The sequence below is a fragment of the Panthera leo genome, chromosome E1 (assembly GCF_018350215.1).
Source record: "Panthera leo isolate Ple1 chromosome E1, P.leo_Ple1_pat1.1, whole genome shotgun sequence".
NCBI classification, from domain to species: Eukaryota; Metazoa; Chordata; class Mammalia; order Carnivora; family Felidae; genus Panthera; species Panthera leo.
In genome coordinates this window covers 56,685,480-56,807,375 of record NC_056692.1, presented here as the reverse complement: position 1 = coordinate 56,807,375, position 121,896 = coordinate 56,685,480, and the positions used below count along the sequence as shown (strand labels likewise).

At 53.5% G+C, this 121,896-nt stretch overlaps 1 protein-coding gene, 2 long non-coding RNA genes and 1 other non-coding gene across 8 annotated transcripts; 1 reads left to right on the top strand and 3 right to left on the bottom strand.

Moving 5' to 3' along the window:
- Window positions 1-9,768: 9,768 nt before the first annotated feature.
- On the bottom strand, window positions 9,769-60,908 carry SEC14L1 (SEC14 like lipid binding 1). Of its 4 annotated transcripts, XM_042917553.1 has the most exons (18): window positions 60,784-60,908; window positions 59,560-59,664; window positions 59,165-59,443; window positions 58,633-58,725; window positions 27,478-27,627; window positions 27,220-27,351; window positions 25,184-25,312; window positions 24,163-24,397; window positions 23,470-23,579; window positions 21,110-21,299; window positions 19,277-19,365; window positions 18,104-18,174; window positions 17,021-17,192; window positions 16,547-16,681; window positions 14,567-14,701; window positions 12,186-12,437; window positions 10,722-10,900; window positions 9,769-10,522 (listed from the first exon to the last, which is right to left on the bottom strand). In XM_042917553.1, the coding sequence occupies exons 4-18, from the start codon at window positions 58,693-58,695 to the stop codon at window positions 10,417-10,419; spliced, it is 2,148 nt and encodes a 715-aa protein (XP_042773487.1). In that variant the 5' UTR covers window positions 58,696-58,725; window positions 59,165-59,443; window positions 59,560-59,664; window positions 60,784-60,908; the 3' UTR covers window positions 9,769-10,416. The 4 variants fall into 4 exon arrangements, with proteins under 4 accessions (XP_042773487.1, XP_042773485.1, XP_042773486.1 ...); XM_042917551.1 differs by lacking the exon at window positions 59,165-59,443; XM_042917552.1 differs by lacking the exons at window positions 59,165-59,443; window positions 60,784-60,908 and adding an exon at window positions 60,040-60,452.
- A 7,700-nt stretch (window positions 60,909-68,608) lies between these two features.
- On the top strand, window positions 68,609-69,810 carry LOC122207009. Its single transcript, XR_006196643.1, has 3 exons — window positions 68,609-68,765; window positions 68,846-69,023; window positions 69,653-69,810. It is a non-coding gene; the product is annotated as an uncharacterized LOC122207009 (long non-coding RNA).
- A 24,533-nt stretch (window positions 69,811-94,343) lies between these two features.
- On the bottom strand, window positions 94,344-96,995 carry LOC122207014. Of its 2 annotated transcripts, none has more exons than XR_006196644.1 (3): window positions 96,963-96,995; window positions 96,474-96,593; window positions 94,344-94,564 (listed from the first exon to the last, which is right to left on the bottom strand). It is a non-coding gene; the product is annotated as an uncharacterized LOC122207014 (long non-coding RNA). The 2 variants fall into 2 exon arrangements; XR_006196645.1 differs by lacking the exon at window positions 96,963-96,995 and adding an exon at window positions 96,727-96,783.
- Window positions 96,260-96,437, bottom strand: LOC122207460. The gene has a single exon (XR_006196872.1).
- Window positions 96,996-121,896: the final 24,901 nt, after the last annotated feature.

Genomic DNA, 121,896 nt, shown 5'->3' with positions numbered 1-121,896 from the left:
ACGCATCACACCCCCGGGGGAGTCTCCACGGAGGTGTGACGAGCGGAAAAGGCCAACTCCGAAAGGTTACAGGCTGCGCGGGGCCTCCTCGCGTGGCATTTTCGAGATGGCCACGTTTCCGAAGCGGAGGACGGTGGGGGTTGCTGAGGGTTGGGGACCGTGGGGACGGCAGGAGGTGAGGGCAGCCAGGAGTGGGCGACGAGGGACGGATCCCTGGGTTCTACTCCCGAAACCACTATTGTACTGGATGCTAACTAACCTGAATTTAGATAAACACGTTTAAAATACAAATTGAAAAGAAAAGAAAAAGGCGACACAGGGATCTCCGGGGAAGGAGATGTTCTGTACTTGGACTACGGTGGTGGGGGGCACATGAACCTACACGGGGCAAAACGGTATGGAGACAAATACCCACCCGCACAAAGGAGCACCAAGGACACGGTGGGTGGGGGGGGGGGAGAAGACGGGTGGGCTTGCGTCAGCTGGATGACCTGGGTGTGACTGACAGTGACTCACAGTTTTGCAGATGTTACCGCTGGGGGAAAGCGGGTAAAGGCTACAGATTTTTCCTTTCGGTGTTATTTCTCCCAACTGCATGTGACGGCATCTGTAATCGTTTCAATACAAAAAAAAAAAAAAAAAAAGGCACAAGGCTTCTCCTTCTTTACTATGACACCTGATTCAAGTGATTCATTTGGATTTGCTATTGGAAAAAAATAACCCAGAGTGATGTCATCAGCAAAAAAAAAAAAAAAACCGAATTTGCATTCTTACATTGTGACTAGAAATGCTGGCTTCTGTACAGACTTGGGTCCCTGTTTAATTTGCCTCTGGGCCTTGGTGGCAGGAGGCGCTCAATGGCACTATGGTCTGAGCGCGTCCACAGGCGCCTCGTCTGCTCAGTCATGAGACCCCATCCCTAATTAGCTCGGTCCTGGGGTCACAGAATCCACTCACCCGGTAGGGAGAAAATATTAACAGGCGCCTGTCACAGAATCGCAACAGAACCCGTCCTGCTTCGGTTTCCCACGCAGAACCCAGACCTGCCCTCTCTCTGGTTTCCAAGCACGAGGGCTTCCCGCCTGTCTGTCTGTGACGGGTCCAGGGGACAGCAGAGAGCAGCGGTTCTGAACGCAGGCGCACCTCCCACCGTGGCCCCGAGGTTGTCCTGGAAACGTCCCAAGCCGGAAGCCGCCCACTCCTCTGTCTGCGGCCCCGGCAGGTGTCAGCCGGCCCGGAGGCTGAGAAGCAGGTGTGGGGCTCTCTCCCCCGCGGCCCAACGGTCGTGGGAGCCCGGGGGCCGGCACCGGACACAGGGACACACCAGCGGCAGTGCCTTGACAGGTGTCCAGCCTGGGCCGAGGCCCCCGGGGCCGGGCACGAGGCAGGGCTGGTGCAGGACAGGAAGTAGGACACCGGCTTCTTGCGAGGCCACGCTCAGCAGGGACGACGTCCTCTGTCCTGAGATGAAGTCCATCCTCCTGACGCTACGTGCCCGCTCTTTGCCCTTTGGCGAATGATGGGAGTTAACATCCCACGCTAGGACTGTGCGTGTAGCGTGTGTGTGTGTGCACGTGCGTGTGCGTGTGTACACGTGTGGGAGCGCACACATACTCCCCAATGTCACTGCTCACGATTTCTTTGGAAATGCGCTGGCGCGTGAAATCCAAAGCCTGAGGACCCTGGACGAGAAGCACTCTGGCTCCATTCCAAATCACAGGGGTCCCACCTACTGCCCTGGGAGGACCCGCCTTCTCCCGGAGGGGCCTCCCTGTATAACCCACTAACGCTTCCCATGGGACGGTACTGTGCTGGGTCCTGGTCCCACCCCCGAGCCCGCAGAGAAGCTTCTAGAATGGGGCAACAAGTGAGATCCACAAAGGTCTCGGCGTGGCACGGAGCCCTGCAGGGTCCTCTCCTTCCCAGTGGGAGTGGAGGTCCCGGGCAGAGGGAACAGCAGGAGCAAAGGCCTGGCGGCTGGGCAAGCGTGGGGCGTGGGGAAGGAGACCGGAGCCGTGTGGGGCCAAGTAGGCCTGACTGCACTGCCGGTCCAGGCTCACTGCCCTCAGCTCCTTTTACAAACAACACTGCCTCTAGGAAAAGGGATCAGCGTGGATTCCCCCGGGGAGCTTCAGACAGGTCTTGGTAGAGTCAATGCAGAATAAATGAATTTATCCGTCCGCGCCTCTGGACAACACTCGCGCACCTGGGCCCCGCTGCACGTTGGAGGTCGTGAACCACGGCAGTGAGCCAAGGTCTGCCCTCTGCACCCCAGCCCTGGGAGGGGCACCTGCCACCATCACGATCCTGCTCCCCCTGGGCCAGCCCTGCCTTCCTGCTAGAGAACTCCACCCATGGCTCTGAGGAAGAAAAGACCATCGGCGTCCCGGCTGGGGGCGGGGGGATGTGTGTCTCCGATGTGGCCACAAGGTGGCATCGGGGGAGGACATTCCCTGGCCAGAGCCGCGGCTCCCTTCACCTTCCGCGGGCTGGGAAGGCTCCCGAGCTTGGACTGCACTCCGGCTGTGGCACCAGGACGGTCAGGACGCGCCTGCAGACTGGGTTCAACTCCACAGGGATCCAGACCGCTCTGCAGATGGGGAGCTGGGAGCATCCTTTCCGCAGCCGGGCCTTCGCCCCTCGCCGGTCCCCAGAAATAGCCCAGGGACAGCAGGCGGCGAATTGGTCTCTCTCCTTCACGACCTCACGACAGAGAGGTCGGGCTGGTGCATGAAGCTCAGTGATTCGAAGGTCCAAGGGCTCAGGAGTTGCTCCGTGGGTGCCAACACCGGTCCTGGTGGCCCAGTTCTTTGTTAAACCCAAAGGCGAGGTCAGAGCGGGACACTGTCCAGTTGCTTCTATCCGAAGAAGGGATGGGTTGTGGGCAGCACCTGCAACGGCAGGGCTCTTGTGGGGCCGGCCTCAGACCGTGTCCTGGAAAACAGCAGGGCGCTTCACGGTCACTGACCGCCAGCTGGTCTGCTCAGCTCTGCCGTCCTGTGCGCGTGCGTGGCCAGCCACACAGGCTCGACCACGAGCCGCGGGTCACAGCAGTGATTCGGACAAAAGAAAGGAAGCCTGAGTCCCAGTGAAAGAGCCAGCGTTACCTTTCTTCAAGGCAAACCACCTGTCTAAAGCCCTAACTGAATGGGGCGCCTGGGGGGCTCAGTCGGTTAAGTGTCCGACTTCGGCTCAGGTCACGATCTCAAGGTCCGTGAGTTCGAGCCCCGCGCTGGGCTCTATGCTGACAGCTCAGAGCCTGGAGCTGCTTCAGATCCTGTGTCTCCTTCTCTCTTTGCCCCTCTTCGATTTGCCCATGTGCTGTCTTTCTCCCTCTCTCAAAAATAAACACTTGGGGCGCCTGGGTGGCTCAGTCGGTTAAGCGTCCGGACTTCAGCTCGGGTCGTGATCTCACAGTCCGTGAGTTTGAGCCCTGTGTCAGGCTCTGTGCTGACAGCTCAGAGCCTAGAGCCTGCCTGGGATTCTGTGTCTCCCTCTCTCTCTGCCCCTCCCTGCTCGTGCTCTCTCTTTCCTTCAAAAATAAACAAATATTTTTAAAAATGTAAAGAAATTCATTAACAGTAGGGCACCTGGGTGGCTCAGTCAGTTAAGTGACCTCAGCTCAGGTCAAGTCTTGATCTCAAGGTCCGTGAGTTCGAGCCCCAAGTCGGGCTCTGTGCTCACAGCTCAGAGCCTGGAATCTGCTTCAGATTCTGGGTCTCCCTCTCTCTCTGCCCCTCCCCTTCTTCCACTCTGTCTGTCTCTCTCTCTGAAAAACATTAAAAAAATCTTTTAGGGGCACCTGGGTGGCTCAGTCGGTTAAGCACCAGACTTTGGCTCAGGTCATGATCTCACAGTTCATGGGTTTGAGCCCTGCGTCGGGCCCTGTGTGGACAGCTCAGAGCCTGAAGCCCGCTTGGGATCCTGTGTCTCCCTCTCTCTCTGCCCCTCCCCCACTCGCACTGTCTCAAAAATGAATAAACATTAAAAAAAAACTTTTTAAAGCCCTAACTGAAAACACCACCGCCCACAAACCTTTGTATCATACAAGAAAACACAGGTACAGAAAAGCACACCAGCCGAAGCGATGATTCCATGAACTAGAACAGCCAGGTGCCCCCTGCACCCATCTCACGGGGCTTCCACTGAGGATCGGCGGTTCAAGGCCACGGCCTGGGGGCTGGGGGTTCCCAGGGCTGTTGGTCACTGTTTCCAGGCAGACAGACAGACGCATGCATCCTACAGACCACGACTCTCAGAGTATCCACGCCAATGCTGCCGCTGATGGGACTTCTAGAAGCAGAGTGTTTTGCGTAGGGGGTGCCTGTTTGCTCCATTTTTTTTTTTAATTTTTTTTTTTAACGTTTATTTATTTTTGAGACAGAGAGAGACAGAGCATGAACGGGGGAGGGGCAGAGAGAGAGGGAGACACAGAATCGGAAGCAGGCTCCAGGCTCTGAGCCGTCAGCACAGAGCCTGACTCGGGGCTCAAACTCACGAACCGCGAGATCATGACCTGAGCCGAAGTCGGACGCTTAACCGACTGAGCCACCCAGGTGCCCCTCCATTTTTTTTTTTTAAGTAGGCTCCACGCTCGCCTCAGATCACGACCTGAGCTGAGATCACGAGCCGGACGCTCAACTGACCGAGCCACCAGGGCGTCACTCCTGCCCCATTTTTAAAAAGTTCTCCAAGGGGCACCTGGGTGGCTCGGTCAGTTGAGCAACCGACTTCGGCTCGGGTCATGATCTCCCGGTTCGTGAGTTCGAGCCCCGCGTCGGGCTCTGTGCTGACAGATCGGAGCCTGGAGCCTGCTTGAGATTCTGTGTCTCCCTCTCTCTCTGCCCCTCCCCTACTCATGCTCTGTCTCTGTCTCAGAAATAAATAAACATTAAAAAAAATTAAACAAAAAATAAAAATTAAAAAAAAATAAAATAAAAAGTTCTCCAACACAGAGCTTGTAGCCGACAAGTACCACACTCTCCCCATCTGCGACCTCACTGGCCCCGGGCTGGCAGGTTAAGAGCCCTATAGCCCCCCACCCTCGGTCTCTCCCACCGCTCCGGCGATCTGAGGCCCCATCGAGACTCCGCAGGAAGACTATGTGGCCACCTGATTCCGCCTTGCTGCAGGGACACCTGTGTGCAGTTTTGCCGGATGTAAATTCCTCGGCTTCCTCTTTCTTTCCCTGAAAATCCGAACTATTCCATTTCTTCCCACCTAAAGCTCAGCCTTTGAAAAGCCTGACGTCCCCCCCGCCTTTTTGTGTCACCCTTACACTGCGGCCGCTTCGTTCACCTTCAAGACGCGTCCCCTTCTGAATGTCTTCTCCTTGGGGCGCCTGGGTGGCTCACTTGGTTGAGCGTCCAACTCCGGCTCAGGTCACGATCTCGCGGTTCCTGGGTCTGAGCCCCGCGTCGGGCTCTGTGCCGCTTTGGATCCTCCGTCCCCATCCCTGCCCCTCCCCCAGCTGGTGCTCGCTCGATCAAAAATAAACATTTTAAAAGAAATAAATAAACGTCTCACTTTCGTCCTTCCTTTCTGATTCGTACAATCTTCCTCTTCGGCTCTTTTCGCTTCTCTTAAAGCCTGACCTGTTGTATTTTTCGGTCTGTGTCCTTCCAAGCCAGTTTTCATTCCTGAAGCGATTTCATTCATCTCTGATGCTTGAAGCGTCGCTGCATTTCCAGACTTTTCTAATGCACGCTTTCCTTCCACGTCTGTCTTCTTAGTGACTTTTAGTTCAGGAAGAAACACAAAACACAAAAAACCCAGAAAACCCAGAAAACAGAAACCAGACTCGACACAGAGAACCAACCGGCGGTTGTCAGAGGGGCCGGGGGTGAGGAGGCACAGACCTCCAGTGACGCAGTCAGTCCTGGAGGCGAGCAGCACGGCACGGGGACTGCCGTAAGGACGCCGTGACGCTGTTGTACCCTGATGGGTGGCGAGTGCGCTCGCACAGAGCTTTGAGTCTGTATGTCGTACACACGAAACTATTAACACGTCGTGTATTACCTGCCATCAGAAAGCCCAGTTCACGTCTGTCCATCGTGCAGGCACGTCCTTCTGGCGGGCGCTCCTTCTCTGGAGCAGACTATTCTCATTCTCAGATTTGTATGGACTTGACTTTGATGCTTTCTTTTCTTTTCTTTTTTTTTGAGAGGGCGCAAGTGAGCGAGGGCACAGAGGGAGAGAGAGAAGCAGGGCTCACCAGATGCGGGACTCGAACTCACGAACCATGAGATCGTGACCCGGGCCAAAGTCGGATGCGTGACCGACTGAGCCACCCGAGCGCCCTGATACCTTTCTGATACTTATTTTTATGTCAGATGAGGTCATGAACTTCCAGAACAAAGCGGACTTTAAGAGAGCACTTCTAATTCTACAGAGTCCCCCCTTCTGCTGTTCTTGGGAAACTTAAAAAATGTCTATTTGCTTCCAGGGGTTTCCTGGCTCCTGCCCTGCGGCGGCCCAGCCCTTCTCTTTCCTTCCTGTCCCTCTCCTGATTACTTTTCATTCCGCTCCTGGCAGGCTTCCCTCGGTGTGGGGCCCTTCCTGGCAGGGAGCTGGGCGTGGCAAGGGCGTGGCTGCCCCACCCCTCGGACTCCTCACCAGCGGCCGGGCACCCACCGTCGGAAGGGGCGCGGCCCGGGTCCAGCCCAGCGTCCCTCCTGGGCACCTGCCGGGTGGCCTGGGCCCTGCTCCCGTGCATCAGACACTCCACCACTGAACACGGGGGCTCAGGGCTGTAGCTGGGTCGTGCAGATCCCCGACCCCCTAGTTTGGCTGTGAACCACGTCCACAGGGGCGTTTACCGTGGCAGAAGATAAACAACAGACTTTGCCACTTTAACCGTTTTTAAGCACACGACTCAGATGTCCTCGGTTTTGGGGCTTTGCAGTCTCGGTGCCGTTTTCGTACGGGGACGCCCCTACCCTCTTCCCAGAAGCCCTGCTTCCCAAAGCCCCGACTTGCAGATTCATCGGCTCGTTAGGACGTTTTACTGAGAACACCTCTGCCCTGCCCGGAGCGCCGAGGGGCACCCCACGGCTGTGCTCGGCAATCAAGGGGAGCGACGTGCGTGAGGAGAAACACGTATTGCGGGTTTGGTGGCCCCGACGTGACACAGTGACCGTTGTCCGGGACGTCCCGCTCCGTCGCCACGCTCTCTGCGACAGCCGAGGGATGGCAGCAGGGGACAGACGCTCGCTGGATTCTCACCTCCGCCGTCAGAGTCCGATGCTAAACCAAAGGCTTGGTAAAAGCAGGCCTGACCCGAAGACAGGGAGAGACCTCAGAGCACGAAATAACGGTGTAAACCCTGCGCTTCCTGCAGCCACAGGCTAAGGCGTCGAGGCCCTCGCGTTGCCAAGAAGGGGACGGAGACCGTCACCCGTCTCCTCTGCCGACAGACTCAGCACCCAGGCCGAGCTCGCGACACGCAGACGCTCACACGCCTGCTGCCCACGCCACATCCCCGGCCGGTCCCCTCGGCCAGCTCCCACCCACCCTGACTAGAAAACCAAGTGACGGCTCCCGACCGAGGTGGCAGTCGGGCGCCCGCTCGGCCCTCCTGGGCCCTGCCACCCTGCACCAGCCGGCAACCAGCCGCGGGGGGAAAGGGGGCCCAGGTTTCTGAAGGTCCACACCCACCCATCTTCTTCCTTCTGAAGCCTCGGGATTAAAGGATCCGTTTTATTACTGAAGAAAGGACGCATCGGACACCCTGCCCCCGGGCCGGGTTTGCCTTCACGGAGTCCAAGAAACCTACAGCAGGTCCCCTGACGGGAGCGAGGCAGCCGCCAGCCCCGGGTCGCCTCTGTGCGCCAGCCGCTCACAGCCGCGATCCGGCTCCTGCACCAGCTGGGCACTGCTCGGGAACTTCTCGAATACCAGCACGCTGGCTCCAGCTCGGCCTTGGCCCCTGAAGTCTCCTAAGAATGTCAGCCTCTTCAAGGGAGACGGCCGCTCTGCATTTCACAGTAAGAAAGAGACATCCTTTTCTTTAAACGGTTCACGTTTATTATCGAGAACGGTAAAAAAATCTTTTAAAGACTATCAGTATTGTATTACCAAGAGTGAGGTAATATGTTTACAAAACATTTACAGAATTTGATATGCAAATAAGGAACTTAGGAAGAAAAAGGGGTTAAGACATTAGTAATAGAAGGGAAACCGAAAGAACCCTTAGGGCAGGGGAGAAGTGCGGGGCACTGACAGTCGGGGCTCGGTCCAGACCCGTGTGCCCGCGGCCCCTCCCGGGAGAAGCAGGTGCCGTGGCCGTGAGCCGGCCCTACGAACGTGCTCCGAACTCTCGGAGGCACTCAACTCCCTGGGGACAGGACAGGGACACTTCCGAGTCAACTGAAAAGGAACACATCTTCAGACTGGGGGAGGGGGTGGCTGCAACTCAAAGAGTTCTACAAACATCCCTGGGCTGAGGTGGGCTGTGGAGGGAAGTGTTTTCCTGGCAGCTGGCAGCAAAATCGCCACCTGAGACACAGAGAGAGAAAGAGAAGGAAGGGACCACCTTCAGGTCCTGGGAATCAGGAAGGAGGAAGCGCTGATCGGAAGCAGCGCGGGTGTAAGCAACCCTCCTGTGCTTTCTGGAAACAAGGCTCTAGGTGCCAATGACGAGCGTATCTTCTCAAAGGAAGCCGGTGGCTGCGCCCCGGGGAGGCCGGCAGTCCCGGAGGGGCCCAGGGCTCAGCGTGCAGGCCACCCCGGAGCGGCACTGACCGGGCGTCCCTCCCGTCTCGGTGCTCGCAAGGGAGCACAGCGCCCTCCACACGCTCCTCCGCTGCGTGGCCACCCCACCTGGGCCCTCAGAGCAGACCGCGAGCACCGCGGCCCGGGACGCACGTGCCCCTCACGCACACCCAGAGCGGCCGCGTGGGTTTTGGCACGGATCTTTAAAGACACAGCCTCTTCCGACACCACCCGACACGTCACGTCCTTATCACAAACGCGAACCCGATGCAACCTGCGGTCAGATCTGCAAATGACCCGCGTTTCCCGTAAAAAGCTGAAAAAACCACGGGCCACCACGAGATGGACCGTGCTCTGTCGCCGGGGTCAGAAAGAAAACGTAAAAGGCAAAGCAAGCCCACGTTCTGATTTGCTTCTAGAAGAATCCCTTGTAACTTGGACTCACTTTCTACTTGCCCGTTTCTCCCCAGCATCGCACTGCTGCCCCCGCCCCCCGCACCCCTCCCCGCCCTGCTCAATGCCACCCACTCGTGCTCGGTCTCACACGCACGCGCCCCCCCCCCCCCCCCCCAGACACTGACTCACAGACACCCCTGCACGCGTTGACACGCGTCATGCACGTGCGCCCCACTGCTGCCACAGGCACCCCCACGGTCACACCCGCTCGCACCACTGCCACCCCCCACCCGCATGCCCGCCCCCGCAAACACACCCCCAAAGTCCGCACTTTTCTTCTACAAAGCAGCGGGGCTCCCGCAGGCCGCGCGCTCTCCCGGAGCGGCCACACGGCGAGAACACGGTTGGCTGAAGTGGACACCGGACGATCTCAACGTGGCAAAAGCGACTGGGCCTTCAAAATACCCCTCCAGTGACGAGAAGGACCACAGGGGCCCCGATGCTATTAGGCTCTGAGGAGGCACCGGGATTAACGCTGGAGGGAGTTCTGAACCAGCGTCCGCAGGGAGAGAGGACGACACGCCACGGGAAGAGGGCAAGAATCCCTTCCCTGCGGGTTCGCTTCCAGAAAAATCCTGCTCTGAAAGTATCAAAAAGGTGTGAAAAGGAGGCAAGAGGAAGTGTTTAATGACGGCGGTGGTTTCCGGGCGTCGCCGGGAGTCCCCGAGGGTCCCCTGACCGTGGACGCACCTGCCCGCGGGAGCAGAGCTCGGCGCTCCCACCGGCCACCCCCAAGGCCTCCCGGGGTAGCAGGTCTGCCCCCGGGAACGAGGTGGGGGGGGGAGGCGGCCACTCAACCTGCGGGCCGGGTCGGCTGTGCACGCGGGGTGGGGACCAGCTGGCAGCTTCCGCTCCGGGTAGGGGGGTGGCTCGTCTCTGAAGGACGGTGTGGGGACCCACCCGCTAACGGACAGCGTGTGGAGGTTGTCGGAAACGTTTTTTGCATCAGCTTCGGAGGCAAAGTCAACGTCTTAACTGTACACGAGCTACTTGCCTTTCGAGGGAGCCCTTGTGCTCTGGTTTGCTTTTGTGCCCACTGTGTACAAAATCTATGGCTATCGAGTTGGAGTTAAAACTACCTGCCGACAGGGTCTGGGGCGGAGGACTACGTCTGCCGTCTGCAGAGCTATCCGCGGCCTACAAGGTGACGAGTCGGCACAACGCGGCCGCCGGCAGGGGGCGGAGCGCGGCGGGCCGTCCGAGGAGGCGCGCTGTCCCCTCCGCGCACCGGGCACGGGCGTCGCGGCACTACCTGGAAACCATGGAGCCGCAGTGAGACTGGCTGGAGGACGTGGTGGCGGCGCTCAGCTGCGAGAACCCGCTGTGGCTGGACTCCAGGCTGGTCATGGAGCCCCTGCGAGCGGCACAGGGAGGGACGAGGCATCAGGACCCCGCGGCGGGCCGCCCCGCCCCCGCTCTCGGCCGCCCCGCCCCCACCGCCCCCGCACACGGAGGACGTCGCGCGCCGGCCGCCACGAACGGCCCCCCGAGGCCACGGCCACCCGTACGCGAGACCCGGCGGCCGGCGGCCCCGGTGGGAGGGGAGCCCGTACCGGAAGTCCTCGGACCCGATCACCTCGGTGTAGTACATCACTTTGCACTTGTGGGACGACACCTGCAGCGAGGCCAGCACGTCGTCCACCCGGGGCAGGTTGGTGGCGGCACACGCCGGCATGCTGTGGAACTTCCACTGCAGGATGTAGAAGCCCGGCCACCGCGTCACGTGCGAGCCCTGGAACAAGTCGGGCGGTGCCGGCTGAGAGCTCACTTCGGAGCCCCTCCCCCAAGCCCACCCCCCAGCAGACGCCACCCGGAGGCTGGCCCCGGTCATCGTGCTCGCAGTGACCGCCGGCCATCTCGGTGGGTGGCCCGCCTGCCGGCCCCGCGGCTGAGGGCCCCGCTGGGCGCCGAGGAGGACCTGTGGCCTCATGGGGAGGACGGCCGCAACAGGGGCAGGCGCCTGGGGGGCTGGGTGAGCTCGGGCCACCCTTCGCTCAGCCCTAAGGGGCTCAGAAAAGGTCATCTGACCAGGCGATGCTCTTCCGGACCTGCTTGCAATCATCTACCTAGAGCATTCTGGTTAAAAGGATGTCAACCTAGGGGCTCCTGGAGGGCTCAGTTAAGCGTCTGACTCAGCTCAGGTCATGATCAGCTTAAGATCAGCTCAGGTCATGATCTCACGGCTTGTGAGTTCGAGCCCCGCGTCGGGCTCTGTGCTGACGGCTTGGAGCCTGGAGCCCGCTTCCGAGTCTGTGTCTCCCTCTCTCTCTGCCCCTCCCCCGCTCGTGCTCGGTCTTTCTCTCTCTCTCAAGAATAAACACGAAGAAAAACCTTATAAACCATCTAAAGTAGGACTCAACGTCAACGTGGGAAAATGACCGGAGCCTCACCTTCAACTGTCCGTTACTTTTAAAACGGAGTAAAAGCCTCTCTTTTACTCTACTTCTCAGACCAAACACTGACAGGCTTATCCCTGAAAACTGTAAAGGCAGCAAAATTACACATCTATTATGCAGGCCAGAAGCGCCCAAGGACCACTGTTCTTAGTACAAGCACTGAAAATAGCCGGCCACGACTTAACAAATGAACCGACAGAGCATTTTTAAACGAACTAGAATGCTCAGTAACGACAGCGGACAGCTCCCGAAGCACGTGCCTCTCCCCCTGCTGATTTAGGGCACTTTTCCTCTCGGCGGAAGCCTGCCTCCAGCTGTCCAAGTGCACAGAATGCCTCTCCCTTCCCTCCACGTCACTTTCATGAAAAGAACTTCTAAAAAAACCTCATGCACTTTAGATCCAAGTCATGGATTCAGTCCAGAACCGTCACTCAGGTCTGAGTTTTCTTCGGGGTCTCACCTGGCTTCCTGAGAGTCGTCCTGACCGGAACGGAAGCCGGACACAGCTACGGGCTCGCCCGCGGACACACCGCGCCAGCCACGCGGGGCATCGGTGAAGCCCGAGAGCCCTCCTTTGCGAGACGAAATACGCAAGCCGCAGGGAATGCCGGACGGGCCTACCTGCACGCTCTCCCCTTCTTTGCAGATCAGAGGGGACTCGACCATGCTGTAGTCACGGCCCGGCTGCCAGACTCGGTCTATCAGCTGCACGTTGTTCCCTCCCGGGGAAGTGATGCTGTGCGCCCCCAGGGAGTCCTTTTTGGGAGGCTGGGGCGACCTCTTGGAGTGGTAGATGTTGAAGACGATGTCCCCTTTGCACACGTCAAAATCCCAAGTGATCACCGAAGAGGCATCCACAATCTGAATGAGGATCTGGAAGAAGAGGTTGCATGAGGCGACCAAGGGAAGCACGAGGCCGCCCCCCTCCGCCCCCGCCCTGTGCTGCCACTGCCACTGTGGTGGCTTCGTCTCCGGAGGGGCTTTCTGGCCCAGCGGTGTGTGTGGGGGTCGTGGGAGGAAGGGAGACGTGTCACGTCGGCCGTCTCTTCACCCACATCCGCCTTCCGGCCACCCAGCCTTCCGGCTCTCCCTTCTTTCGACCAGTGGCCCCCGCTCCGGGTCAAGCTCTGTGCTCTTCCTTGGCTGCCCCCACGGCCCAAGACTTCCCACTGCACGGGCCTCCGCGCTCGAAACGCCGGGCCCTGGCTGCCAAAATGCCTTAGCCACACAGAACAGAAGGAACTCAACACGGTACAGAAGCGGTTCCGCGGGTCGCTCTAGGCTGGCCAGCACAAGGAAGGTGCCGGAGAAGGCACAAGCGGAACAGAGGGCACGTGGAGGAACAGAAAAGGAAACGTTCCGGGCAAGCGGAGGGAACAGAGGCTCGCAAGGCACGGTGGCAGCCAGCGCGGGCGGGGGAGCAAAGAGCCACGTGGCATGGGGCAGGGGAGGCGCCCCGGGGACCGAGCGCCAACCTAAAACCCGAACTTCCTAACGGCGCGCCCGTATCAAGTTTCCCAGTAGGGGATGATCAAAGTTACACAGTTCAGAACATGACTACGGGAGGGACGTGAGAATTGAAGCCAGCTGTCCGAGGCTCTGCGTTCGCTCGGAAACCTCAGCCGGGGCCGGGGCCCCCTCTTCCCGGGAAGAGCCTTCTGCTCGTCGTCAGGCAGACTCTTTCCTCCTCACCACAGAAATACCACTCCGGAATTTCGCGAAAGGGCAGATTCCGGGAGCACCAGAGCCCTTTGTGGGAACCGCGCTTCCCTTCCTGCAGCGAGGCTGCTCCCCAGGGGCACAGCTCTCCCGAGAGGCACCCCGTCTGCCCACGGGCCCCCTCCTTCCTGCGCTCATGAGGGGGACACTGAATTCAGCCTTCGTTTCGGGGGCGTCACCATCCCCGATTTGTGTTTTACTCCAGCCCCAAAGCAAGTTCTGGTGCCGTGACACAGAAGGCGTTCCCACTTCCACAGATACCCCGTGACTCTCAAGACGCGGTCACGCGCCACCGAATTCTGTGCCACAGACAAGACGGGGTCACCGGAGAAACGAGAACTCCGCCTCCTCGAGCCTGGTCTCCGTGCAGGAGATCAATATAAACAATCCTGAAGGCAAAGCCCTGAGAATTCGAGATCTCCCTACAGAATCTAGGAATGAGGCACACCTAATGTGCCTCCGCTTGTGTGAGCACAGTGACGGTCCCTGCCCGCCCCGCAAGTGACAGGCCGGCCATTCCGGGACACACACCAGCAAGGACAGATGGTGGGTGGCGGTAAGGGGTCAGCTCCCGGCCACCGGCTGCGGCCTGAGCCCGCAGCCCCTCCTCGCTGACCCCTCGCTGGGAGCCCAGGGCCGCCGCCGTCCTCGGCATCAACCCTCGAGGCGGAAAGCTGCCCGGAGCTCAGGAGGGGGGCTCGGCTGGGAGCCCTCACAGCTCAGGCCGCCCACAATGTCATCAGAGGACACACGGCGTATACAAAACACAGGCGCACTCTTGCTTCCGCACCAGAGGGGACAGCAAGAAGGGAAGAGAAATGTGCTTTTCTCCTCACTCTGCTTGACTTACAAAAACGGGCAAATTCCTTAAAATCTAAACCACCAAGGCCCGGTCAGGAAAAAAGAGAAATGAAACCGGCCCTATGTAATCGCTAAACTAACCAAACCGAGGAGTCAAACATCTTCCACAGGAAAGACTTTCCACGTGCCCCCCCCCCCATCCCTGCGCTAAGAGGTTATCCAGTAAAACAGAGGTGAGGAGGCCTGATCTCCTTCCGAGCACAGATGCCTTGAGAGACGCCTGCCCTTCAGTGTAGACATGTGCCTCAACTACAGATTTAAAAAAACAAACAAGCAACAAAAATTGACAACAATCTAAAGACAACAACCAGAGAAAGCATCTGATTTTCCTGAACTAAATCCTATTCGGAAGGCCGCCTGAAGAATTTCCCCCTGGGGAGAAGGGGCCCCACCGCCCTGGGCCGTCACCGCGGAGGGTGCACCTCGTGCGGGGCTCCCTTGAAGACGCTGGCAGACTGGTAGATGGTCTCGGTGCACAGCTTGAGATCTTCGTTCTCCAGCTCCTCCGCGGTCCTGTACAGAGATTTGGGGACCAGTCCGCCCTCGGGCACTTCACACTGGAAACAGAAACGCGGCAATAAAAGTTGTGCCCGCACACGGGGACCCCCTGAACACCAAACACTCCGGCGAGGGCCACGTCCCAGCATGCTCGACTCCTCCGGGCCGCCCGGGAAACGGAAAACGCTGGCGAGGTCGAAAAACGTTCTGTACGACTTGGCAAAAGGATTTTTAAGAACCTCTTAAATACACGTGTCATACTTTAAACGAGAGCAAGTTGAAGCTGATTTAGCACAGAATTCACACGAGTATTTACGAGGTACTGGACTCAAATTACGAAAGCTGGTTTATGTAAGAATCGCAAGCATTCACACGGCACCGTGAAGAGGAAACGTCACGTTCAGAAAAGCTGGATTCTCGGCAACTACAGGCATTTCTTTATTACACGCAATTGCCGTCAATACATACGTAACCAGCGATGAGAGCTTTGTGTCTGACCCGGGTCAGAGGATCCGTCCACAATGCCAGACAAAAAAATAACAAAGGAGAGCTTCTTCTGAAGCCGCTGCAAACAGGCTAAGTTGAACTAGAATCTGTGTATTTCATAAACTTCCTAGTCGACCTTGACAGAGTGACCCAGCACTCAAGTTCACAGCATCTTAGCAGCTCTCGCACCATCGGCCCCGGGAGGCGAGGACACAGGGAACCCACACGACGGTGTCCGGCCGGCAGTGCGGCCAGCCTGGAGACCTATCCCGGCATGACGTCCTGTTAGGGGACATCGGAGCGCCGAGTGCGAGAAGCACAGTGTGCAGGGACACATGACAGCCGGGAGAGCCTCAGGCGCCGGAGCCCGGACGCGTGGACAGAAGAGGACTCTCAGCCCGGTAATCGCATCACGGTGGTCGGTGCCTGACAAACGTGGTCCGATCCGCCGTGAGCCAGGCCTCCCTCCAGCTCACAACGGAAGGACCGGCCGCTCGGGACCGTTCTCATGTAACGCGAGCCGTCTGTAGGATGCTACATGCCTGACCTCCCGATTCAACGTCACGGCGCCTGGAGAGGAGGGCCCTGTAGTTCGTTTGCCCCTCGCACCGCGACGCTGCCTGCAATTCCCGAGCGCAGGACCCACGACCTGAAAGCTGGATCCGAATGCTGTTCAACCTCCTCCACCCATCCCGAAAGATTCTCCCGAAAGCCCAGTTCGTTAGCTCATAAACACACACGTCAGATCCAGTGTGTACGTATCCGAAGCGGGTAACTTTATTTACCGTGAGGATGACAGAGATCCTTCCCCTAACGAGAGCCTGACCCCCCTCTGGCTTCGGCTGTCACTTCGGGAAGCCACCTGCGCCTCCGCAGGTCTCTTTCACCCTTGTGTCATGCCCTCGGGCTGTAAGGTCCTCAAGGACCCCTCATCACAGTTCAGGGCACACAAGTGGAGGTGTCTGCCCGAGAAGCTAGCAACTCAATGTATTAAAACCCCGATTACAGAAAAGAAGTGGTTGTCTTAACGTATCCCCTTTGAAATGTTATCCTGATTTACGGTCGGGGGGAAATCTTGGGAGAATCATCTGGACTTAAGTGTTTTTAAAAAACGCACAGCTTCCCCCCGACAGGTAAAAGAAATCTGATCCACACGAAGCTGAGTGAATAAAGCAAGCCGTAATTATATTAGAGTCTAAAACAAATTCTCATTAGTATTTAACGACGAAGAAATGGGCATGTTATCGACCATCACTTACATGGTTCTATTTAGTTTAACTCTGGGTCAGAGAAATGTCAGCCAAAAGAAAGACAATACTCCCAACTAAAGGTTCTGAAAATCATCTGTACCAACCAACGCCCACCCTCCCTATCCCTGTAAAGCGGCCAAACGTGTAACTACTTGCCTAAATACATACCATGCACTCCCCACTCAGGAAATCTGGAATAATCTCTTTATCGATGTAATCCAGCAGGCCGCCAGGACCCTGGTAGTCATTTCCTGCGTAAATCAGGAATTTCCTTCTGGTGTTGTCATCGATGAATGGACTAACCTGTAGGTAATGAGAGAAGATCATGCGGTCATCTTTGCTTGGCCGTCCGATTTCCAAAGATTAAAATGACAACGAGACAGTATGAGTGGGGGGGGGGGGGGGGGTGGAGAGGGGGCCGGGGAAGGGAGTCTGATACATGGAAAGTCTGTCCGCGTGACAGAAGGACGTTCGGGAATTCTTTCTTCCCTTCACTGGTTTGAGAAACTGCGTATCTTTCCACGTTTATTTTGTTATTTCCTAGCCAGCTAAGGCTAAGGGTCAGGGACACACGCATGCGGACGCACGCACGTCCGCCTTCCAAGTGGCTCGTCGTTCGTGCAAAGCGGCGTCCAGACCTACCAGCGTCCAGAGGACGGGAAACACCCTGGGGGCGCGAAGAATGAGGAGGCGGCCGAGCGTCTCGGGGTAGTTGGCCTCGACCACCTCTATGATGCGCAGCAAGGCCTTGACGCCGGGTCTCCACAGGTGGCGCATGTTCAGACCCTCCAGGTCCACCAGGCAGGTCCACGAACTGTAAGGGCGTGCAGACGTGTGTCACTCGCCAGACGGCACACTCGCCAACCGCGTCCCAAGCGACTGCTACTGTTTTCTCGTTTCGATACTGGGCAACAGCCCTTTACACACATCAACACAAGTCCACCAGCCTTGAAAAACCAAAGTGTCGCGCACCGTGTTTCTATCTACTCGAGGCAAGCACGCGGGATCGGTGGGGTGGGACCGATCCCCGAGACGGCAAAGCATCAGCGGCTCATCGACCATCGCAACCTCACCCGGGCACGCACGTGACCCAGCACAACGAGGTGACGTGCCGTGCTTGACCCGCTGCGCGGCCTCTGCCGACCCAACGGGGCACGGGCCTGGCTTTCTAATGCGCGCTGTGGCAAACCACGAGCAGCTCTTCTTCCGCAAGGATCGGAGTCCAGCGCGGCCTCAGGAGCCGAGACTACGGCAGGGAACGCAAAACCCTCGCAACTCCTTCCTGTCATGGCGGAACTTCCGTTCCAGTTAACCTGCCGTCCCCTTCTGGTGTGAGCCTCTGAACCGCTGCACATTCTCAGAATGGTTTACCAGAACTACAAGTATGGTTTAGAAATGCAGAATAAGTTTTTGCACCCCCGGGGGCTCCCCCCACAAGGACCATGCAGACTAACCAGACAGGCCGACCCACTCAGAGCGAGGTGACAGCAATGCCTCGGGGTTAAAAATGCCAAAACCCAGCACCTGTCCCTCCCAACTAACCGTATTACACGGTTATCCTTCTTCCGCCTTTGAGTACGCTGTAGAAAACAGGCTACTATTTAGATTGGGTTCTAAAACCCTAAAAGCGTGACAATCAAACCAGCCTTGGGTCCTAAAAGTCAACTAGAAATATTTAACTCGTATTCTCAATAAGCTGGAAGGGAAAACAACATCAACGTCTACCTGATAGGTCGACCAAAGACTTTTGTATTTTCCTCACACCGTCTCAGCCCTTCTTCGTTTATGGAGAGAACCTAAGTGAAAAAGGGCCATAAAAAACCCACAATTAGTCTAAGCAACACCACCGTGTCAAGCTAGGAACCAAAGGGACAATAACAAAGCCCGTTTTAGGCAAGTAAGTCAACCGAAAGAGTCATCGGTTTAGATTTTACGACACGTTCATACACACACACAACCTGTGGCTGACAAAGAATCTCTCTCTCTCTCTCCACAGGGGGTGAGCACTGTCCTTTGGGCGAAGGTGACAGCTACGTCCCGTGAGATGGGAGCTAGGTGTCACCGGATGGGCGGGGAGGGCGTGCCCCGCTGACCTGTCTCTGGAATCAGCGCCTCTGGGGTATGGGGGGGGCGGGGGGGGGAGGGTAGCTGCGAGCAGGGGAATGTTCAGCCACACGCAAATCCACGAGGAAGGGCAGTGTTAGAGCGGACTGGAAGCACGGCTGAGGGGACTCTCTGATCTGGATTCACTTCCCCTGGAGACACAGTCTATCCGCATCTTTATGTGCACGAGTGCGTATATGCGGCCACGCGCGTGTGCACGTGTAAACGCTCACACGGTGGCGGGGCCGACAGAATATACGACGAGATGCCAACGACAGATATTCGAAGACAATGGGATCACGGAGGTGTCTTTTAAAGTTTTCGTTTGTTTTTTGGTTTAAGGACAACACTCTTCTCCTAACTGCCCGCACTGTGGAGGCTGAAGGGGCAGGGGGGAGCCCGGGGTCCAGGGGCGGGAAGGAAGCATTTCTAATCGCTCAGATGGGAGACGCTAACCGCCCTCCCACCCCCTGGTGAGGCCGTGCTGGGGAAAGAATACCATGAAGAGGTCTGACCTGAGTGAGACACATCTCAAAAGGAGGAGGGGGGAGGGAGCGATTCGATGGAAAAAGAGGGCTCCAAATCGGCCCCAAGAAGCCATCCTGAGTGGCCATGGTGATTTTTCGTTCACGCTTTCCTGTGAAAAATATCTCTAGAGCTCCTGGGCCCTCTTCTGAAATTCTAAAAACGTACTGAGAGAGTTCCTCTCCTGATTGCAAACGCACTCCACGCTCGCTCTAAGGGGACAGTTGTGACGGTCGGAAGGGGGCGGTGGCCTCCCCGGGAAGCACTTACGTATCGCAGCAAAGCCTCCTCGCCGAGCGCTCGCACCAAACCCTTGGTGTCCATCTGCCCCAGCCTGAGCACGTAGAGCGGCCGGCCGTCTGCGGAGGGGAAGGAAACGCATGATCGGCACCGTTCCCGGCGAGCAGCTGACCGGAGCCCTAACGAGGAGCGCGCTTCCCCGCTCAGAGGCCGCGGCCGGCTGCGTGGGCACAGCAGAGCCCCCCCCAGCAGCCGCCCCTCTGCCCGGGACCCGGGGCACCCAGCGGAGCTCAGCCTCCGTCCGGCCCTCCTCTAACCGCCGGTGCCGACCGGGGCTCAGACTCCTCGAGAACAACCAGGGGGTTGAACAGAGCCCACTTTCAACGGCGGGGGGGACCTCAGAGTACCCACGCTTCTTCCGTGAGCAGGGAGTATTTTAAATCTTTGATTTTTTTTAGGGGAGAAAACGTGTTCATTTCATGGGTTACCAAAAAGTTAACGTCTAGATTTCCTAGAAGTGCGCTTACCCTTGATTCCCACCTAGAGGATCAAGATAATTGAGGACTTTCAGGAACTCTTTACTTTCATACCAACCAGCACAGGGCGGCTCTACGTGTTTACAGCCTGGAGGCCTAACATGGAGCCTGAGAGGAACCTCATTCGCTTTACAGATGCGCTGTCATCACACGACAGCTACGCGGACGGCGTAAAGACCTCAGTGGCCACAGTGGGTCCCGGAATCAACAGATTCTCTAGATTCTAGACCCCTGACACTTGTTGTCTCAGGGGAGCAGGGGAAAGGATAGGGAAGGAATCTGCTCCTGACAAGCACCTGAGACCCGTCTTGTGTCGTCCACGGGGGGCCAGCCCGCTCCTCTGACAGACGGGGCCCAACTTTTCCTTGTGTTTATCACCCGGTGAACTTCATTCACCTCCCACTGGCTCTAGACCTGTTCTACGTTTTTATTTTTTTTTTAATTTTTTTTTTTTAATGTTTTATTTATTTTTGAGGCAGGGAGAGACAAAGCATGAACAGGGGAGGGTCAGAGAGAGGGAGACACAGAATCCAAAACAGGCTCCAGGCTCTGAGCTGTCAGCACAGAGCCCGATGCGGGGTTCGAACTCACGGACCGAGAGATCATGACCTGAGCCGAAGCTGGACCCTTAACTGACTGAGCCACCCAGGCACCCCATAGACCTGTTCTACTTAAAACAAACTCTCTAGACTCTGGCTCTAGATCTGTTCTACTTAAAACAAAAAGGTCTTTGCGCTCCCAAATCCTGTTGAAGGGAAGGTTTATAAAAAGTGTCTCCCAACGTTTATAAAACACATTCATGTTTTACTACGACGCTTCAGTCTTCGAAGGGTCGGGAAACAGAATAAAGAGATGTTTCCAGTAAAAACTAATAAAGCTACAATTAATATGGAAAAGCACAAAAGATGACGTCTGGAAAACAGACACATCAGACCTATTCCGCTTGGGAAGGGCCTGCTTTGAGGGGGAGGGCGCGCCAGGGCCGCCCCGTGCCCTGTCCACGTCTGCGATCCCGTCCTGTCCGCTGCCCAGCTCCGAACCAGGATGCAGCGGGCACGCCTCTGGCAATGCCGGCCTTCCCGCGACGCGAAGGAACTTGGCGGCCAAGGAAGGGGGCGAGAGCGGAGGGAAGGAAGGGACAGCCCGTGCCTGCGCTCCACAGGGACGCAGGGCGGGGGGAGCTCCCAAGCAGGTGGGGGGGGTGTGGGGCTGGCCGCGATGAACGGGCGCCCCTCTGCCCAGGCGGAGAGAGGCGGGGAGACCACCCACAGGCCCTCTGGACTCGGCGCGAGGCGGCCTCTAAGCGCGCCCGGGATGCCCAGCACACCTTTGTCGTGATGGTGCCAGCCTCCGGCGTAGTAGTCCTGGAGGACCTGGGGGGGGCTCCAGGTATCGAGGATGTAGTCCACCTGGTGCTGCTTCCGCCAAGTCAAAGACTGACACATGATCTCCCTGGCTTTGTCGATGTTGAAGTCCCGGGCACGTAAGAACCGAAGAATGTGCTCGTCCTTTGGAATCTGTGAAGAGAATAAGAGGTTCCTAAGCAACGGTAAAAGCTGCTAAGGGAAGAAAACCAAGTGACTGAAGGGGAATGAAACTCTAAAACTCACTTCTCGTCCAGAGCGAGCTGCATTATTGCGCTATTTAAAATCAGCCGCTACTTGTCGCTCAAAAAGAAACATTCAAAAAACAATTTTTTTTTTAAATCGGCTGTTACTAAAAAACCCCCCTCAAGGCTTTAGAAAATCACTACCGCTAATCTGAGTAATCTTTCCAGAATTCTATTTTAGTGTCAGCAAAGCAGAGCGGAGGCAGAAATAATCTGTTAAACGTCAAATGCTCCGGCCTGCCGGACCGATCCGTGATTGTGATCTGCGTGCACTTCTGCACATGTGTATCGCACCCGAGCCAAAGTCAGAACGCAAAAGTGTTGCTGGTTTTGGTGGCGGTGTCGCTAACACACAGGGACCTTCTCTGGAGAGTCTGCTACCGGACGAGTCGGCTCCTCTGAGGGAAGGACCAGGCCAAGACCGTGTCCGAGTCTTATCTGGCCCGGCCGTCATCCTCCACGGCCACACGCTCGCCGGTGCACACCGCCGGTCCACGGCGGGTGGGAGGGCAGGGAAGGGGGAGCCTTCCGACTCCCCCACTGCTGGGAGAGTAACTCCAGGCACGGAGATGGCATCGCTGTGACTCAGGAAGGACCAGCATCCCACGGACGTGGTAAAGAACGAGGGTTCTGGGACCGGAGGGCCTGGCTTCAAACCCTCACGCCAGCACTCCCTCGGGGGAAGACCTCGGGCAAGTTACTTCACTGCCCTGTGCCTCAGTTTCCTCGTATGTACAACAGGGGTGGAAGACACGTCACCGTCTCAGAGGGACGTTGGGAAGATCTCGTAAAGGTCGTGAGAGTGTCTAGCCCGTGGCAAGCTCACGACAAACGACAGCCATCATTACAGCGGCTGTGCTCCCGGTAAGTGCTACCAACAGTCGTCAGACACGGAGGTGCTGGTAACCAAGGCCGGCAGAAACCAGCGCGTGGGTGGGCTCCATGCAATGCCCAGCTTCCCTTTACTAAGCGATGCCAGTAACTAGCGGGACATAGCAACGTCCCTGTGTTCACTTCTAGTCCCGTTAGCATGAGGCGGGTTAGAAAAACCCAACTCCTTGGGGCGCCTGGGTGGCTCAGTCGGTTAAGTGTCCGACTTCAGCTCAGGTCACGATCTCGCGGTCTGTGAGTTCGAGCCCCGCGTCGGGCTCTGGGCTGATGGCTCAGAGCCTGGAACCTGCTTCTGATTCTGTGTCTCCCTCTCTCTCTGCCCCTCCCCTGTTCATGCTCTGTCTCTCTCTGTCTCAAAAATAAATAAACATTAAAAAAAAATTAAAAAAAAAAAAAAAAAAGAAAAACCCGACTCCTTATAAGGCTAAATTTTACCAAAACCTCAAAATCGAAACTCAAACACTTCTAGTCTTAGAACAATCCGTGAATTCCTTCCAAAGCTTCTGAAAATTAAAATGTCAGAATACTGGAACGTGATATCGCTTTATAACGTGACATGTAATTTTTGAACACCTTTTATTCTTTTTATTGCCAAATTTTTTTTAATGTTATTATTTATTTTTCAGAGACAGAGAGAGAGAGAGAGAGACAGAGCATGAGAGGGGGAGGGACAGAGACAGAGAGAGACACAGAATCCGAAACGGGCTCTAGGCTCTGAGCTGTCAACACAGAGCCCGACGCGGGGCTTGAACCCATGAACCACGACATCACGACCTGAGCCGAAGTCGGACGCTTAACCAACTGAGCCACCCAGGCACCCCTAAAGGTTTTATTCTTAAGTGATCTCTACACCTAACGTGGGGCTCAAACCCACAACCCTGAGATCATGAGCCACACACCCCACTGACGGAGCCAGCCAGGTGTCCCGACGTGTAGCTGTTTTTAAGTGAGACCCTTCTCTGGTAAACCTAGAAAAATAAACTAATTCTAAATAGAAAGGCATCACAATTTGCCGTCAAGGACTCGGATGCCACACAGAGAAACACAGATCCTGGGACTCTGGGACTGGGAGGGGCTTCCCCAGCTTCGGTAATCGGGAACATTTACTCCGAGGAACCATGAACAGGACCCGGGCCCACAGTTCCACGGACAGCACCACCACACACGGCGGGGGGGCCGGTTCTCACTTTGCCCTTGTGGGTTTCCTGGAGCCACTGGCGAAGCCGGATCAGGCAACTCTCCTGCAGCGGGGTCAAGTCCCCCAGGTATCTCTTGATGTAGTCTGCGTCTAGTTTGTCTGGAACAGAAATTACACGACAGCGTTTACAACAAAGAACGCTGGAACGTGAAGGCGTCCAAAGTCGTCCCGCTCAGTAAAGTGCGGTCCTCCGGCCACAGAACTGAAGGATGCCACAGGGACAGCAGGGTCAAGCCGGCCCCCCCTTAGAGACCCTCAGTGATCGTCTGTAAGACTAAATCCCTGGCCAGGCCGCAGCTCAACCTACTGACTCAATTACCTTTAGGGCCTAGCACACGGGAAGCATAGAGTATCTGGCGACGCTACGATTGCCGTAAAAGGCTTAGTTGCTCCCTTTCGTTTGCTAAGTACGCCTTCAATTAAAATAACCGAAAAACATCTCCCGGTTTCAATAAAAGAACAACTTGATAGAACTCTTCCTGCCCATTAAAAAAAAAAAAAAAAATGAAACTTTTCTTCGTTCTAAGAGAAAACTACAATGGGTTACCTAAGCCAGAGGAAAAGGGAGAGCGACAAAATGATACCTAAAGGTCCTAAGGAGACAGGAACGGGCCGAGGAACCGGAGGGAAAGGACCCCATACGACCCCCGGTCCTGCTCGTGGGACACCGCATCTTTCCTACCTTCAGGGGTCCCCGCCGCCGGCTCGGGCGGCCCGCCGGGGCTGCTGAGGGCCTCGCCGCCCAGCCCCTCCGCCTGGGCAGCATCCGAGACGACAGCAGCCGAGGACGCCGCCTGTTTCTTGCAGGACGAGGACGTCTCTGAAGAGGAAGCTATGGGAGGCGGAGTCCAACGGGGCACGAACGTGATGCCTTCTTCTTCCAGCTGACGAAGATAGTATTCAATGATTTCTTTCCCCTTGAAAATAAAACCGATTTGACGGTTAGTATATGATCCACATTCAAATTATTCGCCCCTCCCCCAGATTTTTAAGACACTAACAAAAACCGAATAGCCACAGAAGAAATCTATAAAAGCCAAAGCCAAATGCCTCTGTGTCTGGGTTTTTCATAATTATTTTACTTCCTCTTCTCCAAAGGTCCAGGAAGTAATTTCTAAAGAGACAGGGTTTTTTAAATGACTGATTAAAAGCACCCATGTATCACCCTTGTACTCAATCTGTGCTTTGTGTCTCGACCCAAGTTCTCTCCAACACCCTGAAAATAAAGCCAGCCTTCACATAACATTCATGATCTCACACGGACACTCTCAAAACCAAAATCCCACAGCAGCGCTGAGCAACAGCACGAGAACGAGACGGAAAGTTTTCCACGCAAGGTGAACCTAAGAACCCGAGGCCTGGGGACCCCCGGGGATCCCCGACAAGCGCTCCCCCTGCCCACAGACAGGTCCGCTCCCGCCTCGCCCACCCACCCCAATCTGCCAACGATTCTGGGCAGAGGGCACAGCGGCCAGTGGCTGCACCTTCCTTCTACGTCACTGGCAACAGCAATATCTGAACTCCCACCCAACCCTCCCCCTCCCTAGAACCCAAGACTCGGGGGACAGTCAAATCATTTCCGCGTCGCGAAACGGCCGGGACGCCCGACTGGCCCGTTTCCGGCCTTCTGAAAACACTGCCAGCCTCGAGCACCTCAGAGGCTCCTGCCTCCCCTTTTCCATAAAATCCCAAGCTGGACTCACTTTTTTTATGTTGCTGGTGTATTGTTTCATTGCAATTTTTTCCACTGTACTTTCGAAACCAAAGAAAGATTTAATATCTAAACTTGCAGACTGTTCAAAACAGGTCCAATCTTCGTTTTCAGGGTGAACCTGCAGACAAATGAGAAATCATTCCCATTAACTATGCTGATGAGTGACGGCATCATCTGTCGGCTTCTCCATCAACTAGTAACCAAAACACTTACTCTACCAGTAACGTTACGGTCATGAAAGCAGCAGATGGAAAATTTACACAGGGAGGCTCAAAATCATAAAAAGACCTAAATATTTGTAAAATATTCTAGAAAAAAAAAAAATCGAAAAACGCCTGTTAAAAGGAGAGCTCCGCTTTCATTGGTGGTTCATTCATTCACCGTATTTCCTGAGCAGGGTTCTCCAGTGTAGACAAAACAAAGATCCCTGCCTGATGCAGCTTACGGTCCGGAGGGGGAGACAGCCAATCAGCCATGAACATAAAGAGGTAAGAAATTGAAGACAAGCGCTAAGGGAAAAAGGAAAAGCTGGAGCAGGTGAACGAACTGGGGGGCGGGCAGCAGAATTGAACAGGGCGTTCAGGCTGGCTTCATCCGGAAGGGCAGATGTGAGCACAGACCGAAGGTGAGGGCGGGAGTCCAGCAGAGATCCGGGGGCACAGCGCCCCCCCGGCAGAGGGCGCACTTGGAAGCAGCCTGCGCCATCAGGGAACAGCAGGTGCGTAGGCTTGTGCACAAAGACGGCAGGACAGCAGATGTGTGCGGACGAGAAAATGAGGGGCCCTGTAAGCCCCTGGGAGGCCTCTGGGCTTTTCTATGTGAAACGCAGGAAGGCTGCAGAAAGTATGATACGATCTGACATACTTTATTTATTTATTTAAAGTTTTTAATGTTTATTTATTTTTGAGAGAGAGAGAAAGAGCAGGGGAGGGGCAGAGAGAGAGGGAGACACAGAATCCCAAGCAGGCTCCAGGCTCCGAGCTGTCAGCACAGAGCCCGACGCGGGGCTCGAACCCACGGACCGTGAGATCCGTGACCTGAGCCGAAGTCGGACGCTTCACGGACGGAGCCCCCCAGGCGCCCCTGATCTGACATACTTTAAATGGATCACTTGGGATTCAGCGCTAAGGATACGGTGTAGAAGGGTGAGGAAGAAGCGAGAGACCCTATTAGATTATTCTAATAATCTGGTGGCGAGTCAGTGATGAAGAACAGCAGATCAGCCTGATCCAGAGGTACCCACCACAGGCAAGCCCTGCTTTCCCGAAGTCTGCATTCCGCCCCATCGCCTCTACGAAAGACTGACATTCGTGCCTGTTTTGGCTAACCAAAAGAAATCTAAAGAGGATTTCCTCATTTAGGGAAATGGGTGAACGTGAAAACAGCGTTCACCGTTTGTTTCGCAAAAGCCGTTACGGAGGCAGCTCGTACCCCAAGCGGCGAGGATAGCACCAAGCCCCCCACCCCGTCTCCGGAAGCCTCGAGACTCCAGAGCTTAGAACAGTGTCTGTGGGCCTCTGGGCTTTGTCTCCGTTTATTCTGTGCACCTGCTAGCAAGACGGGTCCTGGGGCACCAGAAGCCCCTAAAGAAGCTCTGTTTTGCATACGGGAAGGCTAGAAAATCTTCCCATATACACTCGTAATTGCTGCTTTGCTTTGCCCGTGTTCGGCAAACGAAAGGCTTCACGGGAACGCTCTACTTTCAAAGAGCGGAGAAAACTGTTCTCTTGGGTCCTTCCCGTGTACTTCTGAAGTGTTAGAGTGGCGCCGGAAAGGAAGGGACATGGGAAGGGACATGGGAAGGTCACAAGGCGACCTTGACTGCTACAACCATGTGACCCATTCTGCAGTAAACCACAGCTGCCACCCGCTGACCCCACGCGTCCGAAGCGAGGGGCGGTACCTGAAGAACACAAGGCGGTGTGCCGTTTAGCGCGACGGCCACGCGGGTCCCAGAAGCACAGGCCGGCCCAAGCCTGCGTCCCCTGCCCTCCCCGCGCCACCCCCACGAGTGCGGTTACTCACAGTGTAGCAGCAATGTTCGTGGATGATGACCCGGTTGGAGAACGTTTCGTTATGGGCCTCGATGTGCAAAGTACGTTCCCGAGAATTCAGTGAGTTTTTTTGGACAAAATAAACATAATCGACGCCTGCAATCTTTAAAAAAAAAAAAAAAAAAAAAAAAAAGGGAGAAAACGGACTTATTACTGACACCGAGTGCAACAGAAGCCGTGAGCGTTAAGTTCGTCTGCAGGGGGACGGCCTAAATGTCCCCGTGGGTACCTTTTTCAGCAGCCTTGGTGCGTCTATGTCCAGCTTGCAGCGCCGTTCTATAATGTGAACGGCCCCGTCTTCGCTCTTGAACTCGTTCACGGTGTCACTGTCCACAAACATCGGGATCAAAGGACACGTAGGGAACCTCCTTTCGTAGGCCTGGGGATACATTGTTTTAAAAAAAGGAATTGAACAGAGATGCGACCCGACAGCCCGTCACTGAGATTCTCCCAGGAATAAAAGCATCTCCCGGGGCGCCTGGGTGGCTCGGTCGGTGAAGCGGCCAACTCTTGATCTCAGCTCAGGTCTCGATCACAGGGTAGGGAGTTCAAGCCCCGCATCGGGCTCCACTCTGGGCGCGAAGCTTGCTTCAAAAAAAAAACAAACACGGCATCTCCTGATACACGTCCACGCGTCACCACAGAGCTGCCTTTGTCTTTACATCATAAGCTTTTGTTAAAAAAGAAAAAGACATTCTGTGTTCATGGACTGGGAGACTCAGGGCAGTAAAGACGTCAATCCTTCCCACGTGGCTACAGAGGTTTAACACAACTCCTATCGAAATCCCAGCAGGGCTCGTCTTTGCCTAAGCTACAGACAAGATTATTTTAAAATTTATATGGAGGGGCGCCCGGGCGGCTCAGCCGGTCGAGCATCCAACTCTTGATCGCGGCTCAGGTCACGATCTCACGGTTCACGAGTTTGAGCCCGGCGTCCGGCTCTGTGCTGACAGTGCGGAGCCTGCTCGAGAGTCTCTCTCTCCCTCTCACCCTGCCCCTCCCCGGCTTGCACTCTCGCTTTCTCTCAAAATAAACAAACTTAAAAAAAATAATAATAAAGTTTATACGGAAAGGCAGGAGAACTAAACCGGCTAAAACAATTCTCAACAAAAAAAGACTAAACTGGGAGGCGTCACTCCAAGAGGTGTGGGATGGGTGCCTACTGCGCAGCCACGGTGACCCAGGCTTGCGCGGCTGGCGGTGGAAGGGACACAGACGTCACAGGGCAGACAGCCGTACACGGACCCACACAAATACGCCCAAGTGATTTTCGACAGAGATGCAGGAGCAATTCAACGGAAGAAGGACGGCCTTTTTGCCCAACAAATCTGACTGGAGGCCTTGCACACCAACAGGAAGGAACAACAACAAAAAAAAAGGACCTCAGCCTGAACCCCACACCGGATGTACAAATTAGCTCAAAACGGACCATGGACTCAAACGTGTTTGTAACCTGCTTGAAATGACAACTGCAGAAACGCAGAACGGATCGGCGGTTGCCAGGGGCAGGGGTGGGGGGGAGGGGGGGGAGTGGGTGCAGCCGTCAAGGCACTCGGAGAATGTTCAGTATCTTCGCTGCATCCACGGCGGTATTCTGGTTGTGACGACGGACCACAGTCTCCCTAAATGTTACGGGGGGCGGGGAGGAACGGGTAAGGAACACAGGGGGACCCCCGGTGTCATTCCTGGTGAATAACAGGGTATTAACACACCGTGAATCTTCAATTATCGCAAACTACGAAACTTAAAGCATGAAAAAAAGCTTCACTTCCTGTATAATTCATCCAAACTTTTCGACAATGCACTCAGGCGCCCGATTTAGTTTATGGCGTAGCGAGTGTGGTGATCTGTGAAGACAGCGTTGCTGACGACCTGACTATTGAATTTACGCTAAAACCGAAGCCACCCGGCGGCTCGCGGGGCTGCAGGAACAGGAAACCGAGGCGGCCGGATGACAAGCGTCTGGGCTCTAAGAAGCAGCATGGAAAAGAAGCCCGGGGCTGGGCCCAGCACCTCGGTGACGCGATGTTCCTATTAAAGTGACAAATGCCACTCCTCCACCAGCTGTCCTAAAAATGGGGGGGGGGGGGGGCTGACTTCCCGCCTTAAGTTAATCACAACCACACACAGATTTGAGGAGAAACGTATGCTGTTGGCAAGGTGAATGACAACCTCAAAGTGGCACCGACTGCTGCGATGTGACCTCCCACAAGGGGCGAGGCGTTCCGGCGCACGGCCAGACTAACACGCTGCCTTCCGAGGAGCAGTTTCCTGAAGCTGCCCGTGGACAGACCTGACGTCTGAACAGAAGTAATACTCACGTCGCAGGAGCTGCACTGAACCCCCCATAAAGCACCAGAGCAACCTATTTCTTATTTTTTGTATTTACAATTTTTTGGTATTTGTTTTTTAGAGAGAGAGGGAGGGAGGAGCAGAGAGAGAGGGGGACAGAGGATCCGAAGCGGACCCTGTGCTGACATCAGCGAGCCCGATGCGGGGCCTGAACTCACGGACCCTGAGATCCATGACCTGAACCGAAGTCGGGACGCCGCTACCAGAGCGACCTATTAATCCCTCCACCCGGTTTTCACTAATCTCACTCTAAGTATCCTCGATAATCTGGTACGTATCTCCTCTCCTCTCCATAACATTACAGGGCTACACCAGTCTGCAAATTTCCGGCTGTGCTCCTGCTGTCTATGTAAGATACCACGCGAGACAATATGGGAGGCGGTGGAAAATGAAGCAGACAGTCCAGGAAAGGGAGTCAGGGTCATACACGAGTGTGTCCTAAGAATAAGCAAGTGCCATAAAGGTGTAAGGAGAAAGAGAACACCCTGAGCTTTGGAGAGAGGGGTGGTGTAGGAAGGCTTCACGGAAGAGGGGGCATTTACACTGGGCCTCAAGGCACACGACTGTTTACAGTCATCGAGGAGGGGAGAGATTTCTAGGAAAGAGAACCCAGGAGCGCGGCCTCAAGGGAATGCCGCAGGGCGAGCAGGGACCGAAAGCCAGTGGAGGAGGGAACGGTGGCCTGCAGTGACACTTCTGACAAGGCCTGTCCCTGCTGAGCACAGCCCACGTGGCCACACCCTGAGGGCACAGTGGGGACCAAACCCAATGGAAGGTCTGGCTGTCTGGGAGTTGACCTACCTCACGGGGCGATGGAGAAGGAGGGAAGTCTACTATGTGACCAGAGTCGCCCTTTCAGAAAATCAAGGACAGCCATGCACAGGGCAGTCTGGAAGGGAGGCAAAACTTACGTGGTGGCCAATTATAACTGCTTTTTAAAAGTCTTTACTTTGGGGGTTGAAAACATATCCTTCCTATTTACCTACTCCCCCTCCTCTCAAATATATTCTGCATCCCATTACTGCTATAATCTTGACAAATCACACAGCATTCGTCTCTTAATGCATTTGAAATCAACAACACGTAAGGAGTTTATCGAACTGCTCAGACCATACCACACAGAAGTCTCTGGGAGGCCCGTTGAGTATTGCACACGGGAACAACTCTAGAAAAAAAAATTTGCTATCATTTGTTCTACAGACACTGAAAACCATCTAAACTGAGTTTTAAATTTTAATAATTACAAAAAAAAAAAAAAAACAAAAAAACCCTGGCTTTGTATACTCCAGCGCTATGACATATCAAAAAATTGAAATACAAGGATTCAAACAAAAAGATTCTTTTTAAGTTACATACGGGGCAGAGTAGGCACTCGCCAAGAAATACCCGAAGCCGGGATCTCTCCTATCAAAGGACCTATTAGATCATTTTCAAAATGCCCACAACGGCCTCTAAATTCTTGCAACAGAGTGGTCGGCACAGGGCATTACCCTCACAGCCCAGTCTTCAATTGAAGACACAGTACAAACTCTCCATTCCCTGTAAAATCACCCATCCGTGTAGACGCCTGTTTTCACAGAGACTGGCTTTTACTTTGGCCAGATGGCCTTAGACGTGACAGTGCTAATGCACGACCCACCCGGGGAATCGGTACACTCCTCTGCAAAGCTGTCTGTGCGGAAGGTTCCTAGCGAGCTTCTCCCTGCTTCCCTGTGCGCCCTGGTCAGCACCTGCCCCCCGTCCCCAGGCGCACCACTCAGCCACGGGGCAGGGGCCAGTCCATGCGTCTTCGCATCGCCTAAAACAAAGTCACTGCTCAATAAACATTTTTTGAATTATGGAATAAAACCTTGCTTAGACAGGGGCGCCTGGGTGGCTCAGTCGGTCACGTGTCCGACTTCGGCACAGGTCATGATCTCAGGTTTCGTGAGTTCAAGCCCCGCGTCGGGCTCTGTGCAGAGCTGATTTCAGATCCTCTGTCTCCCTCTCTCTCTCTGCCCCTCCCCTGTTCATGTGTGCTCGGCTCTCTCTCTCTCAAAAATAAACATTAAAAACAACAACAACAACAAAAAAAAAACCTTACTAGATAAAGCAACAAATCAGCTCTTTGTCTCTGTGCTCACTTACCTGGGCCAATCTTTCGGAGATATATAAGGCTCAGGAATTCTGCATACTGTTGGCGCAGAAAAGCCTAACTTTCTAGAGGGTTATAGAAAAGGAAGATCGCAAAACGGTGACAAAACTTTAGTCTCTGAAACTGCTTACGGATACCAGACCCCAGTTTTTCAGCACAAACTACAATCTACAAACTTGCTGCAGCCTCCGAAAAACAGAAGCATCCCAATCTTATTGGAAACATTTATGCACATTCTAGTTTTGCCCACAGGAAGGGCCTAGAAGCAATGACACCTCAGCAGCAACAAGAAACTTGGCATCTAGAGCTCGGTTTCTAAATACCACTCAGGACTAGAGAAGAAGGCGTGCACTGTCAAGAAATGACTGATTACAAGTCTGAAGGGAAAAGGTCAAGGTGAATCTGAAGTACTTACCAGAAATAAGGATGTGCTCAGTGACTGGGGGGGGGGGGGGGGGCATGTCAAAAGGACACAGGAACCAGCCTGAAGGGGTTCCACTCCCCCCCCGTTCCGAGATCATTTGAGCACCAGAAAGAGAAAAGATAGTGATACCCAAGAGAAATGGGCGGGGGAGGAAATCTTACAGACAAATGTCACCTAATAACCACAGGGGCAAACAACACAATCAGAAAACCACAATTCTGCAACCACCAATTCATAACTGGTTCGGGCAAGGATCGACACAGGGCACTACTGAAAGGCTGGAAGAGACAGCACGGTCTCCAAGATCAGCCTGCAGGTTGTCAGTTACAAAGGGACAGATGATGGAAATCTGTCCCTTTATACTGTTAAGATCTAGCAGATACCAGCTCCGGCCAAGGATTTAACTTAGGACCAAGCATGGGACAACCTGCCGCGCTGCTGTGACACAACGGAAGCACGCGCGACCTCTGCAGACCTCACAACAGAAAGGGAGGAAATAATCAAGACAAGTCCAAGTTACGGGGCACTGCACAAAAGCACCGGCCTGGACTCTTAAAAAATGAGAAAGGCCACTGTCTTGAAAGATGAACAGAAAAAGCCGAGAACTATCTAGCATGAAGTCAGTTAAAGAGACAGGACTACCAAAGGCTATGCTGCATTGGCTCCTTGGAATAAAAATAGCTCTAAAGAATATTTAAGGACATGTGCCCATGCATCACACACTAAATACTATCATTCTGTCCGTGTGAAATTTCGCGGGTGTGATAACGATGACCGTTAAGCAGCGTTTCTGTTCTGAGGCAATAATGCTCTAGTACTTAGGGCAAGGGTAATGATACACACAGCTTCTTTCAAATGGTTCTGCAAGACTCAGGCTGTGAGTGTGTGCATGCATGCATGTGTGTGTGTGTGTAAGAGATAAAGAGAATGTATTAATTTATCTAAGTGGAAATGCAGACACGTATTTGCTACGCTTCATCAACTTCTTTAATAATAGAAATTTCTCAAAGTAAAAAGCTGGGGACACTAGCAACAGGGGAAGGTCACTTCGGGGGGAAGGGCAATATGGAGACCAACAGTGCTTTTGCACGGAACTGAGTACGACCTTGTCACATCTTACCCAGCGTTAGGTTTGGCCCAGCTCCAACCCGAGGTGGAAGGCCAGGTGAGAGGTCCCCCGGGGCCCTGCGCCTCCGCACGGGGGCCTCCGGCCTGGCCCGGCCACCGTGGCTCTGAGGGGACGCGGGCCCAGAGAGCTCCAGCTGCCGGCTCTTCACGAGAAGGCAGCAGTCTGGATTTCTGTGTGCAGCTTCCCCATTCTGAAGGCTTAGTTCGTGCCCACGGGCCCACGTCCGCAGGCCCTCGAGTCTCCTCCCCTCACCTATCTCTCCAGAACTGGGCAGGAACCCAGGCTTCAGTTCTCTCCGGGTTCAAATCACCGCCTCGGGAGAGCCACAGGAATTTCCCTCCGTCTTAGTTTTCACGAACTATCTGCAATATTATTATGTCACTTCCTAATCACACTCGGCGTGTATCAACCACAAAAATCAAGAGAGGCCTGAACAGAATTAAATTTTCCAGAAGGCATTCTTCCAGCGCGAGAGAAATGTTCTTCGATGTCCTCTCTTAAAAGGAAAAGCTACTTTCGCAAGAGACCAAGAGACGTTGACTATTATCATCATTGGCTCACTCGTTTTGTTTCACAGAGCCACTGTTTCAATAATAAAAACAAAAGCAGGGCCTTACCCATTTGCCCCAGGGAGGAAAGCTGCCTGCTGGGTAACTCGGCTTCCTCCCACCTTCCTACACCCACTCTTCCTCCTTCAAAAGGGATTTCTGAGCCTGTAATTCGGGAGCTTGGCAACAGCACTTTCAGTTTTTAACCGAACTTTGAATGCAATTTTGAGATATTAAAAGCTTGTACTGTGCTAAATAAAACCATATTTTAGGGAAGACATTTCAACTTGAGAAGTAACGAGCTTAACAGCGCATTCTGCCAGGAAAACCCATTTAAAAGAAATTCCATTTAAAGAATCTACCTTCAGATTGAACTAGGTTCATACACAACTTAGCCAGCGAACTAAGCCAGCCGCTTCCCGTACGACTTGGATATCCTATGGCACTGGACGTGACCCTCAAACGCACTTAGACGCAGAGCTGGTTTTACCCCGGAAAGACTCCCGAAGTGGAAAAGCCCTAAATACGGCGGGAGTCTCTCAGAAGTTGCCAGTGCTCGAAGAGGCAAATATAAAACGCATCGGGAAGACGTGGGAAACTGACCGAAGCCCCTCAGAGTCGGTTTTCCGTAAATCGCCGACTTAGCAGAAGTGACAGCCACATACGTACAGAGGGCCTGCCGCATAAGCCACCGTGTTGAGATCTAGACGTGACTGTGGAAGACACAGGGACGGGGCTTCTTCAGAAGCAAGACACAGACACACGTACCGTCCACAACGAAGAAAAGACAGGGAGGAGGTCACGGACAGCAATGCACCGTACTGACAATGAAACTGCTTCAGACAGTGGGGGGGGGGACATGGCTCCAGGATGGGTGGCGAGAGCGCGTGTGCAGAAGGGAACGTTCCCGATGGGGGCCACGGGAGCGACACCACAAGGGAGGAAACACTCCGTGGACACGCTCCGGAGCAGCCGTTCAGACCCGCGGACACCGCGTCACCTGCCTCAGAAGCGGCTCAGGCACAGGAGTCGCGCCGCGAAGAGCTTCGGGCACCTGGTCTGTTGCTGGGACTCCAAAGCATACAAACAGCTCGGCTAAGTGAAGGCGTGAAGAGGGTCAACGGCCCGAGGAAGCTGGGCCCCCCCCCCCGACACTGCATGTGGTCACAACTCAAGTCCTTGATGGGCTCTTGAATTCCGCCTCCGCTATTACAAGACAGGCGGACTTCTATTTAGTCCACTAGCAAGGCGAGGTTCCGAATCACGTGCTACTTACTTGTGAATAAATGTGTTCATTCTTTTTTTACTTTTTTTAAGTTTATTGATTTTTGAGAGAGAGAGAGAGAGAGAGAGAGACAGTATGGGTGGGGGAGGGGCAGACAGAGAGGGAGAGAGAGAGAGAGAGAGAGAGAGAATCCCAGGCAGGCTCCGCACCGTCAGCGTGGAACCCAACGCGGGGCTCGAACCCACGAAACTGAGTGAGCCGAAACCAAGAGTCAGACGCTCAACCGACTGAGCCGCTCAGGCCCACTCAGGCGTCCCTATATATATATATTTTTTTTATATATATATAAATATATATATTTATATAAACACAAAACAAAATGTTTATAAAAACTTAAATTTTTGAAAATTTGAGTCCTTTCCAAGAAAAGTTATAATCCAATCAGTTGTGATACACTTCCATTCATCCAAAGTCTTCATGACCAACCCAGTCAGATTAGCGATTTTCAAACGAGTTCAAGACCATGAGCGGACTAACTGGGGTAACAGGGTACAGACAACTGTCCGGGCCAAGTGCTGAGTTAGCACCAAAGTCCCCATCCTCAGTCACCGGCCTTCAGTGGGACCCACAGATCAAGTCACAACAGACTGGACTAGCCCCGGGAAGGTCACACAAGAACACACAAAGATTCTACGGCAGCTAAAAAAAATACGCAAACATCTGACAGGTGCCAAGCCGTCTCCCTCTGGGATCAAACACATCTGAAGTGTAAATTAGGCATTTCGTCTTAGACAAGCTCAGTTCCAGGGTTCTGAGGACACACTCTCTCAGGGTGACATTTAGTGTGGAGAGGGCGTGAGTCGGGCCCGCGGGGGCCGGGAGCTCTAAGGACAGGGCATCATGACCGACGCCAACGGGATCCAGTACAAGAGGCTGGACCCTCTTCTAGGACCTTCTCCGTGGAGCAGGGCCACGATGAGCGAAGACAGGAGCGCAGCCGAGGCGCAGATGGCAGACGTGCGGCTCCCACACCTTGCGCCACAGTGTCCCGACCGCACGCACATTCTTCTGACCGTCCCTCGGTCCCGCGGCCGCCCTCACGGCCACCACACCGCGGGAGACACCGGCCGTGTTTCCCGGCGACCGAGGAGCCGGCTCGGTGCGCTCCCCCACACCCCCGGGGGAGACAGGCGGGTACTGGGAGGCACCGGGAGGAGCGCAGGTCAGGCCCCGTGTCCCTCGTTCACACGCCTGTGCCCCTGCTCTAGACGGTTCTCAACACGAAACGGCTGTGTTAAACGACAGAAAAACTTCGCAATTTCTTCCCCAATCCACCTATTTTCGGTGGGACCACAGCACACGGACGCGGGACATGGTGCCACTGGGGGCGGCGGGCCTCCCTCAAGCAGAGGGGGCCGTGCACGGCGGCCACCTGTGTCCCCTGCCCCGTCACCGGCCTGCAGACGACCAGCAGTGGCAACAGCGGCACAGGCAGAAAGGTTCTGCTGGAAATTACCCACAAGATCAAAGGACTTCACGTGCGAGGAGTTTCAGTTCCATCGAGGTCGCTACCCTTCCTTACCCATACTACGGTATTTGTAAAGAGGGCCCCAAATCACACAGCAGGAGGGTGTTTGCCGACCTCTTCGACAACTCGGGTGAGTGAGACCCAAACCGTGCCTGACTCCGCTCCAAAGGGCAGGGTCCCACACCCCTGAGCGCGAGGTGGGACGGGAGCCCCCTAAACCCAGATGCCTGGCAAAGGTCTCTCCGCGAGGGTAGCGGGAACTGGCCCTCCATGAACTTGTATCTAGTTGAGGATGTCCGACCACAAACGTTTCGACCGTGAGGGTCCCAGCCCAAGTGACCGCGAGTCCTTGACAACAACACTGAGCCAAGGAGCAGGTGCAGGTGCGGCGGGCGGACCGCAGCAGAATGTGATGGCGCCCGTGACCGCGCCCCTGCCAGTGCTGCCCCTTCCCCCCCCACCCCCGCACCCAGGACAGCAGGACGTCAACCTGCACCCACGGCAGCACGCGGCCCGAGCACACTGCTCCCGGCTCCCGGCAGAGAAACGCGAAGTCGCTCTCTGACCAGGGCCAGCAGAGTCCCGGGACTCCTCAATGCTGTAAGTACCAAACGAGCAAGAAAACAAAGAACTGTCCTTAGAAGAAAAATAATCAATCATCCGAATCTATTTCAAAATTAGCATATGTTCGGGGAGGGGCGGCAGCGCCTGGGAGGCTCAGTGGGTAGACCAAGCGACTCTCGACCTCAAGGACGTGAGTTCAAGTCCCACGCCGGGCACAGAGCTTATCTGGCTCCGGCAAAGCTACCAGGCACAATAGTTTCTAGCTGTTCCTGGTTAAAGACAAATGTGAAACCATTCCTTCCCTCCTTGCGTGTGCAGGCAGCTGTACGGCTACACTCCTGATTCAGTAAGGTCTTCTAGAATACTCTACCTTACGGTACTTGTAATGTATTCCTTCTCGAGAATTTCCAGGCAAGACTACGTGGGAAACTTCTGTGAACACAATTTAATAGACCGACACAGAGTTCTTGAGCTTTCAAATGAAATTCCAAGAACGATCTAGCATGCTCGATAAACCGGATCTTCCGCTTTTTAGCCTAGAGTAGAAAGCTAAGGCCCTCACGTGTTGCACGGTATTATGTTTCTGGAAGAGCTGGAGATCGACATCTCAGACACTAGCCTGGGGGTGACTTCAGTTTGTTTACAGCCTTGAAGATAATCGATGAGGACATTTCTGACTGGCTTCTCTGGGAACGTTTGTCCTCAGGCACCACCACATGGTGCCCTACGTCAGAGGATTCTAAATGTCCCTTCGCAGCACCCTTGACATCTCAGTAACTTTTCCGCGGTGCCCCAATGCCAGAAGAAGTATCTGTTGTCATTAGGTCCAGACAAGCTTGAAAAGCACTTGTGTCCTAATAACTCAGTAGCCATCTGAAACAATAATACTCTCAAGTCGAGGGAAAATGTGTTTTTGTCCCATTCCTACATGGCCAGTGTTACTTGTGAGGGTGGACGCTTGGGTGCCACCAAGGCTCGGAATCACACGGGGCGCTTGTGCTCTCGTTTCCTGTTGCCCACGGATTCTCGTGCCGCACTAGCTAATTTTTAGCACAGCAGCCAGCGAAAACGCAGCTCCACAAAGATGCGACGCCATGAAAAGAAACCGTGTGATCCAATCTTGAAACGTGAGCTACCGTGCATGCGCCAGGAGTTTGCACGACGTCCAAGAAACGTTGACTATCAAGCGTGTTTTCTCAAAATGTAAAAAACACCCGACAGCACTGTGGTGCCCTGGGGTGCCTCGGCACAGTGCGGGAACTGCGGCTGCAGGTGCTTTATTTTATTTATTTTTTTTACATGTTTGTTTATTTTTTGAGAGACACAGACAGAGCCCAAGGGGAGGGGCAGAGAGAGAGGGAGACACAGAATCGGAAGCGGGCTCCAGGCTCCGGGCTCTCAGCACAGAGCCTGACGCAGGGCTCGAACTCACTGACCGCGAGATCGTGACCTGAGCCGAAGTCGGAAGCTCAACCGACTGAGCCACCCAGGCGCTGCCAAGCAAGTGCTTTAAATGTTATTCATTTGTTCCTAAGTTCTGCCTGCATAGAGAGGCGGTATTCAAAATCTGAACAAACTGAGCTTCAATCCAATGGATCATTCTCTACCATCAAACTTTCTATCAAAAACAAAGGGTCCAGTGTTCTGGTAAGTTTCCAACTTCTGCACAGAGATCCTGGAGAAGCAAAGAGATGGGTGAGCAAAGCTTCTGTAGTAAGTGAAGGGCCAAAAAACAAAGGCTTTCAGCTTCACGGGCCAGGTAGTCTCTGTCGCAAATACTCAACTCTGCTTTTATAGGACAAAAACAGCCACAGATAATACGTGAACAGATGAGTGCAGCCGTGTTCCCTTAAAACTGTATTTACAGACACCAAAAACTGAATTTCATATACTTCTCACATGTCATGAAATATTATTCTTTGGAATTTTTCCTAACCATTAAAAAATATAAAAACTAAATATATATATATATATATATATATATATACACACACACACACATATATATAATTTATACATATTTTTATGTATCATCTATATGATCTATATATAAAAACTAAGAGCTGTCTGCAAAGACAGGCAACAGGGCACAGCCTGCCCACCCCTGATCTAAGAGATGACCTCTAACATCCTTAATTGGAATTCCTTATGGAATTTCCATTCCTTAATGGAATTAAAGTTCCATTTAATTATTCTCTCACAAAAATTCCAGAGTTCTTGAAAATGCCAATCAGAGGGTGGGTGATGGGTATTGAGGAGGGCACCTTTTGGGATGAGCACTGGGTGTTGTATGGAAACCAATTTGACAATAAACTTCATATATTGGAAAAAAAAAAAAAAAGAAAATGCCAATCAGTCAAAACTGTGGACAAAAAAAAACTTGACATAAAATAGAAAGAACTGTGAAGCCATGGATGGTCACTTCATACGTTTTACGTTTATTCACCTGAACCGTTCTCCACGAGAAGGCAGGATTCCAACAAATACACATCTAACTGACATCCACAAATCTGACTATGTGCATTTCACCCAAAAAAGGAGTGGGGAGGAGGGGAAAGGAGAGAATGCATTTGAACGATGAGGAAAACACCCACCATTCCACGCCATGAACGGACGACTCTGGAACTCTGTCATCTGAACCAGCAGCCACTAACCACATGTGGCCAGTTAAAAGGTACGTAACTTTAACATTTAGTTCCTCAGCCTCACTGGCCACATTTCAAGTTCAAGAAGTTGCTCTGATATCCTTGGCTGATTTACAAGGAACATTTTGACCTGACAACTACACACCTTTGTCCTAGCTCATGTCCCTAGAACGTCTGTGGGGACTGCGGTGAGCCCTAAATAATAAGTCTAACGATAAATGTCTTCTCTCCTCGAGACCCAGAGAGTCATTCATACTTCTTGATAAGCTAATTATACTAGTCTGAGTTTCAAGTCTGTTTTATTAACTGGGTCTTGTTATTTAAAGCCTTTTGTCCAGACGCAGAATAGAAGGCTGTATCACCTATTTAAAAATTTCTGGGGGCGCCCGGGTGGCTCAGTCGGTTGAGCCTCTGACTCCGGCTCAGGTCATGATCTCACGGTCCGTGGGTTGGAGCCCCGCGTCGGGCTCTGTGCTGACAGCTCAGAGCCTGGAGCCTGCTTCAGATTCTGGGTCTCCCCCCTCTCTCTCTGTCCCTCCCTCGCTGGCACTCTGTCTCTCTCCCTCTCTCTCTCAAAAATAAATAAACATTAAAAAAATTTTTTTGTGTTTAAATTTCTGGCATCGGAGGCAATTTTTTAGAAAACAGGCAGCTTCTGACCACACACACCAATCACAAAGGTGACTTCGGGTGAACAACAAACAGTCCATTCCTTCCAGGACTGAGGAGGCCCCCCTCCTCTCGGCGCCCCCCCCCTTCCTGCTCCACCCTCCCCACCCCTCTCGTGGTCTGAGCCCCAGATCCAGTTGCCTTTTCCGCCTAGAAGAGAACTTTAGCAACTACTTTTCATCTTCCTTTTTGCTGACAGCCTGAAGAGTATCCCTTTGTTTTCCAGCTTGCAAGTATTAATCCAGATTTGAAAATAAATTACAGGAGCAATAAAACATAATAACAATAAACCATAGGTTTCCATCTTGATTCTAACAGATCCAAAATCTTAGAAAGGTGCTACGAAATCAGAAAGCGTTCTCTTTTCGGGGTGCCTGGGTGGGTCAGTCGGTGAGGCATCCAACTCTTGATTTCAGCCCAGGTCACGATCTCACGATTCGCGGACTCTGCAAGATGCCTGCTTGGGATTCTCTCCCTCCCCCTCTCTCTGCCCCTTCCCCACTTGTATACCCACACGCTCTCTTTCTCTCTAAAAAATAAATTTTAAGGAAGTTAAAAAAAAATGTTTAAGTGTTATTTTTTTTAAACGCCAATGTCTTCTGCTGCAGTATATATAAATAAACCCACCCAAGGAGACCCTCTTCAGCAATACAGTGTGATGAGCGATTCATCCGTGCATACATGAATGAATCAAAATAATTATGCTGAATCAAAGAAAACAGGCAAAAAAAAAAAAAAAAAAAAAAGTACGTGCGATTCTGTAAAATTCTAGGAAGTACAAACTAATTTACAGTAACCGAAAGCAAATCAGTGGCTCCCTGGCATGAGGAAAAAAGAAATTACAACGGGACATAAAGAACTTTTGGAGCGATGCCTACGTTAATTATCTTAATTACAGCGATGGTTTCAAAGGTAAGAACACATGACAAAACTTACCCGACTACGTAGCTTTAAAATGTACAGTTTATTCCTAAGAGACTCTTAAATATGGAGAACAAACAGAGGGTTACTGGAGGGGGTGGTGGGAGGGGGCTGGGCTAAATGGGGGAGGGGCACTAAGGAATCTACTCCCGAAATCATTGTTGCGCTGTATGCTAGCTAATTTGGACGTAAATTTTAAATAAATAAATAAATAAATAAATGTATGTATGTACGGTTTATTATTCCTCCTTTATACCTCAGGAAAGCCAAACAACAACAACAGCAACAAATTCATCGAGTTTTAACTGGCAGCCAAGTCAGGAATTCCTAACATCTGCAGCAGTGACCAGTCTGACCGACAAGGGAACTTGATCCACCAGAGCAGGGAAGCGGCAAGGGTGAAAAGGGACGCAGGGTGAAAGGCTTTGTCCCTCACTGTCCAAGACCGGAAGCAACCAAGGTGTCCTCCGAAAGAGGGATGGATTGGTCGACTGGGGCGCGTCCATACGGTGGAGCGTTACCCAGCCACAAAGAGCAATCAGCCATCAACCCCCAAAAATACGTGGGAGAAACTTCAATGACTGCTGTTTAACGAAAGAAGCCTGTGTGAAAAGGCCACCTGTCATAGGATGCCCACCACATGGCATTCTGGGAACGGAAAACGACAGAACCAGCCGAAAGATGAGCGGCTCCCAGGTACTGGAGGAGAGGGGGGTGGGACGGACAGGCGGAGCACAGAGGGTTTCCTGGGCCATGAAACTGCTCTGTGTGATACCTTAACGTGGACACGTGATGTTCTGCATCTGTCCAAGCCCACAGGATGTCCAACACCAAGAGTGAATCCTAATGGGGGATGCTAATGAATAGTCACGTATTGGGGCGCCTGGGTGGCTCAGTCGGTTAAGCATTCGACTTCGGCTCAGGTCATGATCTCACGGTTTTCGTGAGTTCGAGCCCCGCGTGGGGCTCTGTGCTGACAGCTCGGAGCCTGGAGCCTGCTTCGGATTCTGTGTCTCCCTCTCCTTCTGCCCCTCCCCTGCTCACACCCTGTTTCTCTCGCTCCCAAAAATAAATAAAACATTAAAAAATAAAAAAATAAAAAAGATCATGTATTAATACTGGCTTATCAGCTGAAACAAACACAGCACACAGGCTTTAACGACAGGGGTATCTGGAGACCCTCTGTGTGGTCTCCTCAATCTTCCGCAAACCTAAACAAACTATTCTAAAAAGTAAGACCTATGAAATATGAGAAAAGAGCAAAAATCTATCAAGTGTGCTCTAAGAAAACAAAAGACAAACTTCTTTTCAGAAGAACCTGGAGAAATCACTCAACAAACATTCACTCCCTTCCCCACGGCGGGCGCTGAGGAGGCAGGGACACAGGACAAGGACCTTGCCAGCACGGGAAATGAGGCTGACAACACTCTACCCAAGCATCGCCTACTTACTGACCGCTGCGTATGCACCGTAATTGGCTTCACAAAGTCTAATGCACTTACTAGGCAGAATCTTTCTACGAAATGAGTTTCTCTCTACTTAGAAACGAGGAAACAGAGGCCGAGAGAAGCCAACGTCCCGGGGATTTGAACCCGGGTCCGCGCCCCCTCGTACAGACCTTGGGATAAAAGACCCGCCTTCAGGGGCGCCTGGGTGGCGCAGTCGGTTAAGCGTCCGACTTCAGCTCAGGTCACGATCTCGCGGTCCGTGAGTTCGAGCCCCGCGTCAGGCTCTGGGCTAATGGCTCGGAGCCTGGAGCCTGCTTCCGATTCTGTGTCTCCTTCTCTCTCTGCCCCTCCCCCCTTCATGCTCTGTCTCTCTCTGTCTCAAAAAATAAATAAACGTAAAAAAAAAAAAATTAAAAAAAAAAAAAAAAAAAAAAAAAAAAGACCCGCCTTCAAATCTCAGCTCCGAACAGCAGTCGGCAGAGAGCCCCGGGAGATTCCCGTATTTCGCAGAGTCCCAGCTTCTGCATTTTCTTTAGCGTACAGAATCGTGGAAGATTCAAAAAGGAACTGGTTAGCGGGCCCTGACACAGACTAAGTACAACAGTCAAAAAATGTGGCTACTGTCCTGTGCTGAACTTCCCCAAGAGGAAGAAAGTGAGTGCGCATTGAGTGCGGCAGCCCAATGGTTCCAAGGAACCAAATTGTCTAGGCTCAAAAAGGGGAAGGAAGCCTTTCTAACGCAATCGGCTTTAAAAACTAAAATATTTTTTGACGTTTATCTTTTCTACCATGCTTTGAAAACTCACCCCCCAAAAACTGCTCTGTTCACCAAAGTGGTAATCATATTCCCAACGGCCCTAAAAACACACGATGCAAATCTCATGAGGCTTTGGTGAAAACCCACTATGTTAAGCTTCTAAACAGCCAAGTTAAAACAAAAACAAAAACAAATACTCGGTGTAAATAATATCACGTAGGTCTCCTTCTTCCTACAGAGAAAAGGCAAACCGAAGATACAGACAGAAATCACCTTTACTTCGATGTAGGTCTTATGGATAAAATATTCCCTCTGGAAGATGAAATAAATACAAGGAATAGATTTAGCTAAAGAACTGATTATTAGCTAAATGTACTATACTCAGTTGCGGGAATCAGAAGATAGGGCCCTGAAGATAAACACGGCCAGGGCTGGGAAGAGACCTTTCACAAAATACAGGGGTGGAAGGAGGGTGCTGAACGAGAGGACGTTCTCTGAAAAGGTTTCGGTTCCAGGGAGCCCTGAATCAGGCCTCAGGCTACTGGTGTTAACATTTTCCACAGAATGAGGAAACACAATACACTGGAAGGGAAAGAACTCGCGTCAGGAAACTAATCGCTCGGCTCCCATCGCGGCCTGAATAAATGTAAACATTAGACTGCTGTTCCCCACAGTCCTGGGCGAGTCCTCTCCTGCTCCAAGGACAAAGCCTTCCCTGGATCTCGCACCGGATCCTGACCGGAGATGTGATGCCGCGCCCGCACTCACGGCCTCCAACGGACTCCTTGGAGCGCAGGGTGCCGGCAACGTCCTATCCACCCCCCCAGCCACCAGCTGTGTGACTCGGCTAGTCACCAGTGTCCTTTCCCTCTGCTCCTGCAGCACTGTCACCTCGGGCCTGAGACACAAACCAGGGAGCCGCACGACAGGGCCAATGGACAGCTTGGGCTCTGGTGTCGACGGGCCTTGATTTGAATGCCACGGGTACCAGCCGTAAGCAACAGCCTTCGATGAAGAAGACGACCGTGAGCCACCAAAGACAGGGCATGACGGGGAAAAGTGTTACTGTCCGGCAGGCAACCCAGTAGGGCACAGGCAGATCAGAGGGAGAACGAGGAGGAGAAAGGGAGAGGAATTTTAAAGCAAAGCGCACAGACCTACTCCAGACTACACACTCCCAGTTGGAAGATAGGTAAGTCCAGGGGCGCCCGGCGGACTCAGTCGACAGAACGTGCGACTCTTGATCTCAGGGTCATGAGTTCAAGCTCCACGTTGGGTGTGGAGCTTACTTAAAAAAAAAAAAAAAAGTCCTGGTGATGTAATGCACAGCACAGCGATTATAATTAATACTGCACTGCATGTTTGAAAGCTGCTAAAAAAGGACATTTTTAACATTTATTTTTGAGAGAGAGAGACCGAGTATGAGCGGGTGAGGAGTAGAGAGGGAGACACAGAATCCGAAGCAGGCTCCAGGCTCCGAGCTGTCAGCACAGAGCCCGACGTGGGGCTCAAACTCGCAAACCACAAGATCATGACTTGAGCTGAAGTCAGATGCTTAGCCAACAGAGCCACCCAGGTGCCCCTAAAAGAGGGTATCTTAAAAATCATCATCACAAGGAAAAAAATGTGTAACTGTGTAAGGCGACAGATGTTAAATAAACTTACTGTGATGGTCGTTTCACAAATTTGTACGTATCTCAAAACATCGGTAGACACCTTAAACTAATACAATGTTAAATGTCGATTATATCCAAATAAAGCTGGTGGGGCCCTACCTACAAAGTAAGTGCAAGCCATCAAAAAGATACCGGTAGGGTCCTCAACTTCTTCCGGGTCTAATTTAGATCTGTGGAAATTAACGCAGCGTGTGCATCTCTTTTAAAGATTTTATCTTTAAGTAATCCCTTACACCCACTGTGGGGCTTGAACTTACAACCCTGAGATCACGAGTCACGTGCTCCACTAACTGAGCCAGCCATGCGCCCCTAACGTTTCGTCACACAAACGAATGACAAAATACTTACGTACCCCATAAATGCTCACCATTATCCTTAGACCTTTTGTATGTTAAGTATTTCTCAAACACTTAAAGGGAGAAATGTTGGTTCAAATTCAGCAGGAGGGTCCCTGTTTGCCCCCAGGGCCCGGACAACTGGGTCTTCTCATTGGACTATAAGCTCGCTGAGAGCAGAGCCCAAGAAGACGGCTCGGTCGCTCTACAGGCTCAAGGCCTAGCTGATGCCCTATCAACCTCCTCCAGGAGACTGGCCTCTGAAGGCAGGACCTGTTAGAACCCCTTCCCATCTCCCTGTGGCATCCAGCCCTACTTTAACCTCCTGGGCACACGACTACCATTCTCAAACTAAACTGCTTTGATGGTCTTAAACTTTCTTTTTTTAATTAGTTAGCTATGTGATCTCTGTACCCAAGACGGGGCTCCAACTCAAAACCCTGAGATCAAGAGTCACACGTTCCACTGGCCCAGCCAGGTGCCCCAAGAGTTTTACACTTTTTTTTTTTTTTTTGAACATTAATTTATTTTTGAGACAGAGAAAGACAGAGCATGAACGGGGGAGGGGCAGAGAGAGAGGGAGACACAGAATCGGAAGCAGGCTCCAGGCTCCGAGCCGTCAGCCCAGAGGCCGACGCGGGGCTCGAACCCACGGACCGCGAGATCGTGACCTGAGCTGAAGTCGGACGCTTAACCGACCGAGCCACTCGGGCGCCCCGAGTTTTACACTTTTAAAGTTGAAAACATGATATAGTTGTATTTGAGGACCATGTACAAAACACTCTAAAATTCCTCTCGTGAAAAAGATACATGACTGTAAGAATCACAAACGTAAAGACTTCCCGCCTCGACCTTTCCATTGTCAGGTGACAAGAGTTGAAACGTATCCTTGTGATTTTTTCTTTACCTTATTTGGTTGGAGGAATACGGGACATAAGGCACGTGCCAGATATGTGTCGATCAACTGCCTGTGCGATCGGTAAGGCTTCGGTCAACAGTGGGCTATTAGCAAAGTTGTTGGAGAATCAAAGGTTATATGTGCAGATTTTTGACTGCATGCGGGGATGGGGGGGGGGTGTCTGTGACACTAATCTGTGTTCAAGGGCCAACTACAGTTGGAAAAAACGGAGGTATACACATCTTTTAGGTAGATCTTTATACGTAAGATATACGTCAATACATTTTGAAGGTCAAAGGTCTCACAGGTGACAATTATTCAGGCCCCAGGCAAACACGAACGCCTGCAGCGCCGTGACAGGTCTCTCTTCTCTGGGGTTTTCCGCGTGCAGTCACGTGACGGACCCATGCATGATCCAGTGGGATCCAAGACACCCCGTGATTTACCAAAACCACTCCCAGTCCGCACATTTTTTTGTCTAATAAAGAGCAGAGTGTGGGTGACAACGAAAATAGCGGTTCTGCATATTCCTGTTCAAATCAAGTTGGATTTGGCAGAGTACGGCTTTACTTTCCAGAGTGTAAAAAAATAAATCCAAGGACTTGAGAAAAAGCATTTGGTGTTCTGGGGAATTGCAGCTGTCAGCTTTGAAAGATGCCATGTGTTTGCCCACATAAAAGAACGTAATGAGCTATGGAAATATTATCCGGTTTCATGAACCAGAATAAAAACTCCATCATTAGCGGACTGAAACTAGGAGCCGTTTTAATCCACCAGGAAAATATCTATCACGTACTATTTATTAAAGGCCTATCAGACCCGTCGTACCTCACACCCGAAGCGTCTGATTCTCTATTGTCTCTTCGACTTCTCTTCCCTTATGGCAGGAGCCCAGCGTTTTACATCGGTGGCCCCTACACCTGCTTCTTTCTTAAGAAACCAGGAACAACAGCAACCACAAAATGCACATTATAAAGATATACTCTGAGGGGCGCCTAGGTGGCTCGCTGGGTTGAGTGTCCCTCCCTTGATTTCGGCCCAGGTCATGATCTCACAGTTTGTGAGATCAAGCCCCAGGTTGGGCTCTGTGCTGACAGCACGGAGCCTGCTTGGGATTCTCTCTCTCCCTCTCTCTGCCCCTCCCCCACTCGCACAAGCAGGCTCGCTCGGGCTCTCTCTCTCAAAATAAATAAACTTAAAAAAAAAAAAAAAACTTGCTTAAAAAATATATATATACTTTGAATATATGGAACAAAATACAGTGGTAGAATTCTTCAAGGAACTTGCCTTTTGGATCTAGAATCTATTAATATAAAAGACAAAAAAGAAATGAACTTAGATATGCAATTTTTTGGTTGATCAAAAACTAGATCTTAAAAATGTTCAGCCTTGGGGCGCCTGGGTGGCTCAGTTGGTTAAGCGTCCGACTTCAGCCTAGGTCATGATCTTGTTCCCGAGTTCGAGCCCCGCGTCGGGCTCTGTGCTGACAGCTCGGAGCGTGGAGCCTGTTTCAGATGCTATGTCTTTCTTTCTCTCTCTCTCTCTCTCTCTCTCTCTCTGCCCCTCCACCACACATGCTCTGTCTCTCTCTCAAAATTAAATAAAACATTAAAAAAATTTTTTTTTTTTAAATATTCAGCCTTTTAAGAAGAAAACAAGTTCTGGGGTGCCTGGGCGGCTCAGTTGGTTAAGTGTCCGACTCTTGATTTCGGCTCAGGTCATGATCTCATGGTTGGTGGGATTGAGCCCCACATCAGGCTCCACGTAGACGGCACAGAGCCTACTTGGGATTCTCTCTCCCTCTATCTGCATCCCCCACCTCCCGCTCATATGCACGCTCTCGCTCTAAATAAATAAATAAATAAGGAGGAAAGCAGCTCTGACACATGCTACGACGTGGATGGCCTGTGAAGACAGGTCGCTGAGTCAAACAAGCAAATCACTAAAGTACAAACACTGTCTGATTCCACTTCTAGTAGGAACAGTCATAGCGCGACTCACAAACACAAGGTAGAAAAGGGGGCAGAGGGTTTGCCGGGGCCGGGGGATGGGGAGCTGGGGTTTAACGGGGACAACGGTCCTATTTGGGAAGGCGAAAAACAGAAGTGGTGGGGATGGAGGCACAACAAAGTGAATACGCCCAACACACTGACTTGTCCGCTAAAAATGCTTCCAACGGCAGATTGTATAGCATTGTGTATTTACCACAATAAAACACAGCACAGATCTTCTCCACCTGAAAATTCGCAGAGTCATACAAATAACTAAGACAAGTTCAGAGAAGCACACGTTATAACTCTGTATCACTAAGTAAACACAGGAACAGTCCGGAGAAGCACATAAAGCCAGTAGTCTCCCCGTTGGCATGTCAAATCCTTCGAAAGAAAATATGATGTGAGAACAGGCCACAGCCTGTTAGAGAGTCTATTCCTTTCAAAAAGTTTAAATTAAAAAGTTATAACTGAAACCAGCTTCCCTTCCTCCCCTTCCATGTGCTATAAATTCAATTTAAGGAGACCTCAACCAGTGTTTCTCAAACCCGAGCAGGTATCCGAACCGCCTGCGGGGCTGGGACACCAGGCTGCTGAACCCACGCTCAGAAATCCCGATTCGGGAGAGAATCGGAACTTATTATTGTCAGAATTCTCATTCTAAACCAACTCTGTGTTAAAAGTGAAATGAAGATGAGAGGTGTTTGGAGAAAAGTTTTCTAAATATTAATAGTATAAATCCTGGAATATAATCAATGATCTCTTAGATGAATTTCTTCTTAAAATCTGTACCTTGCAGCTTTTAGCTCTGGACTTGATTTTTAAGACAGACACGGGGATTAGGCTAGAAAAAGTAAGAGAAACATATCCCTTAAAATTAGACCTACTAACATTCATTAAGAAAAAAAGAGACATATAATAACCAACCTTTCAGGTTTAAACCTGAAGAAATCTTTTTTAAAAAAATCAGACTACCATACTATCAGAATCAATAATTTTTAGGTGAATTTTATGTTCTATAGGGGAACCCCAGAAACGACATTCTCTTACACTTGGTATTCATCACTACGGGAGAAAAGCCACTCCAAACACCAAATAATCCATAAAGCAGGACACGTTTTCTACTCAACTACACTGATTATAAGCTTCAGTTCACGGACTATAAACACTATTCTACCCACAAAACATGGTGTGAGTCAGATTCCTTCAAAACATGAGTTGAAGGGGTAAGGGGCATCAAGGAGGACACTTTTGGGATGAGCTCTGGGTGTTACATGTCAGTGATGAATCGCTAAATTCTACTCCTGAAGTTATCGTCACACCATACGTTAACTAACTTGGATTTAAATTTGTTTAAAAATACCAAAAAAAGTTTTTAAAGAGCCACGGTTTAAGCGTAGGTAGCAAATACCTCCGACCGAAAGAAGACGCTCCAACGTGCCCTTTCGTCAAAATTCTCACTGGCTCTGGGTACCAGGCCGAAGAAGTTGAGCCTCACCTTGAAGGTGTGGGGCGGCCACTCAAAGAACTCTGAACACGAAGCGTGTTCAGAGTTTCAGCCGGAGCCCCCGGCGGCAGCCCCGAGCGAGGGCAGGTGGGTGAGGGGCAGCGGGGAGGCGGCGTCCAGGGGCCCGAACGGGACATCAGGCACTGTCATCGGAGAGGAGCCAACACGATCAGAGACGGGCAGATTCAGACACGGTCCGGGAGACATCAGGGAAGGTTCTGGTCATCACAGAGCCTGAGGGGTGGGGAGGGAAGGCGGCCAGGAACGCCGAGGCTTCCGGTCTGGGAACAGGGCACGTGGTGATGGCACTCGTCAGGAGCAGGAGTTCACAGGAAAAGGCAGAGCTCCTGAGGGGCATTTTATTGGGTGTGTGTGTGTGTGTGTGTGTTCTGGTGGGCTGTGTTCTTTGTGCCGGCAGGAGGAGGCAGTGGATTCTGTTTCAGAAACTCTAAATTTGTACAGCGTCAAATGGAGACGTCCTAGCAGGCAGCTGGCTAGGAATCTGGAAGTTCCTGAGTGGGAGTCTAGGCTGAAGATAAACTCTGGGATCTTCTGTTTCTAAAGTGACGGTTGAAGCCATGGGTTTCAGAGGCTGCCCAGGAAGAGATGTCAGGTGAGAGAGAACCGGATTCTTCTAAAACAGCACGAACTACCAACTAAAACAGCACGATGTTTACGATGGCCAGAAAACACGAAATATACAACCGGCGGTCCCAAAACGGCAAACCAAGTGTCATCAGAGGAGGGGTCCATCTGTCCCCGAGAAGGCACGGAGGTGGGAGAGAGAGGCAAGACCGGTCAGAGGGGCAGGCCAGAGAGTCAGTTCCACGTGCAGCCTCGATCAAATATGCAGGACACTCACACGCTGGCTGCTCATCAATAACTCAAAGTGCACGCTGAATACTCTAATGCGAAAACGTGCAGGGGAGCCAGGGAACACACGGCAAATTTCTGAATGGAGAAGGGACCCGGCACACATCAAGACACACAAAGCATAAAGCTTTTGTTCGTTCGACAAAAAGACTCGTTCTCCTAACCTCAAACCGTGCCTCGCCAGGGCATCAGAATGCAGTCTATGCTCTGTTTCAACACGGGAAGTCACTCCCCTAGAAATACACAAAACTGGTTCCCTCTCATGCAGGTTAAAAAAGAAAGAAGAATCAGTAATGACAACGGCGACCGAAGTCCTCTCTTCAGTGAACCTGCCTGCGGGCACTTCTCCAAGCGGCACCGCCACCCCGGCCCCCCCTCCACCAGATTCCCCCAGGCACCCCCCACTGCTCACGCTACCCCGAAACCCTCTCAGTCGGCCCTGCCATCAGATGCACTCCTTCCCTGCTTTCTGTAGGAACCACAGGGACCCATCATAGAAAGACCCGGTTTAATTTGGGAAAGAATATTTTGCCTCTTATTAGCGCTTCAGCTTTCCGGAGGACGGCCACAGGGACGGATGGGGAGGCCGAACCGATCGAGGCCGCATGTGCTCCCATAGGCTCCCCGGAACAGTGATGGCGGCTGAGGGTTAGGGTGACAGGAGGGGACGGTGGCAGTTTCTCTCACAAAGCGAGGGCACGAAAGGACACGAAGGGAAGGGAGGAGGTGGGAGAAGCAGGGAGACTGAAGACAAGAACCACGAGCGACAGCTGATCTGGAGCGGGAACCAAAGACACTGTTTTAGGCGATCGAGAAAGTCTGAACGTGGACCCGGTATTTTTGTTAAGTATGACAATGACGTACATGGCGATTATGTTGAAAGAATAAAAGGTCCTTACTGGTTACAGACCCTGCTGAAGTAGTTATGGGTGAGTTCACAAGATGCCTGAAACCTGCTTTAAATACACCAGGGGAGGGGCGCCTGGGCGGCTCAGACGGTGAAGCATCCGACTTCGGCTCAGGTCACGATCTCGCAGTTCGTGAGTTCCAGCCCCGCGGCGGGCTCTGTGCTGACAGCTCGGAGCCTGGAACCTGCTTCGGATTCTGTGTCTCCTCTCTCTGCCCCTCCCCGACTTGTGCTCTGTCTCTGTCTCTCAAAAATAAATAAACGTAAAAAAAAAAAAAACAAAAAAAACTTTAAATACACCAGGGGGAAAAATGGGGAAAACAGATTTAACAATAGTGGCAAAGCACTGCCCCCGCCGCCAGAGGAGGGTGACGGGCCCCTGGCCCTGCCTGGACCCTTCATTCTCCCAACTTGGAGAGGCTTGAAAATATCCGTATCAGTGTTCAGGGGGTTGTGTCTTGTTTTTTTTTTTTGCGTGTTTTTGCAAAAACAGGTAAACCAAAGAGGCAAGGAGCTGAGTCAGATCCTGCTTTATTTTTCCTTCAGAACCACAACTGTCTCCACCCTAGCACATTAAAAATAATTCAGGATGCATGATGTGTTGGAGAGTGGGTGTAAGAGAAGGGAAAATGCCTAGTTCTATACAGAGTAGTGCGTATTGAGAATGTACTATAACTGTCTGTTTCCAAAACTAAGTGAGTCTGACTAATTACACCCCAATGTGTATCAAATGCGGTAGGATTCACACCCTGGCACTCGAGAACCTTATAAATAAGAAGTCTACCCTCTCCCCGCACTGGAAAACTGACCAGGATCCTAATATACCATCAGAGGGACTGGGTCCTTTCCCTCCTCTCCCAGAAGGAGTAAAACTGTTGAAAGGCAGCCCCCGAGATACACGAGCACGGCTTGTTCACCTCTGAGCAGAACAACCGCTCCTGCCCACCAGGCCGCTGGCAGACCTCACGACACTTGCGTTAACGAAAGGGACACATCTCAGTGTCACCTCGAGAAACCGGGAAACCGGAGCGAGGGACGCGAAAAGGCCCAGGGCTGAAATCTAGGGTGAGAGGAAGAAGCCGTGCTTCGAGAAGAAGGACGACAGATGGCACGACAACACCTCAAACTAAAAAATCCTGCTCAAAACCCAACGTGCACGGCACTCGGGTCAGAGGAAAAAACCAGAGAAAACGGGACAGGTGGCTCAAAATGTCCTCGGGAGAGCGGACGGGGCTTCGGGAGGCAGCCGGCTGCCACACGGAGCGAGAAAGGACAAAACAGGAATGCGCTCCGGCAGGACCCGTGCCCCTCTATCGCAGACAACCCGAGGAACAACCGGGAAGCTGCTGCCCGCGGGGTTGGCTTGTGCGCCAGGCCACCTCCTCAGGAAGCACTCCACCTGCCAGATTTCTGCACGCCTCGCACTCGCCCCCCCAGGAGACCAGACTCGGGGCTCTCCTCACACTGCGGGCACACATGCAAGGCGCCTGGGGCCCCCGCAGGTCTCCCTAGCTGTTTTGACAAAGGAAATCTGAATGGATGCAATAAAGCCTAAATAAAAATACAAATGCCCGCTTAATGCAAAAGACATAAAAGACAAAAAAGAAAAGAAAACACACACTCCTGATGCACTCCACTTCGTACGTGGAGGCAGGCACAGGGCTGGCTGCGAGCACGGAAGAGGGGAGGACGTGTGGGTCTCGCCCTCCCCCACCCTCCTCTCTGCGGGCTAATTCCAGCACCTCCTCACCACAGCCTGACACTAGGAAACTGACCCGTCCCCGAGCGGGTTTGCGGCAGGGCCGGTGGGGACCGAGCCCACAGCCCATCTCTCCCTCCTGCCTTCGTCATCTGGTCTTAGCAGGAAGCCAGGGGGCACCTGAGGAAAGGAAAAAGGGACTAGAAACAAAAACAAACAAAAACCAAAAAAACGGGATGAAACAAACAAAAATGAAACACGAGAGAGAAGAACAAAAAGTCAGTCTTGTGGTCGTGGGCCATTTAATCAACAGCGGTACCCCGGCAAATAGCTTCTCTGTTTAGTCAACCTACAGAAATACATCGTTCAAACTCCTAATAAGGGGTTTGTCAACAGGACTTTGTAGGGTTTAGGAAGATGTAAAAACAAAAAAAGAATTCGCCACATTCCCCACCAAAAGGGCTCTGCTCCTAAGGGAGGTATTAGCTCACTGAAGGATCAAAGTGTTCCGTGGGGAACACGTAGATCTCGTGTCTGAAAACAGACCACAGGGCGACATTTCAGAGCTGAGTTTCTGTCAAACCGACCTCCCGAGTCCTCGTACTCAAAGCTCAAGTGCACGCATGTCGGCTGATCAAATGCAATCTGAGAGACTACTATGCATTTAGCGCTGACACTCGAGGGAACAAGGAAAATAATACACGAGGTCACTGCCCCCGAGGAACATTCGAAATAGCTGCATGGAACCCTGAGAATGAAAGAAACGCTAATTACAAGGGGGAGTAGCTAACACGGATGACCCTGATAAGGGATCGAGGAAGGGGAGACAGACCCCAGCAGCGGTGCTCAGAGGCCTGGGAAAGTCAGCTGGGTCAGCGGGACGGAGATTCAGAGGACAGACGGGAGAAGCAAGCAGAGAAGGGAAGGAAGGAAGGGTCAAAGGGGTGTGAGGGCCAGAAAAACACCGTGTGGCAAGCCAGGACAGCACAGAGCAGACTTAAACGTCCATATTCGCGAAGTAAGGTGAAACAGAGACGAGAGGACAGGAAGGGCCTTGCGAGAGAGCAAAGGAGTTTAGAGCGGGTGGGACAGGTAAGAGGTCAAACAGGCGACTGCCGGGCAGACACAGCGTATGGCAGCCGAACGTAGGGCGACCTGTCTGCGTAAAAGACGTAAGGACAGAACAAATAACTCAGGTGGTGCAGGGAGAGAAGGGGACAGGAAGCGCGTGACCCGAAGGCACGACCAGAGGACAGGTGTGCTGGGACACAGACGGTGGGCGCTCTGGAAGAAGGACGGGGCTTCTGAAAGGAGGGAAGCTGGCCAGAGCAGGGCAGGAGGGGAGGGCACCACGTGGCTGGCACTGATGGCCGGACAAGGTGGCGGTCCGCGGGGTGGCAGGGCACGTGGCAGAGCCTCTCCCATCACGCGCTCCAACTGGTCAAAACGACGGCTGTCCTCAGCTGAAAAGGGATCATTGGCAAGGGGGTGCCTCGCCGGCGAATGCTGGCAGAGAGCCGTCTGGGCCGCGGGCTTTCCTCCCCCTCGGGGCCCTGGCCTCCCGCGTGTCCCTCCATTTGCTCTCCAGCAACTTTACCCTGCCTCTGGGTCACGTAGGAAGGGGCCCTTAACGGTCAGCGGGGGGGAAGCCGTCACTGAACACGTCTAAGTTTTAAAATTATGTTTTAGCTCAGAAATTTCCACGCACAGCCCTCTCGAGCCAGCACGCCAGAACCCTCCTGCCCATCCAGAGCCCCTTCAGTCCCCCTCCCCACGACCCAGGCAGGGGAGCCCCGGGAAACGTGCTTGGCTGAGACTGGACAAGTCCAAGGCGCCCTCGCGAACAAGAACCTTCGGAAAACACCGCAGACACACACGGGGCGCCGGAGGCCTGGCAGGATAAAGAGAACCGAACGCGGGCAGCAGACCTCTACCACGAGGTGTGTCTCAGGTTCCTCACCCTCCGAGGTGCCTCAGGTGGTCTCAGGCGATTTCTCAACTCACTGAGGCTCTCCCGTTCCGCATGAGAGCGGGCCCTTAAAACGCCACAACCGTTTTGCTGGTTTCTGCAGAAACTCCACCTCCGTTTTGCTGGTTTGCCATTTAATTCAAATGGGTTAGTGAGAACGCTCACGTGATTTCCTAATGCTACGGGTACACTGATCCCAAAACAAACGCTACACTGAATCCGTCAAATGCAATTAACATACTTGATACCCCCCCCCCCCCCGCGCAACTTACGAGCAACTTACACTAGTCGCTGTTCCCCTAAACCATTTTCAGGCCATACTAAATTACAGTAATGCTCTCGGTTAACAGACAAGGGCATCCGTTCACGGAGTGGCATCTTCCCCGACAGTCTCCTCCCCACGGGACCCCTGTAAAGCAGGGCTTGGATCCACCCCCAGATCCCACAGGCCGACCACCTGCCCAACGCCGCTGTCACCGCCACGTGCTGTGACTAGCGCCTCACCCCTTCTGAGGCTCGCTCTCAAAAACGTTTCCCTTGAAGCTATAGTTCCGTTCTTGCTTTAACTGGCCATCTCTCTCCTCACTCTGAATGAGCCGCAAAGACTATTTCTACAGGAAGTCTGTTACACTCCTGCTTAAGCTCAAGGAAAAAACCAGTGATAGGACAAGGTAAATGAGGATTTTATGACGTACAACTTCAGCTTGAAAAAATGGCAAATGACACCACACCAAAAAATCACTAAAGACTTAAAACGTGCTAGCTTCTAATTCCCGAAGGAAAACACATTTTGTTTTCAGATTAAAAACTATTTTCGGGGGCACCTTGGGTGGCTCAGTCGGTTGAGCGTCCGACCTCAGCTCAGGTCACGATCGCCCAGTGGGATCGAGTCCTGAACCGGGCTCTGTGCTGACAGGAAGGAGGAGACTGCTTGGGATTCTCTCTCTCCCTCTCTGCCCCTTCCCTGCTCGTGTGCGTGCACGCACACTCTCTCTCTCTTTCTCTCAAAATAAATAAGCTTAAAAAATATATTTTTTCTCACGACTCAAAAGAAAATGATATCTTGCTTCAAAATAAAAGCAATTTAAAAATGCATTAATTTTAAAAGACTGGGAGGTGGTTCAGAATTTGAATTTCAGTCTCCTGTAAATCCATGCATAAAAATGGGCAGGACGAACTTTACCATTTTGAAAATAGCAAAGTAAGGAAAATAAGGAAGTTGATCACTAGACAGTCAAAACTCCTCTTTATTAAGCTAGCATCTGCAGAAGAGACCAAAATACCTTTGCCACACAGAATCAGGGTTGCACGGAGCTTTTATAAGATAGTACTTCATGTTTTAGAAAACAGAATGGCTCCTGTCCCCCTGCCCCACCAGGCCTGGCCCAGTCCTCGGGGCAGTCCTCTGCCCCACACGGTGCCACTGGGCTCTGTTGCTCCCTCACCCCTCTCCCCCAGTTCCACCAGCCTCTACCAGCTGAAAAGGGTCAGGCCGCCAACCCTGGGCAGATAATCCACAGGCTGGCCAATAAACTACATCCTAGCTCCAGGGGAGAGATGACCGGATCAAGTCTCTCCAGAATCTGAACTAGGAAACAAGACCAGAATCGGTCACTTAGAAACTGAAAGAATATAACAAGCAATGCCACAAACTGGGGCCTGCGGGGTTTTGAATAGCTCAAAGAGCACGTGAGCTGAAGCCACAAGGGAGGGAAGACCAGGAGCGAGCAAAGCAGCCAGCTGGTAGGAGAGGGGGGCTCCCACGTACGGAGCAAGGCAGAGTCCCACGGGGTAAAGTTCCAGGGACAACTGCTGTGGACAGACGTTCCCCAGAGCTGCCAGGAACCACCCTCCAATGCCAGGTCCTTGGAGCTCAGCCCATCCAGCTTGCATTCCTGCATTTCTGTGCAATTCACATCACCCCCCATGTGCTCCCACGAACAATGCCCCTTCTCAAGCTCTCTGGAGTGGGTCTGTGCTGCACACAGCCAAAAGCCAAAACAGCACGTATAACATGCAAACAGGAAACAAGCCTTTCTTGATAAACCATTCACAAAACATACTCAACGGTCCTAGTATTTAAGGGAAATACAGGGGCGCCTGGCTGGCTCCATCAGTAGAGCACAACACTCTTGATCTTGGGGTTGTGAGTTTGAGCCCCACGTTGGGGGTAAAAATGACTTAAAAATAAAATCTTGAAAAAGAAAAAAAAAAAAAAAAGGAAATACAGAACTAGAAACACCACCCCCACGCCAAAAGTAAAACCCCCAAAACCTCACACTGACTGAGGAGAGGAACAAGGCAACTTTCTGAGGTAATGGATGGAAAGGTTCTACAAGTGACGTGTTGGTCACTCTTCCTTCAAAACTGATCAAAACGGACACTGAGTATGTGACCATTTCACTGTATGTAAATTATACCTCGATTTACAAAAACAAACTCCCTGAATCTAAATTGCTTCCTTGAGAGGACTTGAGTATTGGAGGTTATTTTTCAAAACTATATTGACCTGGATAAATCTCACAACCAAGGTTGAGCAGAAACAACCAGATGCAAGAACACCTGAGTTTCTAGTTAAATACAGAAACGAAACAGCCAACACCCATCAATGGTGTTCAAAGTGAGAGCGGCGGCCGACTTTGAGGTGGGAGGGAGGTGGGGAGGGGGACTCGGGGAAAAAAAAAACCCTCTCCACATCCCTCTTCTCCTTTAACAAACAAGAAGAACAAAATCCAGAGGAAAAAGTATTTCATCAGAATCCTGCTTCTGAGGGGCAAAGGGGGAGGGAGAGAGAGAGAAATCTTAGGCAGGCTCCACGCTCAGTGCAGATCCCGGCGCGGGACTCGATCCCGCGACCCTGAGATCACGACCTGAGCTGAAATCAAGAAATGGACACTTAATCAACTGAGCCACCCAGGCGCCTCAACTCAGATCCGTATATCAACCTGAGGTGCAGTTTTAAAAAAACAAACAGGCAGGTTTTGATTTTCAGAGACTGAGAGTTTGAAGACACTTCACAAACTCTAGCCGTGGCTCGTCAGCATAAAAACAGAACAAGTAAAAATGGGAGAATGGAGACAAATGATAAACATCCGGCTACAGGTCAAATCTGAATACATCCAGCTACAGTCAAATCTGAATACTTGAGACAGGCCAAAGAGTAAATCGAAATGTAAAGTACTTACAGCCATAATTAACTCAAAGGGGTGTTTATACACCCTCACTGGTGACTGGTATTTCTGCACCATGATTGTAACACAACAGCAAACCTCTCACACCTGCAAGACACAAATGTATTGCGATTACAAAAAAAACCCGTGATACAGGGAAAATTTAAATCCGTGTTTACTCATCAAACCACAGCCCGAGTGGAGAAAGGGACCTCAATAGGTCGCATCATTCTCTACACACAAAAATCGAAAGATGTTACTTTGATTACACGAGGAAGGAGAAGGTAATGAGACAGTTTAAGAGTCGGTGAAGGAAGTTCAAGCGTAATGAGGGAATCCCCTCTGGTCGGCCTCCCGGGGCCTCTCCAGGGGACGTACGGGGATACAAGATCCCAGTCCTTTCCGGCACTGAGATGTTACGATCCGAGTATTAGTTCCCGAATCATTTTCTCTTCCACGACTTTTACAACAAGCCAAACCAAAATGATGGCACTTCAGGATATGAAGTCTGGAGACACACAAGCATAGAAGTGGAAGAAAATACTACCGTATCTCAAATGATGGAAAACTCCTCAAAAGCGAGCTTCGAAGTCTAACTGTCCATCCCTGTCTTCTAACTGCAGTGGCCACAATTTCAGAGACTTGTCTTCACGTGGCGGCAACACCAAGCACTCTGGCTGGAGGCTCCCCTGAAACTTCCAAGCCTCAAATAGCTGTGGTATCTGTCCGCAATCAATTCGAGTCCTGGAGCCTACTTCCCCGAGGTACCCCCTGGTACCTTCCCCGAGGTACGTATTCCTGCCCCGGTGGTGCCAGCCGCCATGCACTGTTGTGAAAAATACACTCTTTTTGGTGGGGGGGGGGGGGGGGGGGGGGAGTCCTCCGCGAGACCCTACTTCCCTATTTAAAAACGAGGAAGAAAAAGAAATCCAAAGAGCCTACCTGTCCTGCTGAGGATAATCATTAAGAAGGTTACTTCATGCTGGATACGGTGAGGGGCTAGTCCAAAGCACAAAATGGAAAATACTCAAGGAGCCCAAAGTCTAGCTGTAAAAAAAAAAAAAAAAAAAAAAAAAAAAAAAAGAAAAGGATTACGGAAATATATTTTATTTCAGAAGATTCCTATCTACGTTATTACATTTAAACAGGGTCTGGAACTCTCTCCGGCATGTTTGTTTAGCTTATCTCTCTGAAAGAACAGGTTATGTTGGAAAACAGCGCTGACAGTCTGAAAACTGCCACACAATTACTCTCGGTGACCTCAAGCACGTCCCTTGACTTCCCGTGGACTCAGTTTCACCTCTGTACAATGAGGTGTGGAGGGCGATAACCTTGAAAGACTTCCAGCTCTAACATCATGACACGCAGAGCCCCAACTCCGGGACTCTCCACCTCCCCTGGAAGCCCCGCATTAATCCTCACTCTGGGACTGGCAGGTCCTGATGCGCTGGGACCACGATCGATTCCGTTTTGCAACCCTGGCGATGCTGGAGCACAATTTGAAAACCGGGAAAACGGATTTCCGAGGATCTCCCAGAGAAGGGGAGGGCGATTACGGGGTATACAAAGGGATGCGGGGGGCTGGGAGACTCAAAAAGCAGTGCTCGGCTGAGATACTCTAACATCCATTCACGATTCCACTGCCCGGCAGAACCCACGCTGGGGAACCCGCTAATTCACCAACTTCTGAACTCCTGCCAGTTCCCAGCTTCGGATGCTCGGGTCCAGAGAAACCTCCTACGTGGGAATCCGGAGTTACGACGGCCAAGTGGCACCCCGGACCCGGGCAGCCTCTATTGCATGACAATTGGTGCTTAAAAATCAGCCAATGGCCAGACCCAGGGAGTCCACCGCGCGCAGGCTGAGGGCAGCCGGGCCCTCGGGCCGGTACGGGGGCTCCAGCGCGGCGGCCCCCGCGGGCCCCCAGCCCCGACCGGCCCGGGGGAGGGGAGCCGGGGACGGGATCAGACCCCAAATTCTGTCTCCCGCAGGGAGGGCTCCCGGAGTGGGAGAGCGGGGGGGGGGGGGGGGGAGGAGTGCGGGAGCGGGGGGGGGGGGCGCTCCCGCCGGGGCGGAGGAAGCCGGGGGGCCGCGAAGGGCCCCGCGACGCCGGGAGGGGCCGGGCCGGGGGCGCGCTCGGAGCCCGCCGCGGCGACGCGCGCCTACCTCTTGTCAGAAAGGCCGGGCCCGGAACGCGGGGCGGCGGGGGGAGCTCATGCCGGCGGCTCCGGGGTGCCGTCGCCGTTCCACTGCCTGCGATCGCAGCTCCGCCGCCGGTTCCGGGGAGTGGACCGGGGGGGGGGGAGGGGGGGCGGGCAAGGGAGGGGCGCGGCGAGGCTCCAGTGGTTGTTACGGGTGACGGGGAGGGCGGGGCCGGGCGGCCGGAAGGGGCGCGCGTGCGCGAGCGCGGCCGAAGGACGGAGGCGGGCGCTACGACCGTTGCTAGGGGAAGGGGAGGAGGGGGACGACCCGGGCCGAGCCGCGCTGCGCAGGCGCCATCTCGGCGGCCGGCGGGCGTGGGAGGAGCTCGGAGCTGGCGCCGGCCCTGACGCAAGGCTAGTCTCGCAAGAGGCCGCTGGCCCCGCCCTGTTTTCGTCACAGGGCGTGGCTAGGCTGAGGGGCGGGGCTCGCGGGCCGCGGTGGGGAGGGCGGGAGGCGGGGCGAGACACGGGAGGGCGGGCAAGCTGGGCCTGGAGTTGCGCCGAGTTGGAGCAAGCCGGTTCCTGCCAGGTCAGAGTCAGCTCGGGGCCGGGGCCAGGCCGCTGCTGCGAGGCCCGGCCGGCGCCGGAGGTCCGGTGCCTCCTCATTTTTTATGGACTGCTCGGGGGCGGCAGGCCTCCCCCTGCAGCGCCCTGACCGCATTCTCGCCGAGTAATGCAGCGGAGGCGAGTGCCAGGGCTTGGGAGGGGCTGGGTGGAACCGAGCATCGTCTTGTCAACACGTCCAGGCCCCGCGATGGAACGAACGCGGGGCCAGGTCAGCCCCTGGGGACCAGGAGGGCTGCATTCCAGCGGGACAGCCGCACTTCCAGCTGTAGCTTCAGAGCGCGAGGGTGATGCACCTTGAGACCCGGCGCCTTACGGGGAGCGAGGGCTGGAGGGGGGCATGGCGCACCCCCCCACACACACCGCAAGGCTGGCTTTACGCCAACACACAATTTCTCCGGCCGTGTCACTACTGCGCCCTTTGCATTAGTCACCCGGGGTGGCTGCACTTCGGATGCTGCCCCTGCACAGAACACTTCCGGAACTGCTTTGGAATTTCCTTCTGGGTCAGTTTAGCAGGCACCCAAGAGCACCATTTATAACTTGATCACACCCTATTTTTCTCTGACCTTCATTTTCCAACTTGAGCAGCCACACTGCTCACTAGACTCAGCTCCGACGGGCTTCGGCCAGTTTGTAAAAATTGCATCCACCTTCAAAAGATGCTTTCGGAAAGAAACATCCCGGGAATGATGAACCTCCGGTAGGAGTAAACAGCGGCACCCATGAAATGGTCTTGTCAAAAATTGACCTGATCTGATAAGCTCTAGGTGTAACCACCAATTTACTGGAAATAGAGAACAGAGAAACGTGCCAAATGATTTCAGGGGAAAAGAATCGCCCAAGTTTCAACTGTGGGAAACACTGCATGACAAACATATTATTTATCGAATCAATTCTAAAGGAAAAAGGGGGGGGGGAGGACCTAAAAGAGATTGGGAGATCATTGAGCCATACACTTACGGTTTGTAGGCTTTGGTGTATATATAGTATACTTCAGTTAAAACTTTTCCAAAAGGGGCACCTGGGTGGCTCCGTCGGTCAGTTAAGGGACCAACGCTTGATTTCGGCTCAGGTCATGATCTCACGGTTTGTGGGATCGAGCCCCAAGTCAGACTCCTGCTGCCAGCACGGAATTGAAATTCAGTCTCTCCCTCTCTCTCTCTCTCTTTCTTTCTCTCTCTCTTTCTCTGCCCCTCCCTCACTCACACGTGTGCCCACACGCTCTCTCTCAACCCTTTAAAAAAAAAAAAAACTTTTCAGAGGAAAAAAAAAAAAACAGAACTAAGACATTGACCATGAACCTTATTTCTGTCTTGGTTCTCACCAGTGAAATACATTGTTATGAAACCGGGGAGTTTAAACACTTTGAACATGTTACGATACTAAAAAAATTAATTTTTTTAGGTGAGATGATGGTATTATAGCTAACATTTTTCAAAGAAGCCCTGTCTTATAAGGATGTGCCCGGAAATATTTTGCAGTGAAATGATGCGGTGTTGGAAATTACTTTCAAAATAATCTAGGTGGGGAGAGGGAGGAGTGAGGGCTAAGACGAAATAAGATTGGTCCTAGGTTGATAATTGTTCATTGTATGATTCTGTCCGCTTTTGTACACTTGGAAATGACCAATGTTTGAGTTACCACATTTGAAATTACCAATGATAAGACGTTTTTCACACACACACAAAAGATGGCTTGTCACCACTGAGGCTTACATTGGATTGTTTTTAAATCAGTTTTATTGCGCAATTGTCGAAAATGCACAAGAAACTCTCCCCAGCAACATACCACAGAGTTACGTGAAAAGATCCAGTGCTCAGGTCATGATCTCACAGTTCGTGGGTTCGAGCCCCACATCGGGCTCTGTGCTGACAGCTCAGAGCCTGGAGCCTGTTTCGGATCCTGTGTCTCCCTCTCTCTCTGCCCCTCCCCTGTTCACGCTCTGTCTCTGTCTCAAAAATAAATAAACATTAAAATATATATATATATAATTTATAAAATAAAACATAAGGGGCGCCTGGGTGGCTCAGTCAGTTGAGCGTCCGACTTCGGCTCAGGTCATGATCTCACAGCTCGTGAGTTCGAGCCCCGCGTCGGGCTCTGGGCTGACCGCTCGGAGCCTGGAGCCTGCCTCCGATTCTGTGTCTCCCTCTCTCTCTCTGCCCCTAACCCGCTCACATTCTGTCTCTGTCTCTCTCAAAAATAAGTAAACATTAAAAAAATATATAAAAAAGATGAGTACCGTGTGGAAGGGGAAACGGAGAAGTGCGGGGGTCAGGTCTGGCTGCCGGTGCCCAGGACCCCCAAGCAAATGTGTCATGACAGAACAGAAGTTTATGTCCCTGTGAATGGCGTCCAAGGCTGGTATGGTGTCTCATCATCACTATCAATTGCCGATTCCCCCAAAGGACCACCCTGATGACCCAAGGCTACGGTGATTAAGTCAAGTCCAGCAGGGGAGAGCTCCACCTTAACCAGAGTCAGCCTGGAGACACTCTTGGTGGGTCAGCTGGGGGAGGTTGGGGGCACATTTCAGGGGATGTGAGTCTGGGCTTAAGCGTTCGAGGCAGCTGTCTCAAAACCGGGACCAAGAAGGACTAGGTCCGTTCGGTGATGTAGTTGTTTAGACCTGATGGGTACAGCAAGCAGCGGGTCTTGAAGATTTGAGCCTCGACGAGTACACGGCCGTCTGCTAAACAAGCTGTTTGCCAAGATGAGCCATCTTTTGTTAGAAGGCATTATTTTTTCATGAGTTTCCTGAAGCAAACGGTGAAGCCGTTCGTTGGTTTACGGTCTTATCTTCCCCGGTCAGGAATTTTCCAGACACACAGCGGGTCGTGTCGACACAGGAGTCCCGATAGTCAGGCTGTGTGGACGCGGGCGGTCTCGTCTCTCATCGGCGGGGCCATGGGGTCCTTCCGTCTTGCTGCCTTGTCTTATCTCAATGTTTCCTGCACCCCCAGCCAGCAAGGAGGAGGAGAGCGAAGGTGAGGACCTAACACCCCTCCTTGATGGCGCTTTGTGGATGTAACGCGTGTGCGCGCACGGTAGTGCGTGCGTGACAAGGCAAAGGGCAGGACGGCCGGTGGGACGGCGGAGCACCGGTGGAGGTGACGTGACGCGGCCCCGCTCATCTGCCGCAGCACCCCTGGCTCTCTTCCTCAGACTCGCAAGTTGTACTACGAGAGAATCCTGAGACACCTGGAGTGAGCCCCCAGCTCCACGAGCCTTCTTCCTAATAAGCTCCTCACCTGCTGTCACCTCTCGTTGGGTAGACGGAAGCCTTGATGGGGACCCTGGGACAGAAACCGAAGAGTCCCAAGTTCTGACATCCACAGAGAGACCCTCTGGTTCCTTTGGGTTGCTCAGCTGAGTGTCCACTAGGAGCCCGAATCTAAAGCTCCTGTTTTCCGTGTGGCCACCTCCGGCTGATGTGGATGGATGTGGACCCCTGGGCCGCTCACACCTGGGCCTGGGCACAGACCCTGTGGCTGTTAACGTCTTCCCCAATAGAAGTAACCTGAGCTGGGGACACTGTCACTGTCCCTGCAGCCACATCTTCTCCATCGCTCTTGGTGCCCTTTCAAGAGTCATTCCGAGGGAAGCATGGGAAGGTGGTGACACCGAGAGGTTTGGGGATATGTTTTAAGGGGAGGGTCATTCAGGGGAGAGACGCTGGGAGCCCAGTGACAGTCTCAGCTCAAATTCCAGCCTGTGGAGCCCAACCGCTTCCCCACAGCAGCCAGAGAAACGGGAAATAAGGTCTGAATGATCCCTTTGAATGTGACTGAGAGTCAGGGTCAATTAAGTATCCAGGCTGTGTGACAGGCCCGATGGCACTTATAGTCCGGCGGCCCTCCCCCCCACCCCCGCGTTGGTCCTTTACACATTGGTCAGTCGCAGGGACATGTCAGCCCTCTTCCACGTCTGGAAGAGATTACTTTCTCCTTTGGTGGCAAAAGACAGCCTTGCAAAACGTGACAGATTCTCCTGACACGGGCCATCTGGCGAAGTTTCCAGCCTGGGGAAGTCTGGGGGTTGGGGGAGGTAGATTCCCCCACAGGCACAACTTCCTAATTGCGCTCTGGCGGTCAGCCAGTGGCCTTGAGCGAATACCATTGCCTCATTTCCAACCTGGGAAAACTTGAGGCCAGGAAGCCAGATTTGCAAAAGTTATCATCCGACCTTACCCGTCTCTGAAACATTTCCTTTCAATCCGGAGAGGGCAGAGCTCCCGCTTTCTTAATTGGTTTGGCCGCCCGAAGTCTTCCCTCTTCCAGGGCACCCTTGAGGCTGCCGGCAGAATATTCTCTCTCGAAACCACCAACGCAAACTCACCCCTTCACTCGACACCTGCACTGACGACAGAAATCAATGTAAGCATCGAAGCCTGCCATCCGAGGTCTTCTATAAATCTGGTCCCCAGCTTTCCTCTGTCCAGAATGATTTTATTTCCATCCCCCCGCTGCCTGTTCCCTGATTCGTGCCTTTGTTAACTGGGCAAACACTTATTCGGCTCCTTAATTTATTCAGACACCATATCGAGCGCGGGAGTGTGGGAAGATACACTATATAAAAGCAGATTCTCCCTCCAGGTGCTGAGCCTACGGCACAGGACAGACGTGGAAAGGGCGAAGTTGTAGCTGCTGAGTTCCACAGCCCTCCCCGAAGCCTTTCTTGTCACCTGCTCTTTCTCTAGATGCTTATGTGCTTGGCACTTCCGTTGAAGGCAAGCCGTCTTCAACGAGCTTATAAAAGAATCGGGTCGGGGCGCCTGGGTCCTGGGTGGCTCGGTCGGTTAAGCGTCCGACTCTCGACCTCGACTCAGGTCATGATCTTACCGGTTCGAGGTTTCGAGCCACTTGTTGTCGGGCTCTGTGCTGACAGCGTGGAGCCTGCTTGGGATTCTCTCTCTCCTTCTCTCTCCGCCCCTCCCCTACCCACTCACGTGCTCGCTCTCTCTCTCTTAAAATAAACTTGAAAAGAAGAACCAGGTCTGTGTCCCATCAAATTGTAAGTTGCTTGGGTCCTAGGACCATATGCACTCATTTTCTCCCACCTATCATGGCACCTGGCGTTTTTCCAGAGCCCTATTACATATTGGTTGGGTTGAAGTCATGAGCCTTACATTTGGCCTTTATTCTTTTCTTTTTTAAATGTTTTTAACGTTTATGTATTTTTGAGAGACAGAGAGAGTGCCAGCAGGGGAGGGGCAGGGAGAGAGGGAGACACAGAATCCCAAGCAGGTTCCAGGCTCTGGGTTGCAGCAACAGAGCCCGATGCAGGGTTCGAACCCATGAACCGTGAGATCATGACCTGAGCCAAGGTCGGCCGACCAACCGAATGAGCCACCCAGGCACACCCCCACCCCACTCCACGCCAGCCTTTATTCTGAGTGCATTAAACACATCTCTCCATCCCATGGACTGAGCTGAAGCATCCTTGAAGGCGGTGGTCTCCCCACCCCGGTCTGTCCTCTGTGTCACCAGGCTAGGACATCTAGAGCCTAGGGAAGCAGCCTGGTTTAGGAGGCAAATTGTTGTGTGTGCCCTGAGAAGCACAGCACTCCTCCAGTGAGATTTAGGACAACAAAGGATGGCCTGAGGCCTTTCAGCTTCCGGCTCAGAGAAATAAAAATAGCCAATCCAATCATACTTCTTTTGGGTTTGTTTGTTTGTTTCGCAAAATATAGTCCTGGCTTCTCCGCCCCATGCAGCTGTGTGGCACTTTTCTTGTAGGCTAGAGGGGGACTTAGGTTAGCAAGCCAGCAGTGGGTCCCCAGGCTGCTCTGCTGGTGACACAAGCTGGGGGTGGGGTTGGCCTGGCAGGACCCACCGAGTGCTAACAAGGGACCGACCAAAGGTCACACAACAAGGGGACCCTGAGCGAGGAATGAGAAGCCGATCCCTCGGGGCGTCTGGGTGGCTCGGTCAGTTGAGCGCCCGACTTCAGCTCAGGTCGTGATCTCGCGGTTCATGGGTTCGAGCCCTGCATCGGGCTCTGTGCCGACAGCTCGGAGCCTGGAGCCTGCTCCAGATTCTGTGTCTCCCTCTCTCTCTTCCCCTCCCCTGCTCACACTCTGTCTCTCTCTCTCTCTCTCAAAAATAAATAAACACTAAAAAAAAAGAAGAAGCAGCAGCTTGAGCCCTCTAAATCTGATCAATGAAGCATCTGTCCCAAGGCTAACTGTGGACAGCAGCACTTTCAGTCTGTGGCCCAGAGGTCCCCCACTTTCTCCGTGACACAGATGAAAGAGAGGCCTGCCTCAGACCCCAAAATCTCCTGTCGCCCCAAAGACTTTTGAACATGGTGAGGGGGGGAGTATTTCCGCTCAATTCCTTATTTGGGGCGCCGCCCACAGCCAGCCGTCCGACAGCTCTGCCTCCAGAATGTTCTGTGGCCTCCCGCTGAGAACCACGCATCTGCTCATTTCACACCTCGCTGAAAATCCCATCTCTCAGCCCTTCCTACCATGGCAGCGCCTGATGGAACCATGGCTGTGGCCCAGAGCAGCTTCGGAGGCCTTGCTCTTGCAAAGGGGGGAAAAAGAAATTTTTTTTTTAATTGGATGTTGATGGGATTTGGTGTCAGAAAACGTTTCTCACGGGGTTTTCAAGCTTACATAAGAAAATGTTTGCGAAAACCCTTCGTAAACGGTGAGGCTGTATGCAAAGGCTTCCCACAGCCAGACATCTTATAGCTCTGCCTCGGGAACGTTCTGTAACCAGAGATTATTATTACCCTGCCTACGCCTCTGGTTGGTTACTAGAACCATCCTCTGTTTATTTAGATAAGCCCTTCTCCATCTGAAATTTCCCCCCAAACCCAAAAATAACAAACACAGAGTGCTGCTCAAAAGACCAGTCTTCGCCTGAATGGCTGGAGACACAGACCTGCCCGCTTTCTTGGTAAAGCGCCTTCGATAATTATAAGCTAGATAGGACTTGAAGGTGTCGGGGAAATGCAGGCAGAGACGGTCACCTTGCTTAGCTGGGCACAGCAGCCCCGGTCACCGGTCACCCTCCACGTTCGGAGAGCTCACTCCACTCTGAAGTGCTAAGGCGACCTTCCTCCACACCCCCCGGGGACGAGAGGTACACCTTTGAACTTCACACAGCAGGGAAAGGAGACTTTTTACCACCAGCAGGCTCAGGAAGCACCCAAAGCCAGAGGACAAAGACATCTCTGTCCTTGGTGACCAAGGCTGACCTCTGTGTCCGGGCTGGCCTCGTCGAAAGGTTCAGGACGTGCACCTGGGGACGAGCTGGCATCACAGGCAGGGACGCGAAGGACTTCTCTGGGGACCGGCTTCTTAGCGGCTCAGAGAGTCTCTCTCCGGTGCTGACGACCTGAGTTTATCCCACACTCCAGGAAACCAAGGTACGGGGAGGCCTGGTTGTTTAAACCCTGCAGAGAATTCAGAACTCGGGAGCCGGCTGACCATGCCTCTCTTCCCATAGGACATCCGAAGACGGCGCCCTCTTTAATTTAGTTACATTAAGAGCTCCGGCTGAGACCAAAACAGCCCCCTCGGCCACCTACCAACCGCATTGGGCCGGTGCTAGGCACTTCACACCCATCCTCACTGATCCTCGGGAGAGCCCATTTTACAGATGGGGGCACCAAGGCACACACAGGGTAAGCAACTTCCAGGGCAAAGACTCTGAGCCCAACACCGACTCCAACGCTCACGGGGGGTTTTCACGTTGCATCAGCTTCTCTCCGTTTTGCGTTTTGTTCTTTCTTCCAGCTCACCAGCTTCCAGATTTGTGGGCCCAGGTGTCGTGGTGGAAAGCCCATCACCCATAAGCACAGAAGGCATGTGAAATGCCAGGCGGTGTCCACCTGGCGGTGCGTGAGCGCCCGATGGACGGAGGCGCCCGTGCGTCCTCGGACATTCTGCTGAGCGCGGCTGAGCCAAGAACGTCTCTGGCCTTAAGCTATTTCCGTATGGGCCCTGAGTAGCAGTCTGAACCGTCCCGACTTATAAATCCTTTAGCTAACAAGTGGCAATAACCTGCACGACTTTTTAATGTTCCATTTATTCTTCCAAGCGTCTGTGGTTCGGAGATCTATAATCGCGGCGCTCCTGAGCGCCGAGCACGTGACATAACGGAGGGAAGAAACACTCCACAGCTTCGCCAGCCAGGGATGAAGTTCAGGTTTCAGCAGGCTCAGTGGAGTTAAAGCTACCCTGCATTCGGCGAGAATAATAGGAAGAATTTTCTTTCCCTTTCTTTACTTTTTTTTTTTTTTTTTTTTGGTAGCAATCTCTGCGCCCGGCGTGGGGCTCGAACTCACAACCCCGAGATCAAGAGCGGCGCGCCAGCGGACCCAGCAACACGCTTCCGCCAAAGCCCTCCACGGCGGGGCCGACCACACGACGGTAATTTTCAGCTTTTAAAAAATTAGCGCAATTATTTATTTATTTTATTATGTTTCGTTTTAGGGAGAGCGCGCGCGCGTGTGTGAGCCGGGGAGAGAGGCAGAGAGAGACAGAGGAAGGGAGAGAGGGTCTTAAGCAGGCTCCGTGCCCAGAGCAGAGCCCGACGCGGGGGCCCTGACCCGAGCCGATGTCAAGAGTCGGACGCTCGACCGACCGAGCCACCCAGGTGCCCCTGTCATTGTTTAAGTTATAAAATAACATCTGCCATAGTAGACTGTCTAGAAGGCACCCATCCCACGTCTTCAGTCCTCAACGCCCCGACTTTGTTCAGGCATTTGCCCCCGTCCACGTTACGGGGCCCCAGGGCCACCTCCAGCAGGTAGACCAGGTGAGTCTAAGGCATCCCTTCTCCCACGGACAGATTTTTTTTTTAATTTTATTTTTACATTTATTTATTTTTTTTAAGAGACAGAGAGACAAAGTGAGAGTGGGGGAGGGGCAGAGAGAGGGGGAGACGCCGAATCTGAAGCAGGCTCCGGGCTCCGAGCCATCGACACAGAGCCCGACGCGGGGCTCGAACTTGTGAACCGCGGGAGCGTGACCTGAGCCGAAGTCGGAGGCTCAACCGACTGAGCCCCCCGGACGCCCCTCCCACGGACAGATTTGGGAGTGAGCGTGTCACCCAGTTGTGACCAATGAGACCTACAGGGAAGTCTGCCAGGGGGTGCCGGAAGGGTTCCCGCACTCTGAAAAGGGAGACGCGGAAACAGAAGTCCCCTATGTCTGTGTCTGGCCCTGTCGTGCCTGCTCGGGTCCCTGAGGCTGCTACCGTTGGGCCGTGTGCATAAGAGGAGCCAGCGTTTGGTGGGGAGGATGCTGGGGCCTCGCGGAGGAGGTGGAAGAAGCAGAGGGAGTCTCTGGTGACGTGTCCTTGCCACGCGTGGGGCCCTCCTTTTGCCAGACATCCAGTCCCGTGAACCCATCGGCGTCCTCACCGGGCGGCCCAGTTTCACGCCACGTGTTCTGTTCCTCGCAGCGAAAACCCACCGGAGCGCAGGCTCAACTTAGAAACGTGTTTAAAGGCGGACGCACACCCAGAAGAAAAGAAAAATCACCTGCAACGCCACCATGCCGTCATAACCACAACGTAGGTTTTGGTGACTTCCCGTCACCCTTTGGTGGTGCCCATTTCGAAGCGTCATTGCCTAAGGGCGACGCTCGCTGCCTGGAGAAAAAATTCCAACGGAGCGGTGGCCTGGCCGAATGCAGAAAGCACTGAGCTGCTGTAACCCCTCCCTCTCGGTGGGGGACCCTTTGCGGTGTTTTCCGAGGCCTGAGCTGCCTGCCCCTGACTCATGAAGACCCACATGGTCTGTTGAGCCCACGGGTAAACTGCACTTTTTTTTTTTTTTTTTTTAACGTTTATTTATTTTTGAGACAGAGACAGAGCATGAACAGGGGAGGAGCAGAAAGAGAGGGAGACACAGAATCTGAAACAGGCTCCAGGCTCTGAGCTGTCAGCACAGAGCCTGATGCGGGGCTCGAACTCACGGACCGTGAGATCATGACCTGAGCCAAAGTCGGACGCTTAGCCGACCGAGCCACCCAGGCGCCCCTAAACTGCACTTTCAAAATCGGGGTCAGAGAAGGGAGACGCAACGGGAGGGGGCGCTCCTACTCCCTTCCGTAAGCGGGGCTGGCCTGGGCGGAGTGATAAGGTGGAGAGATCCCGGGCTTAGCACGAAAGGATCCGGGCTCCCATTCCCGGGTCACAGTGGCAGACGGTGTGGCCTTGGGCAGGACCCTTCACCGTTCTGGGATGAGTTGCTCGTCTGTAACACGGGAAGAATCACGCCAACTAGAGCTGTTGTAAGGGTTGCAGCGAACGCACGCGGCGGGGCCATTGTTCAAAATCCTTGTCAGTTTCCCGTATCTTTTTCTAGACTCTTCTGCCGTATCCTGAACCCCCTTTTCCCTGCTCTCTGCTGTCCTCGCTCTGTGTCCACCCGGGGGGTTCTTAGTCACGGACAACGGAGTCCGCTGTGGCTGGTTCAAGCCAAAGAGGTTTCTGAAGGGGGGTGGGGGGGCAGGGAGCTCACGGGGTTACTGAGATGCCGCCACCGGGCAGGCTTCCAGGAACAACCGGAGAACCGGCTCACCGACGGGGCCGCACCAGGATCGGGAAGCTGCCAAGTCAGGATGTTGCTACCTTGGCTCCCGTCTCCAGAACCGGGCTCGCTCTGCCACAGTAGACGCCACCAACACCGTGCCCTGTCCCCTACCCCCTGCCTGCGGCGTGAGTGCTGAGTCAAGTCTCCCGCGGAGCACGCGATTAGTTGAATCTAAATCGCACATCTGAGCGCCAGCGGGTCTTACGTTTCCACGTTGGAAAGGGGACACCTGCAATCTGGAAATCTGAGCACAATCCACGTGTAGAGAGAGGTACAAAACCTCTGGGGCAGCCTCAGACTGTGGTGGGGAGAAGATCAAGGACACATGCTTGGGAGTCACGCACCTGCTTCCCCGTCCATCGGAGGTGACTCGGTGGCCGGCTCCGGTGTGACCCCAGCTGAGCTCAGATGCGAGAGGTGAGGCCGGGAGACCGAACAGGCCATTCCTGGGGGTACATGGTTGATGGGTCCTGCACATTTTGTACTTTTAAGAACATGCTTGGGTGGGGTTCAGGACATGGTACCCCCAAATTTGGCATCTTGGCACGTTAAATATTGCAAGCTAAAGGAATTTGAGAAGACAACAGAAGCAGGAAGTTCAGGCCGACCTCCCTCCACTTTTCCCTGACATAGGTCATAAAATCCTGACATGAGAGGCACCTGGGGGGCTCAGCTGGTTGAGCATCTGACTCTTGATCTCAGCTCAGGTGTTGATCTCAAGGTCGTGAGTTCAGGCCCCACGTTGGGCTCCATGCTGGGCGTGAAGCCTAGAAAGGAAAGAAAAGAAAGAGAGAAAGAGAGAAATGAGAGAAATGAGAGAAAGAAAGAAAGAAAGAAAGAAAGAAAGAAAGAAAGAAAGAAAGAAAGAAAGAAAGAAAGAAAGAAAGAAAGAAAAATGAAGGAAGGAAGGGGAAGGGAAAAGAAGGGAAGGAAGAAAGAGGGAGGGAAGAAGGAAGGGAGAGAGAGAGAAAAGAAAGAAAAGAGAGAGACAAAAGGAAGGAAGGAAGGAAGGAAGGAAGGAAGGAAGGAAGGAAGGAAGAAATCGATCCTGGGGCACCTGAGTGGCTCAGTTGGTTAAGCGTCCAACTTCAGCTCAGGTCATGATCTCACAGTTTGTGGGTTCGAGCCTCACGACGGGCTCTGTGCTGACAGCTCGGAGGCTGGAGCCTGCTTCGGATTCTGTGTCTCCCTCTCTCTCTCTACGCCTCCCCTGTTCGTGCTCTGTCTCTCTCTCTCTCTCTTTCTCAGAAATAAACATTAAAAAAAAAAAAAATCCTTATGTGAGAGGTGCCCTCCCTCCGCCCAGGGCAAAGGGGGCGTCTCCGACGCCAGGGGGACGCCAGGAAGAATCCCAACAAACGGCCCTTCCGAGCGTGTCCCCGCTCACCACACTTACCTCTAATTTTTGACCTGTCACGTTCCTCCACGACCCTCCACTCGGCCTCAAACCCAGCACAAAAATACTCAGGTTTAACTGTTTCCTCACGTGTTCATTTCCTCGTGACAACTCCCGGTGCCACAAACAACTTCCACTCCGTAACCGTTGGGTGTTTTTCTCCGCGAACGTCGTTGTCGGTTTGATTTTCAGACCTCGCCGGGGACCTTACGAGAGTCCAGGAAACGTTCTTCCTCCCTGTGCTTGTCCACTCTTATCTCCAGTTGACGATCTCTCGGCCAGACTGGCCCTCTCCTCGGGGATGAAGATATTACTCGTTACGTGCCCTCGGACGTGCTATTTTGCACTCACTCAGCCTAAGTGATGTTCATCACATACACCCCCCCGTTCTGCAGGCGGCTAAAAGAAACCCTGCTTCCTGCCCTGCCAGAGAGCTGGACGCCTTCACGACAACCCGGTCTCCTCTCCCACAGGGTACGGGCCGTTTGTGAGCCTTTCCTCCAGCAACCGCGGTGATTTGAGCCTCGGTGTCTCAACTCCTGAGAGACGCAGGTGCTTCTTGCGTGGCCGGGGGCCTGGAAATGACCCGCAACCCCTAAGGAGGGTGGGAGGCCAAGTGATCTGCTGAAGACTCTTATTTTCCTTCCCCCATCGCTGCGCGCGGAGGCTCATTTTCCTGGCTGTTAATCTAGCTCTTGGGACCCTGCTCGGGAAGACAGCCAAGCCAGCCGCTGCCTCCCTCCCGTCGAAGAGGGTGGGGAGGCTACTGGAAGGTGCTAGTTACTTCTTTCCTGTTCCGGACCCCCTGGGATCACCTTGCCAGCCAAAGCCTGCGCTCCGTGCGTAAAAAGACAGGAACGCGCTTACAGAGGTGATGCTGATGTTACTAGAGACGGCAGCGGGTCTGTGTCCTACCCGCACGAGTGTGAGAACAGTTACGTGACAGAGGCTCCCGTGCTGCGGAAATGTAACCTTGACTCAGGAAAGATGACCTTCTCTGGCCACGGCCAGGGCTCTCCCTGGGTTAAATGCCATTCCTGGACCGGCAGCTGGAAATACTCTGTCCTTTGTCACCTTTGGACTCAGTGGCGCCCGAGATTGCGTTACAGAAGAGAAAAGTGTCCGTTGCCACTGGGCAAGTGTAGGGCTCAAAGGACAGTCTGACATGGGTGGAGACAAAGGGGCCTCGTTCACATTCCTTCCCTTCTTTGCCCTTTCTAGTTAGGGTGACAGGTGTCCCGGTTGGCCCAAGGCAGTCTCCGGGTATGCCTGTGGACTCAGAGTAATTATTCACAATGCCCTCCTGTCACTCTCAGAAGTGACCTGGTTGGACGACACATTTTAAGATCATCGGTTTGTAACGGTCGAGAAGAGGGAGACAAGGCCTCTTTGTGGAGACGGACCCCCTTGAGAGCCTGCCGGGATAAGAGGCGTCAGGTTGAAGAAAGCAGCACTTTTTCCAAACCCTTCCAAAGAGCCCTCGGCGATGCCCACCCTTCGTGGCTCTGAGCAGCCACACACCCCCAGCTCGTGAGCCACTGGGGTGACCAAGCTAAGCCAGGTGGACCCGTTGGCCTTCTGGGTGTGATTAGAAAATCACGTTATTCCTGCCATCCCGCTGACCCCGCAGCCGCCCAAGATGAAAGGCCAGTCTTGCTGCTGGGCCCCCAAGTCTCAGGCCTTCCGGTCGCGGGTTCAAGGGCACATGGGTGCCAGGCTGGCACAGGAGCTCTTGTTTTTAGGGTCTTCTGACCGTGCCGGGTCCCATCACGGCCCATTCTGCCTTCCTACGTACATCCGCAGCTAGAGAGATGGGAATACGAGGGAGGGCCGGGCAGGGGTCTTCAGGGAGCCTCAAAGATCTGACACCCCCCCCCCCCACCCAAACTTAACCTTTTGCCTCCAGCTCCGCGGTAATGAAGGCACACCTAATCCCTCAGCCCTGAGAATGTTTCTTCCTGCAGGAGACGGCCAAGGCCAACAGGGGGATGGGTTTTCCTGAGCCATCACTGGGGACAGACCAACCCCGTGGAGCAAATTCTCCTCTAGGGCTTGATCCGTGAAGTTACTCTATAATTCATCAGCTCCGTCTAGAAGCTGTGGAACACATCGAGCACCATTAGGCTGTCAAAACATCCATTCAGCCGGCAAGAATAGCTTATTAGAGTTTTTAAAAATACCAGTCGTTTGCAAAGACGTTGGTCGGGTCTCTGCGTCTCTGCATGCACCCGGAAAGTGCCTCTGCACGTAGGTTAGTTTGCTAGCGTTTCCTGCAGAGAAGAGAGAGGCTGGAGACTGTGGGGTAGGTGGTGCTCAAAGGACCCAGAGAGCACCACCTATGGCATCAAAAGGATGCTGAACGTTTAGTTTTGTAAACATGGGGTGTTGGCCTGTAAGTCATGGTCCAAAATCTCCCCCAGCCCGAGGCCTGGCCCCCACTCACATCCACAGTCCATGAAGAAGGGTCAATTCTACAGTCGGTGGTCGAGTATCTTACCTGGTGGCTTCTTGGAGGAATGGGCAGAGGTTGCGGAAAAGTCTGTGGACCTCCACGGTTGTTCGAACACGCTGTCGCTGGTAAAAGTGCCTCTCTGAATTTCAAATCGAAAATCCTGACCTTGTGTGTTTGTGTTAGTTCTCAGACTTGTAAAGACAATACAAAAAACAGCAATCAAAATACTGGGTTTCTTTCTTTTTTTTTTTTTTATGTTCATTTATTTTGGAGGGGGAGGGGCAGAGAGAGAGGGATAGAGAGAGAAGCCCAAGCAGGCTCCACACTGATGGTGTGGAGCCCGACGTGGGGCTGGATCCCACGAACTCTGAGATCATGACCTGAGCCGAAATCAAGAATCAGACACTCAACAGGCTGAGCCTCCCAGGCGTCCCCAGAATAGTTGACTTGAATTCAACTTTGCCCCAAGAGCCAAGTCCATCGTGCTGGGGCTCAAGGGCTTGCTGTTCCGGGAAGCACATGCCTCTCTCCCTTTCTGGAACTTTGAGCCTCTCCCTCCTAGAAGGGCTTTGGTCCCAGTATCTGCTCTGAGAAATCCCACTCCACCCCTCATGGTTCCGTTCCTCTGTGTAACACCCAGATGCTAAGGTCAGAATTAATTCCTCTCTCCTCTGGACTCAGGGTCGGGGGTTTTGCTCACACTGTCGTTAATGCTCTCATAATGGGGCGCCTGGGTGGCTCGGTCGGTTGAGCGTCGGACTTCAGCTCAGGTCACGATCTCACAGTCCGTGAGTTCGAGCCCTGTGTCGGGCTCTGTGCTGACAGCTCAGAGCCTGGAGCCTGCTTGGGATTCTGTGTCTCCCTCTCTCTCTGCCCCTCCCCCATTCGTGCTCTCCCATTCTAAAAAATAAATGAAAACATTAAGAAGAATAAAAGATTCTGCCTGATTTAGCCATTCCACAGATACACCAACTCCCTCCAGGAGCGAAACACCCCAAAATGGGCTCGTTCGCATCTTTACAGCCTTGTGAATTTTTGTAGGGTTTACAAAGACATACGAGTCAAAGCTCTTTCATTTCTTTTCTTTTAATTTTCTTTACGGCACCATGAACGGACTTCAAAACGGGGCTTGACAGAGAGGCTTTTCAATGTAAGTGTTCCTGCTTTATTCTGCCAAGTACTCCCAGGTACTTGGAAAACATCTCCCACGACCAAACTTAGCTGCCAAAGGCCAAGGGCCTGGAGCATTAAGCAGATGATACAACCACAGAAACGCTCTGCCTGACAGTCCCCAGGAGAAAAACCCACATTTGCATTCAGCGGTCTATCTGTAACCGGTGGACGTCAGACCCAGGAAAGAGCTGGAAGGCGGAAGTTTTCTGGAGTGAATGATTCAAGGCAAAACAAGAAAACAGATCTGAAAGTAGGACCTGAGGGGACCTTTGTTCCAGCATTTCATGGCTGTGGGCCTCCAGAAAATGCGAGCCCACGAATGGTTTGACGTTTGTGCCCGACTCCTGAATCAGGAGGTGGGGTGGAGGGAAAGGAGAGGCTCCTAGGACCTCTATGCTAATGGCATTTATCACAGATCTCCAGGGGGTCCACCCGGTATTGTTAGAAAGGTCTCACGTAGGGCACCTGGGTGGCTCAGTCGGTTAAGCATCTGACCTTGGCTCAGGTCACGATCTGATAGTTGGGGAGTCTGAGCCCCACTTTGCTTTGGGAGAGCCCCGCTTCTCTCTCTCTCTCTCTCTGACCCTTGTGGGATTCTCTCTGTCTCTCTGCCCCTCCCTCACCTGTACCCTCTCTCTCCAAAATAAAATTAGGGGCGCCTGGGTGGCTCAGTCGGTTCAACATCTGACTTCGGCTCAGGTCATTATCTCACTGTTCATGAGTTTGAGCCCCGCATCGGGCTCTGTGCTGACGGCTCAGAGCCTGGAGCCTGCTTCAGATTCTGTCTCCCTCGCTCTCTGCCCCTCCCCTGTTCATGCACTGTCTCTGTCTCTCTCTCTCTAATATCAATAAACACTAAAAGTTTTTAAAAATAATAATCATAAATAAAATAAAAATTTAAATAAAATAAAATAAAATAAAATAAAATAAAATAAAATAAAATAAAATAATAAATAAAAAGGTCTCACTTAAGCAGGGATAGCACAGACAGTGGCCTCTCCTTCCCACCCCGGGGAGTATTTTAGGTCTTTGAGATAGGATACGAGGTTGTGTTTACAGCACACCAGGAGCAACCATGGCCTAATGTGGAAACAGTAAGAAGGGATAGCTCGTGTTTAACTGTGTCGCACTCGCGGGAAGCACGGAGGCCTCGGAGATCTTCACTTCTGAACTGCTGTTTGTCCCAAAGACAGTGGTCCGCTCGGCCCGGCAGTGTTTCCGGGAAGGACGTGCCGACAGACAGATTCCCCCAGGCTGGTATCCGTTCTTAACTGGTTCTTCACCTGCTGTGTGGCCGCAGCTACATTTTCGGGTGCACTTGGCCCGTGATCCAGAAGGTGCCCAAGAGTGGGGGGTGGGGCTGGCCGGGAAGCAACCGTGCGGATGCTCCCGTGGTCAGAGGTAGCACTGCCCCGTCTGGGACACGGGGGGGGAGGTGAGCGGGCGACCTTGCGGGGACAAGGAACCCCGGAGTATCGTCATGTGTTTGTTTCACCTGTTTACAAAAAACCCCCGTGTGGAGCATCCTTTTGTTTCAAAAGTTAAACCTGAAAGCCTGATCGGAGTTTTAAGCAGAAGAGCGGTTCTTCTGGCTAAGAAGATGGCTCTCGCCTGTCCAGGAGCACGAGAGGCTCCAAGGGCAGTGACAACGCGTGGCGGTCTGCTCGACGCTTCGGCGCTTTGGGTTCATCTCTCTGAACGTCAGAGGCTCAGGCACGCGATCAGGTGCTCGGCACCACACCGGGATGCTCTCGCCTCGGCGAGACAGTGGCGTGAGATTCAAATCACCTCACTGCAAAAGCGGTACATGCGTTCCCAGGAAAACTGCTGAAAATACAGACGAGGGAAAAAAGGGGCGGGGCATGGGCGGAAGACCAGCCTTCTCAACTTTTTCAGGTATGCCCGCGGTCGGCAGAAGGATGTCGCCCAGTGTCCACATCCGAAGCCTGGAACCTGTGATATGTTAGGTCACACAGGGGATAAGGGGCCACACGATGAAGCCGATGGAATTAAGGGTGCTAATCAGCTGACCTTAAAATATGGAGATCAGGGGTGCCTGGCCGGCTCAGTGGGTAGTGCACGTGACTCTTGAACTCGGGGTTGTGACTTCGGGCCCCATGTCAGGGGCAGAATCTTCAATGGGGCGCCTGGGTGGCTCAGTTGGTCAAGCGTCTAACTTTGGTCTAGGTCGTGATCTCGCCATTCCCGAATTGGAGCCACAAGTCGGGCTCTGTGCTGACAGCTCAGAGCCCGGGGCCCGTTTCGGATTCTGTGTCTCCCTCTCTCTCTGCCCCTCCCCTGCTCATGCTCTGTCTCTCTCTCTCTCTCTCTCTCTCTCTCTCAAAAATAACGCTGAACAAATTTTTTTAAATAAAAAGTAATAAACTCTTCAAAAAATAAATAAATACAAACAAAACAGAGAGATCAGCCGGGATTCTCCAGGGAGCCCAACGGAATCACAAGGGTCTTTCTGTAGGGTCCTTGATTTCAGCTCAGCGAGACCTGGGCCGCACTTCAGACTCCCAGAACTATAAAGAAAACACACTTGTGTTGTTTCAGGCCACTGAGTTTGTGGGAATTTGTTACAGCAGCTGCAGGAAAGAAACACGATGCCCCCGCTCCCAAGGTCTTCTTTGCATATATATTTTCCACCAAAAAAGGGACCATACTGTACATGCTATTTTTTAATGATCTTTTTTTTTAATGTTTATTTTTAAGAAAGAGAGAGACAGATGGGGCGCCTGGGTGGCGCAGTCGGTTAAGCGTCCGACTTCAGCCAGGTCACGATCTCGCGGTCCGTGAGTTCGAGCCCCGCGTCAGGCTCTGGGCTGATGGCTCGGAGCCTGGAGCCTGTTTCCGATTCTGTGTCTCCCTCTCTCTCTGCCCCTCCCCCGTTCATGCTCTGTCTCTCTCTGTCCCAAAAATAAATAAAAAATGTTGAAAAAAAAAATAAAAAAAATAATAATAAAAAAAAAAAAAAAAAAAGAAAGAGAGAGACAGAGCGCGAGCCAGGGAGGGGCAGAAAGAGAGGAAGACACAGAATCTGAAGCAGGCGCCGGGCTCTGAGCCATCAGCACAGAGCCCGACGCGGGGCTCAGACCCACAAACCGCGAGATCATGACCCGAACCGAAGTTGGGACGCTCAACCGACTGAGCCCCCCAGGCGCCCCTTTTAATGACCTTTTATTGAGGCACAGCGTTCAAACAAAATCCCAGATCCTCGGCAAACAGGTGGAGATCAGGGAGAGGCACACCTGTGTGACCACAGCCCCAGGTCAAGAGCTCTCCCTTGACCAGCTCCCCTCCCCCAGAAACCCCTCACCCTACTCCCGGTCACCCACTCCCCAGAGGGAGTGAGCCCACTATAATTCTTCGACACCACGGCCTAGTGCTCCTGTCCGTGACCTTCCCAGACAAAGTCACATCGTCGGTACACGGCGGGCTGGCCTTTTCATGGAGCCGTAACTCACACACAGCAAAGAGCACAAAATCTAGGCGTGTCTTCACATTCCCAGACACGGATTAACTGCCCTGATAAGGTGAGTCTCAGGACCAGGTCCCCAAAGCTCCCTCCCCACTGCTGGCCGGTCCCCCGTCCTCCCCAAATAACTAGTTTTCTGACCTCTGCCACCACAGAATGACTTGTGTCCGATTTGGGACTCTGTGTAAACGGCACCCTACAGGACGCGGAGACCTTCGTCCTCGCCCGTCGACATGCCACGAGCACTTCCCACCGCGCGGCCGTGCCCTGCCTCGTTCGCTCGACTGCCCCTTTTTGTCTCGGGCTGCTTCCGGTGTTGGGTTGATGTTGAGAATAAAACATCTGAGACACCCCAGGCTTCTCCGGCTCACAGAGGCCAGGGGTACAGATCCGCGGCCTGGTTCTCACGCTTGGTTCCAGCCACGTCCGGAACTGATGGAGAGGAGACTGTCCACCCCCCACCCTCAGAAACAGTTGTTTCCCGACAGTCCCAGGGTCCAGGCCGCTGCCTCTCCTCGCGACCTGGCAACCAAGAGGGTATTTCCTCTCTGAGCTCCGTCAACCGGCGTCTGATTACTCCGGCTGGCAAGTCACGGCCGAGAGCTTCGTGTTCCAAGACAGGAACTTTTCTCATGCATTCTTTGGAAGACAAAGAAAGTTCCTCAACGCAAACCAAGTAAACGCGCCCCCGCCTCCCTTCTGGGGAACGTGACCGAGGTTGATACGAGTGCCGTTGGCCTGTGGTTGGTCCCAACTATTGTGTTTGCCCCAAAAGTACGGGATTCGGAAGCACAGGGGAGCCCGGCGTATTCCAAGGAAAATGTTTGCAAGCTGACAAATGATGATAAGATATGACCTTACTTTCAAAAAATGTGCATAGTAGGGTGTTAGCTTTTTTTTTTTTTTTAAGTTTATTTATTTTTGAGAGAGAGAGAGAGACACAAAGTGCGAGTGGGGGAGGTGCGAAGGGAGAGGGAGACACAGAATCTGAAACAGGCTCCAGGCTCCGAGCTGTCAGCACAGGGTCCAACGTGGGGCTCGAACTCACGGACTGCGAGGTCGTGACCTGAGCTGAAGTCGGACGCTCAACCGACCGAGCCACCCAGGCGCCCCAGACATATGATGTAAACACTGCCGAAAGCAGATAGAAAGCACAGCTTTGAACACCTAGTTTCAACCATTCCTCCTTCAGAGAGAAGCACTTAAAATGCCTGATGAAACACGCTTTGCTACTGTGTCACGGGACTTTTGTCTTGGGACGGCCACAGTTCTCACGGACCTGAGATGAAGGCACATTTGGGGTGGGAGACGCCACGCGTGCCCACAATAACTTGTAACACTGGGGTCCCCTCCCTCTGGCCCCGCCTCAGGTCCCGTGGGAAAGAGCGAGAGCCCCCCAGGGCCAGGCCACCCTCTGCGCCTGTCCCCGACACACACCAGGGCCGCAGGCTGCAGGCCTCGGGTTGGGATGACAGATCAACTTGGCACTTTCCGGATGAAGGTGCCGGAAGAGCCGGGCCGGGCCTGGTGGCACCACCATCAGATGGTACCAAACACGTGGTGTGTGCTTACCTGACAGGCTGGCGGGGCTGAAAACAAGGACATAAATCCCAGCCCCAAAGTGTCCCCTTCTCAGACTGTGGAATGGTACCCATCGGCAAAGGCCCTTCGTCACAGGGACTTTTGGGGGCTGCTGACGCTCTAGCACAAGAAAGCTCCAAAAGCACTCGACCGTCCATTCGTGTGGGACCTTTAGAACTTCTAGAACCTGGGGCGCCTGGGTGGCTCAGTCGGTTGGGCATCCGACTTCGACTCAGGTCATGATCTCACAGTCCGTGAGTTCGAGCCCCGCGTCGGGCTCTGTGCTGCCAGCTCGGAGCCGGGACCTGCTTCGGATTCTGTGTCTCCCCCTCTCTCTGCCCCTCCCCTGCTCATGCTCTGTCTTTCTCTGTCTCAAAAATAAATAAAAAAACAAAAAATATTAAAAAAAAAAAAAAAAAAAAAGAACTTCTAGAACCTCTGTCAAATGAGCCCGTGTGCCGTTGTGGGCTAGAAAGTCAAGAGAAGCGCCTCTCACCGCGTCCCCTTTCGACGTCTTCGTGAACTGCCTCTGACAGAGAACGGAAACCCGTCCGAGACATCTTGTACTTGCGATACTTTGACTCGTTTATGTTTTGTGAGCTTCAACGCAGACGAACGAGACTCTTGTCACTGCCTGTCGCTGGGTGGGTCAGGCACGGCCCGCGTCCAAACCCCGACACTCGCTGGCTGCGGGGCCCTGGCAGCGGCTGTCCCTCCGGCCCCCACGCCCTCATCTGCAGGGTGGGGGACAATGGGGCCTCAGAAATCTGTCCGAAGGAGCAGTGAACGAGATGAAGGCAGTGAGCCAGGCCCGGCACCCAGGGTGGTTAGGGGTCCTTGGGTGGAAAAGCAGTTCTCCGCCCGCGCTCTCCCCCTGTGGGTGGACAGCGCGGGCGGCCGAATGAATGAGACCCTTCATTGCTACCCCGGAATCTCAGGTCACGGGGGCTGCGCGGTGAGCCTCTGGTTTTCTGCAGGACAGAAGCGACTCCTTCCCAGCAAATCACAGCCCCGCGGGGGTAAACGAGGGCTTGTAGGTGGACACGCCAGGTCCTGCTCGTGGGGCCCGGTGGGCTGTGTGGGCAGGACTCAAGGGAAGTCAGCTGCGGGGTGAGGCCAGGTCACGGCGGGAGGTGGGGGGGTGGGAGGGGGAAGCCGGGGCCTGGAGGCCCCAGCCTGCTTCTTGCCTGACTCTGGAAAGGGCCTGAGTGATTTCAACTTCCCCTTACTTGGGAGGAGGGAAGTAAAGGATTTCCTGGACTCCCAGCAAAGTCAGATAAGAAGGAAGCCAGGGAACGGGTCCAGAGCGAGAGGGGTTTTTGGAGCTGTTTGATTTTCCGAGCTCTCTTTATCTGCCCGAACGCAGAGCCTCCGGAGAGGATCCAAGGGTCGCAAGTGCCCTTCCCGGGCTGAGGGGCAGAGCGTAAGCTAGCACTCCCCCCCGCCAAGTAGGATAAGGAATGGGGTTTAAGTCCTTGGCGTGGTGACGTGGGAAACTAAGGCAGAGGAGACACTAAATTCCCTTACTGCCTACGGCCCGCTGACGAGTCCTGGAAACGAGCAGAGTGACCACCCTCTAGGAGCTCGGCTGCCTCGATGGTGACACTTTGCGGGGGGCCAAAGGGAATCTCGGCTTAACGTGATCCCAACCTCGGGGACCCTGTAAGTCAACTTCCTTTATCTCGACGGCCCCAAGATATATGCTGGCAATCCCACTCCAAGTTCATGGCCCCCGATACACATCTGAAGGGTCTCAGGACGGAGGTTTTATTAAATGGTAATAAATGGCATCTCCCTAGCAACAGCTAGTCCCTCAAGGTCCCGGAAACCTTGCTTCCAAGATTCCTTAGAGACTTACCCTGTCCCTGCCCCTCTCCTGACCTGAGGGGATACAACCCATCACCCATCACAACCCCAGCGCAGCTCTTCCTGCCCACAGGTCCCGTCCCCCTGTCCCTGTGCTTTAACAAAATCGCCTTTTGGCACCCAAGACGTCTCAAGAATTCTTTTTCGGCTGTCGGTTCCGGACCCCACGAACCCCACCATCACCCCAAAACTTCATCAGCGGCACTGTCGCGAAACCATCACGCCTGTCACCTTTTCAAAAGGCTCATTATGTTTTCCAGAAGTCTTGCTTTCCTGCAAGTGTCCTCCCCTCCTCTCCCCAGGAGCCCTCACTTCTAGCCTCCAGAGACCTTTTTCTGCAAATTCCCGCTACCAGCATGAATACAAATCGGACTTTCTCTTGCTAAACTGTCTTTGTCTGTTTCACCTGCAGGCCTCCAAAGAACGTGAGAGGGTAGAAGGGTTCACATCTCGTTACTACTACCGGTAAGGAAAACGCGTGCAGTGATACTTGTTAGGGACGGTGAGGTCGACTCTATTCAGGACCTTCGAGATGGAGATGGGACGGCGGGGACGTGCCGTGGGGGAGAGAGAAGGGGTTCGACTCTTGCTAACGCTGCATTTGACGAGGAAGTGCATGGATGGGCCGACGAGAAGGTCCAGGCGCCTGACTGAAGTTTGTTCCAAGAGCCCTGGATAACAGACCTCTCCACCAAGGTAGAAGAGAACAGTGCTACGAGCGTTAAACCACAAAATATAGCGTTAAACCACAACGCGAGGACCACCCCCAGGCCACCCGCTGAAGGGACCGCAAACACAGAAAGAAAACGTGCTCTTTGCGTTCAGTCCTCACGTAGGTTTGCGATTAATCTGGGGCCGGTGGAGTCTGGCCATCCCCTCCCAGGACACAGAGGGCATTAGCCTCCTCACATCTCAAAGAGAACGCTCTCTGGGCCCAGGGAAGACATTCCTGAGTTGGGAGCCGCCTGAGACTGATTCAGCCACAAACAGATTAGCAGGGCAGAGAGAGAGAGGCTGGGAATATAGGGAGTAGGGGTGGGGGAGGCTCCTCCCTTGTTCCTTTCCTTTCCTTTTTTTTTTTTTTTTAATTAATTAATTTTTTTTTTGGTTCCTTTACTTTTCAACAGTGCCTTATTTTTACAGGGTTTCAGATCCTTCAAAAAAAAAATTTCTTTTTAATGTTTATTTAATTTTGAAGGAGACAGTAAGACAGCATGAGCGGGAGAAGAGCAGAGAGAGAAGGAGACACAGAATCTGAGCTGTCAGCACAGAGCCCGACGCGGGGCTCAAACTCCCGGACCGTAAGATCATGACCTGAGCTGAAGTCGGACGCTTAACCGACGGAGCCACCCAGGCGCCCTTCCCAACTGCTTTTAAATCCCCGTGTTCTCAGAGACCAGGGAACAAGGGCCACCAACACCGGCTGGGCGTGGGGCCGCCCCTCTTTTCCCGAGGATCCCAGACCTCGGCAGCGGTGTGCCTGACGTGCCAGAAATGCCGGAACTACTTGTTAGGCTTCCACGCCGGGCCCGTGCTTTCCCGTGGGAAGTAGAGTTCCTCAATGTGACAGTTCTGGCGTCAGCGCTGGATTAGACACATCCAATCATTTCCCGGTAGGAAGGAGGACAAGTCACTGATGCTATGCACGTAGTTCCTTAGCTGGGAAAGGACTTTCCAAGGCATCGCGGCACGGCCCGATCGCTGCCAGGAACAGGTTGTGGACCAGGCCCGTCTACATACGTTAAATTTCGAGCAGACTGTGACGGACTCCGCAAACTTACATACAAAGGTCAAATCTTGGGAGTTTGCTCCCAGAACCAGGTGGGAGGCCTTGAACAAGCTGCTGTCCTGGAGAGTCTGCTGGGCTCTGCATCTACCTCCTGCCCTTACCGAGAGCCGACCGAGGGGCGTGGGGCGCTCGGGAAAGCATCAGGCTGCGTTTGCTGCCTGAGCCGCAACTTTAAGCATTTCCACCGGAAGGAAATTCCAGTCCGCAGGCACGGGTCCCGTGGGCCCAGCCTCTGCTCCGAGAACGTGTTGACTGAAGGGGAGAACAGACCCCCTAGATATGCCTCTTTGGCATATTATCTTAAATTGGTTATTTTTAAGAAACTGCAGGCACAAAAGCTCTGAAGGTAGGGGAGAGGTACCCTTTGGTAAGAGACATTTCATTCTAAGAGAAATCTCCACGGATGCGGGGGTCTCCAGAGATCTCTAGAAACTCATCAGTGGAGGCGGTGTGGACTTACATGCACACCACACCCTCGCCTTGTTGGTGGTGCTTTTCCTGGCCCCCTCCCACAACTGATCCCTCACCCCGACATCTCCTAGGTCTTTAGCCGGAGGTGGTATCTAAGGTGATGGCTTTGGCCATTTGGAGGAGTGACTCCGTTTTTTTCTGCCATGTTCACAGGAGGTATGCACTTGATTAAACTTTTGTTTTTCTTTTTTTTTTTAATTTTTTTTTAACGTTTATTTATTTTTGAGACAGAGAGACACAGAGCATGAACAGGGGAGGGGCAGAGAGAGAGGGAGACACAGAATCCGAAGCAGGCTCCGGGATCCGAGCCGTCAGCACAGAGCCCGACGCGGGGCTCAAACTCACGGACCGTGAGATCATGACCTGAGCCGAAGTCGGATGCTTAACCGACTGAGCCTCCCAGGCGCCCCTAAACTTTTGTTTTTGTCCTGGTAATCTACCTCGTGTCAATTTAATTATCAGCCCAGCCAAAGAACAGTAAAGGGCAGAAGGAAACTTCTTCCGCCCCTGCAGCCTCACAGGGTGGCCTCATCCCTCCCCCACACCTGCTCCCCCTCCCCCACCCCACTCCTCCCACGAAGGAAGTGTCCTTTTTGCTGAACTCTTCCGTGGCAGATCCCTGGTCAGAGCATTCTCCCTGGCGGGAGAGAATCACCCTCACAATCATCCTTAACAAGACAGTCTCTGTTTCCTAAGTCGGGATTTGTTTTTTGACACGGGGCAGCACAACAGCAGAGGCCTTGGTGGGGAGACCATGCTCTTTGGGGTCGGGAAGCACAGGGTTCCGGTCCCAGGGCCACCCCGCTAGTGGTGACCTGTTGTGCGGCCTTTGCACATGCTGTTCCTGCCACCTGGAATGCCCTTCCCTCTTCATTCCTGGCCCATGGCTTCCTGTGGTTCAGCTTTCCGTGCAGACACCAGCAGGGAGGACTTCCCTCTCCTCCAAGCCAAGCGGGAGCCCCAGCCGCACCCAAGAGCAGAGCAGGGACCTTTCCCCAGCCGTGGTGACGCTCGTTCCCCCTGCATCCCCGGGGCCTAGCACGGTCTCTGCGTGTGTCACCCACATTTGTGAATGAGGAAGTGGACACTGGCCTCTGACCCCAGCAGTCACCTGTCCTTGCTGAGCCTCCTCCCCCCACATGAGACAAGAAGTTTGCGGAGGGAACGTTTGCAAATTACTTGGAACCTACCAGACCCGTAAGAAATTTTGCTTCCCATTCTCTCTCCATTATAGAATATTTCCTTTGTCTCTCCAATTCTGGAAAGCGTTCAAATCAACCTCAAAAGGATTAATGAGGGGAAGGTTGGGACAAAGATTCTTTGTCAGGCTCCTGAACCTTCTGGCAGCCCCATCCTCGAACTTCCTTGTCAAATCCAGTTTTAGCAAGAACCCTGCTGAGTCAGTTTCACAGAACCACCCTCCGCTTCCCAGATACCTGACTGGGTTCCCCATCCTCCACCGGCCCCTGGGTGACGCCTGACCCCCCGGCCTGCCTCCGGCCAGAATCCTGCTGGGTCGGATCAGCCAGAAGCCCCCTGCCCCGTGATGTATTGTCCTCGTAGCGATTTTCCACCCGCTGCCCTCCTCCTGCTCCCTCACCGTAAATCCCCACCTGTCCCCGCTACATTTGGAATTGAACCCCGGTCTATACTGATGTCTCTTTTCCTTTATTGCAATAGTTCTGGAGAAAACCTGTTTTTACCACTTTAATCCGGGCGCTGATCTTTGACAGCTGGGAGGTTTTTGGTTTTTTTTTTTATATTATATTTCATGTGACCTTGGTTTTATGAGGCAAACGGTAAGGAGATGTTTATCATTGCTTCTTGCTGTAGCCAGCTGTAGAAGAGGCCTCACAGAACCCAGCGTATATAAGGAGGGAGTTCAGGGTCAGATTCTAGGCCCAGGTGCACAGACTGTAAGAGATTACCACTCCGTGCTGCACAGGTAAGGCCTTCCCTAATATAGGAAACTGGCTCGTGTGTGTGTGTGTGTGTGTGTGTGTGTGTGTGTGTGTGTGTGTAGCTACTGCTGGTAACTACAACCGGGTGTGTGCCACACAAATGAAACCCACACCCAAGCCTATCATCAATGGGAGATGTACCTAGCAACCAAAAATGCCCTCCGTCACTCCTCAAAGGGTGGCCCCCCAGACCAGCATCCCTCGGGAGCTCATGAGAAATGCAGACTTCCAGGCCCCACCTCAGCCCTGCTGTGCCAGAATCTGCATTTGACAGATCCCTGGTGGGGGACGGTGGTTGTGCACAGGTTGTCTGGGAAGTGCTGACCCGGGCAACACTTTTCGTTTATGTTCTTAGAACCGAAATGCAGCAAGATGCATTCTTGAGCAAGTCAGAGGCGAGGTCTAGGTCAAAAAGAGGGTATAAAGATTGGTCTAGGGGCGCCTGGCAGGCTCAGTCGGGAGCACGCAACTCTTGATCTTGGGGTCGTGAGTTTGAGCCTCACTCGGGGGTAGAGATTACTTAAAAATAAAATCTTACCCCCCCCAAATCAGTCTAAACCTGGCTTGGGACGGAGCCTTTTTTTGAATAAAATCTGTTCTTACCACTTTAATCCAGCTCTGATTTTTGACAGATGATAAAATTCATAGCCTCCTTCTGGGAAGATTGGCCTCCCTGATATAATTCGCAAGGAATTTCCTAGGAAACCTACCCACCCAGATGACCTTTAGCTGGGACTCTTTTTGTATTTACTCTAACAATAATCCAACCTCCCCTGTAAAATATTCCAAACTTCCCTGCAAAATACAAAATCCCTAACTGAGATCATTTTGGGGATTGGCCTCCTGGGGCCTCTCCCCTTGCACCCGAGATTGTAACAAAACCGTAACAACGCTCCCACCACAGCTGAATTGTGTGCAAAGTCTTTCACACATCTAAGCGACAGACCAAACGGACAGATCACGAGACGTGGTTGACCTTGTGCAAAGTTAGGCAGAGAGGCTCCGGGCCCTGCAGGAATGAGAGTTGGCCACCAAAGAAAGTTCGGCCACGGAAACCGTGAGACAACAACTAGGCGGGGAACGGGAAGGAGACGCAGAGGGTCTGGCCAGACGAGTCCAGGAGGCGGGCGACTGTTGTGTCCGCACGACAACCGTGAACGCTGGCCGAACAGAAATCACGCAGGAGGACTGTACTGGAGGACGGGGAAGGGGAAGCAGAGGGGGTCCGTGAGTGCTCAGCCTGAATCCGCCAGAAAGGAAGTCAGCGGGCAAGGCTCAAGACGATGGGTCAAAAGGCGCAGTGCACGGACGTTACTCAGAAACAGGAGACCCGCACGCTTGGAGGACAGAGCCGCACAAAGCGGGCGCCGAGGCCAGGCCCCTGGGAAGCCGGGCGCCGGGAGCCGCTGTTCAGCGCCAGCCTTTTAATCCTCTGCGCTTTGCAACTTGTGCGTTGTTACCGTGGGGGGAAAAAACTAAAGGCAAACACCCAGCAGGGCTCACACGTATCTACAATGACCGGAGAAGGAACACCTTTCTGTTACTTTGACTCCTTCCTCTCTCCTATCTCCTCCGTTGACTTTCAAAGGGGTGCAGCGATCTGGAACAAAGAAGGCACGTGGGTGAAGGGGACTCCGCCCATAGCTCACCCCGCTGGAGGACAACCGAGGAAAATTCCCAAAGGGGCACGTATATCAGAAGTTGGGCCTTAAGAAGCGTATCCCACGGTCGGGCGGGGGGGGGGGGGGGGGGGGGCACCGCCGCAAAGACGGACACACACACGGCTCACAGAGCCTCTAGTGGAGGTCAGGGTAAAAACCCAAGTCTGGTTTCCACAAAGAATTTGTTGTCCGAAGAAAGGCCAAGTCTTATGTTAATTCCACACGGTAATCTGGGCGCTGTGCTGACGGCCGCTGCATTCTGGAGCGGTGCTGGGTGACCATCCCACAACCCCACGGCTGCCGGGCCCGGACACATGTGACCTTCCAATGACTCACTCGGCTCCGTATTTAACTAAGTCTGCAATAAAAGAACAAGTTTTCTGCTGTGGCTGCATTACTGATCTGCACAAATACCGGAATGAATAGCTGTTTTAGCCACATTCGTTATGGACGGCCACGTGAAACCGGGACAAGCCTCGGCCTCGTAAAGCTTCGAGGAGAATGCGCTTTCTGTAGCCTTCTTGGCGGTAATTTAAATGAAAACACATCTACTGTTCGTTGAGAAAGCAAGGAGGGACGCGGCTCCTGCGAGGGGGCAACAGGCAAGAAAAAAAAAAACCAGCGGGTGAGTCCTAGGACAGAGTCCCGTGTGCCCGGGGCCCTGCTGCTCTGAGACCAGACGTGTGGCCCGACTCCGGCTTCATCCGCGAGGTGAAAGGCACCAGGTCGGCTGTCCCAGGAGCTTACACCCAAATGTCTCTTCCCGTGTCAGCCATCCTGGGGACGCCACAGTCACGGCTCAGCAGGGCCGAGAGGGAGCCTCCCACAGCTGCCAAGGGGAGGGGACACACTGTGCAGATCTTGGATCCTCTCAGGGGGCAAATCTGCTGACACAGGAACAGGAAATGCTTCGAATGCAAACTACTCTGTTGGGGGGGGGGGGGGGGGATGGTCTCTAAAAGATGAGAGAAGACATTAAGCTAATGACACCCACTCAGGGAGTAAAGGCCAGACTTTCCTACAAGGCCCCGCAAGCCCCCACGCCCCCGGCCCCTCCAACCCAGCTCAGAAAAGCCTTGTTCACTCACCATCGTGCCGGGCGGGACCGGCTGCCTTTGCACTGGCTGCTCCCTCTGCTCCGCCCCCGCGCTTCCAGACTGTCACGTGACTTCTTCTCTTCCCTTAGGATTTGGGCCCTTTCCTGACGACCCCTTCTGAAACTGAACCACCCCCCCCCCCATCCACCCACCCCTCCACACTGGCCCCGTTTTCCTTTCCTGCAGAGCACATACCCTGCTTCTCCACATTTTTAAGGACTGGGTTCTGGTCCCCCCTGCTCCAGAATGGAAGCGCTCCGGGGGGCGGGGAGTTTCCTGTGACTGGCTCCCGTCCCGGCCTCATGTGGCCAGCAGGAGGCGCCCAACCCACCGTTTGTTCAATTCATCAGAAAGCAGTCAACCAGGGTCACAAACCCGAGAACATTTAGTACTCTGCCTAAAATTAGGCTTCGGGATCGCAACTCTTTCCCCCGATTCAGCAGCACTTTCCAAGCGGACGACAACCAGCAATCCAGACCTCACCAGCTCGGCATAGATCTTGTTCAGCTTTGGTCTGTACCTTTCAACTTGCAACTATGAGCAGCGTTCTCTCGAGAGATGCCTCTAAACCCTTCACACACGGTCTGGCACCTCAAATACCGGCTTGTGTATTGCACGGGGGTCCTTACCAAAGAAAATCTGCTCACACTGAGTAAAGCCACCTGCTGTCGGGTGGGGAATCCGGAGTGAATCCGGATGGAACGTCGCATCACCCTCTTCTCCCCAAGCGCCAGTGTCCCGTGCCCGGGTTGGGTTCAGCTCGTCCATGACACGATCAACACCTCCCAGACACCGTGTGCAACTGGGACACCCTGGCAGATTCCTAACAAAGAGCCCAGCCCTGCAGATTAACCTTCCGCATAACTTTCTGGTGAAATAAGGGCTCGGCTGCATTAAAAACCTAGAACTGGACCAAGTTGCCAAAGAGAGCAGGGTGGTGTGGGATTGCATCCCCTAGTGGCCAGAGAGGGAACTTCAAAACCATGACTCGCTGTAACTCTTCCGCGGTTGTTTTCATTCCGTTTCCTGCTACAGGCCTTTTGTGTTCCACGGCTGTTGTTGACATTAAAAATCACTTCTCGCGGACCACGCGTTTCGTGATCTAGTGCTCCGCTGAAGAGTCTTTGGCAGCCTGGGCTCCTGCCCCTACTTCAACCCTCTCTCACACAATCCAGAGGAACAAAAGCCAGAGATGCTGAAGCCCAAGGGCGTCCTACCGCAGCCTATTTCAAATTATGTGTTCTTTGGGGAAAACACCGTCGCCGCGCCCAGGCAGGCATGAAGGAGCTGCGACCGAAGGAGCAGAGACCGCTGGCATCAGCCACACGAAACGGCCTCCCGAGTCTCCTCCCGTGGGTTCGGGGCTGCCCTCCCCTCGCCGACAGCGCCCAGCACACCGCGTTCGTGCACCGAGGTGCAGTCGCAGAGACGGGGCTGGGGGTGCAGGTTCAGAGTCAAGCAGCCCCATCAGGGGAGCGCTCCAGCAGACTGAGAAGACGAGCAGGCATCCTGAGGGCTGCGGGACTGCCAAGGAGGACCGCGTGGTCTCAGCCCACACCACCCCGCATCAGAGCATCCCTTCCCCTGTCCCGGGCGGGCTCTTCCGCCCCAGGTCTCAGACCAAGCCACGTGGACCCACCGGGGACGACACTCGAGCACCCAACCCCCGCCAACATCGATGTCAAACGGGAACGGAAGGCGGCACGTGCACATCACAGACGACTGCCCAGCCGAAGCACATCCGGTTTTGCCTTTCCCGCCCCGGAAACACCACGTTCCTGCTCGGGGGGGGGGGCCAGAACGATCGGAGGCCTCCGGTGAACCTACCGAAGCAGAGGCTGCGGTAACTCACTGAGCCAGTCTGCAGACAGAGCCCACGGCTGCTCCGCTGGACGCCACCGAGGCCAGACCGGGCCCTGCCCACGGCCACAGTGGCCGTTTGCCCCCAAGAAAAACACCGCAGGAGAGCAAAGCAGGAAGCGGGCGTCGAAGCTGCTTATTATTCCAGAAATGCCAACAACACACGCTGTGTTCCCCAGTACACACGTCTTAACACAATGTCAGTCTGGGCAACTGATACTTCCGCCGAAGACGAGCGTGTAGAGGGCGGGTGACCACACTGAGAGTCACGTGCTCATGTGAGCGCCCCAAACGTGGACACTAACAGGCTCAGAAAGCCAGGAGCCTGTAGCAAACCCGCCTCAGCTCCCACGCTTGGCAGCAAGGAGGACCTTCCTGTCGCCCTCCCGGGGCCCGCCTGCGCAGCAACAACCTAGAGGCTCACAGCCGGAAGCACCGTGAAAGGCTCCGAAGGTCCGAGAATGTCCATCAGCCAAGGCTGATCTCAAGTGCTCCTGACGCGCTCACAGACTCCTCCCAGGCACCCGCCCGTGGGCGTCCCTGTCATCAGAGTCCCCCATTTTACTAAGAAACAGGGAAGGGGCCTGAGGTCGCAGTGCAGGCCAGGGCGCAGCTGGGATGGGAGACCCTGTGCTAACTGTCCGGGCTGTGCGGAACGTGGGAACGCCTGCCCTTCGGTGCGGAGGCGCTTTCTGGGGCCTCTGAATGGACATTTCCCTTGGGGGCCACGCCCCCCCACCCCCACATCTGTAGTCTCGGACTGTCGGTCCGTTATAAAGCCCACTGACAGTTCACCTTGCAGGTTTGAAGTTACATTCTCGGCTTTGCAGGCACCCGTGGGCCCGACCCTCCCCGCACTTGAGCTGGACAAGATGAGGGGCGGGGGAGAGGATGCCAAGACACCCACCCAGTATGGGGGCGCCTGGGTAGCTCAGTTAAGCATCCGACTCTTCACTTCCCTTCAGGTCATGATCTCACGGGTTCGTGGGTTCAAGCCCCATGTCCGGCGTTGATGGTGACGGCACAGAGGGATTCTCTCTCTCCCTCTCTGCCCCTCCCCTTCTCACGTTCTCTCTCAAAATGAACAAACTTAAAAAAAAAAAAAAGGACGTTATAACCCAACTGTAACTAGAAGAGAGCACGAAAACAGTCCGAGGCTCACCCTACGTGTACAACCGTCACTAACGCGACAGCTACAAACACAGGCGGGCTGGGTTTTCCTTTTCTCACATCAGTAGGTGGTGAACAGTCAGAAGACAGGAAGGCCTGGGAGAGACGGGGCTGGAGACATCGGGGAGGGAGCAGGGACGGGCAGTGCCTGGCAGCGATCAGTGCCAAGGTCACAGCCGTCTTTGGAAATTCTACCCCAAGTGACGTCTGAACAAGGTGACCACCACCTTGAGCTACACCAGCCTTCCCCCTGCCCCCCTCAGATCACGGAGACAACAGTCACTTCCCTCCACGCGTCCCCAGCGCTCACACTTCCTAGAGACCCGTGGCTGGCTCCCTACGTCACTCTCCAGCTGGGAACACTGCTGCCATCGACATTTCTCAGAAGCAGAAGCGACACGTCACGCACAAGGTCGCTGGGAACGAAAACCACGAAGTGCGTGAAATGCTCCTTGGGGACTGACCCCTTTTATTCAGGTCCATACAAAACAGGGTCTGAAGCACGAACAGGGCCCGCGTTCCAAAGTGACATGGTTGAGGGAATGAAACCAAAGGAATCTGGAAAGTTCCAGGCCCCAACAATTCTATTTCAGGCACACGGAACCAGGCAGAAAAAGAAACTGGCACACGTTCAGCCTGCACACAGGTCTTCCCGTAAACTCACCTGCAAAGAAAGTGCACGTCAGTTTTTATTCTACCTGGGCAAGTCTGTTAGCACCGTAAGACACCCTCCAGAATCGAGCAAGCGGCCCCGGGACACAAGGTGGGAGGTAGTGACCCTGCGTCTACCAGCCCCTCCTCCCTCCAAGCCTGCGGGCTCCCTCCGAGGGCTCATCACCTTATACCTCAAGGCACCCACAGTGATTTCCCAACCCACCTCCCCCTGGGCTGTAATCCGCATACCGCCTGGGGCCTTCCTCAGAAACCTGCCTGCACAGGAGCCGTGGCAAACCTGAACTCTGACCGAGCCTCTACACCCCACGCCCACCCACCCACGCCTTCCTCCCGTCCTGCCCGATTCCGGCCATTTAGTTCCCCAGTTTGGCCCCAACGTGTGAGCTGCTCACATCCCCCAAGCATTTTCAGGCTTCCTGCTTTTTGCCACACTTCAGCAGCTGGAAACAGCCGTTATGTCCTCACAGGGGTCCCATTCCACGAAGTCCTATTGGAAATGTCCCTTCCCGTGGCTCCATAGCATATGACGTTCACCTCTCCGGATGCTAAGCCCCTCAACACCCAGGACCACTTTTCCTCACATCCCCTCCAAGGCACAGACGTGACGCGGTGACCCCTGCAGGCACTGCTCCCTCTGCATGGGGATAGCCCACCAGGCCGAGGAAGCAGGAGGGGCAGGAGGACGTCTGGCCAAGAGCCCAAAGTCCCAAGTCCCACCAGCAGGCACTGCGGTGGGCAAGCTCCTGGGGAGACAGTGGGAGGGTTCTCAAAATGCAGGATCCCTCTCAGCCTTGACCCGGGACGGGATGCGGTGCAGGAGACACGAGAGGGTGCGTGTGGCATGATCCCAAAAAAGGTGCTCCCATGCCCTTCAAAACGCACTACACGCGTGCCCGACATGGTGGCCACCAGCTACGTGTGACTGTTTATGCTGAAATTAACATGACAAATCTTGTTCCCCAGGAGCACCAGCCACGCTGCCAAGTGCTCACTGCCACCTGTGGCTTGTGGCTGCTCAACTGGACAAGGCGGGTGTAGACCACTTCGTCACCGCGGCATGTTCTATCGGACAGCACAGTTCTGTACACAGTGTTCTCTTGAAATTACAGATTTTAGCACCTCATCCTCTTACTTAAAACCCACGATGCCCCACATTTGATCTTAGGAAAGATCAAAATGCTCACATGAGCCACAGGCCCTGTGTGGTCTGGCCCTTCCCCGCCTTTTCAGCTTCATCCCACCCCATTCTCTTGCTTTTTGGGTTATAATGGCCTTCTTTCGGCTCCTCCACTAGCCACAATCTGCTAGGCCACCGGGCCTTTGCACGTGCTGCCCCCCCCGGCCTTCCACGGAACCCCCACATATCCTCCAGACTCCAGCTCAAGGATCCCATCCTTAGGAAAGCCTCCATCACGCTGTAATTCGCCTGCTAACAAGGCTGGGCTTTGAATTACACCCTCTTTAGTGCAATCATCTAACCTCTTCTCCCCCCGATGGGGGCTGTAGCTCCCTGAGAACCAGGGCCTGGGCTGTTTTGTTCATCTCTGTACCCTTAACGTTCAGCACGGTGCCTGGCCAAAATTATCAACATTTATTAAAAGTCTCCACACTCTGTTTACAGATGTTTGGGAACCACCGTTCTCGGATACTAACTGTAAGGGTTTTTTCCTTCTTTCAGCGTAGGTCCTGTTTGCAGTATCATACATGATCATCAAACTGCTGCTAGAATGTTCACACCTGTTACTGCAAATTCAAACCCCAGGAAAAACTTGCTCCCGGGAATTTACTTTAGGTCAGGGTCGGGCTGTCTGGTTACAAGGCTGCACCAGGTTCAGCAACACAGGAGCCTCTCCCCAGACCATCGGCCTCAAGACTCTCCGTCCCCGTGACTGGCATACCTGGATCCCCATAGGGAGGGTGCTCTGGGTGCTGTGACCGACGAGGACAAAGCGGCCAATCGGTGCCTGCCTGCATCTAATCGCCGGGGGACGGGAAAGTTCTCGTTTTCCGAGGAGACCCTGGGGAAAGAGTAACAACGCGCTCTAGGAGGGTGTCTCATCCGCTATCTACACGCTCCCCAGAAGCCGCCTTGTCCCCCCCCCCCCCCCCGCCCCGGCGGGGCCTCCAAGACTCATCGGCCAGCAGCCGCACCTACTACTGCCCGCCCCACCCCGGCTTCGGAGCCCGCGTTCGGCCCGAGCCCCCTCTGCCTCCCCGTCCGGGGCCTGCGGGGAGCGCTCCCGAGGCCCGCGCCCCGCCGAGAGTCGTCATCACCGCCCCCGCGATCAGCCCGAAGCCAAGTGCGGGGGACGAAAGGGGGGGGGGGGGGGGGAGTCCTTTCCTCCCAACACGAGGAAGCACGCTTCCGCGCTCGCTGCCCGCCCCACCTTGCGCCAAAGCCGCGGGACGCACCGACTTCCGGCCGGAAGTGACGACTCACCATAGAGGCGGCAGCCAGAGGGTCTCCCTGGGCTTTGAAACTGGGTCCTCCATGGCCGTCTTAAAAGGGCCGAAGCCGGGGATGCGGGTTCCAGGGGGATGTGCGCCGCGGCAGGTGGTGGGAGAGCCCTAGCGCCAGGCAAGCGGAAGGGACCCGTGTTTGTCGAGGCTCATCCAAGCTATAGCATGTATGAGTGTTTCATTCTTGTTTATGGCCAAATGACGTTCCACTCTAATAGGCAAGAATTTTTTTTTTTTTTTTTTTTTTTAATGTTTCTTTTTGAGCCGCAGGAGAGGGGCAGACAGGGGGACAGAGGATCTGAAGCAGGCTCGGCACCGACAGCAGTGAGCCCCATGCGGGGCTAGAACTTACAAACGGAGAGATCATGACCCGAACCCACTGAGCCACCCAGGCGCCCCAATAGGCAGGACTTTGAAGGTTATGCCCACATCAAGAGGAGCGTGGAGGTGCCAAATGCCCCCACCTCCAATGGTGACTTGCTCGAGCGGACACAAAGGCTCACACTGCCTGTCCTCTGCTTTCTTTCTGGCCTCTCCAGCGGAGATGGGCCGAGCAGCCAGCACAGGGACTGTATGTCCCCTGAATCTCCTGGGCAGAGCCGTGGCCTCACCCGCAACCCCCCACCCCAGGCTGCTCTGTCCTCAGGTCCTCAGTGCTTAGTGGTGGCCTTCTTAACGCAGAGCCACCTCTGATTGCTCAAGGGCTGTGGGCGGCTCCCCCCGAAACGTGCCACACACAGGGGGAAGCCCTAGGCTCCAGGATTCCCCCCCCCCCCCCCGGGGCCTCTTCTCTCCCCTCTGGGTTCCCACTGATGAAGTTTTGGGGTGACGGGGGTGTGTGTGTCCATGAGGTTCAGAGCCGACGGCCAAAAAGGAATTCTTGAAGACGTCTTTGGTGCAGAAAGCACGGGGACAGGACCCATGGGCAGGAAGAGCTGCACTGGGGTCCTGATGGGTCACTCACTGTATACCCTCAGGTTGGGACAGGGTCAGGGGTAGAGTAAGTCCGTAAGGAATTTTGGAAGCAAGGTTTCCAGCACCTTGAGGGGCTAGCTGTTGCTAGAAAAATAACATTTATTGCCATTTAATAAAACGTCAGTCATGAGACTGAGTCACGTGACAGAAAGCCAACTCAACTTCTATTAGAAAGTGGACTTACTCATGGGTGGAACTGATGTGTCCGGGGGTGGGGGGGGGGGGAGGAGCTGCAGAAGTTCAAGAACCCCGTCACGGGATGTGGTCAGGCCTCTGGACCTCTGGCTGCCCTCCCTCCTCTCCTCTCCAGGTGGTGGAGGGAGGGTGAGGGTGAGGTGGGGCCCAGAGTGGACAGCTCCGGAACAGGTGAAGCCGGAGGGACAGCGGTATAGCGGGTCTGGGGGGCAAAGTTGCTGTTCGTGCCCCGGTCCCTGGACCCTGTGCACGTCACCTCACAGTGCAGAAGGGACTTTGCAGGTGTGATGAGGTTAGGAGGCCTGGGGCGGGAGATGGTCCAGGGCACTCCAGGTGGGCCCAATGTCATCACAAGGGGCCTCCCCGAGTGGGAAGCAGGAGAGTCCGGAGATGTGACAACAGAAGCTGCTGCACTTGAGGGTGGGGGGAGGGGGCCATGAACTTGGAATGCAGCAGCCACTAGAAGCTGGAAAAAAGCAAGGAAAGGCTTCTCCCCTGGAGCCTCCAGAAAGAACCAGCCCTGCAGATGATGAGGTTGTGGGGGGCGATGGGGGGGGGGGGCGGAGGGGCTTCATGGAGTCTGGAGCCGACGGCCAAGAAATAATTCTTGAGACGTCTTTGGTGCATAAAGGTGATTTTATTAAAGCATAGGGACAGGACCCGTGGGCAGGAAGAGCTAGCTGCCCCAGGACCATGGGGAGAGACTGGTTATGTACTTGGGAGTTTGGCGGAGGTCAAGTCCAGGGGAAGTTTCCAATGAGATTTTCAGAGGCTAAATTAGACTCACAGGATCCTGGAGGCCTAGCTATTGTCAGGCTAAGGTTGTCTTTCCCTCTAGCAAAGCGCCAGCGGTAACAAGCGGGGGGTTCCTGGAGAAACGTTTTGCTCTGCCGGCCTCAAGGATTTGCCAGTGGGCTGCTGGTTCTAAGGAAATTTAATTTCATCTGCCATTTCCTTCTGCCTTTGTTTCCCACGTCGCAGTCAGCTTGATTTATCACATTTGGCCGCCAGGGAGTTCAGAAAAGTACAGCCTTTTAACTGGGTACTCCTGCTGCCGGAGGGACAGGGGCTATTGGGGGGGTGACTCTGGTCTCTTCCAGGGCCCTGCAGGGTGTTTGGAGGCCCAGCAGTGAAAGGGCCAGGCGACAGCTGGTGCTCGGAAGCGGCTGATGTGCGGCTCTGTGTCTTTGTTTTCAAAAATGTCTCCTCTGAACGCCGAGCGCATTTATACCTGTAACAGGAACTCCCCGGATGGGCAGTGATTAAGCGATTTGCGGACCCGTTACTTTGGCGTAACAACCTCTTCATCATACAAGAGTCACGGTGGAGAGGAGGAACTAATGCCCAGGTTTGGAGTGATGCCCAGTGGTGAGCGGAGTGATGCCGGCTCAGCTTAATGAGGACTCTTTATCCCCTTCAGTCTAGTGGCTCGGAGAGGCCCAGGAGGACCCGGCTAAGCCCTGTCACCTCTCTGAGTGACTCTGGGTGTCCTCGCCCAGAAGCCAGGGGCTGGGGCAAGCCACGATTCAGCAGACAGGGGCTGTGTTCTGGACCCACCTTAGGAGACTTCCTATTGGGGGCCAGCGAGTCCTGGGGTTTGAATGCCAGGATATTGTGCGCCTTTGAACCTGACACCCGGCACGCCCCCTTTCTAGGGCGGTGGGCATCCTGCCCTGGCTTTGCAGAACTGGCCCCCTGTCCCCCCTGCCTTCCTTCCCCTCTTTCTCATCAGTGTCGGGGAGCCCTTCCAACATGCCAGGGGTTTTAAGTGCACTGCCTTATCCCCACAACAGTCACACGAAGCAGGTATTGTGAGGAGGAGAAAAACTGAGACCCGGGGGTTAGGGACACAGAGCTGCCAGGTGACGGAGGCAGAATTTGAACCCAGAGTGGGTGCTCTCAACCCTACACTACGCCCCAAATCTGAAGTCCCCCCGCCAAAGTATTCCAAGCAGGGCTGCTGGATTTAGCAAAGCAAAACAAACAGGTTGCACAATTAAGTACGAATTTCAGATAAACAACACATAATTTTTTTTTAATGGGGAAAAAAAATTTTTTTAGGTTTATTTTTGAGAGAGAAACAGAGACAGAGACAGAGCATGAGCGGAGGAGGGGCAGAGACAGAGAGGGAGACACAGAATCCGAAGCGGGCTCCAGGCTCCCAGCTGTCAGCACAGAGCCCGACGCGGGGCTCGAACTCACGGACTGTGAGATCATGACCTGAGCTGAAGTCGGACGCTCAACCGATTGAGCCACCCAGGGGCCTGTTTTTTTGTTTTTCTTTTTGTTTTTAACATTTATTCATCTTTGAGAGACAGAGCATGAGCGGGGAAGGGGTAGAGAAAGGGAGACACAGAATCCGAAGCAGGCTCCAGGCTCCGAGCTATCAGCACAGAGCCCGACGCGGGGCTTGAACCCACGAACCGTGAGATCGTGACCTGAGCCGAAGTCAGAGGCCTAATTCTGACTGAGCCACCCAGGCACCCCCAGAATTTATTAATGAGGGATTTTGCTTTTTATCTTTTTAACCTAGTCTTTGAAATCCGGTGTGTATTTTAAACTCCCGGCTCATTGGGGTTTGCACAAGCCCTGTTTCTTTTTTTATTTTTATTTTTATTTTTTTTAATTTTTTTTTTTCAACGTTTTTTATTTATTTTTGGGACAGAGAGAGACAGAGCATGAACGGGGGAGGGTCAGAGAGAGAGGGAGACACAGAATCAGAAACAGGCTCCAGGCTCTGAGCCATCAGCCCAGAGCCTGACGCGGGGCTCGAACTCACGGACCGCGAGATCGTGACCTGGCTGAAGTCGGACGCTTAACCGACTGCGCCACCCAGGCGCCCCACACAAGCCCTGTTTCAAGTGCCCAGGAGTCACGTGGGGCTTGTGGTGGCCTGGAAAGTGCTAGCACCTGGAGGCTGGTCAAGCCCGGTGCCCGGATTCTTCGGGATAGACGAGGAGGGAGGGAAGGTAACACCACCCCCATGGCTGCCTGGGTGCGTGGCTTTGTGATAATTGCTTTTCTGTACATGGTGTGATTTCACCTTCAGAGAAAGCTTAGGAACTAGGGATTGCTGTTATTATATTGGAGGCTCCGACTTGCCTGAGGTCACTCAAAATTCCCTGGTCGCCAACTCCCAACAGCTGACCGCCCCCATGATCTGCCAGAATCTGTGATGCCCCCAGAATATCTGTGATGACCAGCCAGGCTGGTCAGCTGGCTCAGGGTTTTGGCTGCCCCGTCCTCCCAGACCACTTCCCCAGGCCGCCCTCCAGGGTAGCACGGGGGGGGGGGGGGGGGGGGCCTGGGAAGCCAAACACGACAGCTCTCCCTCGACTAAGAACGAGTTCTGGAGGCTGAGAGCAGACGTGCTCCGTTCTGCCTTCTGTGGAAGGAGCCGGGGGTGGGGGGGAGCTGGGGCCCCCACCATGCGTCTGGATTTATGCCCTTGCCCCGCAGCCCGCCCATCTTGTGGTCACACGCTTTCCTGTAGCAGCTGGTGCTTTCGTTTTAAACCCATTTATTTAGCCGGGTGCTCAAAGGACTTCTGGTTACTGTCACTCTGCGGGACTGCCAGAACCGATTTCCTAGATCTCTGCTCGTTTGCTGCTCTCAAGCTGTGGGTTCCTTCTGAGTTCCGGAAGGAAAATATTTTCGAAAGATGCCATCTTCGGGAAGGACCCTCTCCCCGCCAGGCTGGGAGTTGGAGGGGGCTTGTCCTGGGCTGCCCCAGCCTGGTGCCTTCTGCACACAAGTAGGCACATTTCAGGACTGGAGAGGCACAATGGGAGGCAGGTGGGGCAGGGGAGAGGAAGAGGAGGGAGGGTGGGGAGAGGAGGGTGGGGAGGGGAGGGGAGGGGAGGAGAGCTCCTGCTTGGATGTCTTCAGAGCAGTGCTTCTCTGGGGCGCCTGGGTGGCTCAGTCCGTTGAGCGTCCGACTTTGGCTCAGGTCATGACCTCACGGTTCTTGGGTTCGAGCCCCGCATCTGTGCTGACAGCTTGGAGCCTGCTTCAGATTCTGTGTCTCCCTCTCTCTCTCTCTCCACCCCTCCTCACCCCCCGTCTGTCTGTCTGTCTCTCTCTCTCAAAAATAAATAAAAACATTTAAAAAAAAACAAAACACAGAGCAGTGCTTCTCAACTTGGGTGGCACCTCAGAATGCTCTAGGAGCTTTAAAGACCCTGAGGCCAAGCATCGCCCCCACTCGCCCTGAAATACTGATTTTATGGGTCTGGGGTGTGGCCTGGGAATCAGGATGTTTCAAGGCTCCCGACCCATTCTACTGAGCTGGATTGAGGTGAGACAGTCCTGCAGGTGTGAGAGGACTGAGTTAGTCCCCTGTCCAGAGTCCCCTGTCCACCTGAAAATGGAGAAAAGGATATGAGCGCTTTCGACGGGGCGCGGCCGCAGCGCCCTCCCCAGAGCTCACCTGGTTTTGGAGGAGTGTGTACCTTCCCATCTATTGACTGGACAATTTTACACCTCTTGGCGGGGCGGGGAAGGGGGAAAGAGAAGTTAAGTCATTAAAACTGAAATAACTTTTGTCCATAACATCACAAATGGCTTTTGTCTCGCGGGGACACGAGAGGGTGGCATCGATCAGCAAATCCCATTCTGGCATTCCTGATTGCCCGGGTTCACGGCTGATTTGCACATTCTCTTTTCAACCGGTCATCTTGTCAGTTTCCTCATTTATTAGCAGGTTGGAAAAATTATTTATACATATTCACTTTTTTAAATTAAAAAAAATTTTTTTAACATTCATTCATTTTTTGAGAGGCAGAGAGAGACAGCGTGAGTGGGGCAGGGGCAGAAAGAGGGAGACGCAGAATCCGAAGCAGGCTCCAGGCCCCGAGCTGTCAGCACAGAGCCCGACGTGGGGCTCGAACTCACAGACCGCGAGATCGTGACCTGAGCTGAAATCAAGAGCCGGATGCTTAACTGACCGAGCCACCCAGGCCCCCTAGTCTTTCTTATTTTTAATACGCACACTCAGGGGTCTCACTGACCTCTAAACAGCAGGTTAGCTGTATCTCACGTGTTTTCGTATCGCACAGGACCAGGACACGTGGGACAACTCTCCTGCCCTCCGGCGGAGTCTCGGGGCCGTGCTCCTCCTCCCGCTGCGGCCACTGCGGTCACGACTGCTCGTCCTGGGCCCAGACCCAGCGTCCAAGTCGGGAACGCGGAGGCCGCAGACGTCTTCCGTCACAGCCTTGGAAATCACAACATCGCTTCCAACAGCCCTGTGTCGACCCAAGCCAGATCCTGTCGTGTGGCCAACTCAGCCACCTCGCATCCGCCACGGAAATACTGCACGTCTGTTCGACTTCCGTCAAGTGCAGAAACAGACCCGACGCATCTGCAGAATAAGTGTCCGAATGGTGGTTGCGTCTGGGGGTGGGGATAGACTGAAAACAGCACAGGGGAATTGTCCGGGGTCCTGGCAAGATTCTACGTGTTGTGTGAGGCTGTTGGTCACATAGGTGTATGTGCGTTTGTCAAAACCCATCAAAGTGTGCACTTAACAGCTGTGCATCTTACTGTATAGAATTGTATCTCAGTAAGTAACCAACAACCACAAATACCACGCACCTATCTGGGTCTTAGTACCCCTCCCCGCAACACACACACACACACACACACACACACACACACACACACACACCCAAAGACCAGAGCCAGCGACTAAGGCTTGTTTATTTAGGAAATAATCCTGTTCAAGGAGTGAGGGGCTGGGGGATGAGACAGGGGAGGAGGGAACACCAATATCAACCAGAATGTGTCATTAATTTACTGCCCCCGGTGACTGGTGCTTGACCTCACTGGGACCTTCTCTGGAGCCTTATGAAACGCATCTCGGAACCGTCTGCCCGAGAGGGCAGAGGGGAAGGACTTTTCCATTGACTCCTATCCCTCATGGGTCCCAGTTGACTTCTCACTGGTGCCTCTGGGTTGTTCAGAGGTTCATAGGCAGCTCCCAGGTGGCCCCCAGGGACGCTTGCTCCTGGGATTCTCAGCCCTGTGTAGTCCCATTGTGTTCTAGCACTTGGGGACAGAGAATCACCTGTTGGCCATCCATCTAGCACATCCACTCTATCCTAGAGGATAGTTCGGCTACACGGCAGGACGTTACCCCAGTCAGGTGCCTTTGACGAGCCTTTAGTGAGCCATTCTACTGTTCTCTTAGTCCAGATGTTTCCAGATGATGGGCTATTATTTATATGGTAAGGTCAATGGATCTCACGGTCAAGTGCACATTATCACATCTCCTCTGCCTCTGGGACTTAGGAGTGGGAACTGATTGGGACGGGAGGGAACTTTCTGGAATGATAGCAATGCTGGGTATAGTGATAGAGGTTTGTGACACACAGTATAGGAATCTGTCAAAACTCGGCAGATATACGCTGAAGATCTGGACATTTCTTTGTGCTTTACTTTGCCCCCCCCCCAAAAAATGCAAATAAATGTATAGCTCTAGTGAACGAAAGCCATGCTCAATTATTTCGGGGTGTACCGTGACAGCAATTTCCTTTTATTTATTTATTTTTTATTTTTTAAAAGTAATCTCTGGGGGCGCCTGGGTGGCTCAGTCGGTTAAGCGTCCGACTTCGGCTCAGGTCACGATCTTGCGGTCCGTGAGTTCGAGCCCCGCGTCGGGCTCTGGGCTGACGGCTCAGAGCCTGGAGCCTGCTTCCGATTCTGTGTCTCCCTCTCTCTCTGACCCTCCCCCGTTCATGCTCTGTCTCTCTCTGTCTCAAAAAAAATTAAACTTAAAAGAAATTAAAAAAATAAAAGTAATGTCTGCACCCAATGTGGGGCTCGAACCCACAACCCTGAGATCGAGAGTCACATGCGCCACCAAAAGAGGGAAAGGGGGTTCTTGACGCCTCGAGGGCGTGGGGGGACTTGAAATAATCTGGACGTAAGCATTCTTCTGGACAATAGTGATCCACGGAGCAGGACAAACTGGGGATTGATTTGGCCGCTTCTCATCTTGAGGGTGTGACGAGCAGGTGTGTCAGGGCTGCGGGGAGCTCATGACCGAGAGGACAGGCTTCGAATCTCGACAAGCGATGTCGCAGCGACGCGAATCGTCTCAGTCGCATCCACTTGGAGGTGAAGTGTCAGGCAAGTCGCCGAAACTTTGCTTCAGTGCGTTTCCTCGCGTGCAGTGTGGGCATCGTTACGCCTCCCCCCACAGGTAGGGTTAACCGGAACCCCGTCTGCAAAAACGTGTTGTGCCTGGCACACGTAAGTGCTCAATAAGGGGCAGTTTTTATTCCTCTACCTACGTAGGTAAAGCACTTGCCCCAGAGTCGTTGATTTCATCCGGGCCACGATTCAGGAGGACACTATCTGTCGGGATTGGAGCCCAGGAGACAGCCCGTCAAGTACAATATTTCTGACATGTGGTTACTCGTGGATCCTGTACGTCCACTGCTTCTCAGCCCCTTTGATTTTCCGCGGAGCTTGACAAGAAAATCTCCTACATCTCCCCGCGTCCCACAACGTGTCAGTGTCGCTCTATTATCTGCTACATTTCTTTTCTCCCCGCCGTCTTTCTTTCAAAGCGGCAGCTACAAGAGTGAGGAGCTTGTACGTGTTTTATAAATCCTTTCTCCCTCCTGTCGATTGCTTGGCAAGCGTCCGATCCCATTATGACACAGAGAATCAACTGCGGGCCGCGGGGGGGTGCTCGCCGAGCCGCTGGAAAGCCTGGGCGCCCACTCGTCACCCTCTCCCGCGCGGCTGCCGGCCCCGATGTTCAGCACATCAGACACTCGATGGCTCCCGACTTCCTCCACCGGGCTTCATATTTGACAACCAGCAGGCTCTACAGAGGGTCTGCTCCTTCCTGCTTCGGTGAAAAACTGGCAGGTGGGGGCGGGGGGGGGGGGTGGATCGTAAAGTCCCCTCCTCCTTTCTTTTCCCTCTCGTCTGTGAGGGCTTCCAGACACACATGACTTATTTATATTCTGACTCTGAAAGAGGCTTGTTCTGAGGATGCCTGCTGGGTAATTGAAGGATGGTCTTTGGAATTTTTCTGTTTCCCCTGTCAGCGTGCTATTCAGTTACCCACAATGGCATTCCTGCAGAATAGAGTGCTCTTGCCAGCTCTGGCCTGATTCTGTCTACACTCGCTGCTTCCTCGGCCACTCGAGAGGCGGGGGGTGCCGGATGGTGCCCAGCGGCGCCCAGGAATGGGTGGAGAACGATGGGAAAAGCCTTTGTTCGTTCTTTTCCCCCAAGGTTTTCCCATTCTTTTTGCTTTATGGCATCTGTGACGGTTTGCCCGGGATGCAAACCCGTGAGGCAGGGGAATGCGCACAGACTCTTGGGTCAGACGGCCCCGAGTTCAAATCCTGGGCTCCGCCTGTCGTCGATGAGACCTTTGCTCCCGACTCTCCACTCCCCACCTGTGTCAGAATGGGACAGTGTTGCCCTTTGGCGTGTGCGTTTGGGTGTGAGTCTCGAGTCCCTCCTGCCAGATCGGGCAGGGCCTGTGGCTGTTGGGGGCGGAAGTGACCGTGTGGCCCAGGGCATTTCTGCCGTATGTCCTCTACCCACCATGAGAAGGACCGTGTCCCCGTGACTGCTGGCCCCCAACGAATACAGATGGAGCCCGCCCGATCCCACCCTGCAGCCCGGGAGCCGTCCTAGCCGGTCCAGACGACTGGGGTGGGGGAGAAAAAGAAATGTCGGCAGGATTTGGCTAACTTTTTCTTCACAAGACCGGCTACTAATTATTTTAGACTGTGAAGGCCAGATGGTCTCTGTCGCAACTCCTTAACTCCAGCCGTGTGGGGCTAGGCAGCCACAGACGGTTCATAAACAAATGAGTGCGGCCGGGTCCAATAACATTGTATTTATGGACATTGACATTTGAATCATACATAAATCTCTCCTGTCACAGAATAGTCCTCTCTCGGATTGTTTTTCTTTCTGACCGTTTAAAAATGGAAAAACCAGGGGCGCCTGGGTGGCTCAGTCGGCTAAGGGGGTCCAACTCCGGCTCAGGGCGTGATCTCGTGGTTCGTGGGTTCGAGTCCCGGGCCGGGCTCTGTGCTGACCGCTCGGAGCTTGGAGCCTGTTTCAGATTCCGTGTCTCCTTCTCTCTCTCTTCCTCCCCCATGCATGCTCTGTGTCTCTCTGTCTCTCAAAAATAAATAAATGTTAAAAAAAAAAAAAAAAAGGGAAAAACCACCCTTAGCCTGTGAGCCTTAGGTTAACAGGTGTTGGGCTAGACTTGGCTCCCTGGTTATCGTTGGCCCCCTCCCCCCGCCCTGGTAAGTCACTGACATTGGTAACATTTCTTTGTGATACAGTAAGACAGATGAATCCACTGTTCTGATCATGCAATCTTGGACAAAACACCGTCTCTAAATCTCAACTTTTTGGAGGCAAAACTAGAATATTCCTCTCAGGGTAAATGAAATAGTGCATACAAATTGCTTGGATCATGAGTGTTTAATCTGTTGTGATTTTACTTTATGTTCCAGTGAGGGTGGGGGGGGGGTGCCAAGCGAGGCAGTGTTTCCCTCCCCACAGTGGGGCTCCAGGGGATAACTCTTAGCCGTTGACAGGGTCTGTGGGGAGAGGCCGTGGGGGGCCGGCCCCTAGCTGGGTGCCTCCGGGGTTCCAGTTTTCCCTGTCCTGCTCTCAGGAGTGGAGAAGGCGTCCCTGGGAGAGCCAGGCTTGGGCCTCTGGGTATGGTGCGCATGCAGACATAGGAACTGACAAACCTTTGCCACCTGGAACATTCTGGGGTGCAGGTACCAGGAAGAGAGGACAGGGGGTCTCCTACCCATTTCTTCCTAGTTCTTAGGAGTCATTGGAGAGTGCCTCCAATTCCTAGGGTTCCGTGCGCATGACCATGACACTGAGGATAGGCAGCAGTCGTGCAATGCCCGGAGACATCCCACAGAGGGCTAAGGGCCCAGACCATTGGCACGGCCTGGGCGGACATGGGCATCTTTTCAGAGGGCGTCCTCAGCCATGGAGATGCCCAGAGTCTGAACATCATCCCAAGAAACTCGGAGGGGGAGGGACCTGCCATCTCCATGGAGACCACCTGGAGGGCAGCAGCTCCCCTGGACCAATGGAACGAGACCAAGTCAGAGACAGATGGGGCGGGAGCCCTGCCCACACCTGTCTCAGGCTGCGGCAGGGACAGAGACCCCAGGGCTCAGAACTGGACTGAGAGGAAACCAGAGGGAATTGATTCTTTATTTTTTTTTTATTTTTGAGAGAGAGAGAGAGAGAGAGAGAGAGAGAGAGAGATAGCGTGAGCAGGGGAGGGGCAGAGAGAGAGAGGGAGACACAGAATCCAAAGCAGGCTCCAGGCTCTGAGCTATCAGCACAGAGCCCGACGCGGGACTCGAACTCACAAACCACGAGATCATGACCTGAGCTGAAGTCAGACGGTTGACCATTTAACCGGCTGAGCTACCCAGGTGCCCCAGGGAATGAATTCTAATAACAGAGAGTGACCAGAAGGCGATGGGACCTGCCTGAGATGTCAGCAGGAGATGACAGAGTGTGGCTGATGGCGTTGATTAGACAACACGTAAAAGCATCTTATGTTTTTATGTTTATACCCTCGAGCCTGAGGCCGCTCCAGAAGCCAGGTAAACGTTCGATTACAATCCTCATGGTTTCCCTGCACCCCATCTCCCCACTCCCCGCCAGTGGGGAAATGTTTCAGCCTCTTGCCGGAGGAGGGAAGGAAAGGGAGAGGGAGAGAGACAGACACTGTCTGTTAGGCTATGACCTACATGGGTTATAAAAACCTGGAAACACAGCTAAAAGGACAGTTTATGCTACTGAGCTCAAATGAACCAAACGCATGCTTTCTTTCTGGGTCCCTTCCCTGCTCTTCCCCTTAAAACTTCCCATGCATGGGGCACCTGGGTGGCTCAGTGGGTTAAGCTTCCAACTTTGGCTCAGGTCATGATCTCCCGGTTTGTGAGTTCGAGCCCCGCATTGGGTTCTGTGCTGACAGCTCGGAGCCTGGAGCCTGTTTCCATTTCTGTGTCTCCCTCTCTTTCTCTGCCCCTCCCCTGCTTCCTCTCTCTCTCTCTCTCTCTCTCTCAATAAATAAATAAACTTAAAAAAAAATTCCCATGCATATCCAAGACCCAGTTTTAACTACCTCTTCTCCCCGAGTGGTTTCAGACCAAGGCATGGAGGCACAACTCCTAGCTAAGAACATGAGGCCTCCCCAACCTGCTTGATGGGCAAATTCAGTCCCCAGATTAAAAAACATGTTCTCGTATTCCTAAATTCGTTGACTTGGTCTTACGCCCACCACACTTGGAAGGCTTTCCCAGCTTCCAGAACCTCAAAACATCCGTGCAGATTTTCTTCTAGTTACTTCGATGATTCCTTTTTTTCACATCGATATCTAGAATCCAGCTGGAATTAAGTTGGGTATAAGGATAGAGGCAAGAGGCAAGATGTCGCGACAAATCTGTGCTCCCCGGAGTCACGTAACGCGGCAGCTCTCGCATCACACCTGACAGGTACCGTTCGCACGGCTGGCACGCCCCTGGGAGCCCGTGCAAGGGCCAAGCAGGTGCAGGCCAAGCACAGAGACGGCGGAGTCGGGCAGGACGGCGGCGTTCTCCGAGGCGAGTAGCAGACAGAGAAAAGCAGGCGTTAAGCTCTGAACCTGGAGACATTGCCAAACCTAGGAAGCAGAAACAGGAAGGAGAGCCCTCAAGGGGACAGCCGGCAGAGTCTGCCCAAGTGCGGGCAGCCTGGCTGGAGCTGTTTCTGCTGCAGCTGGGATGGGCATTTCCGGGACAGCAAGGGGTGGGCTTTGGGGGTCTGACATCCTGCCTCGGGCTTAGTCTAGCTGAGAAACCTTGACCCGGCTAACTACCTTTCTGCAAAAGCCTTCATTTCCTGCTTTGTAAACTAGAAACAATGCTCGTCCCTGGGGTTGCTGAGGATTAGCTGAACATTCAGCAAGCTCCCTGGACGGTGCCCTGTGCGGGGAGAGCCTAATATGTTAGTTCATTTCTCTTCCCTCCCTTTTCCTTTGAATTCCACCAGAGGGAAGCTACGGCTGGGGAAGCCAAGGATACATTGTTTCTTCAGGTAAAAAGGTTGCAAGGCATTCTGGGTGGGTTGCTCTTGGGGCCAGAGACGGCTTGGCAGGATTGTTGGGTGTGGGTGTTAGAAAGCAGGGTTTCTCTATCGCACCCACCCTGGAGGGGAACGGAAACCCAGCGGCACCTGCACGGCCCTTCCCCGGGGAACCTGTAGCCTGTGGGTGTCTGTCTGCCTCGAGGGAAGGATCATGGGGTCCGAAGCTCTGCCCCCAGGACCGTGGGGATTTAGGAAGCCAATCTGGCACCGGCTGCTTGGAGCAAAACAATTCCCACGTGGACCCATCTCCTGGGTGTAAAATAGACGCACCGGCGAAGCCCATTTGTAAAGGTTTATGAGTGAGCCGGGGTTGCGGAAGCACCTCTCCAGCTCTCCAGAGGGGGGCGCTCGCAGGAAAGGATGAATCACCGAGCGGAGATACAGATAGCCCATTGGTGTCTGGAATCATCTTGGAATGCGACACGGACATAAGGTGCCCTCTCCTTCCTTTCTCTTCCTTTTCTGGTTGCGTTAGAGAGAAACAGAGAGGGAGGGAGGAAGAGTGAGATGACCGATGAAGGGGGAGGGGGGGGAGGGGGCGCACGTGCCCTAAGGAAGGACGCTCAAGATGATAAAATAAAGCCCAATTTTTGTCCCTCTAGGGGTGCTCGTCGCAGAAGCCGCTACGGATGTTAGTGGATGTCAGCGCTCACGCGCAAACACAGTGCTCCGTAATCCTGCAGCCACGGCCTGAGGACGGTCACATGTCACCCATGTGTAGGGACCGGGTTCCTGCCGCTCGCGGTCCTTCAGTCATGGTAGGAGGGGAGCAGAGTGTTTAGACCCACGCCCGGGCGCCTGCCATCTCTCTCCTACCTGCTGGAGATGCCCCTGCGGGACAGACGTGTGTTCATCAGACGGATGTCCCTCTGCGCACAGGGGCTCTCTCCGCATAAGTGCCCAGCGAGGGGAGTGTTAAGGGGGTGCGTGGGGGTCCTTTCCAGGGTAGGCTATGGCAAGCCCTCTGGGGGGCTGTCAGCCTTTGTTGCGCTGGTATTCTGGCTCCAACCGAGGGTCCCTAGAGCAGAGATGCTGGACAGTCGTGTGACACGGGTGGAGGGAGGTATGACCTAGCTGGAGTCAGAGGGAACCAGACGTCGTCCCCAGAGATGGCTCGTGCTGCCATGACTCGGCCGCGACCGGGCGCGCTTCTAATCCACCGGCGATGCCTTGCTAATGGGTCACCAAGCGTCACCAGCGTAAATCTTCTTTGTCTGCTGTCTGTCCTCACCATAGAGCTTGGGTTCCGTGAATGTGGGGAAGGTTTTTGTTAAATTATTATGTCCTCAGTAATTAGAGCAGGGCACAGAGTGGTACCGAGGATATTTCGGGAATGGCCGAAGAAAGGAATGAGCAAGGAGGAGAGTGGACGCTCCCGAAGGCAAGGTGCCGGGATTTGAGAGCCACATCTCCATGGACCGCGGCCCTGTTTGGGTCCTTTGCCTCCCTCTGCCCGAATGGCTTGGGTGATCTCTGAGGTCCCCAGGGCTCAGACCGTCCTGAGGCTGCCTGCCTCCTCCATCACTGGTCCAGTTGTTCTGGAAATCTCCTTTATTTTGTTTTTCGGTGGCAGAGATGACAAAGGACAGGGAAAATTTAGCCTCCAGGCCCTTGGTTTGCTTAACAGGTTTAAGGGAAAAGTCACTTCTCCAGCCCACTGTGAGGCTGGCTTGCAGTTGCCCCTTGGCCTTGAGAAAGCCCGTGGTGCCTGAGAGGGAGTGGGGTAAACGCAGGGGGGAGCATAGATAAAGGGCACTTGGGGCCCTCCAACATCCCCCCTACCCCCCACCCCCGCTTTCAGAGGTGGGAGGCGTGGGGACAGGGTGGCCGTCCCTTTGCCCGACCACGTCGGTCCCCAGCACCAGGTCTGCGCGGTGGCCGAGACTTCGTGTCCAGGAGCCACCTGCTGGGCCGGGAGGGGGTTTATTTATCAGTGTGAAACACTCCACCCTCCCGAGTGTTTTATGGGATTCCCAAACCATGGCAAGCAGACGAATGTTCTTTCCCCCAAGCTTCCCTCGGGAGAGAGAGAGGAAAAACACGAGGATGGGAGAGATGAAAAGCTTTTTTTCTCCCCCTTCCCCCACCCCCCCTGCAAAACTGGGACTGCACTTCAGATGAAAATAATGCGTCTTGAAGGTGGTGATAAGGTAGAGGCGAAAATTGCCCCCGCGCTGTTTAAGACGGTGCTTCCGGCTTATCTCTGCGGTGCCCGTCAGGTGGAGACGGCATTTGCTGCCGACTGAGAGAGCCCAGGGTGTGGAACAAAAGCTGTCTTTTGAAACGCGGTCTCTGAGAACACTGGCCTATTTTTTTAAAGTGTGTAATTTCAAGGCTTCAACGCATTCTTTTTTTTTTTTTCTTCTTTACAATTTTTTTTTCTCTATAATAGGCGATTGTGGGGCGCAAACAAAATGTGGCCGCCGATTAGGGCTGCGTCTCGCTTGCTCGTCCAACTGTTCTGTCTTTTGTTGTGCCGTGAATGCGTTTTCCTAAGCCACTTGGCTTCTCGGATGCTGTGTATTTAATTTGCCTCGAACATTCCTGCAGATCAGGCCCTTTTAGACCAGCGTTTCGTTAGGGCCTTGTATGATTGCACAGGGAGTGGGGCCACGGGTCCAGGAGACTGGGTAGGGGTGAGGGCGGTCTGCTGGCCCCGCTCAGCTGGCTCCACGCCTGCCCCTCCAGGCCGTCTGACGGGGGCTGGGCGTCTCAAACATCTTTCCCCGGTCAGTACATCCCTGGCCACCAGGCTTTTATCTCCCCCCCAGGCTCTTGGGCAAACTATTTCTTTAACATACCAAAAAGCTGACCACTTGACCCACAAAAGCCTGACTTTCTAGAACATTCCTTTACACTCAGAACAATTGTTTGGACTCAGAACAATTGTTTGGACCCCTGTCCTTCAGAGGCCTGCCGGGATGAATCGGGCAGTGAGGGCATCTTCTGAGCTCTGCCGACTTTGAGGGGTTTCTGCTCCGCTGAGGGGCGTCAGCTTGGTGGTGTTGACCCTAAGACATGCTTCATACAGCCGCCCCCATAATTGCAGCAGGTGCCTGACACCCGTGAGGGCCTTGGGGATGGTGACACAGGGTGGGGCTTGGGGACTGATCTGGGGCCATTTCCGGGGGTAGGGACATCTCTGTAGCCTTTTAAAGACGGGGAGTAATGGAGCTGAGTGTGGGAGGTGAGCGAGCCAGATGTGACTGACATTTTGAGGTCAGAGCGGGCAAACCCGGCGGGGAGGGCCCACGGGACATCAGACACAAGTGGACTTTGCTCTTGACCCCGAGGGAAGATGGGAGCCCGATGATGCACGATCCGTCTGAGGGTTGCCGTGGACAAGAGTGTCCCCTCCTCAAAAGACATACTCAAACCCTAACCTCCTGTGAACGTGACCTTATTTGGAAATAGGGTCATTGCAGATGTAATCGAGCCAAGTTGAAGGTATACTTGATTAGTGTGGGTTGGGGCTCTAATCCAGTATGACTGGTGTCCTTATAAGAAGAGAAGACACACACACACACACACACACACACACGCGCACACACACACACGTGCCCACAGGGACGATGCCGTGCGAATTGCCCACAGCTCCCAGAAGCCAGGAGCGAGGAGGCATGGACCAGTCTGTGTTAGGGCCGCCAGAAGGAACCAAGCCCGCGGACTCCTCGGTTTTGGAGTGTGGCCTCCAGAACTAGGAGAGAGTACTTCCTGATGCTTTAAGTGACCCCCTTGTGGCCATTTGTGACGGGAGAGCGACAGGAAACTCACACGAGGGCCTGCTGTGGGCCGAGGCTTCATATCCGTCCCCGTTGGATTCTGACAACAGCCCAGAGGTGGACGGTGACTCCTTTTCCAAGATGTTCTGAGTGAGCGGCAGGGTCAGGATGGGAACCCTGGCCACCCGATTCCTCAGAGGGCCAGCCCGGGGCAGAGATAGCTCTGCGCCTCTCGTCTCCTGCCCGGACACAAACCCACTCCTGCGTCTCTGCCTCTGGAAGGCTTCTGCCCTCGCTCCCCACCCGCCCCTGCGCACGGGGCCAACTTCTTCTTTCTGCATCCCTCTCGGACTTTGGCCACCCTGCCCTCCACACCCCCTGGCCTCTGGTGGGCAGAGCCGTGGAGCCTGGATGCCAGGGGGAAGCTGAGGTCTCCATCTGAAGTTGGAAACCCTCCCGCAGACAGGGGGCAAGCGCCCCCGGGTGGGGTCCTCCGCAGGATGAACAGCTGCATCCGTTTCCCCTCAAGCAGGTCCCCCAGGGCCACACCAAGCCTGTTGCTGTCAGAGGGCTGGGCCTGGGTTTGACCCGTGGAGACAAAACAAGCTGAACTACAGCACTTCAAAGGCGCCTGGAATTCTGGTCTCCGTTTTGGAACACTCCTCCTTGCGGTAAGTCCGGGAGCCACTAGATGGCAGTAAAGACCGAGGCTGGACCAGTGTCACCGCCAGGGGCTGGATAAGGCAGGGGGTGGGAGGGGGGGAGACCCAGAAAACCCATTGCGGGAGAAGAGAGGGCACTCGAGCCGCCGCTGTCCGTGAGGAACCCAGGAAAGGGGACGGAAGGATCAACGTGCAGTGAGGCTGGGCTGGGAGCCCGACGATTGGACGCACGGGAGCCTCTTGGAAGGAAGTCGGTCGGAGAGTCCCCCTGGTTCCTTCATTTTGAAACAGGTGACTTTCCAGAGCCCCAGGCATTTTTCTCAGGGATCACAGGGCCCAAGGTTGTTTGCCGGACGGTGCACATCTGTGTGTCAGGCCAAGGAGACCCAGGGAGATGGCGGCAGTGGCGGGGGCGGGGGGTGGCCACAGCAAGGCAGAGCTAGGGGTACTGAGGCACGCGGGCCTGGAGGACAAGCCTACCAGCTAGTGACCCCAAACAGGTGACTTACCCCTTCCTCGCCTGTAAATTGGGGTAATGACAGGTAATGGGGTAACCATGGCGGGGTTACATGAGAGAGTACAAGGAAAAGACGCACAGGACCTGGTACCCAATTCAGCCCCGAGCCCGTGCTGTTAGCAGAATCACCAACTCCATCATGCTTGTTCTTCTGTTTTTTTTTTTTTAAGTTGTTGTTTATTTATTTTTAGTAATCTCTTCACCCAATGTGGGGCTCGAACCCACAACCCCAGAGATGAACCCCTGACTGAGCCACCCAGGGGCCCCCATGTTATTCTTTTTTTTTTAAATTTTTTTTTTCAACGTTTTTTATTTATTTTTGGGACAGAGAGAGACAGAGCATGAACGGGGGAGGGGCAGAGAGAGAGGGAGACACAGAATCGGAAACAGGCTCCAGGCTCCGAGCCATCAGCCCAGAGCCCGACGCGGGGCTCGAACTCACAGACCGCGAGATCGTGACCTGGCTGAAGTCGGACGCTTAACCGACTGCGCCACCCAGGCGCCCCAAGATTCTCTTTCTTGGGGAAAATGGGTGATGCGTTGAAGAGGAGGGAGCTTGTTGGGATGAGCCCTGGGTGTTGTATGTAAGTGATGAATCATGGGAATCTGCTCCCGAAGCCAATGGCACACTGTATACACTGTAGGTTAGCTAACTGGACAATGAATTATAGTAAACAAACAAATAAATAATAATAAAAAGAGAAGAAAAATGGTTCTACAAATATCTCCAGCTTCATTTCCTTGAGCACGACCTACCTATTCTGACCCTCTAACATTCCCCGATCAGGGCTCAATATGCTGAATCCTGAAGACACAAGATGCCAGGACCCAGGGCTAATGGGACACAGAAGGCAAGGGCTGCCCGAATAAATACCATCACCGTTCGAAAAAGAAAAAAAAAGATTCTCTCTCTCTCTCCCTTTGCCCCCCCACTCTCTCTTGAAATGAAAGTAATAAAATAATAAAAATAAATAAGGAAGATGAGTCAGATGCAAAAAAAAAAAAAAAAAAAAAAAAAAAGCAAACCAAATCTGACTCTGTTTCGCTGCACACTCTGCACGCAGGATGCCCGGCTTTGGATTGTAGTGCGGTCCACCCGGCCTCTTCCAAGATGCTTTCCAAGTTGTCCCTTCCCATGGAGGGCTCAGCTTTGCCCGTAGATGTACACAGGCTCCCTCCCTGAAAGTCAAGGAGGGCCCTACGTGCGGGGGCATCAGGCGGGGGGCTCCACCTGCCTTTGTCTGTGATGATGGAAAGTGACACAGGAGTTGTGTCCTGAAGGGGCCCCAAGGTCAAAGCCAAGAGAACAATCCCCAAGCCGGACATCGGCCTCAGGGCTGGGCTGAGAGTGGGAGCCACCATGTGGGAAAAGATGAGGCCGGGAAGAAGGTCTAGGAGGACTTGGAACCCGGAGGGCCACCCAGCTTTGGGGACAGACCCCAAAGAGAAAACACGGGCCGTGTGGCGGCCTTGATGGTCATTCCGCAGCTCGTTTGGATGGCTGATTAACAAGGCCGAGCAGCGGCGTGCGGGCTCAAGGGAGAGTATTATTTGGTTCTGGACATGGGAACCATGTCCCATGGTTAGTTAGCTCGTCAGATCCTTGGGATCCTCGAGAGAAGTACCACTTACGTTTGCCAGAATGCCTGGCCACGTTCGGTTCCCCTGGGCCAAAATCAGGACCATCCTACAAGATGCTTCACGAGGTCTTTGGACCTGGTGTTGACAGTGATGACAAGGCAGCAGGGGAGGTTAGTTCTTTTCTTTTCTTTTTGTTTAATGTTTATTTCTTTTGAGAAAGAGAGAGAGAGCAGGGGAGGGGCAGAGAGAAAGAGAGAGGGAGACACAGAATCTGAAGCAGATTCCAGGCTCTGAGCTGTCAGCACAGAGCCCAACACGGGGCTTGAACTCATGAGCTGTGAGATCATGACCTGAGCCGAAGTTGGACACTTAACCCACGGAGCCACCGAGACGCCCAAGACATTTTATTCTTAGAAAATAGATATTATAGGGGCCCCTGGGTGGCTCCGTCGGTTAGGTGTCTGACTCTTGATTTTGGGTCAGGTCATTGATCTGACAATTTGTAAGATCGAGCCCCGCATCAGGCTTTGTGCTGACAGCGTGGAGCCTGCTTGGGATTCTCTCTCCCTCTCTCTCTGCCCCTCCCCAACTTGCGCTGTCTCCCTCAAAGCAAATAAGTAAACATTTAAAATAAATAAATACTGGGGTGCGTGGATGGCTCAGTTGGTTAAGCGCCCGACTCTTGGTTCCGACTCAGGTCACGATCTCATGGTTTGGGAGTTCGAGCCCCACATCGGGCTCTGGGCTGACAGTGCGGGACCTGCTTGGGATTCTCTTTCTCCCTCTTTTTCTGCCCACCCCCCACTCTCGGTCTCTGTCTCTCTCTCAAAAATAAATAAATAACATTTAAAAGTAAATAAATAAATACCATAAAAGCTAGCATCTGTCAGGAGTATATGATGAGCTAAGCACTTTGTGTATGTTACCTAATTTAATTCACAATGACCCTCTCAGAGAGGGAGCAAAACAATAACTCTGATGAAGAAACTGAGGTTCAGAGAGGCTCAGAGACCTACGAGGCAGTGTCACGAGTCAGAAAGCCCTGGAACCGGAGTTTAAAGCAAGCCTTGGCTCTGTTGAACCCGCTCTATACAAGAAAGACGCTCACCCTGTGTGCAAAAATGTGTCAGGATGAGAGGGGAGGCGTTCAAACTGTCTTGAGGAAGGGGTTGGTGGCAAGGCTCCAGGTTGCAAACATGGTTTCCGGCACAGTCCCACCTTCCGCAGGTATCTCTGGTAGAACCCTACAAGAGATCTCCTGAGGGAGCAAGATGGCTCCCCAGATAAGACAGTTTGGGCCATGTGGATTAAGTGCACTGCAGTAGGGGTCTTTATGGCAGGATTTCCCTGGGCTTCCATTGAAGCCCAAGTGGGTCTCTGACAAAGGAGGGTACGGGGGGGGGGGGGGATGACGGTCCCAAAAGCTGTTTGACCACAGCCCCTTCCTGGGAACGGCTGGAGGGGTTTGGGTTCCAAAGGACACACTTTGGGAAACGCTGCTCCCTTGGACTCCGGGAGACTGAAGCTGTGATTAGCAGAACAATGACTCCCCAAGGACGTGCTCTCGATCCTGGAGCCGCTCTCGATCCTGGAGCCGGTGGAAATGTTAGTGTCATGGTGTTCAGAGACTGACCTTGCCCAAAGAGGGATTCGGTCTTTGTCCTCAGCTCCTGGGAAGTTACCTCTGAGCCCTTGGAAGGTCCTGTCTGGTAAGAGTGTCTTCGTGTCTCTGGGGACCTTGGGCCGGCCAGACAGTCTATGATAACAATGAGTTCTGGGGTTGGAGCCTTGGGCCCCAGGGTCCCAGCTCGACCTCTGGGGGTGCTGCGGACCGAGGTCAGCATGGCCAACAATCAGCTGTAGTTACAGGACTTAGACCCGCTGAAAACTCTGGATACCAGGGCTCGGGTGAGTGGCCCTGGCTGGCAGTGCCCCATGTGTGCTGTCACCCATCTTTGCTGGGAGAATGAAGGGCCATCTGCACGGCCCTGCCTGGAAGCTTGCGCCTGGCTTCTCCCAGACCCTGTCCCGCGAGCCTCTTCCCACTGCTGATTTTCATCGGTGCCCTCTCATTGTGATCAACCCTAACCATGAGCATTTTTTGTTTCTGAGTCCTATGAGCCTTCCTAGTGAGTTATCAAACCAGAAGGTGGTCTTGTTGACTCCAAAACTTTGTACGTGGCCGCCGGGACTCTGCGGGTATAGTTAAAGTTAGACATCTTAAAACAGGGAGGTTAGTTTGCGTCATTGGTGAGGGGTGGGGCATCTCATAGCACGAGCCCCTCAAAGCAGAGAAACTTTTTTCCAGCTGAGGTCAGAAGAGGAAGCAGAGAGATTTCACGGATGACAGGAAGCCAGCCTGCCGTTGTTGGAGGGACACAAGAGAAGGAATGTCAGCATCCTCCAGGAGCAAAGATCGGCCCCCGCTGACAGCCAGCAAGGAAGGGGGAACCTCAGTCCTCCAACCTCACAGAACTGAACTTGGCAATTACCCGAGCGACCTTGGAAATGATTCTTCCCAGAACTTCCTGATCAGAGCCCAGGCTGGCTGATGCCTTGATTTTGCCCTTGTAGAACCTGGAGCGGAGAAACCAGTTGGAGCCTGGATATCTCACCTGTGACCTGACAGATCTCTGTTGTTTTAAGCTACTGTGTGGCAATTTCTCACGGTAGCGGTAGGAAATTAATACACTCATCGGACACGGATCTTTCCCTTTCCTGTTTTCTGAACCAGACCGCATGATCTCTGGCCCTCCTGCAGCAATGTCCCATCCGGAGAGAGGCTGTCACGCTCTGCCCTGGCTCCAGGGGTGAAGTCTGAGAGCCAGAGCTCAGAGGTCCTTTTGAAGTTCTCTGTATGAAATAGGGTCTTCAGAGGCTGGGGGAGAGGCGGGGAGGCAGGAAAGATGTGCTTGGCCCAACAAAAGCTATTTTGGACCCCAACACAAAGATTCCAAATCTAGAAGCCTTCTCCAGCACACAGACTGCATAGAGAATTAGAGTTGCTTAAATATAATTATCTGGCTTTATGCAGAGTTAAAGAAGCCAGACACAAAAGAGCTCATTCTGTGTGATTCCATTTCTGTGAGGTTCTGGAATAGGCACAACTAATCTTTGGTGACACAAATCAGAACAGTGGTTGCCTTGGGGTGGGGGTGTTGGGGGTGTGGGTGTTGGGGATGTTGGAGGTGGGGTATTCGGGGTGGGGGTGTCGGGAGTGGGGTGTTGAGGGTGGGGGTGTGGGGATATTGGGGGTGGGAGTGTTGGGAGGGGGGTATTGGGGGTAGGGGTGGTAGGGTGGGGGTTTGGGGAGTGGGAGTACTGGGGGTGGGGGTGTTGGGGATGTTGGGGGTGGGGTATTGGGGGATGGGTGTTGGGGACAGAGGTGTTGGGGTGGGGGTGTTGGGCATGTTGGGGGTGGGGTGTTGGGAGGAGATATTGGGGATGGGGTTGTTGGGGGTGCGGTATTGGGTGTGGGGGTGTTGGGAACAGGGGTGTTGGGGTGGGAGTGTTGGGGATGTTGGGCCTGGGGTGTTGGGAGGGGGTATGGGGGGTACGGTTATTGGCAGTGGGTTGTTGGGAGGAGGGGTGGAGATTGATTGGCAAAGAGCATGAGGGAACTTTCTAGATGAGAGAAATGTTCTGTATTTTGGTAATAGTGTGGGATACACTGGGATATGTATTTGTCAAAAGGTATCCAATTGTATACTTAAGATACATACATTTCAATGCATGTAAATTCTACTTGGGTTAGAAATTAGAAAAAAATTAGAATAGTGGCTTAGAAAAAAATAGCTGAGTCCTGTGAACAAGCCTCTGTCATTCAGAGAGATGCCTCAGCTTTACACATAAAGAAAACACATTTCTCTCCAACATCCAAATAACACACACTTCAATGGGCAGGACTGGCTCTGGGGTCCAAGGGCGAGTGACAGATGGTCTGTTTCTGCTGCTCTGTCCCCCGTGGGTCCTGACTGGATGGGAAGTTCATTGGTGTGTCATGGGCTGAGAAAGGATGGGAAATTCTGGTACATGGTTTAGGGCTGCCCAAAGCAAGGTTGGAGCCCAGGACCCCCCTGAGGAGCCTGTCAGGTGGGTTAGGGGCACCCCTCCACCCCCCAGCTGCTATTTGTGTGCAGGAGAGGCTGTGAGGAGGGTGTTAAGTGCTCAGAAGATTCCCCTGGTGTTGAGAAAACACTTCTTTTCAAGCACTGGTGTTATAGTCTTGGGTGACCCCTGCGGAGACCGAAAGTTGGGTTAGACCTGGTTATGCCCGCCGGCCTGGGGGGGGGCCGTGTCCTCGGGAGGGGGCGTGGGGGGGCACAGAGTTCTGGTGGCCCCGCCTGCAGCTCCTTTGAGCACCGATCCTAACCGTGTGAAGGCGGCAGGGACCTGGGCTCCGGCCAGGGCTGAGGAGGGTCTTGACAAACTTGGTGTGTGGCTGCTGGGAAGGTCTCGGTCAAGGCTGCAGGGTGTATGCCTAGGGGAGCGCTGGACCCCAGGGGCAGACCTGGGGAGGACCCTTCCCACCATCAGCCCTAAAGGATGGGTGGGCAGAAGAGGGCAGAGACAGACGGAGACAGAGAATCCCAAGCGGGCTCCAGGCTCCGAGCTGTCAGCACAGAGCCCGACGCGGGGCTCGAACTCCTGGACCGTGAGATCATGACCAGAGCCGAAGTCGGACGCTTAACCCACTGAGCCTCCCAGGCGTCCCATTCCACTTTCTTTTTTTAACTTTTAGATCTAGGGGTGCATTGGTAAATTTTAATGACTGACTCTTTGGACCAAAAGTAAAAAAAAAAAAAAAAAAAAAAAGCCATGATTTACAGTATTTACCACTTTCTGTGGTGTCAACACTCCCGCTGTGGTTGATTTCGATCTATCAGCATGAACACAGAGCTACTCGATACCGTTCATCTGGTATTTCGACCGTGTGAACACTTACGTGGACGTAAGTGGCCTCAGGAGCACAGAGAACAGGAAGACGTCGTAATCAGGAAGCGATGCGTTTGGGTTTTCGTTATCTTTTTATAGAATCCCTGTCGCTGTACGT

Excerpts from the sequence above, each read along its gene's own strand:
- SEC14L1 (XM_042917553.1), bottom strand. The coding sequence starts at position 58,695 with ATGGTGCAGAAATACCAGTCACCAGTGAGGGTGTATAAACACCCCTTT. Across the intron at positions 24,398-25,183 it reads ACACCAGCAACATAAAAAAA|GGGAAAGAAATCATTGAATA; the intron begins GTGAGTCCAGCT and ends TTTATTTTCAAG. Across the intron at positions 19,366-21,109 it reads CTGGCACCATCACGACAAAG|ACGGCCGGCCGCTCTACGTG; the intron begins GTGTGCTGGGCA and ends TCCCCTCCGCAG.